Source organism: Oncorhynchus mykiss, chromosome 3 (assembly GCF_013265735.2).
Source record: "Oncorhynchus mykiss isolate Arlee chromosome 3, USDA_OmykA_1.1, whole genome shotgun sequence".
NCBI lineage: Eukaryota > Metazoa > Chordata > Actinopteri > Salmoniformes > Salmonidae > Oncorhynchus > Oncorhynchus mykiss.
In genome coordinates this window covers 23,879,836-24,022,648 of record NC_048567.1, presented here as the reverse complement: position 1 = coordinate 24,022,648, position 142,813 = coordinate 23,879,836, and the positions used below count along the sequence as shown (strand labels likewise).

At 43.2% G+C, this 142,813-nt stretch overlaps 8 protein-coding genes across 13 annotated transcripts in view; 1 reads left to right on the top strand and 7 right to left on the bottom strand.

Annotated features, from left to right (window-relative positions):
- Nucleotides 1–2,898, bottom strand: part of rhgb (Rhesus blood group family type B glycoprotein) — a 9,679-nt gene extending 6,781 nt beyond the window's left edge. The window contains 1 exon segment of the mRNA NM_001124662.1: nucleotides 2,524–2,898. Within this exon segment, the coding sequence (NP_001118134.1) occupies nucleotides 2,524–2,710 (187 nt within the window). The 5' untranslated portion in view covers nucleotides 2,711–2,898.
- Nucleotides 2,899–42,348: 39,450 nt separating this feature from the next.
- Nucleotides 42,349–46,775, top strand: LOC110514815 (hyaluronan and proteoglycan link protein 2). The gene is made up of 6 exons (XM_021594003.2): nucleotides 42,349–42,695; nucleotides 42,845–42,949; nucleotides 43,187–43,543; nucleotides 43,724–43,840; nucleotides 43,960–44,142; nucleotides 45,971–46,775. Exons 2-6 carry the CDS (start codon nucleotides 42,871–42,873, stop codon nucleotides 46,246–46,248), a joined length of 1,014 nt encoding a protein of 337 aa, XP_021449678.1. The 5' UTR covers nucleotides 42,349–42,695; nucleotides 42,845–42,870; the 3' UTR covers nucleotides 46,249–46,775.
- Nucleotides 46,776–46,844: 69 nt separating this feature from the next.
- On the bottom strand, nucleotides 46,845–65,547 carry LOC110503942 (aggrecan core protein). Of its 2 annotated transcripts, XM_036972694.1 has the most exons (15): nucleotides 65,321–65,547; nucleotides 59,120–59,202; nucleotides 58,334–58,720; nucleotides 57,472–57,646; nucleotides 57,194–57,321; nucleotides 56,812–57,105; nucleotides 56,469–56,682; nucleotides 54,937–56,435; nucleotides 51,755–53,632; nucleotides 49,830–49,937; nucleotides 49,543–49,701; nucleotides 48,926–49,008; nucleotides 48,528–48,672; nucleotides 48,240–48,422; nucleotides 46,845–48,086 (listed from the first exon to the last, which is right to left on the bottom strand). In XM_036972694.1, the coding sequence occupies exons 1-15, from the start codon at nucleotides 65,323–65,325 to the stop codon at nucleotides 47,959–47,961; spliced, it is 5,469 nt and encodes a 1,822-aa protein (XP_036828589.1). In that variant the 5' UTR covers nucleotides 65,326–65,547; the 3' UTR covers nucleotides 46,845–47,958. The 2 variants fall into 2 exon arrangements, with proteins under 2 accessions (XP_036828589.1, XP_036828582.1); XM_036972687.1 differs by having other exon boundaries at nucleotides 54,937–56,682.
- A 6,614-nt stretch (nucleotides 65,548–72,161) lies between these two features.
- On the bottom strand, nucleotides 72,162–75,841 carry LOC110514781 (interferon-stimulated 20 kDa exonuclease-like 2). Its single transcript, XM_021593992.2, has 4 exons — nucleotides 75,707–75,841; nucleotides 74,359–75,252; nucleotides 72,952–73,152; nucleotides 72,162–72,786 (listed from the first exon to the last, which is right to left on the bottom strand). Exons 2-4 carry the CDS (start codon nucleotides 75,064–75,066, stop codon nucleotides 72,685–72,687), a joined length of 1,011 nt encoding a protein of 336 aa, XP_021449667.2. The 5' UTR covers nucleotides 75,067–75,252; nucleotides 75,707–75,841; the 3' UTR covers nucleotides 72,162–72,684.
- Nucleotides 75,842–81,223: 5,382 nt separating this feature from the next.
- On the bottom strand, nucleotides 81,224–83,699 carry LOC110514794 (protein S100-A1). Of its 2 annotated transcripts, XM_021594000.2 has the most exons (3): nucleotides 83,581–83,699; nucleotides 81,880–82,039; nucleotides 81,224–81,443 (listed from the first exon to the last, which is right to left on the bottom strand). In XM_021594000.2, exons 2-3 carry the CDS (start codon nucleotides 82,018–82,020, stop codon nucleotides 81,294–81,296), a joined length of 291 nt encoding a protein of 96 aa, XP_021449675.1. In that variant the 5' UTR covers nucleotides 82,021–82,039; nucleotides 83,581–83,699; the 3' UTR covers nucleotides 81,224–81,293. The 2 variants fall into 2 exon arrangements, with proteins under 2 accessions (XP_021449675.1, XP_021449672.1); XM_021593997.2 differs by lacking the exon at nucleotides 83,581–83,699 and having other exon boundaries at nucleotides 81,880–82,046.
- Nucleotides 83,700–90,441: 6,742 nt separating this feature from the next.
- LOC110514733 (toll-like receptor 2 type-2) lies at nucleotides 90,442–113,761 on the bottom strand. Of its 2 annotated transcripts, XM_021593972.2 has the most exons (4): nucleotides 113,696–113,761; nucleotides 93,010–94,011; nucleotides 91,595–92,777; nucleotides 90,442–91,388 (listed from the first exon to the last, which is right to left on the bottom strand). In XM_021593972.2, the coding sequence occupies exons 2-4, from the start codon at nucleotides 94,002–94,004 to the stop codon at nucleotides 90,870–90,872; spliced, it is 2,697 nt and encodes an 898-aa protein (XP_021449647.2). In that variant the 5' UTR covers nucleotides 94,005–94,011; nucleotides 113,696–113,761; the 3' UTR covers nucleotides 90,442–90,869. The 2 variants fall into 2 exon arrangements, with proteins under 2 accessions (XP_021449647.2, XP_021449649.2); XM_021593974.2 differs by lacking the exon at nucleotides 113,696–113,761 and having other exon boundaries at nucleotides 93,010–94,322.
- Nucleotides 113,762–115,303: 1,542 nt separating this feature from the next.
- Nucleotides 115,304–130,764, bottom strand: LOC110514755 (semaphorin-7A). Its single transcript, XM_021593980.2, has 14 exons — nucleotides 130,483–130,764; nucleotides 127,760–127,899; nucleotides 127,159–127,221; nucleotides 126,600–126,695; nucleotides 126,272–126,377; nucleotides 125,499–125,606; nucleotides 124,852–124,991; nucleotides 124,305–124,489; nucleotides 123,647–123,755; nucleotides 123,179–123,380; nucleotides 122,270–122,385; nucleotides 121,927–122,099; nucleotides 121,634–121,689; nucleotides 115,304–119,743 (listed from the first exon to the last, which is right to left on the bottom strand). Exons 1-14 carry the CDS (start codon nucleotides 130,562–130,564, stop codon nucleotides 119,397–119,399), a joined length of 1,923 nt encoding a protein of 640 aa, XP_021449655.1. The 5' UTR covers nucleotides 130,565–130,764; the 3' UTR covers nucleotides 115,304–119,396.
- A 4,895-nt stretch (nucleotides 130,765–135,659) lies between these two features.
- Nucleotides 135,660–142,813, bottom strand: part of LOC110514708 (leucine-rich repeat and immunoglobulin-like domain-containing nogo receptor-interacting protein 1) — a 19,723-nt gene continuing 12,569 nt past the window's right edge. The window contains exons 1-3 of one of the 3 annotated variants that reach the window (XM_021593971.2): nucleotides 141,502–141,736; nucleotides 137,865–137,981; nucleotides 135,660–137,758 (exon numbers count right to left, since the gene is read on the bottom strand). In XM_021593971.2, coding sequence (XP_021449646.1) covers nucleotides 135,905–137,746 — 1,842 coding nt within the window. In that variant the 5' untranslated portion in view covers nucleotides 137,747–137,758; nucleotides 137,865–137,981; nucleotides 141,502–141,736 and the 3' untranslated portion in view covers nucleotides 135,660–135,904. Of the gene's footprint in view, nucleotides 137,759–137,864; nucleotides 137,982–141,501; nucleotides 141,737–142,813 lie in introns of those variants that run through there. The other 2 variants (XM_036972657.1, XM_021593968.2) reach the window with 2 other exon arrangements.

Sequence of the window (142,813 nt, the reverse complement as noted above, 5' to 3'; positions counted from 1 at the left end):
CATTCATCCAAACGGTGCCCTGTGCACCCACCATCTGATGAAGGTAAAGAGACATCTGTTACAAAACACCAAAAAAGTCTAATGGCATTTGGCGATTGTCGTTAAGCCTACAGTACACAGTACCATGACCTGAATGAATGGATGCGTATTGCTGAGAAATGGGGACGCAAATACAGTTGTCTCTCCCGAGCTCATCCGCAGGGGAAATTGAGGGCACAGTTGAAACAATGTTGCAAGTTCGCTAAAGGCTCGATACCATGTAGAGTCCCCCCAAAGTTTGACTTTTGTTGAATGTAGGGAAGCTCATGTCTCATTGGGGGGGGCCGAGCTCCCCATAATTTGTTTTACTACACTTTAAACGTTTGAAGTTCCAAACAGGACATGATCAATGAGAGTAGTCAGATGTGCACGTGTGTACTCTATGTGTGTATGTCTGTGTGTTGCATGCTCAAAGGTGATCTTCCATTCATCAGTGAATGTGACAGGTTAAAGACTATCTGAAATAATGACTTACAATGGACCTTTAGTGCATCCTCTTTCAATTCACCCAACCTTGAACAGGTTTCTACTTTGTGTCAAAATCAGTGTCCTCAATCACTCAATAGCTTGAGGCAAAGAGCATAAATAGTGAGCCTGGCATAACGTGCATCAGCAGCTTCACCTGCTTTTAAGTGAAGGTCCAATCCGCAAATGCTCAATTTATTCAAATCTCAAGAGTCACAGACTTCAACCTCAAAGATTCATTGAATTCAAAGTCAAACGGACATGATCCAACTCTTAGTGATTCACGTAATTCAACTCCCAAAGTTTCCCATGACTCCCATAGCCTAGTCAATCACACTGACCACAGTGGTCAGTGTGATTGACCAGGCTATGACTACCAGGCCTAAACCAGGGAAAACCATGGAAAAACTGGACAGCTCATCTTTGGATCCTTAATTACCTTTTTCTGCCACACAGTCTTTTTCGCTTGCTTTCTCTCTCTCCCTAGCTCTCTTTCTGTGTATCTCAGTCCTCCATATGACAAGCCTTGCTGGCATGACAATAAACACATAAATCAGACTGCCACAGCAAACTTTTCCTTCTCTCTGAAAACAATCACTCTCTCCCTCCTAACCCCTTCTCTCATTTTCACCCTCCCTCCTGTACCCCATTTTTCCTCTCACACTCCTCCCCAACGTGCCCCTTTCTCACGCAGAAGCCCCTATCCCCCTGGCCTTTCACTAATTGGACAGTGATGGGGGGAATGTGAAAATGAAACATTCCTCCTACACATTCCCATGTCTGTATATCAGATATTCTCACACTCCTACCCTGGGGCTTACCTGCACCCATTTATCTGCATGACATATAGTACAGGGACAGTATTGGGAAAGCCTCAAGGTGTGGTGACAGCTAGGACTAGTTGCACACAGGAACTTTTAAAAGGGCTAAGAATTGGACACACCCAATACCTCCACCACCTTCCCCCCAGCAGTCTTCCATTGCATTTCATTACTGATCTGTTAAGGTGGAACAGCAACGTTCAGAGGAGGAAAAGTATACCTTTGCCCTTGGTGACTGATTGGACACCCACTACAACAGACACGCTATAACCTATTCAGAGACCAAACTTCCTTCCCTCTTGCTGTTCAAAGTAGCCTATGAGTTAGAGGGCTTTGACGCTAATCAAAGAAACATTGACGGAAAGATGAGAGAAACTAAAGGGTTAAATCTCTCCGCAGATCTCTCCCAAAACATTTGGCAAACTAAACCTCCACTTATTAGGAAACAAATGAACCATTTGTTGCTTTGCTGCTTGCAGCCAAATGTCAACGCAAAGGAGGGAAAAGTCACATTGAACACTGAAGAGCTCAGGGGTCGTAGGGGAGAGTGGAGTAAGTTGATCCATTTTACATTCAGCATTACTTGGTCAAAGGGAAATATAGTATTCTTTTTAAACAAAGATATTAACATATATTCCAGGATGTTGTGTATCCCTGGAAATAATCAGATAATCAATCATTCATGTAAACATTACAGTTTTGAAAACATAGCGTGTCCAAAAAAAGTGTTCTCTTGGCACAACTTACCCCGGGACGGCCTAAGAAATGTCTGTACTGAATTAAACATGATATATCGTCAGATTCATTTGAGCTTCAGACAACTTTTCTGTCATGTTCATTGTCTTGACAAACATGTATGGCATGACAATGAATGACACAAGACACTTGTCTAAACAGCAAACATATCTGCTTCTGCTACCATGCAAGTTGTCGACACATTGACAAAACATAACAAAGAAGGAAAAGAACAATCCTTTCCTTTCTATAGATGGACTCCACATCCCCCATCCTCTCCACCCTCACAAGGTAATAGTTACCCTTACCCACAGGTTTAGGGTCAGATCACCATACTACCTAATCATAACCATAACCATTAAAAGGAGGAAAACGTATCTGACCCTGAATCAGTGGTTAGGGATGTCTACTACCCCACCTGTCTCGTTACCCCAACCCTACCCCTCTCGCTGTGGTCACTCACTGGGGTAGCGGTAGTAAAAGTCGTTGTCGTAGTTGGAAGAGCCATTGGCGATTTCCTTGTGCCAGAGCTTGGCGTCTGTCTCATCGTCGTACTGGACCAGAGTGCCGAAGAGGATGATGAGGATCACCTCCAGGATGATGCAGGCCATGGGCAGCTTCAGCCGCAAGTTAGTCGCTGAGTTCGTCATGGCTGTGGGGTTACCTGGGTGTTCTCCTGGCTCTGCACTATGGCCTTAGCGGTGAATGGTTAGAAGTCCAACTCAGTTCCAGATCGGGGAACACAGCAACACACACTAACACTCACAAGCACTGGTGACTGCAGTGATGCGATGGGAGTGCAGGGAGTGAGGACTCAAGCTGACACATGAGTTGGTCTGACTTAATTAGTGCATTTTGGTTGGAAATGTTCATGCCCACCACCTTTCTGTGTGCCTCCAATCAGAGGCTGAATGAAAACCTCAGCTCCTCCCCTTCACTATTGCTGCTGTTAAGGTGGTCTAGAATGAGATAGTACTCCTTAAAACGACCAGTTACTCCTCTAGATTCATAGAGAACGAATATGACCCATTAAAAACTATTTTCATCAGGTTGCCCTTCATATTGAAATAATTTCTCATACCTTATCTACGGTAAAACATTAGGTTGATGGTTCAAGGCCCACGGTGAATAAAAAAAACACAAACAGATGCATGCAGAGAGTCAGGCATGCACAGGATCTAACATATTGCTCCTGTGATTGTAAGCAGTGTTTCTCCATTATGACATTGACTACTCAAAGTTAGACAAAAAGTAAAATAAAAACAAAACATATTGAGATCAGAATAGTTTGTGCAACCAGGTGTGATTTTTATGATTACATTCCTAACCAAAAGACAGTTCTTCTCTCTCTCTCTCTCTCACACACACACACACACACACACACACACACACACACACACACACACACACACACACACACACACACACACACACACACACACACACACACACACACACACACACAACCACCTTACTGCCACAATGTCAAAAATCTAAAAGAGCCTGTAGTTGAGATGTTTGGACAAGGGGCAACCGGAAAGGTTGTCGGACATGGGGGTTGTGATGGGTGGGTGGGGGTGTTGAGACAGGTTTTGGGGGAGTAGGATGTGAGAGGGGATGGAGGCAGGTCTGTGCACATCTTTCTCCTGTAAGGAGCAGCCATCACTCAATATGTATGCTATCTTTCTCCTACAGAGAAGAGCACATAGCAGGAATGCTGTGATGGTTTAGAGAATCTCAACTAAAAGCCTACCACAGACACAAAGCCAATCTATGAAGTTGCATTGTGAATGTCTGTCAAGCTTCCTGCCTACCTTTGTGCCTGTATGACTGTCTGAAGAGTTGGGGTCATTTCACACTTAATTCAGTCAATGAAGGTCAATTAAAATTCATGAATTGACGAATTCCACTAATGATGATGACTGGTGGCATACTGTAGGGCTACTGTAGCTAAGGCACAGCAAAATCCAAGTAGAATTTACAGTAACTATGGATTATATTGGCCCATCCACCACTCCGGAGGACAAAAGTGACATTTTTTACAGCTATTTTGTGACATATACTGTACATTATTCATACATTTCACATACATGGTACTTCTAAAAACAGTATTACCAGGGCTGTAAACAGGATTTGAGTTTTAGTGAGAACAGTTTGGGAGGGATATTTAAGTTTATTTCCTGAATTGACAGCCTTCATTTCGAATTGAACCCAGCCCTTCTGGGCATGTGCCCTGCGTGCACGGTCAGTAATTTGGATGTGATTCCTACAAGTTTAGATAGCTGGCTAGACTAACTTGACTAATTTACCAATCTAAATATTTTTTTGCTGATATGGGCTAATTGAGTGACTGTCAGTCAGAGACCTATAACAAGAGGAAAACTGCTGATGTTCATGTTCAATTAACCGAAACAGAAAGATTGTTATCTGGATAATGGGAAAAAAAGGCAATAATAAGCCATTCTTGCTACTCTACTGGAGAACCAGTTTGGTTTAAGTATACCTGTTGTCTGACTGACGCTTTAATAACATTTTACTGCGCTGGGCTGAATCAGGGTCACACAAAGTGTTTCTTGGTAGTCTTAAAACAAATCCACTTTGAAACAAAAGTATACACCTCACACACATGTTATGGGCATAGTAAAAAGAAGACACCTGTACCATGTACAGAGTTGGCATGTATTCAATTTTGAGTTTGCATACCAATATTACACTTTATATACAGCACAGAAGACCAAAATATAACAAAACTGTTTGACATAGAAACACCAGATTGTTGGCAGATGTCTTGGGAAATAATGTTTAATTATGAAATGAGGAAAAATATTCCACCCATGAGACCATTAGGTCATTTGCCTGCAGGAAAGGGGGAGAGGTTTAATGCTTTAATATGTAATACTCCCCCCCCCCCCCCCCCCCCCCAAACTCGTATACATTATATAAACAAGCTCATTTAATTTTGTCTGGCTTACCGTTGCAAATAAAGCAAAATATTTGTTACTCATAATTTGGAGAACAAGTAGTCTGGAGTAGGCAGAGCTTTAAGTAAATAAGTAAACTGTGATTTACCTAGTGTAACATGTTTCATCTTGTCTTTACGTGGGACCCACTACCATTCCTCCGCACGGTACGTTGACAGGCTGGGCTACAGGGCACGTCTAAATCATCAGCCTCTTCAAAACAATTGAGTTTCACTTACTTAGCCCCACAGTTTAACTCGGGAGCATTCTTCTCTAAACTGATAGCATATTCTCAGATTAGTAAATTACATGCTTGCCCAGGTTGGGACACTGGCAGAGCGGATAATGTATTGACCATGTTCTGTACATAGTGCCTCGCCATCTTGATTAATGGGACTTTTGAAGTCAACAAAACAAAAGCCCTGGATCATGGGCAAAATATGAATTTGACAGAGGTTAGCCTGGTGTAAGGGATCCCTTTAGTAATTTATAAAGGAGGGCAGTGTTTTATTGAGTACATTTAGTGCTGACCCAATTAGTCGGCTGGTCGATTGTTTGGTCGTTAGGCTGTTGGTCGACCGGGTGTTTAAGTCGAGCAGTTTACGCCCATCTCAGTGAACTAATCCATTGCTGAGACCTAGACTAAAAGCCCATTAATGCTTGATCCGAAAATGTGGTCGGTGCTCCATATGGAGGGTATGATGTAATTGCGGAGCCTCCAGAAGCATGCAAAGGCCAAATCGAGCTCTGTACCGCATACATGCCACTTCCAAATGTTGTAACAATGATGAGGGCTCTGTATAGCTCCACATTGACATGATTTGTTGATGGTAGATGGGGGCGGTATATCCTGAATAAACACAAACTCACTTCCTTGACAAGATTTCTGCACTGCTCCGTGAAGAGCAGGAATGATTGCCCTGGCCCCTGATTTCTGCTGAGGCCGTATTACGGTAAATGCTGCGTGGCCAATGCAGACGTCAGATTGACCATGCACCAAGATGCACAATGGACTTCTCTCTCCAGCATGAGCTCTCTCCCGCCAATTTGTGCACATTCAAATTGTTTTATAGCTTTATTTTGTGAATTGTTTGCGTTTGATTGTTAGTCTATATCAATTCCCCATTACCTACTGTATATTACCAGTAGTACATTTACCGTTAATTCCTATAATTAAGTGATAATTCCCGAGAAGCTGGTGTTTGGAGGATATATTGGTATAGGTGTTGTTAGGCGAAGGCGAGGGCCGGCAAACCGTGTATACAACGGGTTACCAACATATTCAAATAATGTTTGACACATGTTCATTAAAAATGATGCCAGCTGATTCATGAAGATGGATGCCTATTTGTCTCGTCCTAACTCCCAACACCTTCATTAATTAGGGACAGTTGGAAATCAAATTTTAACATTGAAAACAATGTTGCAAATGTCGGAGAGATTGACAGCAAGGTTTATACAAATCTCCACTGTTGAAAGCAAAATGTTAGTCTAAAATAAATGTGAGATAATGTCTAGATGTTTATCATAGTGGAGATCAAGTTTATAAGTTGCCTGGCTGGGCTGATGAGACAGTGGATTGCGCAGTCAAATGGAACAGAGTAAATAGGCATTTTAACTTCATAGATTTAGCCAGTGGTAACTTGTGGACTAGACACCGGCTGGAATGCGGTTTTAACCAATCATCATTCAGGATTAGAGCCACCCGTTGTATAATTAAGCAATAAGGCCCGAGAAGGTGTGGTATATGGCCAATATACCACGTCTAAGGGCTGTTCTTAAGTACGACAGAACTAACCCTAACCCTAACCCTAACCCTAACCCTATTTTTACATAGTTAGCAACGCAATAAAAAAATCATTTTTAGGTTTGTATCATTTTCATTTAGATATGGATAGAATTTTAATTAACCACATGATAATGATTTGGAGATTTGAAGACAGCCTCAAATCTTCTTGGGTATGACTCTACAAGCTTGGCACACCTGTATTTGTGGAGTTTCTCCCATTCTCTGCAGATTCTCTCAAGCTCTGTCAGGTTGGCTGGGGAGCATCGCTGCACAGCTATTTTCAGGTCGCTCCAGAGATGTTTCATTGTCTGGCTGGGCCACTCAAGAACATTCAGATACTATTCCCGAAGCCACTCCAGCGTTGTCTTGGCTGTGTGCTTAGGGTCGATGTACTGTTGGAAGGTGAACCTTCGCCCCAGTCTGAGGTCCTGAACACTCTGGAGCAGGTTTGCATCAATGATCTCTCTGTATTTTGCTCAGTTCAACATTCCCTCGATCCTGACTAATCTCCCAGTCCCTGAAATTGAAAACATCCCCCCAGCATGATGCTGCTACCCACATGCTTCACCGTAGGGATGGTGCCAGGTTTCCTTCAGATGTGACGCTTGGCATTCAGAACAAAGAGTTCAATCTTGGTTTCATCAGACCAGAGAATCTTGTGTCTCATGGTCTGAGAGTCTTTGGGTGCCTTTTGGCAAACTCCAAGCGGGCTGGAGTGGCTTCCGTCTGGCCACTCTACCATAAAGGCCTGATTGGGGGAGTGCTGCAGAGATGCTTGTCCTTCTCCCATCTCCACAGAGGAACTCTGGAGCTCTGTCAGAGTGATCATCAGGTTCTTGGTCACCTCCCTGACCAAGGCCCTTCTCTTCCGATTGCTCAGTTTGGCCGGGTGGCCAGCTCTAGGAAGTGTCTTGGTGGTTTCAAACGTTTTCCATTTAAGAATGATGGAGGCCACTGTGTTCTTGGGGACTTTCAATGCTGCAGCAATTTTTTGGTACCCTTCCCCAGATCTGTGCCTCGACCCAATCCTGTCTCAGAGCTCTACGGACAATTCCTCCAACCTCATGGCTTGATTTTTGCTCTGACATGCACTGTCAACTGTGGAACCTTATATAGACAGGTGAGTGCCTTTCCAAATCATGTCCAATCAAATGAATTCACCACAGGTGGACTCCAATCAAGTTGGAGGATGATTTTTAAAAATGTATATATTTCTTCTTTATTTAACCAGGTAGGCTAGTTGAGAACAAGTTCTCATTTGCAACTGCGACCTGGCCAAGATAAAGCATAGTAGTTCGACACATACAACAACACAGAGTTACACATGGAATAAACAAACATACAGTCAATAATACAGTAGACAAAAGAAAACAAAGAGTCTATATACAGTGAGTGCGAATGAGGTAAGATAAGGGAGTTAAGGCAATAAATAGGCCATGGTGGCGAGGTAATTACAATATAGCAATTAAACACTGGAATGGTAGATGTGCAGAAGATGAATGTGCAAGTAGAGATACTGGGGTGCAAAGGAGCAAGATACAAAAAATACAGTATGGGGATGAGGTAGTTGGATGGGCTGTTTACAGATTGGCTATGTACAGGTGCAGTGATCTGTGAGCTGCTCTGACAGCTGGTGCTTAAAGCTAGTGAGGGAGATATGCGTCTCCAGCTTCAGTGATTTTTGCAGTTCGTACCAGTCATTGGCAGCAGAGAGGCAGCCAAAGTATGAATTGGCTTTGGGGGTGACCAGTGAGATATACCTGATGGAGCGCGTGCTACGGGTGGGTGCTGCTATGGTAACCAGTGAGCTGAGATAAGGCTGGGCTTACCTAGCAGAGACTTGTAGATGACCTGGAGCCAGTGGGTTTGGCGACGAGAGTGAAGCGAGGGCCAACCAACGAGAGTGTACAGGTCGCAGTGGTGGGTAGTATATGGGGCTTTGGTGACAAAACGGATGGCACATGTCACAAGCTACAATTTTTTTTCTAGCTTTCAAATATGCACATTTTTGTCTTTTCCTCCCCCCTGCAACTCTTTCCCAGGTCTTTAGTGTAGAAGAGAAAGTACTGCACTGTTTTCTGTCAATGTACCTGGTAAAATAATGGTTAATAAACAACTCTATGTGGGCCCCATAAAATATGTGATTTCCCCCCCCCCAAATTACATTTGATATTTTCTCAAATTATGTTTTCTCTGTTTTTCACTCTCAAAATTACAGTTTTTAATAGAGAACAAATGAAATTGGATGTTTTGAGTCAATGTCAATGGTTAAATCGCATCAGAAGAACAAATTGTCTGGAAGAAAACAAACAAATGTAGATTCATTTGAATGTAATTCCCCTTTAATTGCGAGTCTGGACCTTTAATTGTTCCTCTAGCCAGTGAGGAATCTAATGTGCTGGTCTAGCGATGGTTCTGTACTGCTGCTGCTTATTTCATGCCAAAGTTTACAAATAACATACTTATTCATGATAACTTCTGCCAAGTAAGCCTACTTTGCAGTTAGGCTGGACCATAGAACGAGTCAAAATTCACCCAAGGCTGAAAAATGGCAAAAAACGTTGGCTAAACTGGAACACTAGCGCGAGGCCATAGCAAATGAATGGAATCGAACGTTCGCCTGTTTTGCCGGTTTTGACTGGAGTGACGCTTAGAATTCCATTTAGCCTAAATGGCACCAAAAAAATTATCCCTTTAATTTTACCACTACAGTCTGTTCTTAGGAGGAAACTGAAAAATAACTTGTGTAGAAAGTTAACATCCGCTCCTCGATGGTGCCAAGTGTGCTTATGTCTGCATAACGAGGAAGTAGGGAAAAATGGCAACTTTTTTTTCTTCTGGTCTAGCGATTGATGACAGCAGAGTACGCTGCCCAACCTCATGTAATTAGAAAGAGGAGATTATTCTGATTGAAATGGTGTCCAATTTGAAAAAATCTAAAATACACATTGAGAGATATCAGGCTAAATATACCAGCATGCCACTCCATAGGAGAAAACAATGGGGGGAGCTCAGTGTTCCAAGGGCAAAAGGTATTTCTGGGATAGTGTTTGATGACAACGGAGTACGCTGCCCAACCTTCCATAATTCGAAAGAGGAGATTCTCATGTTAAAATGGTGTCCAATTCGAAAAATCTAAATATAAACATTGAGAGATATTTGGCAAAATAGACAGACATACCTGTATTTCCCATAGTAAACAATGGGACTACCCCAGAATTCAATGAGTATTTTTTAGTTGTTTACATTTTAACTACAAACAATGTGGGCAGGTCTCATTGCCAACAATAGCAAAGCAAGCATGGGGGGAGCTCGACGTTGACCAATAAACTGGGAATAGAACGTTCAGATGGCAAGTTGGTGCCATGGTGCTCAATAGAACTAATAGGAGCTGGGTGAAGAATGCCCTAAAATAAGGCCTGTTTTTTCGTGATTATTTCAAAACTATGGCGAGCAGCTAGGACATATGGTAATATTATGAAACTGGGCTCCATGGCGGATGCAATTAACTAGTAATGCAATTAACTAGTAAAAAAAAGCATTGTTAAACATGTCATGTGTCCAGGCTATTGCAGTTAACATTTAATTGAGAAGTATTTCTGTCAACTGTCTACACACGGAGTGATAGACAAACGAGTGCACAACACAGACAGACACAGGGAATATTGCTGGAAATGAATAGGAAATTAACCTAATTATGTTAGGTTTGGTTTTTTAATCCAATAGTGGATAACCAGGGGTGGGATAATGTCCATGTTGCGTTGATAGATAGTAGCAGGGAATTTGTGGTGTCTGATACTTGTGAGATTTGTTTATGACAGTTTGCGTTGGAAAACGTGAAAATTGTATGTACTTTCAGAACTGTTTGGTGAGCTACTCATAAGAGGGATTTGATGCCTTAATTCTTGGGATAAATAAATAATTACACCAATGCATTCCATTCAAAAGTGAGAATGTTCCTCAACAGTGAAACCCCTTTCAAGGTTACATGAAGGAATAATTATCATAATTTTAAGTACATTTATAAATCATTATTCAACCAAGCTTAATGCTGCAATAAGAAACATTTTGGGCAACCTGACCAAATTCAGACTTGATTTCTCCTTGAAAGCAAGTCTAAGAAGCGGTATACCTGTTCGATGTGCGTTATTTCTATGCTTCCCATTCTCAAAATGTAGTTGTTTGCGTCTTTTACATTCGGTTTTGCACACCAGCTTCAAATAGCTGAAAATAATATATTTTTTGTTATGGTAAAGATAGTTCACAGTGTTTTAGATTGTACAATGATTCTCTATACTATACGTTCTTGTTTTGTCACATAAACTGAAATAAACTGAAACTATTCGAATTTTAGCAACCAGGATATGGCAGAACGATTTCTGTATAGTGCATCTTTAATAAGCTTACCATTTGGCAAGCACAAATTACTATCTCAACATTTTTACCATAAATGTTTATTAATGTGTCTAAAATTGTTTTAATTGACAGTTAAATAAATGGACATTGACACATTTTTGCCATTGGAGCTGGGCATCAGACTCCAGAGCCCTTTATTGCAGAGTTATGTCAATGAGGTGGTCAGTTTTCAATTGGCTAACACTTATGAGGTGGTTTGTACAGGCTGAAATATGGTGCAGTCTGTGCAATCCGGAATCTTTGGGACGTCCCTACCCCATTGAAGTCGACATTTAAAATGGTTAAGGTAGGGGTTAAGGTCAGGGTTAGGTAAGGGTATAGTTTAAAGTTAGGATTAGGCTTTAGGGTACAGACTATGAATATTACAATAATTTCAACACTTTTTATAGTGTAATTAGATATGTCCAACTCAAGGTTTCATAACAAAATGCACACCTCTCCCCAAGGTATTTTTTTTTCTTCACATGACCCTTCCCTTGTACTGTAAAATTAATTGAATACCCTTCCTACTCACAGAATTAATTGAAAATAATGTTTACGATCACAAATAACAATAACTGTAGTAGCAACCCTGTGTTTATAAATGTGGATATCGACTTTGCCACTTCAGTATGCTTTGGTTGCACGGTCGATGCCACGCAGGGCTAGGGTCAAGAAGGTGGAGGGTTCACTGACCACCGCAGACGAGCTCACTCTCCTTGTTTGTTTCATTACACTACGATCAGAGCCAGCTGCAGACAACTGTAGATAACTGCAGCAACCCTAGGACTATTTGCGGAAAGCTGTTGTTTTTTCTATACATTTTAATTAGGTTAGGTTACATGGATAAATTGATATGGCACTTTTTTTCTATACATTTGGAGTTGGATTTTCCTCCTATTGATTAGGTTTTCAATAATTGCTACTGAAAGAAAAATATGGAAACACTTAGTTTTTGTCTAAATGAGGTGCCAAGGATATGGACTGAATAAAAGGTGCCAACCCACTCCAGTATGTGAGTGTACCTTGCATCTACCCAAAGATCTGGACCTAACTGGCACAAGTGGTAGTGCGCTTGTGCCCTTAATGCCGATAAATCCCACTCCTAGTGATCCCCTCAATCACTACATTGCTAGTAGCAGTTGTTTACAGATATGGTCCCGCTGTTCAAATTAGGATTTGTGTAAGAGGGAGAATAAATCATCATGGCTAATTGTATAAACTAATTCCCCTCCCTCTAGCCTAGTGTGTTCACTGTCAAGTCTCAAGAGGTCTGAACCTTTAATGGCACAAATAGTGCTTGCCATGTTAATGCAGAGTTGCTAGTTCAACCCTTAGGCCTGAAGATTATGATCAATAAGTTCAAAAGCTGCATTGAAGTCTAACAAAGCAGCTCCCACAATCTTCTTATTATCAATTTCTTTCAGCCAATCATCAGTCATCTGTGTGAGTGCCGCACAGGTTTAGTGCCCTTCCCTATAAGTGTGCTGAAATACAGTTGTTTACTGTGATATAGCATTGTATCTTAATTATTTTCATTTTTTTTTCAAAAGTTAACTAAGGGTTCGTAGCAGGCTGATTGGTTATTTGAACCAGTAAATGGTGGTTAGCTATTCTTGGGTGGCAGTATGACTTTTGCTTCCCACCAGGCTTGAGGGCACACAGTTTCCGGTAAGGATTAAGAGAGTGGCAATATACGTAGTCCGCTATCATCCACAGTAATTTTACATCCAAGTTGTCAGTCCCAGGGGGTTTGTCATAGGCAACAATATCTTCCACACTCACTTTACGGAATTGAAAATTACAATGCTCGTCTTTCATAATTTGGTCAGTTATTCATGGATGTGTAGGTTCAGAGTTTGTTGATGACATGTTATGCCTACGTTTTCTAATCTTGCCAATTAAAAAAAAATATTAAAGTAGATGGCAATATCAGTGGGTTTTGTGATGAATGAGGCATCTGATTCAATGAATGATGGAGTTCGCCATTTTGCCCAAAATTTCATTTAAAGCAGTCCAAAACATTTTATTATCATCCTTTATATAATTTATCTTTGTTTCATAGTACAGTTTCTTCTCTTTGTTTAGTTTAGTCACATGATTTATTCATTTGCAGTACGTTTGCCATTCCTTTTGCCTCATCCTCTCAACCAAACAATTTTTCAATTATTCATCAATCCATGGTATTTAACAGTTTTTTTCTTAATGGGTGCATGCTTATTTGTAATACATTTGTAGTATAAGTGCACAAGGCGAGACCCAAAGGCAGACACGGGAGGCAAATGGTTGAGCTCCGATATTTAATATAACAAAAGGGGTAGGCAAAAGGCTAGTTGGTGAGAGGCAAGAGTTCATAAACCAAGTCAATGTCCAAACAGTACCAGGCGATAGGCAGGCTCAAGGTCAGGACAGGCAGGGGTTCAGTGATCAAGTCCGAGTCCAAACAGTACAAAGGGATAGGCAGACTCGAGGTCAGAACAGACAGAGTGGTCAGGCAGGCGGATTCAGTATCAGGACTGGCAAGGGTCAAAACCAGAAGGGCTAGAAAAAAAACAGAGACCGGGAAAAAGGAGCTAGGAAAAACGCAGGTTGACTTGAAAAACATGATGAACTGGCACAGAGAGACAGAAAACACAGGGATAAATACAGCGTGGATAATAAGCGACACATGGAGGGGTGTGGAGACAAGCACAAGAACAGGTGAAACAGATCAGGGTGTGACATGTAGTGCATCCCCAATACATTTGTAGTTCAATTTAAATACTGTAATGCTATATCAGTCAATCATATATCAGCTATATCAGTCAATCAGCTCTCGATGAGTGAAAGAGACTGTTCATGAATTATCACTGATCTATGATTTGGAGAATACAGGATAAAAGGGATCTTGAAGAAGGAAGGCTATCACTCCATTTTGCAACACCATGCCATACCCTGTGGACGGCTACAACAGGACAATGACCAGCTCCAAACTATCCAAGAACGATTTAGGGAAGACGCAGTCAGATATGATTCTGTCTATAATGGAGTGGCCAGCACAGTCACCGGATCTCAACCCTATTGAGCTGTTGTGGGAGCAGCTTGACCATATGGTAGGTAAGAAGTGCCCATCAAGCCAATCCAACTTGTGGGAGGTGCTTCAGGAAGCATGGGGTGAAATCTCTTCAGATTACCTCAACAAATTGACGACTAGAATGCCAAAGGTCTGCAAGGCTGTAATTGCTGCAAATGGAGGATTCTTTGATGAAAGCAACGTTTGAAGGACACAATCAAAAATAATGATTTATGACCTTGCCAACATCTTGACTATATTTACTATTCATTTTAGAACTAATTTCAGGTATGTTTTCATGGAAAACAAGGACATTTCTAAGTGACTCAAACTTTTGAACAGTAGTGTACCTTACTTTCAATAATCTGTCCGGATACAACACCGTTCTGAAGGTTATTTAGGTCTGTCTGTGTACAACAACATTCTTTGTTTTACCTTTATTTAACTAAGCAAGTCAGAACAAATTCTTATTTCAATGACAGCCTAGGAACAGGGGCAAAATGACAGATTTGTAGCTTTTCAGCTTGGGGATTTGATCGTGCAACCTTTCGGTTACTAGTCCAACACTCTAACCACTAGGCTACCTGCCACCCCACTGTCATTTAGCTCTATCTGGGTACAACACCGTTCTAAAGGTTATTCAGCTCTTTGTGCCACTGTGTCAGCCAAACCTGCCTGCACATGAAACACAGTACACAGTCCTCTAGACAGCATGCTGTCACTGGTATGGAATACATATTAGGAACATTGTAATTTGTCCTCCTCAGACCTTACCCCTGTCATGACGTTGCCCTCTTTGGGTACAGCGAGCACCATCCCCCTCTCTCTGCCTCCTACAACCAGGCTGCTGTGGTCAGAGAGGTCGTAAATTCCTAGGGAAGATCCTGCCTCATGGCCACACAGTATAGAGACAGAGTGAAGTTTCATAGAGGACAAAGACATTTATTCCACCTCACAGAACTTGAGGTCCGAACAACCTTTATGTTACGGAGAAGGTATAAAAGATCGGTGAAGACTCCAGCTACGAACTGGTCCATCTTGGTGAAGCTCATGGGAGTGGCAACATTACCATAACACTGTTTATATAATAGCCTCAGATATGAGATTTACATCTAATTGTTGTATAATATGAATGAGTGAGGATGATACTGTTTGTAAAATTGTGCAATGTGATTTTGGACTGTTTAATGAAGGAAACTCCAATTCCCTTTTGAGTTTAACTAAATCAGAGGACCGCCCATGAGCCCAGTTAGGGTCAGGCATCCTGGGACAGGCCTTTCCTGCAACTCCCGAATAAAACCCCAACTTTGAGAATGTCTCAACAGACCATGTTTTTCTCCATTACGAGAGGACAAAGGTTACAGACCATGTTTTCTCTCGATCACTAGAGGACAAAGATTGCAGGCGATTGCTGAATCTATTAACAATACCACTTGGTTAAACTATTAGACTATCGATACCGACAGAATAAGAACAAGTCTTTGATATGAATTACTAGTCTGCAGCTAGGAATTCGGTATCATTGAACGCGAAGAGCGACAACTGCCAAAACATCCATTCTACAACAACATGAATGAATGTCCCTCTGAACTATCCACTCAAACCACGACAGAGAGAGAGACGGACAATACTACAAAAGAAACAAACTTTTCAAAAGTGATCAAGACGACACACTGAGCGTAAATATATATATTGATTGCAATTGTTCCCGAATGAGTGAGCGTTCATGTGCAAAGGATTAGCATTTCAATTGTTATAATTATTAACTCTGTAGTGACTTCTCAGCTGACCCCCACTCCCCTTTTGTCTAACATGCCACCATGCCGGTTTAGCCCACTAGGGCACATTCCCCTATCATTTCTTATAACCATATTTACTTTGTTTGTTTGTGTGTGCACTTCTGTGATTGTTTAGTTAGTTAATAAATAAATTATTTAAGACAATTGATGTATGGATGACTCAGAGTGAAGACTGGGTTCGTGCAGATAACCAACAATTCACGAGGTTTGGAATGAGACTAACGTGAGATAAAATAAATAATTAATTAATTCGAAGACTAATTGATCACATATAAAATATCTGAAAAGTTATATAAGGAAAATTATAACTTTGTAATTTGAATATTTTCCTTGGTGCCCCGACTTCCTAGTTAATTACAGTTACATGATTAATCAGTTTAATCACGTAATACTAATTACAGAGAATCTTTGATAAATCTATAAGTCTTCAATTTAATGATAGTAAAGACACAACACCCCTCACCTAGTCAAGTCTGAACTCTGCACTAGTCAAGTGTCACCCCTCCTCCTCAACCCTCACCTCTCCCTAGTCAAGTATCAACCTGCGTAGTGTGGTTTTGAAAGGTTCGAGAAAGACCTCTACATATTTTGCCATGGGACAGAGAGAAAATTGTGAAGTAGTTATAGTTAATCTCATGCTATTCTACACATTTTGCCATGAGGCTGAGAGACAATATGGTAGTTATGAAGCTAATTTACTTTATTTTGAAACATTTGACCATGGCTTATGAGGTGTTCATATACTATTTGGGGGGCCCCCTGAAAAAAATAAGAAAAAATTGTGAAGACGTTACCAGACAAACGACACTGCTACAAAAATGTCCAGAGGAAACACTGATTAGCAATGATCACCCATAGTTGTTGTTCTAGCAAAGATACTTCACTAACCTTTCATCTTCGGTTCTAGCATGCAATGAGTATGTGACAAGTGAGTGTGTTTTTGCTGAAAATGAAGGCCTATATTAAAACAAATGACGGAGAAGTTGGCTACATAAGCTGTAGAAATGTAGGCTATGAATGGAAGTATGCTCTCTCTAATTCTCTCTTTCTCTCTTTCTTTCTCTTTCTCGGAGGACCTGAGCCCTAGGACCATGCCTCAGGACTACCTGGCATGATGACTCCTTGCTGTCCCCAGTCCACCTGGCCGTGCTGCTGCTCCAGTTTCAACTGTTCTGCCTGTGATCATTATTATTTGACCATGCTGGTCATTTATGAACATTTGAACATCTTGGCCATGTTCTGTTATAATCTCCACCCGGCACAGCCAGAAGAGGACTGGCCACCCCACATAGCCTGGTTCCTCTCTAGGTTTCTTCCTAGGGAGTTTTTCCTAGCCACCGTGCTTCTACACCTGCATTGCTTGCTGTTTGGGGTTTTAGGCTGGGTTTCTATACAGCACTTTGAGATATCAGCTGATGTACGAAGGCCTATATAAATACATTTGATTGGATTTGATTTGAATTAAAGTGTGAGTGTGTGAGGGTGGGTGCCCTTTTTACAAATTTTGAGCGGCTGGCCAACCAAAGGTCTGTGCACGGTCCTGTGTACAATACGAAGGACTAGGCTTCCTTTAGATGTATACTTTATTCCTCCATAGTATTTTCTTTACATGCATGCTCTTTTGTAGGCCTATACATGCAAGTTTCTTTAGAGAGCGTACAATATTTGCCTTTTGAATAATGAACATTATCATAAAGACAATGTATGTAAACATCCATGCTTAAAGATCAACCTGTTCAGACCTGTTTGGAGATGTGCTTTGAAGCCTACTCTGTAACTTAACCTGTTTCTGTTTCAACTGTGGGCATAAGGCCCCTAAGTTTAATTTGTATTTATACTGTGCATTCATTCTATTTTGAACACACATCCAGATACACAGTTCGTTTGTGTGGTGACTTCTTAGGGATGGGAGGATTATCTTCAAATTTATTTGTATTGCTGGGGACAGGTCGAGGTTTCGGGTCAGTAGCCTATTACGCCCAGTCTTAAATCGTTGGATAACAAAAGTAGGCTGTAATGATGAGAGTGTAAACTATTGACTATAAAAGTCTGCTGTTTTCTGTCGATTTCTACAGCTTGAGTCAATAAGGGGAGGTTCAAGGCAGGTTGGATTCATTTTCATATAGGGAGGGACCAGGGAATCTGGTCACAATATGGACACAGTGGGCAGCTAGATACATTTTTAGAACCATGTGTAGACAAAACAAATCTTGATCGGATCATCTTTTAAAAATATTTTATTTGATTTATTTCCCCTATAGGTAGACCAGTTGAGAACAAGTTCTCCTTTATAACTGCGACCTGGCCAAGATAAAGCAAAGCAGTGCAACAAAAACAACAACACAGAGTTACACATGGGATAAAAAAACATACAGTCAATAACACAATAGAAAAATGTATGTACAGTGTGTGCAAATGTAGTAAGATTAGGGAAGTGAGGCAAAAAATTGGCCATAGAGGCAAAATAATTACAATTTAGCATTAACACTGGAGTGATATATGTGCAGATGATGATGTGCAGGTAGAGATACTGGGGTGCAAAAGAGCAGAAAGTACATTAAAAAAATAACAATATGGAAATGAGGTAGTTGGGTGTGCTATTTACAGATGGGCTGTGTACAGGCACAGTGATCGGTAAGCTGCTCGGACAGCTGATGCTTAAAGTTAGAGAGGGAGATATAAGTCTCCAGCTTCAGTGATTTTTGCAATTCTTTCCAGTCATTGGCAGCAGGGAACTGGAAGGAAAGGCGGCCAAAGGAGGTGTTGGCTTTGGGGATGACCAGTGAAATATACCTGCTGGAGCGCGTGCTACGGGTGGGTGTTGCTATGGTGACCAGTGAGCTGAGGCGAGATTTTACCTAGCAAGGACTTCTAGATGACCTGGAGCCAGTGGGTTTGGCAACGAATATGTAGCGAGGGCTAGCCAACGAGAGCATACAGGTCGCAGTGGTGGGTAGTATATGGGACTTTGGTGACAAAACGGATGGCACTGTGATAGACTGCATCCAATTTGCTAAGTAGGGGATGAAGGCTATTTTGTAAATGACATCGCCGAAGTTGAGGATCGGCAGGATAGTCAGTTTTACGAGGGTATGTTTGGCAGCATGAGTGAAGGAGGATTTGTTGCGAAATAGGAAGTCGATTCTAGATTTAATTTTGGATTGGAGATGATTAATGTGAGTCTGTAAAGAGAGTTTACAGTCTAACCAGACACCTAGATATTTGTAGTTGTCCACATATTCTAAGTCATAACCATCCAGAGTAGTGATGCTAGTCGGGTGGGTGGGTGCGGGCAGCAATCAGTTGAAAAGCATACATTTAGTTTAAGAGCAGTTGGAAGCCACGGAAGGAGTGTTGTATGGCATTGAAGCTTGTTTGGAGGTTTGTTAACACAGTGTCCAAAGAAGGGCCAGATGTATACAGAATGGCGTCGTCTGCATAGAGGTGGATCAGAGAATCACCAGCAAGAACGTCATCATTGATATATACAGAGAAAAGAGTCGGCCCGAGAATTGAACCCTGTGGCACCCCCATAGACACTGCCAGATGTCCAGACAACAGGCCCTCCGATTGACACACTGAACTCTATCAGAGAAGTAGTTGGTGAACCAGGTGAGGCAGTCATTTTAGAAACCAAGGCTATTGAGTCTGCCGATAAGAATGCGATGATTAACAGAGTTGAAAGCCTTGGCCAGGTCGATGAAGACGGCTGCACAGTACTGTTTTTTATCGATGGCGGTTATGATATCCTTTAGGACCTTGAGCGTGGCTGAGGTGCACCCATGAATGACCAGCTCGAAAACCAGATTGCATAGTGGAGAAGGTACGGTGGGACTTGAAATGGTCGGTGATCTGTTTGTTAACTTGGCATTCGAAGATTTTAGAAGGCAGGATGGATATAGGTCTGTAACAGTTTGGGTATAGAGTGTCTCCCCCTTTGAAGAGGGGGATGACCGCGGAAGCTTTCCAATCTTTGGGTATCTCAGACGATACGAAAGAGAGGTTGAACAGGCTAGTAATAGGGGTTGTAACAATTTCGGCGGATAATTTTAGAAAGAGAGGGTCCAGATTGACTAGCCCAGCTGCTTTATAGGGATCCAGATTGCATCTCTTTCAGAACATCAGCTGTCTGGATTTAGGTGAAGGAGAAGCGGGGGGTGACTTGGGCAAGTTTCTGCAGGGGGTGCAGAGCTGTTGAGTAGGGGTAGGGGTAGCCAGGTGGAAAGCAAGGCCAGCCGTAGAAAAATGCTTATTGAAATTCTTGATTATCATAGATTTATCAGTGGTGACAGTGTTTCCTGGCCTCAGTGCAGTGGGCAGCTGGGAGGAGGTGCTCTTATTCTCCATGGACTTTACAGTGTCCCAAAATCTTTTGGAATTAGCGCTACAGGCTGTACATTTCTGTTTCAAAAGCTAGCCTTAGCTTTCCTAACTGACTGTGTATATTGGTTCCTGACTTCCCTGAAAAGTTGCATACCGCAGGGGCTATTCGTTGCTAATACAGTACGCCACAGGATGTTTTTGTGCTGGTCAAGGGCAGTCAAGTCTGGGGTAAACCAAGGGCTATATCTGTTCTTAGTTCTAATTTTTTTTAATGGAGCATGCTTATTTAGGATGGTGAGGAAATAACTTTTAAAGAGTAACCAGGCATCCTCTACAGACGGAATGAGTGACGATGAGATCGGCAGTGTCTCTGAAGGCACCTGTTAAGCCAGGTGAGGTCTCCGAATGTGTGAGGGGTGGCACAAAAAAGGCATCTAAGGCATTTTTGGCGTGGCTGGGGGCTCTACAGTGAAATAAAACAATAATAACTAACCTAAACAGCAGTAGACAAGGCATATTGATATTAGGGAGAGGCATGTGTAGCCAAGTGATCATAGGGTCCATTAAGCAGCAATAGGTAGGTCAGGGAGCCGTTTGGTAGCCGCTACTATGCTAGGCGAGCTGGAGACACGGCGATTCGGAAAGCTAGCTGGCCAGGGCAAGCAGATGGGTCTACGGCAAAGTCACAACAAAAAAGCATGTTGAAACCTCCTCGGACGATAACGTCGGCAGACCAGTCGTGATGGATCAGCGGGGCTCCGTGTCAGCAAAAAAAGGGTCCAAACCAGTTGGAAAAAGAGGTATTGTAGCCAGGAATTAGCTGGTAGACCTCTTCGGGTAGCCGGGAGATGGGCCTAACTTGAGGCTAGCTCAAGGCTAACTGGTGCTTGATTCGGGACAGAGGCATTAGCCACTAAGCCACTCAGCCAGCAGTAGCCACTTAGCCACTCAGCCAGCAGTAGCCACTCAGGTTACAGCTAGCTAGCTGCGATGATGCGGTGTACTGGTTCAGAGCTTGCAATAGGATTCCGGTGATGTGGTAGAGAAAAATCAGTCCGATATGCTCTGGGTTTATATAGCGCTGTGTAGACTGGCAGCTATTGACTGAGCAGCAGCTGGCTGGTGTCCATGTTAACGGTGAAGACCGCTGGCAGTGGCTAACTGCCTACTAGATTGTAGCTAGTTAGCTGGCTAGCTTCTGATGTGGGTTCCGGTTCTAAAGTATAAAAATAGCAGATCATTACCACATTGGGTGAGGCAGGTTGCAGGAAAGTATATTCAGTCCATAGATGGAAAGAGTGAGTAAAATATATACTAAATATATACGGGAAAAATGAAGAAAAATTACTATTTACACGGGACATGACAAGACAAACACCTGTCCGACTGCTAAGCCATCTTGGAATTGTTTTGTCTTGATCAGATGATGAGAACCACATGTTAATGCAAGGTGTAGCCACGGCTAGAGATGTGCGATATAGACCTAGGTGCGATACATGATTAGGCTGGCTATGACGGATGCCAGTGAGATGCCAGGAATGCCTGTCATTCCAGCACACACACTCAGGCATAGTGGGGAGACACACATGGTGCCCCAACAGTTTCGTAAGCCAGATGCAATCCTGTCCCGTGCTGGCACAAACACTATCTCTGTTGTCATTTCCTTTGTTCTGCTAAGAGTCTCAAACTCTGTAACATATTTAATCTATTAAACATGAACACTAGACATTGTGATATACCATAATGCAGTTCCAATACACCTATGTATTGACTGATTACATTTAATTTGCATAGACACACATTTCAAAGAAATTACATTTTATACACACACACACACACACACACACACCCCTCAGTGTGTCAACCACCCCTGCCCCCACAGGCATCAACTGTAGAATTCCAGCAGCTGCACTACCACAAATATGCGTGCAAGAGATGTCCTATGAAGTGTTCTATTGTCACTCCATCTGCAGGCTGGGTCCTGGGCCTCTCAGATAAGACAATCTGGCCATCAGGCAAGGCCGATGGGACATGTGGTGACGGGGGAGTTGCTTGTGTGTGTGTGTGTGTGGGGGGGGGGGGGGGGGGGGGGGTTCAAAGAAGGGACTTGCGTTGTAACAGAACTGGCTACTGGAGCCTTGGCACCTGATCTGATGCGATAAGCACAAGAAAGGACCTGTCCGTTATGCAGCCTGTGATAACATATACCATACAGGTACTTCACACATAGCCCGCAAACCTGTGTGTGTGGAGGTGTATGTGTTACGGAATGTTATAGTACTACTGTGCTTGCATGCTTAGAACTGAGGCTAGGAGAGAAATTCTGAAGTGGCGGACTCCGTCGAAGACTGTAGATGTGAGAGTGCGCCTATTAACTCCTCTTCCACAGGTGATGTGCAAGTCAGGTATGTGTGTTTAGGAAGGCATTTTTGTGATTACATTCCTAACCAAAAGACAGTTCTTCTCACACACACACACACACACACACACACACACACACACACACACATTTCCTCATGTGATGTCCGTCAGCACCCATGGCATGCAGTGTGTTGTTAGAGTGGTGCGGAATAGCTGCAGGGGAAACGGAGCGAGAAAGAGATAAGTAAACAGTCCTATACCTGAGCCTTATCTCTGATCTCTGCCTATGTGACTTCCCATCAAATGGGGAGAACACATGCCCCAAAACCAACTACACTGATAATCTATGGGGTTATCCAGTATGTTGTTGTCACCAAGGGGTGCAAAAAAGTGACATGTGTGGATAGTGACCCCTGGGCGACAGGTTAGAAATAACAGAGATGAAGAGATAGCGTCTCACCTAACCTCCCAGAGCTTTGGTTCACTATAGTGAGTGAATCAGTGATGACACGGCAGACAAGTGTTGTAGGAAAACCCTCAAACGGATCACTAATACCTTTGACCTTACACAGCTAGTTAAAGGGCCAACCAGGGTGACTTGTTGCTCTAAAACACAGATTGATTTGGTGTTCAGTAATAAACCAGAGAGAGTGACTAAATCATTCAATATGGTTACTGGGCTGTCTGATCATAATCTGACACTTATAGCCAGAAAGCTGTCTAAGAGCAGGTTTAACCTCTCTACTGTTAGAAAGCCAGATCAACTCAGAATACCTAAGAGTGAATTAAACTATTTTGAAAAAGCAATTAAGGGAATAAACTGGAATGATCTCTTGTCCTATACAGACGTGGAAGCTGATAGTCAGGTTTTTCTATCCACAATCCAGACTACTAAAGAAAATCTAATCCAAACCTGGCCAAAAGAGCACTCTTCCTTGGCTAAATGGAGAAATCTGGAAATTGATGAAAGAACGAGTTTATGCTCTAAAAATAGCCCTAAAATCTAAATTAGAGCAGACGTAGGTTTACCATGTTGAGAATTAAGGTGATGAAAGAAATCAGACAGGCCAAGGCAAACTTTTTTATTAACATAATTGGTGAAGCAAAGGGAAATTCTAAATTGATATGGGAGAATCTAAAAAAGTTAACAGGGAAAGACCATAGTAACACTGCAAAAAGACTAGAAATCATGGTGAATAACAATCTAACACAGGATGCAGTCGAAATAGCAATAGCCTTCAATTCCTACTTTATTGACTCTGTCAGGGTACTGACACAGAACCCCTCCACTTGTTTCTTGGGCTCAGTGCTAGTGAATGACACTCAACCTGTCTTCATCATAAGGGAGGTTTCTGAGTCAAAGGTGAACAAGGTGATTAGCTCACCAAAGAACTCTAAAGCCAAAGATGTGTTTGGGATGGACTCTACCTTTCTTAAAAACTACAAAGAGTCACTCATTGGCCCCATTACTAAGGTCACCAACACATCTATTGGTCTCGGTGTGTTTCCAAGGGTATGGAAGTCGGCCATAATAACGGCCATCTTTAAATCAGGCGACTCTGCTGACGTGAGTAACTACAGGCCCATTAGTATACTACCTGTGGTGTCAAAGGTTGTTGAAAAGTGTGTAGCAGAACAACTGATTGCCCACCTCAACAACAGCCCCTTCACATTACACTCCATGCAGTTTGGCTTCAGAGCGAAACACTCCACAGAAACGGCCAACTGCTTTCTTCTGGAAAATGTGAAGTCCAAGATGGACAAAGGGGGTGCTGTTGGGGCTGTGTTTCTGGACCTAAGGAAGGCTTTTGATACTGTTAACCATGAGATTCTCATCACAAAATTGTCCAAGTTCAACTTTTCCCCTGATGCCTTGAGATGGATGAAATCATACCTTGAAGGCAGAACTCAGTGTGTCAGAGTGAGCAATGAGCTGTCGCCCACTCGTAGCTATGATGTGGGCGTGCCCCAAGGGTCAATACTGGGGCCCCTCCTGTTCAGCCTGTACATTAATGATCTGCCTTCTGTCTGTACTGGGTCTGAAGTTCAAATGTATGCAGATGATACAGTGATATATGTGCATGCAAAGAGCAAACAACAAGCTGCACAAGAACTCACTACTGTAATGGTCCAGGTTACAAAGTGGCTCAGTGACTCGTGTTTGCATCTCACTGTGAAAAAAACTGTTTGCATGTTCTTCACAAAGAGGGCAACATATGCTACTGAGCCAGATGTCTATGTGTCAGGGGAGAAGCTCCAGGTGGTATCTGATTTTAAGTACCTTGGCATCATACTTGATTCCAACCTCTCTTTTAAAAAGCATGTGAAAAAGGTAATTCAAATAACCAAATTCAACCTAGCTAATTTCCGATTTATACGAAATTGTTTGACTACAGAGGTAGCAAAACTGTACTTCAAATCTATGATACTCCCCCACTTAACATACTGCTTGACTAGTTGGGCCCAAGCTTGCTGTACAACATTAAAACCTATTCAGTCTGTCTACAAACAGGCTCTCAAAGTGCTTGATAGGAAGCCCAATAGCCATCATCATTGTCACATCCTTAGAAAGCATGAGCTCTTGAGTTGGGAAAATCTTGTGCAATACACCGACTCATGTCTTGTATTCAAGATCCTTAATGGCCTGGCTCCCCCTCCACTCAATATTTTTGTTAAACAGAAAACCCAGACATATGGCAGCAGATCCACAAGGTCTGCCATGAGAGGTGACTGTATAGTTCACCTAAGGAAAAGCACCTTTAGTAAATCTGCATTCTCTGTGAGAGCTTCCCATGTCTGGAATACACTGCCATCAGACACACATAACTGCACCACACATCACACTTTCACAAAATGCTTGAAGACATGGCTAAAGGTCAATCAGATTTGTGAACATGGTCCCTAGCTGTGTGTTGCCGCTTTCCATGTTGTCTGTTGTCTGTAGCTTGTGAGGTGTGGAAACACTTTGTTGCTTTTATGAATTTTGTCTTGCTGCTTTTTGTTTTATGTTACTCTGTCTGTATGCTACGTCTTGCTTGTCCTATGTTGCTCTGTCTGTATGCTATGTCTTGCTTGTCCTATGTTGCTATGTCTTGCTTGTTCTATGCTGCTATTGTCTATATTGTAATTGTTTTTAATAACCTGCCCAGGGACTGCGGTTGAAAATTAGCCGGCTGGCTAAAACCGGCACTTTTACTGAAACGTTGATTAATGTGCACTGTCCCTGTAAAAAAAAAAAAAAAAAACATTATAAGCTACCCTGATAATAATGTCTAAGTAAGAGATGCCTTACTGTGCGCTACACATGGAACAGTAGGCCTTGGCATATCTACAAAGCACATATAGAAGCTTGGCTTTTATTTTTCATGGAGGTTCCAGGGGTGATGAGTACAATTAGTATCCAATACCTTTGGAGAAACAATGTAATGGCATGGGTAACTCATTGTGGTGGAAGGCTCATGACAATGATGAACATTTCAGCTTTTACAAGCGAGCACAGAGATCAGTCTCACTAGAACTGGTTCAGCAGAGTTTTGAATGAGCCAATCCGTAACAACCTATGTGTGAATGGGAGGAGCATCTGGTTGTCACCTAGGCAATCTGTATACCAGAACATCACATGACACATTTTAGACAACTATCAGTAGACCATGAAAATATGTCCCAAAAACTGAACACAGGTATGTGTGTAGACCCGTTATCAGTTCTCCCTTTACAATGGCAGTTTGTGAAGGCATAATGCAGTCCAACTCCCAACTGAGAGTGCAGAGAGGCAGACAGTCTCTCACATGTTGAGCATTTTTGTCAGGTCAGCATGCCTTCTAGGTTCGCCTGACTAATATTCATATGAACGACTCACAAGGGAATGTGTAGGAAAATGTACCTTGTGATCTACTGTAAAAGTTCCTGTCAAAAAAAACTAACATTACAAGTTCAATTTGGGGCAATTCGATACAAACATTTGTGTTGCATTTCTTCGATTACACAACAACAATGTAAAGACTTCCTCCAACAACAACAACCAACCCACTGGGCACAGACGTCAATTCAACATCTAAACTACGTTGGTTCAATGAAATTTCATTTATATGATGTGGAAACAACATCAATTCAACCAGTGTGTGCCCAGTTGGAAGTGAACCAGCGTCCAATTATGCTTTGATATGCTTTAATTACTTAACCATTCATCTATTACGCTATTAGTGTCAGTGCCAAGTTATATTTATATCATAGCCAAAGGAACATACTGCACTTTAGATAGCATGAAAGACGAAAATAAATTGCTGCACAACGTTCAAACTCAACCTAAAAAAAACTGTTTTTCGCACGTACAGTTAAAGTCGGAAGTTTACATACACTTAGGTTGGAGTCATTAAAACTCATTTTTCAACCATTCCACACATTTCTTGTTAACAAACGATAGTTTTGGCAAGTCGGTTAGGACATCTACTTTGTGCATGACACAAGTCATTTTTCCAACAATTGTTTACATACACAAAGTTGACTGTGTGTTTTAAACAGCTTGGAAAATTCCTGAAAATGATGTCATGGCTTTAGAAGCTTCTCTGTGGCGATAAAATAAGACAGCGAGAGCGCCTCCAGGTTTTCCTTATCTGAAACTATCTGCTAAGTGGTAATAAACTATGGTGAGACTTCAGGAGTTAATCCAAATATAGTGTGTCAGGTATGTGCGCTAGTGAGTTGGAATTAACTTTTGAACCTGCTTTGTCCTGGTCGAGAGGAGGAGAGACATTTTAAAACCTATGATGTCATATGTTATATATAAGCTGTTGTACATGGTTCTATGTCCAGCGCTCTCGAGAATAAATGCTATTGGCTAATTTTGGTAGACTGGTCTCTGTCTATTTTATGCAAAAAAGGATCTTACAGATTCTTAGAAACAGACTGAGTGATTTGAATTGAATTGGTTAATGAACACATATAGGAATTGTTAAATTCCTTTGACAGAGGTCTACAATTTCAATTAGCCAATCAACAATTCCTACTTTTGATTAAACCAATAGAATCTGCGGTGGATCTTCTCCCACGCCTCAATGCCACAGAGAGGAACAACGATGTGGGGATTCGTGAACTCCTCACGGTAAGATGGCATTGGAGGAGTGGAGGCACTGGCTGGAGGGGGCGGAACATCCGTTCATTGTGTGGACTGACCACAAGTATCTGGAATATCTCAGTGCCAATTACATCAAATCCAGGCAATCAAGGTGGGCCCTGCTGTTCACCCGGTTCAACTTCTCCCTCTCAAGCCGGATGCGCTGTCAAGCCGCTATAGCCCCACGGCTTGAACCCCGGAACCTGAGACCATCCACCCCACCTCATGCCTGGCGACGGCACTCAGCTGGTGAATAGGAAAGCAGATTTGTGAGGTGCAGCGTTCCCAGCCGAACCCCAGGCCCAGATAACCAGATGTTCGTTCTTGACGCAGTCCGCTCCTTGGTCCTGGAGTGGGCACACTCCTCCAGGCTTACCTGCCACCCGGGCTCCTGGCGGACCCTGGCCTTCGTGCAACAACGTTTTTGGTGGCCTATCATCGTTCCTGACGTCTCCGCGTTCATCACCGCATACACGATCTGTGCACAGAACAAGACTCCTGCTGGTCTCCTTCAACCTCTGCCTGTCCCTCACCTTCCCTGGTCTCAAATATCCCTGGACTTTGTTATGGATCTCCCCACGTCTGATGGCAACGACACCATCGTGACCGTAGTGGATCGGTTTTCCAAAGCCGCCCACTTCATTCTTCTCTCCAAGCTACCCTCTGCCAAAGAGACGACCTAGCTCATGGTACAGTACGTCTTCATGAGCACGTCTCATGGTAGAGCACAATGCGCTGCCAGATCTCTGCCAACCCCACCACCTGGAGCCAGCAACTAGTGTGGGTCGAATACGCCCACAAGACCCGTCCTTGCTATGCCACAGGTATATCTCCCTTTGAGTGTTCCCTGGGGTATCAAACAAGCTAAGTGTCAGTATAGAGACAAAGTAGAGTCGCAATTCAACGGCTCAGACACGAGACGTATGTGGCAGGGTCTATAGTCTATAATCACGGATTACAAAAAGAAAACCAGTCCTGTCGAGAGGGCCACAAGAGGGCCACCATTGTTCCCTTTTCCCAAGAAAGCCCCGTAGCACTCACTTCCGTCATCATGATGTGCTTGAGAGACTAGTCAAGGATCATATCACCTCCACCCTACTTGACACCCTAGATCCACTCCAATTTGCTTACCGCCCCAACCGGTCCACAGACGTGGCAATCGCAATCACACTGCACACTAACCCATCTGGACAAGAGGAATACCTATGTAAGAATGCTGTTCATCGATTACAGCTCAGCATTTAACACCATAGTACCCTTCAAACTTGTCATTAAGCTCGAGAGCCTGGGTCTAGACCCTACCCTGTGCAACTGGGTCCTGGACTTTCTGATGTGCCGCCCCCAGATGGTGAGGGTAAGAAACAACATCTCCACCCCGCTGATCCTCAACACTGGGGCCCCATAAGGGTGCGTTCTCAGCCCTCTTGTGTAATCCCTGTTCGCCCATGACTGCGTGGACATGCACACCTCCAACTCAGTCATCAAGTTTGCAGACGACACTACAGTGGTAGGCTGGATTACCAACAACGACGAGACGGCCTACAGGGAGGAGGTGAGGACACAACGTAAACAAAACAAAAGGAGATGATCGTGGACTTCAGAAAACAGCAGAGGGAGCACCCTCCTATCCACATCGACAGGACAGTAGTGAAGGGTGGAAAGTACCTCGGCGTACACGTCACAGACAAACTGAAATGGTCCACCCACACAGACAGAGTGGTGAAGAAGGCGCAATAGTGCAACTTCAAGCTCAGGTCAGTACAGGTGCATCAAAGCTGGGGCCGAGAGACTGAAAAACATAGTACTTGCGTACTATTGTTTGTACAGATGAACGGGGTACCTTCAGGCATTTGGAAATTGCTCCCAAGGATGAATAACTTGTGGAGGTCAACAATTATTTTTCTGAGGTCTTGGCTGATTTATTTTGATTTTCCCATGATGTCAAACAAAGAGGCACTGAGCTTGAAGGTAGGCCTTGAAATACATCCACAGGTACACCTCCAATTGAATCAAATTATGTAAATTAGCCTATCGGAACCTTTTAAAGTCATGACATCATTTTCTGTGATACAGTGATTATAAGTGAAATAATCTGTCTGTAAACAATTGTTGGGAAAATGACTTGTGTCATGCACAAAATAGATGTCCTAACCGACTTTCCAAAACTATAGTTTGTTAACAAGAAATTTGTGGAGTGGTTGAAAAATTAGTTTTAACTACGCCAACCTAAGTATATGTAAACTTCCGCCTTCAACTGTATATACTGTACCCTTTACCATCTACTGCATCTTGCCTATGCCGAGCGGCCATTGCTCATCCATATATTTATATGTATATATTCTTATTTATTCCTTTACACTTGTGTGTATAAGGTAGTTGTTGTGTAATTGTTAGATTACTTGTTAGATATTACTGCACGGTCGGAACTAGAAGCACAAGCATTTCGCTAGACTCGAATTAACATCTGCTATGTAACGTGTATGTAACCAATAAAATTTGATTTGATTTGAGACAGGGGGGAAGCCAAGGTGCTGTAACCCCGGATAAAGCGTCAATAAAAGTTGGTGGATCCCAGGAAACATTTTAGCTGCACCCTGGACATAGGCTGGGCCAATTTACCATCGCTCTCACCTTTCCTGGGATCCATTTGAATTTGCACTTCTCTGCTTTTACAAAGGCGTTGGAGAACCTCTTGAGAGAAGACGAGGATGTCATCGAGGTAAACGAAGACAAACCGGTTCAACATGTCACGGAGAACATCATTAACAAGAGCCTGGAACACAGCAGGGGTGTTAGTAAGGCCAAATGGAATGACCAGATAGTCGTAGTGACTACTGGCCATGTTGAAGGTAGTCTTCCACTTGTCCTCTTCCTATATCCGCACCAGCTGGTAGGCATTCCGTAGGTCCAGCTAAGAGAACATGGTGGCCCCCTGGAGTGTCTCAACGGCTGAGGAGATGAGGGGTAGCGGGTAGCTGTTCTTCACCGTGATGTCGTTGAGACCCCGGTAGTCAAGGCACGGGCGCAGGGTTTTGTCCTTCTTCTCCACAAAGAAGAACCCTGCGCTGGTGGGGGAGGCAGAAGGTGAGATGAACCCTGCAGCTAGGGAGTTGTCTCCATAGCCTTGGTCTTCGGACCCAACAGAGAGTACAGTCGTCCCCGGGGCGGAGTGATGCCTGGGAGAAGGTCAGTCCCACAGTCATAGGGTCGGTGCAGAGGAAGCAAAGTGGCCCGGGCCTTACTGAACACCTCCTGGAGGTCCTGGTACTCCGCGGGAATGGCGGAGAGGTCCAGGGCAACTTCCAAGCCCACAGGAAGATGTCCCGGGCAGGCTGCGCTGACTTCAGACAATGGGCGTGGCAGAGCGGGCTCCAGCCCATAATGGCACCAGCAGTCCAGTCTATGATGGGATTGTGTCGCTGGAGCCAAGAGAATCCCAATACCACGAGAACCTGAGGAGACTTAATCAGCATAAATTGGATTGACTCGCTGTGGTTCCCTGACACTCGTAGGTTGATGGGAGTGGTATTGTGAGTGACCTGGCCTTTAGAGTGCCCATCCAGCGCTCTAACAGGGGCTGAGTGGGGATGGAGAGGGGCTGAGTGGGGATGCCCAGCTCGGACGCCAGTGTAGCGTCCAAAAAAACTCTCATCGGCCCCAGAGTCCCGGAGAGATTTAGACTGGTTCCCCCACAGCAGGATGGCATGGAAAGGGGTGCGAGTAAGGGGAGAGGAAAAGTTTTCCATAAAGCCCACCAGAGTATTCACCCCTAATTGATGAGCCTGGATTTTTAAATGGCAAGTAGTCACGAAATGTCCCGTAGGTCCACAATATAGAAAGCTCTTGGTGTCGGCGTAAGCGCTCAGCCAGAGTCAATCTAGCCCTGCCCAGGTGCGAGTCGGAAGGAGGCGAGTCGGCAGCCCTCGTGATTCCTGAGAGAACTCAGAACATCAGAACATCGGGTTCACTCGGACATGTAGACTTCGGGGGTCTCCGGGATTCTTCGAGGTGGGAATCGAGGGCGAACGAGGGCGACAGGGTACAGATTCCCCCTCCCTCCTACGTTCTCGAGGCCGCCCATCGATCCGGGTTGGGCAAAGTCAAGGCTATGAGGGAGTAAAGGTTCATGGGTAGCTCCCGGCTGCAAGCTCATCTTTGACCACCTCCGATAATCCGTGAAGGAACATGTCAAACAATGCTTCCGGGTTCCAGGCACAATCAGCCGCCAACGAGCGAAAATCCACCGCGCAGTCTGCCACACTACGGGAGTCTTGACGTAGCTGGAGCAGCTTACGAGCAGCCTCACAACGGAGAATCAAACACCTTCCAAACTTCCGCATCAAACTCCTCTGGACTGTTGCTCCCATGCCGCCATAGCCCAGGTGAGTGCCCTCCCAGACACCAACGTTATGATGTACACTATCTTCGAGCGGTTCGAGGGAAACAAAGAAGGCTGCAGCTTGAAAAGGAGGGAGCACTGGGAGAGATAAGCCCGGCAGGTTCCGGAATCTCCAGCGTAGCGCCCCAGAGGAGGTAAGTAGGGTTCTTGGGACACTGGGGTAGGCTGGGAGATTACGGGTGTGACCCGCTGCCCAGTGGGGAATCCACGGAATTGCTACAACAAAGTCTTGAACGTCTGGTCATGGCGTTCTGCCAGGGTATTGAGTCTCTCCATAAGACATTGCAGTAACTACTTGTGTCGTCCAATGGTGGCTCCTTGCAGGGAGACAGCATTGGGGAGCTGGTCTGAGTCTGCTGGGTCGGTCATGGCCAGTTCGTACTATCACATTTCAGGAAAGACCTAGATGCAGACAGTGTCGAAGTAACAAAAGTGTGTTACTGGAACAGGGGTATGCAAAACGACAGGTCAAGTGCAGGCAGAGGTCAGTAATCCAGAGCAGAGTCCAAAAGGTACAGAATGGCAGGCAGTCTCAGGGTCAGGGCAGGCAGAGGTCAATAATCCAGTGTGGTGGGACAAGGTACAGGACGGCAAGCAGGAATGGTCAAAACCAGGAAAACTAGAAAACAGGAACTTTAGAAAAGACAGGAGCAAGGGGAAAAACGCTGGTAGGCTTGACGAACAAAACTAATTGGTAACAGATAAACGGAGAACACAGGTATAAATGCACAGGGGATAATAAGGTGAGATGGGAGACACCTGGTGGGGGATGGAGACAAGCACAAAGACAGGTGAAACAGATCAGGGTGTGACAGTTCCAATATGATAGCCATAGCCAGCTAGCTAACATAGCATTCCTCTCTTTATGAGCTGGGTGTTTGAGTAGGCTAAACTAGCTAGCTACTGTACATTCGCTAGCTAAGTGAAAGTGAAAATACAATGGAAGGGAGTGAGAACCATGAGCCTCCTAGGTGTTGTATTGACGTACCCAAAGGAGGACAGAAACTAGAAGTCCTCCGGCTACACCATGGTGCTACCCTACAGAGTGCTATTGAAGCTGTAGAGCTTCATTGCAAAACAGTGTTTTAATCAATTATTTGGTGACATAAATATATTTAGTAAAGTTATATCTAAAAATGATAACTATTTCAATGTTTTACTATTTTTATGAAATTCACTGTGATGATGGTCCTCCCCTTCCTCCTCTGAGGAGTCTCCACTGGCTGAAGCTCATTGGCTTGATCTCGAATTGGTAGGGGGCTGTCCCAAGTGGATGAAAATTTAGGGAAAATGTCACCACACAGCTTTCAATAAACAGTCGCTTTCAAACTAGGGATTTCGTGGCTAATTTAAGTAAGACTGTAATTCTGTTCATAGATTATGCATGTAAACTCAGCCAAAAAAGAAACATCCCTTTTTCAGGACCCTGTCTTTCAAAGATAATTTGTAAAAATCCAAGTGATTTCACAGATCTTCATTGTAAAGGGTTTAAACACTGTTTGCCATGCTTGTTCAATGAACCATAAATAATTAATGAACATGCACCTGTGGAACGGTCGTTAAGACACCAACAGTTTACAGACAGTAGGTCACAGTTATGAAAACTTAGGACACTAAAGAGGCCTTTCTACTGACTCCGAAAAAAAAAAGATGCCCAAGGTCCCTGCTCATCTGCGTGAACGTGCCTTAGGCATGCTACAAGGAGGCATGAGGGTTGCAGATGCGGCCAGGGCAATAAATTGCAAGGTCCATACTATAAGACGCCTAAGACAGTGCTACAGAGAGACAGGACGGACAGCTGATCGTCCTCGCAGTGGCAGACCACGTGTAACAACACCTGCACAGGATCGGTACATCCGAACATCACACCTGCGGGACAGGTACAGGATGTCAACAACAACTGCCTGAGTCACACCAGGAATGCACAATCCCTCCATCAGTGCTCAGACTGTCCGTAATAGGCTGAGATAGGCTGGATTGAGGGCTTGTTGTAAGGCAGGTCCTCACCTGACATTACCGGCAACAACGTTGCCTACGGGCACAAACCCATCGTTGCTGGACCAGACAGGACTGGCAAAAAGTGCTCTTCACTGACGAGTTGCGGTTTTGTCTCACCAGGGGTGATGGTCGGATTCGCGTTTATCGTCGAAGGAATGAGTGTTACGCCAAGGCCTGTACTCTGGAACGGGATCGAGGGTGGAGGGTCCGTCATGGTCTGGGCCGGTGTGTCACAGCATCATCGGACTGAGCTTGTTGTCATTGTAGGCAATCTCAATGCTGTGTGTTACAGGGAAGACATCCTCCTCCCTCATGTGGTACCCTTCCTGCCAGCTCATCCTGACATGACCCTCCAGCATGACAATACCACCAGCCATACTGCTCGTTCTGTGCATGATTTCCTGCAAGACAGCAATGTCAGTGTTCTGCCATGGTCAGCGAAGAGCCCGGATCTCAATCCCATTGAGCACGTCTGGGACCTGTTGGATCGGAGGGTGAGGGCTAGTGCCATTCCCCCCAGAAATGTGAGGGAACTTCACCAAGGTGCCTTGGTGGAAGAGTTGGGTAACATCTCACAGCAAGTGGCAAATCAGGTGCAGTCCATGAGGAGGAGATGCACTACAGTACTTAATAACTTTGGGATAGGGGGCAACACTTTCACTTTTGGATAAATAGCATGCCCAATTTCAACTTCCTGCTACTCATGCCAAGAATATAACATATGCATATTATTAATAGATTTGTATAGAAAACACTCTGACGTTTCTAAAACTGTTTGAATCATGTCTGTGAGTATAACAGAACTTATGTAGCAGGCAATACCCCGAGGACTAACCATTCAGAATTATTTGTTTTTGAGGTCACTGTCTGTTCAATGAGTTCTCATTGGGAAACAATATTTCTTAGGCACTTGTTTGCAGTTCCTACCGCTTCCACTGGATGTCACCGGTCTTTGGAATTTGGTTGAGGTTATTCCTTTGTGCAATGAAGAAGTACGGCCATCTTGGAACAGGGTAACGTTATGTGTACTGTTTGAGAGTTGCGCTAGACTTGAAAAGTAGCATTAGTTTGTGATCCTCCCGTAATGAAAACAGATGGACCCGTCTTCAATTTGATCGATTATTCACTTTTAAAAATACCTAGTTGTATTACAAAAGTAGTTTGAAATGTTTTGGCAAAGTTTACAAGTAACTTTTGAGATATTTTGTAGTGACGTTGCGCAAATTGGAAGCAGTTTTTTTCTGGATCAAACACGCTAAATACATGGACATTTTGGATATATATCGACGGAATTAATCGAACAAAAGGACAATTTGTGATGTTTATGGGACATATTGGAGTGCCAACAAAAGAAGCTTGTCAAAGGTAAGGCATGATTTATATTTTATTTCTGTGTTTTGTGTGGTGCCAGGTGAGACATTTGCGTCCCCCCTCTCCCAGAGAGGTTTCAGCTGGTGGCCACACCAGATACTGACTGTTACTTTTGATTTTGACCCCCCCTTTGTTCTGGGACATATTATTCAATTTCTGTTAGTCACATCTGTGGAACTTGTTCAGTTAATGTCTCAGTTGTTGAATCTTGTTATGTTCATACAAATATTTACACGTTATGTTTCCTGAAAATAAACGCAGTTGACAGTGAGAGGACGTTTCTTTTTTTGCTGAGTTCATGAACTACACATTGACACATCCAGCCCAAAGCGGGAGGTTGTAAAATTACTTACTAATCACCAAAGTTCCGGAGCATGTATTTAACTGGAGGGAAAGGGCCTCTTGCAAGTTGATAAAGACCTGTCAGAAATGTGTGCCTTTGGCTTTGAAAAGCCTTCATGACCCCGATGTGTGTGCCAAGCTTTCGTCAACACAGTCATGCACTGGTGATCCCAGTGAACTGATACTACATAAGGGCTTCAGGGCTGGTCGGCCAAACCTGCTCTTTATCATTCTTTCTGATCTATGATATAGGCAAAGAAAAGGTCATTCAAAAGCTCTAGCTCAACTGACACCCCCAAAAATATGAAATGTCATGTTAACGTTGTGGACAATAGGTTTACAGACTATATTTGAAATCTATAGTGTAATACTGTACCTCTTCACACTTCTGGAAGTGATGAGCTAAATTACACTAAAATATCTAGTTAGGTATAGAAAAGAAGTTACCTTTTTACTGTACATCCATTTCCTTCATGGTTAGTTAGCGTACACTAAATAAGTACTGCAGCTCCACTGTAATATCCATGATACTCATGACCCTAGCTTCTTGAAAAACCTGTCGGTTTACCACAAAGATTATTTCAGAGAAGCCACAAAAAAGTCCATAAATCAAATTGAAATGAAGCATACGAACATGTCTTTACTTGAGTCGGTTATTTAGTACTGTTTACCTGCGGGTGAGAGTAAAAATGTTTATAATGAGAATGGGATCGAGCGATAACGGAGAGAAGCAATACAGAGAGGGGTCGATACATTTGTGATAACTTCCAACACAGAGTACATACAGTAGTACACTTTTAGAAAACACATAGAGAAAACCTGTCAGTTAGTCTTGCATTAGTCTCTCTACCCTACCTCGTGGCCCTAAGGACAGTTGTGCGTATTCATGGATGCCAAGGGAAGCCAGGCTTCCCCAAAACTTTACCAATATTTTTTTTTTTACAAAAAATACAGTCATCTCTCTGTGCTTCATACATTTCCTTAAATTTTCAAGAGGCTGAATGTATCTCACTGGAGAAATCATCCAAGTGAATGAAAGAGTGCCCCTCTGTCTCAGTATGTGTAGCCCATCTGATGTTATTTGGTCAGAAAGAGTATGATGTTTCCGCCTGTGCATTGAATGCAAGGGAAGCCAGAAAGCATTTGGCCTCCTTTAATAAAAAAAAGTATAAAATAATATCCAATCAGCGTTGAGCTAAACTGAGTGAGTTCAGCTGTGAATGGTCCTGCCGTGCCAAAAAAAAGTATCAAGGGAAGCCGGTTCGGATTTGGCTTCAAACCAATCACATCAGAAGCTAAACGTCAATGACAGAAAGAACCTGAATTTTTGCATCTGCATCTAGCTAGCTAAAATCAGCCCTTTCCTAAATTAGCCATGGATGGAGATAGGGATTTAGACTTGTGGTTTTACTTAATTCTCCAAACTGGCCACTGATTATAACGGTGATTCTGATTCAACCATTAATTCATACATTGAGAGGATGGAAGTTCAACATGTAGGTAGATGTAGTAGGCTAATGTTATTAACTAACTGGCCTGGCGCATCGTTTCCCATGAAAGGAAGTTAGGCAAGTGATGAAGCATTTTAGCCAGGTAGCATAGGACAACAAAAACTAAAATCGTGTACTGTATGACAGTCATAGATCGTTTCTGCAACATTAAAGAGGAGGAAGGCAATGGCGTTTCCCTACAAGTAGGGTGAGTCAACATGTTTTTTCTACTGGCATGCACAAACGCAAAAAAACACACACACACGTACACAGAAACTCTTAACTCTCTTTCAATGGAGACTGGTAGGAGGAGCTATAAGAGAATGGGCTCATTATAATGGCTGGAATGGAATAAATGGAACAGAGCTTCCATGTGTTTGATACCGTTCCACTGATTCCATTCCAGCCATTACAATGAGCCTGTCCTCCTATCACTCCTCCCACCAGCCTCCTCTGCTCTCAATGGTTCTAAATCAATAGTTGTTAAACTTGCTTGACCATGCTGTAAGTCAACTGTTTGTTACATGCAATATGTTTTGTGGACTTCAGGTTTTGTAATGAAACAAAGGTTTGTTTCAATTTATTCTGCCACTGTGTCTTCTTATTGTCTCAGCCTTAGGCTTATATATCACGGTATCAAGGCATATGAACTAACTGGTTATAGAGCAAACAACGCAATTTTCACAACACGGGTCTTAACTGTGTGAGAGACAGGTTAAGCCGGGTGTACACTACACAACTTTCAGGGTGATGCGAAACAACGTTATCATCTCACTGGCTTCTTCTCTGGCAAGCTCTCATTGGCTGTTGCTGATCACCGTTCTCAAAACTTGTCATTGCACATCTCACACTACAAACGCATTGCAGAATTTTGTGACGATAAATATCAGGACTTCTGGTACTGCTCAAAGACAAGATCAGTAGCCCTCAGATTGTGTCTCTGACACACTCACATTAAACGAGTGTCCATGACGGCCGTGCGCCCCCCAGGTGGACAAGACATGGGAATTTTGTCTCCGATCTCAAAAACTTGCCTGGGACAGCTGAACCGGGGCCAAAATCGTGTAGTGTCTACCAGGCTTTAGAGGAGAACACGTTAACCTCACCTCTGACACCAGGCCTGACCTACGACATCAACTGATGTGATTAAAGGAGTTTCTGAAGGTTTTGAAGTGCATCTTTAATTCAATCGTGTACAGGCTTAACATTAATGACAGAGAAAACAATATGGAATTTTATTGAATAGTTTGGGGTAGGCTTCGAGTCTCCGAGGAACGCTCCTCAGAGCCAGATGCTGATGACAGGGTGCCCTATGCCAATGAGGTAACATTATAAACATTTCCCTATAAATACTGGCTAAACTGATAGGGTAACCTGAACTTTCGTAACTACATTACAAATATGTACCAGAGGGCAGTGTTTAATTTACCCTCAGCACTGAGGAGTAAGTATTGATTGTGCGTATCTTATACAAATATGCACCAGAGGGCAGCGTTTCATTGACTCAGCAGAGAGGAGTATGATTTAAAAGAAAGTTGGGTTACGGTGATGATGAGACAGAGGAAAGCAACTGAGAAAGTGAGGTAGAGACAGATATGATCAGGACAAAGAAAGCTCTTTCTCAATCAAAAGGTAATTGATTGAGAATGAGAAAAAGGAGATGGAGAAAGACAGGGAAATAAGAAAGAGCGAGGATAACTCCACCATGTCCAACTCTCCTACCAACAAACTTCGCCTGAACACCTGTAATTCATTCAATGGAGGGCCTAGTGCCTGAGGTTTTCGCTCCTCCCTTGTACTTGATTGGTAAATTAAGGTCAGTGATTAGTTAGAAAAACCCCTCACCTGGTTGTCTAGATCTTAGTTGTACACTCTTGTAAAAAAGGGTTCCAAAAGGGTTCTTCGGCTGTCCCCATATGAGAACCCTATTTGGCTCCAGGTAGAACCCGTTTGGGTTCCATGTGGAAAGGGTTCTACATGGAACCAAAAATGGTTGTACCTCAAACCAAAAGGGTTCTTCTACCTTGGTCCAAAAGGGGTTCTTCAAAGGGTTTTCCTATGTGGACAGCCGAATAACCTTTTTAGGTTTTAGATAGCACCTTTTTTTCACAAATCGATAGGAAAGCCAGAGTATTATACCAAATATCTGACCAATAAAAAAATATAAATTCTGAAATAATTTATCTTTCGTCTCTCTGTGTTTTCATCATTTTCTGTCAATTCGCAAGTGACTGAATCTCACCGGAGAAATCCTCCAAGCGTGGGAAATGGCGCCCCTCTGTCAGTGTGTGTAGCCCATGTCTCTGATGCTGCATGGACTAAAAGAGTATGACATGTTATGGCTGTAGCATTTGATTGATTGATGTCAGCAATCATTTGGCCTCTCTTAATAAAATAATTATAAGATAATTAGCCAATTAGCTGAGCTCAACTGTGGGTTATCCTGGTGCTTCACCAAGGGAGGCCAGTTTGGATTTAGCTTCACCCCAATCAAATCTCACCCTAAGCAACATGTCATTTTAGTTTCTGGTCTACTTGTGTTGATGTCCTGCAGTCACTATCGGCCCTTTCCTGATCCATGGATGGAGATGGGGTTTGGGGGTGGGGATTTGGACTTGTGGTTTTGACTTAATTCTCTGTACAGGCCAATGATTATGATGCGATTATGATCTAACCATTAACGAATATGCTGTGCCACTGGCCTGAGACGAATGAGGTTCAATATCTAGCCTAGATGTAGCCTAGCCTTTTTAGGCTCAAGTTAACTAGCTAGCTAACTTAGTTGGTTAATTTTTGCACATGCAAGGAAGTTAGGCTAGCAAGCATTTTAGCTAGGTAGCCTAGGACAACAAAAACGTAAATTGTACTTACTATATGACAGAGCCATGGACCGTTTTGTCAACATAAAAGAGAGGAGGATGGCATTGGCGTTCTAGTCTACAAGTAGGGTGAGTCCCAAATTGTTTTAGCTTGCTCGCACACACACTTACATACACAACATTGATTGGACTAAATCATTTTTGGTACCTTAATCAAACTAAGCATGTATAGCGTTGATTTGACAATGTTTAAGTGTTTATGTTGAAATAGTGCTGAAACAGCAGAGGCAGTGCTCCTGTTGTCTTTGTGCAAACTTGCGGTAACTCCGTGGTTCTAAATCATTAGTTGTTTAGTAAACTGTCAAACATGAACTTGCTTGACCATTCTGCAGGTGATATAACGGTTTGTGGCATGCAATATTTTCTTTGTGGACTTCACTGGACAGATGTTGCTCTCCGGTTTTGTGACGAAACAAATGTATGTGTAGTTGAATTTATTCCGCCACTGTGTGACTGTTGTGTTTTTGTTGTCACGACTTTATTGTATATCACAGTGGCGTATGAACAATTGGGTTATAGAGCCAACAACGCAATTATCACAACATAGGTTGGTATATGGATTTTTTTCACTGGCTCGGCTTCCTCAGTGGTTTTACCCACGCACCGCTACTGAAGGGAAATAACAAAAAACAGCAACTCTGCCCTCCATGGAAAGAGTTTGACGCCCCTGATCTAACATCTGAACTGAAGTCAAATATGTCAATAAGGCCAACACATACAGTACAATAGAAAATACATGTAGAGCTGGGGTCGAAGTACAGTGAGAGAAAGAGATAGAGTTGGAGGGACAGAGACGGGACAGTTGTCACTTAAGAGTGTCCTGATGAATACTAATTGCTCTGAACTAAAGAGCCAGAATGAGTTCCATTGATGGCTGAGCACAATGGAGAAGGGACAGGGGAAGCAGAGGAATTCTATTATTTCATTTTTCCCTTCTCCTCGTGTTTGTATGCCAGCCCTGCCGCCTGTTGTCTTTGGGGGGGGGGGAAAGGAGACTGTGGCTCTCACAATGCAGCCCTTGTGTCTGGGGCCACAGGGCCAGAATAAGCCAGGGCTCACACAGCTTCCTCTCTCCCTGCAAGATGGCAAGGGCGTCAGCGTATAAGCAGGCTTGCCATCAATAAGGTTTTGAGATGATAAATTGAGCTCACTGGCGTAGCAGAAACCCCCGTAGCCCCCGCAAGGTGGGGGTTCCACGTGCTCTGGGTGCCAATGCGACCATCATCTCACACCTACAGTATGTCTAAATTGTATTATATATTTTTTTAAATATATTTGACAATAACCCTCCTTTTTATTGTCCACATGTAGCAAGCAAAGTGTTTGTGTTGTTCAATCTACATCGGGGCTGTTACATGGAAAATTCATTTTACAATCTGCAATGTTTAAATTTCCAACTTTACTTGCTGTACAAGTACATACAATATTGCCGCCAGCCATCCTTCTAAATAGCAGTATTGTGACACCGTAGGCCTATAGCTCCGTGAAACAGAAAGGTTAAGCTTAACATGAGAAAATGCAGACCAAATAAAAGTAAACATGAATCCATTAAAGCAAAGCTATAGGCTACGACAAGCATTAGCACCACATAATCTGATAGGCAGCCGTGTAGACGTCGCAATTAAAGAACCATGGACAGTGATTAGTAAGTAGTCTAAACTTCGTGAGCGGCTGACGCATTAGATTTTTCTGTGATCCAGAGAAACTGTATTACCCCAGTGGTTGAGCCAGCAGTAGGCTACAACCTTGCTACTGAAAGTTACAGCATTGACCAGCAACATGGTTACTTCCATGGGGATATACTGCTGTTTTACCCATACACAATACCAGATTCAAAACTATATATGTAAAGATATCCCTTTCTCGAACTGTCTCTCTATTACATAAATACAGTAAACAGACACGTTCTAGGTTCAAACTCTTTGGCAACTCTTCCTCACTTCCTCTCACTTGTCCCTCATTGATAAGTAGAGGATGGAGGCAGAGAGAGACACAATGGCAGTCTGTCACATCACATCCTCATTAACATCTGGAGCAGAACAGAGAACAACCCAGTTTACACTGGCCACCACGGCCTGAGACATAAGAGCACTGGTCTGAGAGAGAGAGAGAGAGTCAAGAGAAGGAGAGAGAGATATAGTCAAGGGAAGGAGAGAGAGAGAGAGAGAGAGAGACCTTGGGGGTCAAAGGGAGAAGAGATCACAGTGGCAGAAATGGGCCTCAGAGAAAAATAAAGAAGATATTTTTGCTTCCGAACTATCCCACTAACGGAAAACGGTCATGTTTGACTGAACAACCCTCAAAGGTGATCAGTCACCGTTGTTTTGAAGAGAAAATCAAGCCTCATCTCATCAACTGCTGCAGGTTAGAGCTTTGGGATTTTCTTTTGGTGTCTGTTGATCTGTTGTGGTCCTCCTAGGGGCAAATGTTCTATGTATAAAACTGTTCTTCAAAAATGCTCTACCACATTATGTAACCATTCTAAATCAGATAATGCTGTTATTCTATTGCAGGGACAGGGAGGGGGACTTGCTTCATTATGAACTGTGCTGCTATTTTGATACTAACCGCAAGTTGTTTCAGTTGGACGTCTACTATTTATCTGCCAAACAAACAAGGTATGTTTTGTCATTTTCTGAGTATAAAAGTTATTTTAGCTTATGACAGGAGAGTATGGAGAATTGTATCCATCTATTGAATCTGGTCAATTTAGTTAATGAAGGGCACTAGCTATTGGTCAGTGACGTTGCTTAATGATGGCCATAAAATAATTCTAACCCAATGTAATGTATGAGACTTTGATTGTTGAATAATGGAGGAATAATCTTACAAGGAAGCTGTTTTAATTCCCTCAGAAACAAAGAAACTGAAGTATCTGCTTGAGCCTCCTGTTTATGCTGAAGTAACCAGCCCTCGGGGAGGAAATGCCACTTTGCCATGTGTACTGCGATTCAAACCAAGCCATTACAAGGTGAAATGGACAAAACTGGAACCACTTCGTCGTGGAAGCGAGAACATTGTCATGATCACTAACGGTTCAGCCCACAAACCCTATGGCCTGCTTGGGCCACGGGCCTCGCTTCGTAAGGCTCATGCCATGGATGCCTCACTACAACTCAGCAACTTGGAACTAGAAGACGATGGTAGATATCGCTGTGAGCTGATCAACGGTATTGAGGATGAGAGCGTCATCATTACATTGAGGATAGAAGGTAAATTATGATGATTCATGTAACCTTTCTAAACATTTCAAATGTTGTAAAGAAACCTTATGGCTTGCTATTCAGATGAAAATATATTTGAAAAAAAAGAAAGGCAAATCAGACAAAGTTTTTAATATGTTGTGTGACTTAACATCAACATAAAAAGAGACAACTTCTAATTCCTTTTAGGGATGGTGTTTCCATATCAGAGCAAAAATGGCCGTTACAAATTCACCTACAAGGAAGCTAAGGAGGCCTGTGCTGAACAGGATGGCACATTGGCCACATTCAAGCAGCTATACAGAGGTATTTAATATTCAATCAGCAAAACATTGACAGTTTACTCTGTACCGTTACTGATGCCATAGAGGTTTATGTACCGCTAACTTTCACAAAGTAAACAGTAACACATTCTTATTGTGTAGCCTGGACAGAGGGTCTGGATTGGTGCAACGCGGGATGGCTCATCGATGGGACAGTCCACTACCCCATCCTGCACCCACGAGCAGAATGTGGGGGGGAGCTGCTACCTGGCATTCGCAGCTATGGCCCCCGGGACAGGATCCGGGACCACTTTGATGCCTTCTGTTTCACCTCTAGAACCACAGGTCAACTGAATGGGTTTTGGTGCTTTGTGAAGCTGTCAAATAGCAATGTCAGTATAGTCTTCATGTGCCAAATTAGTTCCATCCTTTTTCATTTGGGATGCTGCTTACTGAAAATGAATAAAAATGAATTCAATTGGATTTGGGCGATGTGGTACAGTTAAAAATAGTCTGGAACCAACATTTAAACAAACATTAGTAAGGATGCAATTATACTATAGTATTGGCAAAAGACTGTGTTCAGAACAGTCTTAGGTCATTCTGACTGTAAACTTTCCATAGCAACAGGGTGACCTTTGGCGATACATGGGAGTGGGCTCGTTAATGGTCCTGAGAGGATGGGGATGGACAATAAAGGCTGTTGTTCAGGCGCACTTGTAAACAAGTCCATCTGTGGGAAACGAGTTGCCCTTTAGGGACATTAGAACTGTAATCTGAAAATAAAAACCTCAGTGGAAATGTTGAATTATGAAGACAGTGGGTGGTTTTATCATATAGCACGGTTCCCCAATAAGTTTACATTTTGTTCATGTTGGACATAAAAGACTGTACATTTTAATTTAGGAAGTATGTTTGAAAGTATTCCCACCCATAATGGAGGTACAGTTGAAGTTGGAAGTTTACATACACTTAGGTTGGAGTCATTAAAACTCATTTTTCAACCACTCCACCAATTTCTTGTTAACAAACTATAGTTTTGGCAAGTCGGTTAGGACGTCTACTGTGTGCAAGACACAAGTAATTTTAATTGTTTACAGACAGATTATTTCACTTATAATTCACTGTATCACAATTCCAGTGGGTTAGAAGTTTACATACACTAAGTTGACTGTGCCTTTAAACAGCTTGGAAAATTCCTGAAAATGATGTCATGGCTTTAGAAGCTTCTGATACACTAATTGACATTTGAGTCAATTGGAGGTGTACCTGTGGATGTATTTCAAGGCCTACCTTCAAACCCAGTGCATCTTTGCTTGACATCATGGGAAAATCAAAAGAAATCAGCCAAGACCTCAGAATTTTTTTTTAGACCTCCACAAGTCTGGTTCCTCATTGGGAATTTTTACAAGGATTAAATATCAGGAATTGTGAAAAACTGAGTTTAAATGTATTTGGCTAAGGTGTATGTAAACTTCTGACTTCAACTGTATGTTATCGTATACAAATGTGGGCAAGGTTTGAAATGATTATGTTTCAGTCAAATGTTATATCTGCTTGGGCTTCTTGCGGTCAATTTGCAGTCTACAAACTATTTGTAATTATTATAATTATGAAAAAATCTGTGGCTGAATCTAGTTGATGATCGCTGCCATATAGGGTGGATACAGCACCATACTTAACTTAAATAACAGTAATGATATTGTTGTGAGTGCATGTCAACACTTCAGATCCAGAATGACTGATACAACAAATGACTTCTTATGCTTTAGCACAGGGGTTATCAACTAGATTCAGCAGAGGGACAATTTTTTTTCTTGAGCAGATGGTCAGGGGGCAGGGACATATTTACAAATCATTTGTAGATTGCAAAAAATGACAGAAAGAAGCCCAAACAGACATAACGTTTGACTAAAACATAATCATTTTAAACCTTGCTTACATTTGTATATGATCACATATATACTTTGGAACAGATTTCCAAAATGAAAATCATTTGGAGCTGATATGCTGGTGTTTTTACAGTCTTTTATGTCCTACAATAAAAAAAAATGCTCAAAACTTGGGGGGACAAATAAAATCACCCTCAGGCCAAATTCGGACCATGGACCGTCAGTTGGGGAACACTGCTTTAGCAGGTTAAAGAACTTGCATTCTCCTTCCTCTCTTCCAGGCTTTGTGTTCTTCGTTGGACAGCCACTCACATTTGGGGAGGCAATGCAGGCATGTAGGGGTGAGGGAGCAGAGTTAGCTCTTGTTGGACAGCTCTATTCGGCCTGGCGTTTCCTGAGCTATGACCGCTGTGATGGAGGTTGGTTGAAGGACGGCAGTGTGCGTTTCCCTATCACCACCCCTAGAGAGCACTGTGGCGGTATTCCCGAGGCTGGGGTGCGCACCTTTGGGTACCCCAACAAGACCCTGCGTCTCTATGGTGCCTACTGCTACAGGTAGCTTTCATGAGACCCATAGCGTGTGGAGCCTACTTCCACTGACTTCATAGATCCAAGATGCAGAACCATTGTGAAGATTACCAGTGACCCCTACAGGTTTCAGTACGTAGGGCTTGCAGATACAGGTAGTCAAAAGGCTAGGAACTGGTTCCTCAACAACGGCAAAAAGATACAAGTAGCACTGCGCTTTTCTGCAATACTACAATATGTTATTACAGGAAACCTCGAAGGCTTAATGCCTTTTTCCATGGGACACATCAACAAAAGCCTGCCACTTTTATGAGCTTTACTGCTACAGGTAACAACTGCTGTACATGTTTTCCTGCGCTTGTGTAACATTTGTTTTGTGAACTTTGTTATCCAAGAAGCATTATTCTAGTGTAACAGGATAGTTATTACACAATGACAAATTCCTAAAATGCTACTGTTAGCTTCTTAGCTGATGTAAGAGAGTGTGTAAATAGCAGATTGGGAGAAAGTATACACACTGAGCAAAACTGTAATACAATAAAATATCTTTACAGTGTATTTGATATGTGGCATGAAAATATCATTCAAATGCAACCATATTCACATGGATAAATACATTGTAATCAATTCCATTTTATTAGATATTTATTTTCTACTCTCCAAAAACTATATTTTTCTTATTTTCATTTAATCCATCTCCTTTTTAATTAGTTGTACAATTAAATGTTTTCTTTCATAACAAGTTCAATATGCAATTGTGCAGTCACAAATGGGATTTATAATTAGCATTATTTGATTACTGTTAAGTTAAACACTACCAACGTACAGTATTACTTCCACTGGAACTAAGACAATGACATCATTGGTGCATGAAAACGGAAATACCATTGTGGACATTTTCACATGTTCTTCCTAGTATCTTAGTGATTACGTTTTTACGAGAGTATAAAAAAACAAACTTTGGATTCTGGCTATTTTCAAGCCAAGTACTTTAAAAGTGGAAATTGGCTTCTAATATTGGGTCCAAAGTTCGTAAGACACCTGATAAAACAAAACACCAGATAAGAGGACATGTGGAGAAAATGCTTTGTGTTGTAGGAATTGAGAAGATATGGATTGACAAGGAGATTTTCTTATACAATAGCATACGGAAGTGGACATCTTAATTCTGTTTTTGTGGCAGAGGGTGGGAAAGTGGCTTCGGTTAATGTCAGACCAGCTGAGGTTGAGATTTAGGTTGCACTTTACTGAAACTCTCCATCAAAATCTTACTGTACACCCTCATAAACATGTCATAATATATGTTACTCAGTCAAATACAGTAATACAACAGTGTCGTAGCACAGATGGATATCAAAGAATTTCACTAGTCAACAATCACACATCCTTATACAACAAACAAGCCCAATGATGGATGGGACATCTTCGTTAAAGCTCATTCCAATGACAAACTGTACTGTGCAAATTTGATCCATTCCCTCTAATCGTGGCCTTATGTTGGGATGTACTCTTATTGTAAGTGTGATCGATCGGCACTAGGTCCGAGTAACATCAAGTCTGTTGATGTTTTAAATGGGTTTATTCTGGAAAGCGCTGGTGACAGGAATGTGATGACTCGTTCTCAGGGAGAACATTTATTTTACAAGGCTCCACCTTGTTGGAGGGACAAGGTTGGACAGTCTTTGAGTGGAACATAGGATACCAGGGAAGGGGAAGGGGCATATTGAGTTTGATGAGCTTATTAGTTCCACTTGATGTCCCAGAACCCTGAAGTGGCTTTCTCCGTGGCTGTGTCCACCACCTCCACCCCCTCATTCTGATAGGGTGGCATTGTGACCTTCTGCTCTCGCTCTGCCAAGTTGGTCAGGGCTGTAAAAACATAGCAGGTACATCATGTCATTATCACAGTAGAGCACAACATAACTTAAGCGAGTCATACAATGATAACATTAGAGACCTATCACACACATCATACATTTATTTTGTTTCATGTCAGTCAATGGAATGAATGTCTGTCCTCACCAGGGTGACAGTTGATCAAAGCCTCCTCCCATTGGCCGTTGGATAGGCACTTAATGACGGGGTTCTGTGTCTGGAGGAATCCTTCTTCACAGTAGTAGCGCACTTTGGAGTTGGTCTCGTAGCGCAGATGCGACTTACCAAACACCTTGGCATTGGCAATGATGGGGGGATGGCCACAGAAAGCTGAAGAGAAATAATGCTGTTAGGGGTGCAAATACATTAAAACCATACTGAGAGGTTGAGGACTTCTATGCTACACTACCGTGGTGATTATGGTTGTGTACTCACAGGTGCCCTTCTTGCAGGTGTAGGAGAGGTGGTAGTTACAGGGCACATCGCTCCAGCGCCCCCCGTCATGCCATACCATCACCACACAGTCCTCTCCAGACAGGAAGTAACTGTCCGGCTGGCCCCGGTACCAGTTCTCATACAACTGGCAGAGAAAGATGGGAAGGATGATGAAGAAGTAGAGGAGTTTTAATACTGTTAGTTCACATATACAGTAGCATGAGAAGCAGATCACATACCAGGAGGAGGTTATTTTTGCATCAGGTCTTACAAAACATAAGGGAGGATCTTCTGTATACCAATGGGATACAATCCCAGAGGCACGTTCATGCAAATAACATTATGTTTATGGAGAATCTAGACATATTTTATGGGAACACAGACTATGTGAGACTCACCAGAGGATTCCCGTCAGACCAGCGGAAGTCTCCCTCTATGGTCCTGTCATTCAGTCCCGTCCACTGGTACTCTCTGTACTTATCTAAAGGGAAAGAGAGAGCTCACTGTAACTTTGGGCCTGCAAACACTCACTCACTAGCAAGTAGGGGCCGCTTTTTACGACTACAGGCCATGGGAAACAACTAAGGAATGCTAGATAATCATCTCCTCCATATTTACAGACACAATATCAACACCGGCATCAAAGCCCTCCCATGTTTCAGGGTAAAATGAGTGAACGGCAGGTAAGACATGAAAGAAGACAATGTTGCGTCTTCCCTGGACCATACAACCTTTAAACAAATTAATTAATTAGTTTACAAAATATTCCTCACAGATGGTACTGGGCTTACAGAGGGGTCATTACGCATTCAGTTTATGCATTTTAGGACTGTAAGTTCTGTTCACACTGAATGAAGCTATGATAAATAGTTAAATGAACACATTCTCCCATTTAAGTGAATTGAATTACACCTTTTTAACAATCCACGGATGAGGGTTACACAGGTCAAGTTATGCAGAGCACTCGGAGCTGTCTGTTACAAGATCAAATGACATGTTTTCAGGCCCGCTGTACCATTAATGTAGTCCTGTTCCTCAGGGGTCATGACCGAGATCAGGTGACCGCCACACAAACGACAGTGCTGCTCTGCCACCTCCCAGCCCTGGCGCTTGGTGAAATGTTGGTAACAGAAGCCCATGAACTTTTCCCAACCCGGCTCACACACCTCCAGGTCTAACCAACATGAAGAAGAAGAGGTTAGATGCACACAGAGGAGACAAGAATATACATAAGGGGGAGCGATATGTTAATTATTTCAACATTATATTTGAGAACACAAAACATGCAATCTGTTACTGTACCTGTCTGGCACATGTCTCCTCCATAGGTGGGCAAGCAAAGGCACTTGGTTGAAGACCCACTGTCCACACATGTTCCCCCGTTGGAACAAGGATTATCTAGGCAGGCATCTGAGACACAAACGTAGGAGAGGACAAGAATTGGCACCAATGTAAATGCAGTAAAAATATTTTTGAATCTCCTCTATATAGTGTCAATGTAAAGGACAGATATGACAGGATCACTTTATTGTTGATTGACATGGGAATTTCTTTAACTGCCACTGGAGGGAGCCATTATACCAACAGTACTCATCATCACTGACTGACTATAGGCCTACAGTGGCTCGAGTGTTCAGCTTATAGAAAATAGAAGTTGACCTTTTCAAGCCCCTGTGCTGAGGAAATTTCAGACATAGGTGACCTTTTCACATGCATATATGAAGTGGAGCACATATGCTTCCATGCTTTTTTTTACCATGCCATTTTGTTAATGCCCCCCATGCAGTCTTTTACATTTTATTTTTAGATCATCACTGTATATGTCTAATAAATGAAAATAACTACTTGAAAATAACTTCCTGAGTCTCATTTTGCCATTGAAAAAATACCAATGAGGTTAATAAAAAAAAATAAAAAATACAGACATTTATGTGTGAGCTTGTTGATACAAATTGAAATATATTTACAAACACAGCCCTGCTTGGCAGATAGGATTGTCTAGACTCTAGAGCCCCTTCAAAGTAAGAGGATACATATGCAAATAAAAGAGGACTGGTCATTGGTCAGAATAATCAGATTGGATTGTGATGTCATGCTGTGGGCCAAAAACTCCCTCTCACCTGAACAGGCTGAAATTCCAGGTATTTTTTTTCTTTCTTAAAAAAAAAAGCTCTTGTACTAAAAGGGAATTATCATCATTTTTACAATTTCAGAGTGTTATTTCGACCTCATAGTGTGGAAATATCATTACATAAAAACAGAAAATCATTTTTTGACTGCACTGCCCCTTTATTTATTTTTGTTTTGGCTCTGTACTCCAGCGCTTTGAAATGATACAATGACTATGAGCGTGCAGACTTTCAGCTTTTATGTCAGGGTATTTTCATACATATCGGGTGAATTTACAGTACTTTTTGTAGATAGTCCCCCCCCCATTTTAGGCAACCCAATGTATTTGGACAAATTCACGTATGTGTATTCAAGTAGTTGAAAGATTAGTATTTTGGTCCAATATTCCTAGCACACGATGACTAAATACAGTGCATCAAGCTTGTGACTACAAACCTGTTGGATGCATTTGTTTTGGTTGTGTTTCAGATTATTTTGTGCCCAATACAAATGAATGGTGAATAATGTAATGTGTCATTTTGGAGTCACTTGTGTTGGAAATAAGAATAGAATATGTTTCAAAACACTTTTGGAGGGGGATGTTATCTATGCCTCCGTAACTTCCTCAGTCATCATCATTCACGATTCATTCATGGTTATCCGTAATCATGGTAGCATCCACATGAATGTAGAAGTGTTTAGGATGTCATAGTCATTGTATCAGTTCAAATCCAAAGTGCTGGAGTAGAGCCAAAAGAAAAACAAAAATTGTCACTGTACGAATACCTTTGGAGGCCACTGCATATTATGTTCCCAATCCTTTGCTGCTATAAACAGAGACAGCTCTCCCTGCTGTGTGTTTACCTCCAACCGAAACGATGATAATCCCCTTCTTTTGCCGAGTCAGTTGTTTACTCTGACTGCCATGTGATAGCAATTTTCTTTTTTTTTACTTTCTAATGACTAAGCAGAGTGGGGGAGGCATGAGACCATAAAATAAATACAAGAGTCAAGTGAGTAATTTAAGATGAGGTATAATGTAGAAAGTATGCAATTATGATTTGCATTAACACATGCATTCAAATAACTGTCATGGTTTGAGTTGCATTGAACGTTACCTGAAATGTTCCCAAATCTTGGAGTAGTAGAAGTGGTAATCAGTTTCTCCTCATCAACGTCCTCTGGATATAGGGGTGCTGCCGTCGTAGTCTGGTCATCGTAGTCCTCTGTGGTGGGCGTCGGGCTGGGGGTCTCTTCAGGCTCCTCAGTGGGTGGAGTGATGGAGTCAGGGTCCTCCGTGACTGAGGTCTCCCCACTGTACTCCAGATCTGCATCGGCCCGGGACTCCTGGGGTACGGTGGGGGAGGGCACGGGGGTCTGGTACAAATCAGGGAGCAGCGTGATCTCCATGTCAGTAGAGGGCGCATCTGTGCTCGACTCAGGCTCGCTTTCATCTGTGCTATTGACAGTTGTGCCATTGATGGGAGTGACAGTTTCATTCATGTATGGGACCTCTGGTTCAAGGATCCGTGAGCTTTCTCCAGATTCAGCAGATGCAGAGTGCTCCTCGCCTGATCCTAAGCCTGAGCCGGACTCTACTCCCTCTTGGCCACTCACCTCCTGGTCACTGTCCTCATCTCCACTCACCTCCTGACCACTCTCCTCGTCTCCACTCGCCTCCTGACCACTCTTCTCGTCTCCACTCGCCTCCTGACCACTCTTCTCGTCTCCACTCGCCTCCTGACCACTCTTCTCGTCTCCACTCGCCTCCTGACCACTCTTCTCGTCTCCACTCGCCTCCTGACCACTCTTCTCGTCTCCACTCGCCTCCTGACCACTCTCCTCATCTCCACTCGCCTCCTGACCACTCTCCTCATCTCCACTCGCCTCCTGACCACTCTTCTCGTCTCCACTCACCTCCTGACCACTCTTCTCGTCTCCACTCACCTCCTGACCATTCTCCTCATCTCCACTCACCTCCTGACCACTCTCCTCATCTCCACTCGCCTCCTGACCACTCTTCTCGTCTCCACTCACCTCCTGACCACTCTTCTCGTCTCCACTCACCTCCTGACCACTCTCCTCATCTCCACTCACCTCCTGACCACTCTCCTCGTCTCCACTCACCTCCTGACCACTCTCCTCGTCTCCACTCGCCTCCTGACCACTCTTCTCGTCTCCACTCCCCTCCTGACCACTCTTCTCGTCTCCACTCACCTCCTGACCACTCTCCTCATCTCCACTCACCTCATGACCACTCTGCTCGTCTCCACTCGCCTCCTGACCACTCTTCTCGTCTCCACTCACCTCCTGACCATTCTTCTCATCTCCACTCACCTCCTGACCATTCTCCTCATCTCCACTCACCTCCTGACCACTCTTCTCGTCTCCACTCACCTCCTGACCACTCTCCTCATCTCCACTCACCTCCTGACCACTCTCCTTGTCTCCACTCACCTCCTGACCACTCTTCTCGTCTCCACTCACCTCCTGACCACTCTCCTCTTCTCCACTCACCTCCTGACCATTCTGCTCATCTCCACTCCCCTCCTCACCAAAAGCTGTCTCTGGGGTAGTAGTTTCGACTACTTCTGGGATTTCACCCAACCCCTCTTGCTCCACCTTCTCCAGCCCTTCCTCCAGGGGATTAAACCCAGATGGAACGCTGGATTCTGGGATGAAGGTTATGAAGTCACCTGGGGAGCTAGCCTCTGCTTCCACGGATTGCTGGGTCAGGGGGGAATAGGTAATAGGTTTGGGGGATGTCAAGAGGGTAACGTCAAGCATTCCCTCGTGGATCCCAGAGGCTTCACTAGAGCCAGTGTCATAAGTAACTGTGAGGACTTTGTCAGTTGGAACTGAACCCAGGTCAGTGGAGCCCATGGAAACCTCTGGTAATGAGTCCACTGTGCCTCCTGCCTCCTGCTCCACATGCTCATCTAGGGTAGAGGAGTCGGGTGACGTGACACCAGACTGCTCCTGAGTGGGGTCAAAAGCTGCCAGGAAACAGATCACAAACATTATTCAAGCCTACAGTTAGTGTAATCCTGTCCACACTTGAGTGTTCAGCTCTTAATAATAAAACATGTTATCACACATTACATATGCACAGATGTTTTCATGTAATTTAATAAAGAGAGTTGCAGTCTATATACGGGGCGTCAGGTAGCTTAGCGGTTAGAGCGTTGGACTAGTAACCGAAAGGTTGCAAAATCGATTCCCCGAACTGACAACGTAAACATCTGTAATTCTGCCCCTGAACAAGGGAGTTAACCCACTGTTCCTAGGCCGTCATTGAAAATAATAATTTGTTCTTAACTGACTTGCCTAGTTAAATCAACGTAAAATATCAAATAAATACTGTACAAGCTTCGAGTAATTTATTGGGTAAACCACCAATGTTCGGGCATCACTGTGCCTTCTTCTCGGGCATCACTGTGCCTTCTTCAAGGTAATGTCATGAATGCTTGAACCAGGTTATGTAGACATTCACATTCGAGCATTCATGACATTACCCTGAAGAAGGCACAGTGATGCTGAAATGTTGGTGGTTTATCAAATAAATTACTGGGAGCTTGTATATAGAGTGTGTGACTCTCTTTTTATTTAATTTTTAATAGCCTACAATTTTATAGCTTTTTATAGAATAACATCTGACTGCTGGCTTGGCTCTGAAGCTAAGCAGGGTTGGTCCTGGTCGGTCCCTGGATGGGAGACCAGATGCTGCTGGAAGTGGTGTTGGAGGGCCAGTAGGAGGCACGCTTTCCTCTGGTCTAAAAAATATCCCAATGCCCCAGGGCAGTGATTGGGGACATTGCCCTGTGTAGGGTGCTGTCTTTCGGATGGGACATTAAATGGTTGTCTTGACTACCTGTGGTCACTAAAGATCCCATGGCACTTATCGTAAGAGTAGGGGTGTTAACCCCAGTGGTTAAATTCCCAATCTGGCCCTCATACCATCATGGTCACCATATCATCCCCAGCTTCCAATTGGCTAATTCATCCCCCTCCTCTCCCGTGTAACTATACCCCAGGTCGTTGTTGTAAATGAGAATGTGTTCTCAGTCAACTTACCTGGTAAAATAAAGGTTAGATAAATGTATGAATACAATTTACACGCCATTAGTCAGCACCTCTATCACCTTTTTTAGGGGTGCACCAGCTCATGCTTTTTATGTCATTCAATACCATTAAATACACATCTGAATATTTACTGCACTAAATCTTCAGTACATTACATAATTAAAAGTGTTTAAAAAAAATAGCCCTTTTGCACAGAAAGGCTTCTCTATGGACTCACCATATTCAGAGGTCAGTTCATAGGGGTCCATCTCCACTGGGCTTAGGGTAGCCAGGTCTCCTGACTCAGCAGTAGCAGAGCCACTGTTCTCCCCTGTCTGGAGGACCAATGAGTCCAGTGATGTGGTATGCTCCTCAGGGAGAAGGACACTGGCACTGTGGTCCACAGAGTTGGTACGCCGGTATTCAGGTGTGTTCTCCCAGTATGGAGGCTGAGTGGTGGACTGGTCAGGGAAGAGCTCCGTTTCCTCGTGAGGTGAAGTGGAAGATACAGATGTCTCCTCAACACCTGCAGCGATGGCTCCCTCAGGCCTGATGGACCCTCCTGAGAGGTCGTAAGAGGTGCTTGGGTAGACCGAGTCTGTGTCTGTGACATGCTCCTGGATGACATGCTCATCTCCGGAGTGGTCCTCCTCAGGAGGTGTGGGCAGCCCACTTTCCAGTTGCTCCTCTGGAGAGCTGTCATGACTAGTAGTGGCTTCAACTCCTGATACATTGTAGCCTGCGGTCTCAGAGGTAAAAGTGTAGTGTTCGGTCTCCTGGGTGATCCCTGTTTGCAGATGGCTGTCCTCTGAAATACCATACTGAGACTCACCACTCTCAGGGGTTGTGCCAGGCATGGGCTGTGGATCACTGGACCTGTCCACCTCCTCATACCCTGTGGTGGGCACGGGGGCCTCCAGAGCAGTCCCTGGAACACCCTCTATTGAGAGCTCTCCTGATTCCACGTTTGACTCTGACAAGGGCTGGTAGGGATCGGGGCTACTAATGTTGTCTTTATGAGCAGTTGTAAGATCACCTGAGTCATAATTTGTCTCGCGAGAAGGTGGATACAGTGTTGGGTTTGCGTTCAGCTCATCATACGGTGTGACTGGGTAGTTTAAGTCTACATTTGCCCCCTCAGGGGCAGGCTGATATGTTTCTGGGTTGCTGACATCTTTCACCGGCTGCCAGGTGTCCTCTGTGGGCTCCAGGTCTTGGGGGAAGGATGTGGGGGTGAATGGGTCTTGGGGTTCAATCGGAAAGGGTAGCTCCTCGTGATAGACTACAGTAGGGTCCTGGCCATCGACGGCCCCCTGCTCCTCTCCAGGCTGGTCTGGGTACTGCTCCCCAGGAACAACCCCCAGTTCCTCTCCGTGCTGCCCAGGCACAGCCCCTTGCTCCTCTCCATCCTCCTTGGTGTATGCCTCCTCAGTAACAGCCCCCTGCTCCGCTCCGTGTTCTCCAGGAACAAACCCCTGTTCTTCTCCGTGCTCCCCAGGGACAGCCACCTGCTCTGGGTACTGCTCCCTAGGGACAGCCACCTGCTCTGGGTACTGCTCCCCAGGGACAGCCCCCTGCTCTGGGTACTGCTCTCCAGGGACAGCCCTGTGCTCTGGGTACTGCTCCCCAGGGACAGCCCTCTGCTCTGGGTACAGCTCCCCAGGGACAGCCCTCTGCTCTGGGTACTGCTCTCCAGGGACAGCCCTCTGCTCTGGGTACTGCTCCCCAGGGACAGCCCTCTTCTCTGGGTACTGCTCCCCAGGGACAGCCCCTTGCTCCTCTATATGCACTGATGCGTGCTGCTCCTTTGGAACAAGGATGGCAGACAGGGAGCCCTGAGCTTCTTTGCTCACCACCTGCTCTGTCACCTGACCCAGGCTGAATTCCTCCAGAGGCTCAGACAGCGTCACAATGTCCTGGCCGATGTCCTCTGGCTCTGTAGCCAGGTAATCATGGGGAGATTCGGTGTGAGTGTTGCTGTTGCCTGTCAGATGCAAGGGCAATGCATAAAAGTTAGGCCAGAGGATGACTTAGAATACAGTAGGAACTGAGTTTGGATGCCACTACTGAAGCCCAGTATAACGTCAATACCTATGCTTTCGAAAGCTCTTACCTCGGAAGCAGTAAGTGTCGTGGCGAGTGTGTGCCTCTGGAAAGCCTGTCTGGTTCAAATGGCGATAGACAGTCCTGACCCCAGGCTCCCCTCCGCCACAACGCTCCCTGGGAGTGACAATGGGGTAGCGTACACTCCCATCAGCCAACCACCCCGGGCTGCAGGCGTTCAGTCCGTCATTCCAGGCTGCATACAGCTGACCTGTGGTAGCCAGCTCCGCTCCCTGAGCCAGACAATAGGCCTTAGCTTCCCACAGGGTGAAACTTCGAGGGGAAGAGCCATGGAACACTTCCCCTGTAGACATGGAGGGAGAAATCAGATTGTGATAATCTGCACTTGATCAAATTGATGAAATACTCCAATGAATAACAGATTTTCTTACCCTCTATATTCTCCACATAACAGTATACATCGTACAGCTCATCATGTTCCAGCAGCCCATAGTTCCTCACTCCAGGATGCCCGTCCATGTCTCCAAAACACCCCTCTCGTGGCATCTGGATGGGATATCTGTGAAGAAGAGTGTTGATACCACATAGTGTTAAACAACTGTTATAACAAGGGGGGAAGCCTATTGAAGTGGATGAAAGCATCTCTCTATCTGTGTCCACTTGATATGAGAGAACATTTACAGTGGTCTTTTATCTGCCTGGCCCTTACCTCACTGAGTGGTCTGAGAGCCAGCCCGCATCACACTGCTCATAGCCACTGTGGTAGGCTGCCAAGAGCTGCTCTGGGGTGGCGATGTGAGCCCCGATCTCTTCACAGGCGTCCTGGGCCTGCGCAAAGGTAAAGGCATAGCGACTGGAAGCATCCCGGTAGTGGAACACCACCCCTGTTGAAGGTCCACAGTCTTGGCGTTATTTCAGATTCAGTATTTTGTGTGAACTACAGCTACATTCACAAGGGAAGGCTATATCTGATTTATTATGTTACAAACTGCTCTGGTCAGGCAATCCATAATCTATTACTTGCTGGGTGCATAGGGTGGGACAACCAATTCATCTCAGCAGAATTTGTATGACATTATAAAGGTACAGAAATGTACAATAAGTGTACAGAACATAAAGAACACATTCCTAATATCGGGTTGCACCAGAACAGCCTAATTTCGTCGGGCCATGGACTCTACAAGGTGTCGAAAGCGTTCCACAGGGGTTCAGGCCCAAGTACACACGGGAAACTGTTGAGCGTGAAAAACCCAGCAGCGTTGCTGTTCTTGACACAAACCGGTGCACCTGGCGCCTACTACCATACCCCGTTCAAAGCCACTTAAGTCTTTTGTCTTGCCCATTCACCCTCTGAATGGCACAGATAAACAATCCATGTCTCAATTGTATCAAGGCTTAAAAGTCCTCCTATAACCCCTTCATCTACACTAATTGAAGTTGATTTAACAAGTGAATTCATTATTAAATTCACAAGCCACAAGCCTTGACACACGCACTCCTGAGTTGTTACTGTCACGGGTCAGGAACTCTGGCTTATCCCCTACATCTACGACATCAAACCCTGGCCTCACCTTTGACCTTGACCTGAGCCACATCGTCGGCATCCTCCAGGCCCTGCTGCACCTCACAGCGGTAGAAGCCAGAGTCGTTGTACTGCAGGCCCTCCAGCCTCAGGGTGAGGTCGGCTGGGGAGGAGACGTAATGGAGCAGGGAGGCTCGGTCCTTGTAGTCCTCGCTGACCTTCACCCTGTCCCCTCGGGCCACCAGGATCTCAGTCTCGTGTCCCTGGGACAGCACACTCCACTTGACCCTGGGTAGGGAGAGTACGGCGTGGCGGCCATTCGTGTTGGGGGGCGGGTAAGACAGAGACACCAGGCAAGGTAGGGTAAGAGAGCCCCCCAAGACGGCAGATAAGACAGGGGTCGTAGGGATGGTCACCTGTAGGAGTCTGGAGTCATCTGGAGAGTGCAGAATGAAGGGGTTCAATTGCTGACTTTATACAGTCAAAAAGTTCACAGTTTGGGGGGAGGGGGGGGGGGGGGGGGGGGGCATCTCAGGTTGCAGTTAATGTTATTTGTTAAAGTCTGGAACACATTCAAAAGTATTGCCAGTTGCCACTTGCCATCATGGTGTTGTTGACACAAATACCGGATGAGACACACCTGGGCACATCAGTTAACCTTGATTTCTGCTTCTAAAGTCACACCTTCTAAAATTGTTTCCAGAGTGTGTGTGTCAGCAAAAACTATGAATGATCGGGGAGTCACTAAAAAATGCCCCTATACCCTTAGAAGTCAAAGCTCATAGATAATTGAATGGATGTCAGTATAGCCGGGGCTGGCGGGGTAGTCACGCACCTGAGGCTTGGCTGGGGGTAGAGGAGGACGGTAGGGCGAGCGGACAGATGGCACACAGCAGCAAAGACAGGAGCATCTCCAATCTGCAATAGAGAGAAAAAGAGAGGTGGCGGGGGAGAGAGACAAAGAGAGAAAGACATTATCATTATAGTGACAGCTTAATAGACAAATGGAGAAGTGCTGTAGAGAAAGTGAGAAGAGGCAAAGAGGTAGGGATGACTCCCTCAATAACTCTCAGAGGGTCCTGCGGCCTCTTTGGATACCTAGAGACAAGATTAAAAAATATATATATACAAATATTGATTCATGCTTACAGTCATTCATCAACCTCAGAGTATATTACTAGACAGTGGCAAGTGGCCAGCTTTCACCAACCACCTCAGCCTCTACGACCGTAAAGTAAAAGCCGTGGCTAAGACATCAGCGCTGTCATTTAGCAGAGACTTTGAGAACGGATAGGATGGTGTGTTAATCCATCACATGGATCACTGATCAAGCTGAAGTCCCTTTGAAATAACAAATATTCATTCTTCATTTTGACAAATTGATTTGTATGACAAGTGTGAGGGATTGTTCTTTAGTTCTGCAGAATTTTGTTGAGCTTCCAATAAGTTAATTGATGAGATTATGGATATGTGTTTGTGGGGTATTGTGTTTTTACATGTGTATATACATTTCTTTAAGTCAAGTGTGTCATTAGTCAGATAGTGTGTGTGTGTGTGTGTGTGTGTGTGTGTGTGTGTGTGTGTGTGTGTGTGTGTGTGTGTGTGTGTCTGTCGATAAAGTATGTGCCTTTCTGCATCAGTCAACTAGAGTGTGTTAGAGAGTAACTGTCTGTGTGGCCTTGGTGTTATCCAGCTGGCATGAGTCAGCCTTTGGGAGCTCTCGAGTGTGAGCAGAATTCTGATGTCCCCCAAATCCCCCCAGGATGGCATGGCACAAAGCCCTTTCTCCAACTCCACAGCTTTATCATCATTATATCCCTTTTAGCAACCTAAATGTTAAACCCCAACCACCCCCACCCCATCAACATTACCTACACACCAAAGACACACAGACATAGCTACACATTTTCCCCACTGACTCGATAGGACCGCCACATTACCCATTCTGAGCAGGCCGGTGTATTCAAATAAGCAGTGTGTTTCTTAGAGGGTGCAAAAATGTATAAATGAATAGAGTCGTCGTCCCCCCCCCCCCCCCCCCCCCCACAGGATGTGTTGGTGAATGAACTACGCAGTCCTGCTGCAAACCCAGTGCACTGGGTGCTTTAGTGATCACTTTCTAACAGTTAGAGAATCTACACTGGGTGCTTTAGTGATCACTTTCTAACAGTTAGAGAATCTACACTGGGTGCTTTAGTGATCACTTTCTAACAGTTAGAGAATCTACACTGGGTGGACAAAACATTAAGAACACCTTCCTATTATTGATCAGACCCCTTTTGCCCTCCGAGCAGCCTCAATTCGCCAGGTCATGGACTCTACAAGGTGTCAAAAGCGTTCCAAGTTGGCTGGATGTCCTTTGGGTGGTGGACCATTCTTCATACACATGGGAAACTGTTGAGCATGAATAACCCAGCAGCGTTGCCGTTCTTGACACAAACCGGTGAGCCTGGCACCTACTACCATACCCCGTTCAAAGGCACTTAAATCTTTTGTCTTGCCCATTCACCCTTTGTATGGCACATATACACAATCCATGTCTTCATTTTCTCACGGCTTAAAAAGCCTCCTTTAATTAACTTGTCTCCTCCTCTTCATCTACACTGATTGTCTACACATCAATGTGGGATCATAGCTTTCACCTGGATTCGCCTGGTCAGTCTATGTCATGGCCAGAACAGGCGTTCTTAATGTTTTGTACACTACAGTACATTGCCTTTATTCAAATGCAAGTCTAACTTCGGCCATATAATCAGTGTGAATTCTTTATTCAACCTAAACTATCTAGTACTGTAGGTGGCATTCATGTATCATCAGGCCAATTATCTTTAGAATTATTCTATCTGCAGATATATCCCTATAATTCAAATGTCTTGATGTCCTAAAGTTTGACTTAGGAGGAAGTGATGATTCTGCTATATGGAGAAGCAGGAGGAAATGTCTACTGACAGCCCACGGTAGATTAAGCCGACTAACTGTAAAAGTCACATCCAGACCCTTTAATCATTTTTACAAGCTATTTTACAAGCAACCAGTGACGAGGTTAGAGGAAGAGAATCTCAACCTATACACTACATTGCCTGTCTGGATTGTTGTAAATAAAACAATCACGCACAAAAACCATGGGGAAAACAGAGGGTTAAATAATGAACATGTAATTGGGGAATTGAAACCCGATGTGTAAAACAAAGACAAAACAAATGGAAAATGAAAAATGGGATCGGCGATGGCTAGAAGGCCGGTGACGTCGACCGCCGAACACCGCCCGAACAAGAAGAGGGACCGACTTCGGCGGAAGTCGTGACACTCTGATAATACAGTGGAGATTAGTGGTGAAGATAGAAGTTGGTAAATTGCACATGAACAAAACTGTCTCGAACCTGTGAAGAAAATCATTGGGTAAATCATCCACATCATAACTGTCAGTTGAAATGAAATTGGGGAGCTGATAGATCTGTGGCAGTATCCATAACAGTAGATGGAGAGAATGTGGACAAGCAAATGAACTGTCACACTGGCAGCCTTCCCTCTCCTACTTGTCTCAGCTCCAGTTTCCAGGAAAATTAAGTATTTTTTGTCCGGTTCCTCAATTACCCTCCATTCAATCTTCCTCAATCCTATGACTGTTAATTAGGTATATAAGCAGACAGCACTGATATGTATTAATTTCCCCCAACACCCAAACCATCCCCACCCCCCAATATCCACACACACACTAGCGCTGGGACAATAAACCCCAAAATGATCGATACAGACCGAACCAACCATTTATCAAGGGCATTTTACTGATATCGATAATAATGAGTAGCCTTTACTAGAGGAATGTGAAGTTTGAAATGAAACGGGACAATGGTAGCCACAACATTCAAAAAGGTATAAGTAGTTTTAAGTGTAATATAAAAAAGTAACTTGTAAACTTATCGTTCAACTTATTATTATCATGATAATTCAGTAAATGTATCATGATGTGGATTTTTGTTCATATCGCCAAACACACACACACACACACACACACACACACACACACACACACACACACACACACACACACACACACACACACACACACACACACACACACACACACACAGTAGTTTTCTTCCCTGCTGTGTTGGGCACATGGCCCTTAGCCATGACACATTTCCATACTCCAAGGAGAGAGGGAGAGGGCTTCCTCTGGGGGGAAAGAGAGGGGGGGGGGGAGACGCATCCCAGGCAACCTCAGAAGTGCTTAGATGTGCATCACAAGTGGCTGGAATAACCAATGACTTCACCTTGGTCTGACCAAGAAAGGTAATTTCAGGCTGAAGGACTGCAGTATACAGTGTTGGTGATGGGGATGATGGTGGTGGGAAGGGGGAAGTGTGTGGGTGTGTAAGTACCTCTGTAAGTGGACTTATACTTTCTTGGACTGATTCAATGAGGGTTAGTAACAGATTATTTATCTTTTGGCTTAAGTAATGGTTTGATACATCACTCTCTATGGTCAAATAGAATGAGATACCGTAAACACGAACACAGACACCTGGCCCACACAGCCTCTCTCCTCTGTAGCTTATCGAACACCAGCTGTCCTAGTCATTACTTTCGTATAGTTCCCAAATCTGAGTGACTCCCCCTCCTTTCATGGAAATGGCACCGACCACCACCGTTGCCAGTCTGCCACCCTCCATTACCCGGCCTCATTCCACCCCACCACCACGCCCATCCTCCAATCCTGCCTCGTGCTACCTCGAATGACTCCATCTGCCCATCTCTAGGGGCAACCCATACCCCCTCACAGGCCCAGGCTGGTAGGAAGCAAAAAAAAGGGGGGGGGGGGGAATGAGAAAGAAAGGGGCTATGAGAGAGTGCACTAAGAGGGGAAAGAGAGAGAGAGAGAGAGAGAGAGAGAGAGAGAGAGAGAGAGAGAGAGAGAGAGAAAGTCAACAGGAAGGAAGCTTTGGTGTGATTGAGCAGTGCCCCTCCGGCAGGGCAGGACACAACAGAAGGCCCAGCTGAGGAGTGACATTAGCCATATTGCTATTAGCTTTAGCCGTTAGCCACTCCAGCCAAAGGGACTGACTCATGGAGGTGGGTGGGGGGGAGGGGGCCTTGGCCAATTTGTAGCCTGTGCCACGGGCTGATTAGGCAGAAATGTAGGGCTTCTGAGCGCTTAAAGGGCTTATGGGAGACTGTCAAGGCAAACTGTGGCAACACTCACAGCAGTACACCAAATCAGTCCACTCTCGTCAGTCAACAGCACGAAGATGGTGCAATGACCTATTTAGAAACCAGTGATCTCATATTTGCAATAGACAGTCATATTTGCAAGGTTAGTCAAACTGAGAAGGATAACCCAGATACCATAGCATCAAAGTGTCTGTCTTGACAGTCAGGCTGCAAAGAGGATATAGCTACTTGATCGTACATAGGAACATGATTAAGAGACCGGTAACGTTAGGCTGACAACTAGGGCATTATCCAGCCCTGTTAAAACTCAGCTAAGTGTCGTCAAAGTGCACCTTTATTTTTATTTGCCTCTACTTTCTTCATGGAAGAGATAATAATAATGGTCCTGTGAGGCTCAGTTGGCAGAGCATGGTGCTTGCTAAGCCAAGGTTTGTGGGTTTGATTCCCATAGGGGCCACACACGAAAATACAGTATATGACTCTAAGTCGCTTTGGATAAAAGTGTCTGCTAAATGGCATATACTATGACACAGACCTCCTTTTCGTTTTTCCGGTGACTGGTTGGCTGAATATTTAAATATAAAAACTATAATAGTTTCAAGCTCACAAATAGAAGTTAATTATTCTGTTTCTTGGACAGCAGAGTGGTCATGCACTCACCCTGCCCTCTCTCTCTCCCTCCACTCCATGCAGTAGAGTCCACTTGGGTAGGGCATGCGTGTCACTCCCTCTGCTCACCTCACACCCCTCTTCATATTTCAGGGAGCTCCTCATGGCTGTCCCTACCTGGGGCTTGAGTGATGAGCACATCCAGGGGCTGGGCATTGGGGGGGCTCTCTCACACGTAAACGTTTACAGTTCCACTTTTCCATGTAAAAGTACAAGGCGTGTTGTCATACACACTGTATCAGAAAGGTCCTGCTTGGGGCATAGTACTAAACTAGGTCAACGTACTGTATGGGTCGATGTTAGCTCTTTTAAAATGATACAACATCAACTTAGAAACAGAGGTGTTGCTAAATCAACACTGAGATGTCATGAAATAGCCTATACATTGTAAGTGCACCTTACTAGCCAAATAGGTATGCTGACTGTGAGAGGTGTAGAGCAATTAGCTACCTGTTCCAACGTAACTATCACTTGCCATTCCACAAAACATCTGTGTTAGCCCACTCAAATATCAACTGGCATCAAAAGGTCCAAGCCTTTGAGGGGCAGTTGTTCCCCGGGCTGGATGTCGATTAAGGCAGCTCCCTGCAAAATATGCTGTAATCCCTGTCACAGAATGTCCATATGTAGCCAGTTTGGAGTACAGTACAACTTGTATTTCTATAGGTACAAGTAGGCCTAGAACAACAGTGTGCATTGCCCCATGCGATTTACTTAATAAAATCAGTTTGGAGTGAATCCTTACACAGCACTGTAGCAGGTACAATCTGTCTGGATCCTGCTTAACTGTGCTCAGCAAATAATGCATCAGGAAAATATTATTTTACATTGAATACTTGAGATTGTGGGTTCGTGGTAAGTCAAAATAACTTTATATCAAAATAAACGTCCATAAAATTGTCATTTTGACCTACAGAATAGCAATAACAGTAGGCTAAAAGAGGTGATAGAAAATACTTAATTATATATTTTTGACGAAAAATATAGGCTATATTGTTTAAAACGTTTTTCGAAAATGTCTCTAAATAGCTAGAATTATGGCAAAATGTATTGAGCATGTTATGTTTGATTTACACAACGAAAAAACATTTGTTGGCTAATTCATGAACAAAACGTGTTATTTTGCGACAGAAATGTATGCTTATATTTATCAAGGACATGCCAAAGATATGTGATTTACAAATCCATCACCTACCTCATTTAAACGACCCTCTCAAAGTATCCTTTCTGCGGACCTCTGTATTTTGAAGCAGACTCGACAAGTGCAACTTCTAATAATTATTTTTCCACCAAATTTGACTGAAATTAGACAATGGGTTGTCAGGTACGAGGATTCCCTAAGTTGAATTGAAAAAGCTAAAGAACGACTTGAGCTCCGTCCGCCAGCGAAGGAAGCAAAGTAAAGAGGGATTGGGGGGCAGAGAATTATGCACACCAAAATCTTGAACAGCCCACTTTCTTCCTACGACCAAGAACACTTTCCCATTTGCGCGATGATGATGGGGGGGGGGGGGGGGGGCAAGACCAAGAATCACTGTAGGGGATATTAATATCAGAAGTCAATAGCCTGAATTCAAAGTTGCGATCCCACACCATCAATCGCCCACAAGCATGCAGGTTGAAGGAATCACTTTAGGGGATATTAATATCACAAGTCAAGAGCCTGAATTCAAAGTTGCGATCCCACACCATTAATCGCCCACAAGCATGCAGGTTGAAGGAATCACTTTAGGGGATATTAATATCACAAGTCAAGAGCCTGAATTCAAAGTTGCGATCCCACACCATTAATCGCCCACAAGCATGCAGGTTGAAGGAATCACTTTAGGGGATATTAATATCAGAAGTCAATAGCCTGAATTCAAAGTTGCGATCCCACACCATCAATCGCCCACAAGCATGCAGGTTGAAGGAATCACTTTAGGGGATATTAATATCAGAAGTCAATAGCCTGAATTCAAAGTTGCGATCCCACACCATCAATCGCACACAAGCATGCAGGTTGAAGGAATCACTTTAGGGGATATTAATATCAGAAGTCAATAGCCTGAATTCAAAGTTGCGATCCCACACCATCTCGCAGCAGAGGGTACCACTGAGGATGCTGCAGTGGGACTACATTAGAGGCCTATAAACTACCAGCAGCACCCATTCACATACTCCAGTTACCTATACCACAATTAAAAGAAAACAGCATGTCAGTCTGCTGGTTTTTCATTTTTTTTATTTAGAGCAATCGTGTAAATGTTAAAATTGACCAACCAAACTTGTAAACCACTTTAAGAATTTGTTTCCACGCTCCAAATTCAGTGAGAAGAGCACATATCATGGTGATTTGATTAGGCCTATTTATTGCCTGTCATGAAGAATATGACCAGTTACGACCATCGCTGATCACTCATAAAAAGGAGAGGAAATCTTCATTAAAAGAAGAAAATAAGCTCCCCTGAAATATTGCAAGGCTCTCAAGAAAATAGCAATTCATCCAAAACTGAGGGTTAACAGCTAATGGTGAACAATCTAAAATTATCCTCATTATGTGCCCCTGCACAAAGGGATTAATTAAGGGTTATTAATCTCGGATAATCTTGATTAACATGTGGATGATAGCAGATATTTTTGCTCAACCTGTAGACAACATGAAAGGCCAAACAAAGGTCAAATGTCACAATCACATTGCTTTGAGTTCCATTTGGATGCTTATGCAATTTCAGTTCCCAATTTAACAAAATCTCTGTGGGATTCATCAAGACCTGTATTGGATTACTTGCACAACAATATGAGTATGTGGAGGAACTATTTGTCCTTTCACAGCCATCAGAGTTAACCCAGTTTCCTATAAAAGTCAAACACATGATACAGGTTGAAATGATGTGGGAAACGATTATGTACAGATTTCCAACTAGACACAAAGCAGGACCTTGCTTTCTCGCAGACAGGCTGCAGAGTCAGAGTGGTGATTCATGTCTGCTATGCTCACCACTTGTGGACAGAGGGTGGATGCTGGCCACCCACAGAGGTTTTAATGGTCCAACGGTATGAACAGACAGAAGTTAGAACTGTGGGTATAGCATGGTAGTAGTGCTGAGCAAGAGGTCTTGGTAAGAGGGGAGGGTGAATACGGCTTTGTTCATAGCCTTGCTCAGCTGACAGTCGCGGCCGTGTGGCGGGCTGTGGAGGAATCTAACATATAGGCATGGTGCGGGACGGTCAACATGGGTGCTGGGAAGCCAGTGGGACGGACGCCGCTGTTGGACTGCAGACCCAGAGGCATGGATATGATGGTAGGCTGGCTCAGAGAGAGTCGCCCGATATTTTCGCCATGCACTTCCCACCCAATGTCTAGTTCATTCTTGGTTATTGCGACCATCCATGTCAATGTTATAATTGATAATGATGTGAGGGCCAAAACATAATTGTAGAAAATACATGTATGTTACAACTTTAATAACTTCCTCTGGGAATACTTTCATTCCAGGCAACGTTTCCCAATCCATCCAGCTATATCCCTTCATGGCACAAAGACATGCATTCCACCTGCGATTAAATCTGATCACTGACCTGATTGTTCCACTGCTGTAATACTTTACTACCTTTTTAAATCAATATTAATGAGAACCTGTTTGGCTTATCTCACAGACTACATACTTCTTCAGCTGTGTCACTGATGAATGCGTTGATAGGTCATTTCTCAACCTTACGCAATGACTTCTCTGCATAGTACCTACAGGCATTTTGTGGCAGAATTTAGAGCTCAGGCTTCTCTGCCATTTGTAAAGGTCCACTCTGCGGTGCCTACACAAGTGGGAGTAGAGTTACAAGTGAATATGCATGAGAGACAATTTATTCCTTGACATGAAATGGTAAAAACCATCTGACAAGAGGAAACGATGGAAAGCTCCAACAGGTCAAAGATTCTTTGTGAAATGAATTGTCTTTTAACCTCAGTGGATAGTTATTGTGAAGAGTCAAGATGTCCGTCAATGTAAAAACAAGGATCCACGTAACCAGTGAATGGGTGGCAGCCGGGAAGACTGGCATAGAGTGGCGTGCCCTCTCAGAATCACTGGTACATTCTGGCGAGAAGGTGTAATGTCCTGGATTTAGCCATCAGGAGCTCTGACACAAGCGGTGGCGATACCGTGGTTTTCAGTTGCCTGCTCTGTCAATAGAGGTAGGCCAAGGCTGACATGAGAAGAACAGAACGGTTCTCTTTGAATACCTAGTATAGGTCTTCAATGAGGGAGGGGGGGAAACAAAACAGCCAAAGGCAGTAGCACACGTTTCACACCCTGACCCGGGCAGGAGAAGGTACAACAGGGGCCTCTCTTTATGGGTCCCACAGCACTGAAGTATAAGTCAACAACAGTAACATGAATACATTTGATTTCTATTTGAAATCGTTTTTAGATTTGACACAAATGCTTTTAATTAAGTATTGCCATTGAGCTAATGCGTCGCTACATTATCCACTGAAAAGAAACAACTGGACGACAATGCATGAGGTTGACTACTGGGGCTGTAGTCTAATCACACTGGTCTGGCACACTGTTGTGTTGAACGGTGTCTTGGTAACAGTTGTGAGTCAATAGGACCACAGTCTACTTTCCAAAGACCCATTCTGGAAACCCCTGTTCAATCTCAAGTCCCTGGACAGACATGCAATTGCCTTTGTGTCATGGTTATTATCAAATCAAACTTTGTCACATGCGCCGAATACAACAAGTGTAGACTTTACCGTGAAATGCTTACTTACAAGCCCTTAACCAACAGTGCAGTTCAAGAAGAAATTTTTTACCAAGCAGACTAAAATAAAAAGTAACACAATAAGAACAACGAGGCTATATACATGGGGCACCGGTACCGAGTCAGTGTGCAGGGGTACAGGCTAGTTGAGGTAATCTGTACATGTAGGTGGGTGGCCAAGTGACTATGCATAGGTAACAAACAAACAGCAGTGTACAAAGGGGGGGGGGGGGGGGGGGGGGGGGGGGGGTCAATGTAAATTGTCCGGTGGAGATTTTATGAATTGCTCAGCAGTCTTATGGCTTGGGGGTAGAAGCTGTTGAGGAGCCTTTTGGTCCTAGACTTGGCGTTCCGGTACCGCTTGCCGTGCGGTAGCAGAGAAAACAGTCTATAACTTGGGTGACTGGAGTCTCTGACAATTTTATGGGCTTTCTTCTGACACCGCCAATTATATACCGTTGAAGTCAGATGTTTACATACACCTTAGCCAAATACATTTAAACTCAGTTTTCACAATTCCTGGCATTTAATCCAAGTAAAAATTCCCTGTCTTTGGTCAGTTAGGATCACCACTTTATTTTAAGAATGTGAAATGTCAGAATAATAGTAGAGAATTATTTATTTCAGCTTTTATTCTTTCATCACATTACCGGTGGGTCAGAAGTTGACTTTAAAATGTTTAACTTAGGTGAAACTTTTCAGGTAGCCTTCCACAACCTTCCCACAATAAGTTGGGGGAATTTTGGCCCATTCCTTATACACACATGTGTAAAGGGATAAAGAATATGTACATAAAGATATATGAATGAGTGATGGTACAGAACGGCATAGGCAAGATGCAGTAGATGGTATAGAGTACAGTATATACATATGAGATGAGTAATGTAGGGTATATAAACATAAAGTGGCATAGTTTAAAGTGGCTAGTGATACATGTATTACATAACGATGGCAAGATGCAGTAAATGTTCTATAGGATTGAGGTCAGGGCTTTGTGATGGCCACTCCAACACCATGACTTTGTTGTCCTTAAGCCATTTTGCCACAACTTTGGAAGTATGCTTGGGGTCATTGTCCATTTGGAAGACCCATTTTCGACCAAGCTTTAACTTCCTGACTGATGACTTGAGATGTTGCTTCAATATATCCACGTAACTTTCCATCATCATGAAGCCATCTATTTTGTGAAGTGCACTAGTCCCTCTGGCAGGAAATCACCCCCACAACATGATGCTGCCACCCCCGTGCTTCACGGTTGGGATGGTGTTCTTTGGCTTTTCCCTCCAAACATAACAATGGTCATTATGGCCAAACAGACCTATTTTTGTTTCATCAGACCAGAGGACATTTCCCCAAAAAGTACAATCTTTGTCCCCATGTGCAGTTGCAAACCGTAGTCTGGCTTTTTTTTATGGTGGTTAAGAAGCAAAGGCTTCTTCCTTGCTGAACGGCCTTTCAGGTTATGTCGATATAGGACTCATTTTACTGTGGATATAGACCTGTTTCCTCCAGCATCTTCACAATGTCCTTTGCTGTTGTTCTGGGATTGATTTGCACTTTTCTCACCAAAGTACGTTCATCTCTAGGAGACAGAATGCATCTCCTTCCTGAGCGGTATGATGGCTGCGTGGTCCCATGGTGTTTATACCTGCATACTAGTTTGTACAGACGCACGTGGTACCTTCGGGTGTTTGGAAATCGCTCCCAATGATGAACCAGACTTGTCGATGTCTACAATTTTTTTCCGGAGGTCTTGGCTGATATCTTTTGATTTTTCCATGATGTCAAGCAAATAGGCACTGAGTTTGAAGGTAGGCCTTAAAATACATCCACAGGTACACCTCCAATTGACTCAAATGATGTCAATTAGCCTATCAGAAGCTTCTAAAGCCAATTTTCCTGAATTTTCCAAGCTGTTTAAAGGCACAGTCAACTTAGTGTATGTAAACTTCTGACCCACTGGAATTGTGATAGATTATTTCACTTATAACTCAGTGTTTGTAAACAATTGTTGGAAAAATGACTTGTGTCATTCACAAAGTAGATGTCTTAACTGACTTGGCAAAACTATAGTTTGTTAACAAGAAATGTGTGGAATGGTTGAAAAACTAGTTTTAATGACTCCAACCTAAGTGCATGTAAACTTTCAACTTCAACTGTAGGTCCTGGATGGCAGGAAGCTTGGCCCCAGTGATGTACTGGGCCGTTCGCACGACCCTCTATAACGCCTTATGGTCAGATGCAGAGCAGTTGCCATACCAGGCGGTGATGCAACTGGTCAGGATGCTCTCGATGGTGCAGCTGTAGAACCTTTTGAGGATCTGGGAACCCATGACAAATCTTTTCAGTTTCTTGAGAAGCAATAGGTTTTGTCGTGCACTCTTCACAATTGTATTGGTGTGTTTGGACCATGATAGTTCGTTAGTGATGTGGACACCAAGAAACTTGAAACTCTCAACCTGCTCCACTACAGCCCCGTCGATGTTAATGGGGGCCTGTTCGGCCTGCCTTCTCTTGTAGTCCACGATCAGCTCCTTAGTCTTGCTCACATTGAGGGAGAGGTTGTTGTCCTGGCACCACACTGCCAGTTCTCTGACCTCCACCCTATAGTCTGTCTCATCATTGTCGGTGATCAGGCCCACCACTGCTGTGTCGTCAGCAAACTTAATGATGGTGTTGGGGTAGTGTTTGGCCACAGTTGTGGGTGAACAGGGAATACAGGAGGGGACTAAGTACACACCCCTGAGGGGCCCCAGTGTTAAGGATCAGCGTGGCAGACGTGCTGTTGCCTACTCTTACCACTTGGGGGCAGCCCATCAGGAAGTCCAGGATCCAGTTGCAGAGGGATGTGTTTAGTCCCAGAGTCTTTAGCTTAGTGATGAGCTTTGTGGGCACTATGGTAGGATAGTCTTAATCGTAGGTCATCAATTTTATTTTCCAATGATTGCAAGTTAGCAAGAAGAATGGAAGGCAGTGGGAGTTAACTCGCTCGTCTCCGGATTCTCAGAAGGATGCCTGATCTGTGGCTCCTTTTCCGGCATCTTTTCTTCACGCAAAAGGCTTGGATCTGGGCCTGTTCCGGTGAAAGCAGGATATCCTTCTTGTCACTCGTTAAAGGAAAACGTTTCTTCCAGCCCGCTGTGAGTAATCGCTTTTCTGATGTCCAGAAGTTATTTTCGGTCATAAGAGACGGTAGCAGCAACATTATGCACACAATAAGTAAAAAAATGTAAAACGTCAGCCATGTTCTTGGGCGCCATTCATTATATCAATAAGTAATGTAGGCTTAAAAGTTTGAAATTGTCATTTATTTCTTTTTTTGCCATGTTTGCCATTACAATAATTGTTTAAAACCAATTTCTTCATTATACTGCAGTTGTATTAAAATCAATTTTACTTTCACCCGGCAAAATGAACATGTACATGAGGTACTGAGATACTTACTGTATGTTAACAATTGAATATATAAAATAGAAATGTCTGAACAAATAACTCTAGACAATTCAAAGCAAAAAAACATCACAGTACTGTATTAGGAATTAATTAATAAAAACCAAGAAAATAGACTGCAACCTTGTGGCAGAGGACTGCCATCTTGTGCCATAGGTCATCCACCATAAAATAAACAACTGCAACCCTGAAGGCAACTGTTTTTTTACAGAAGTAGAAAAAGAGACAGACGTGGCTGAGGTGAGAAGTGGAAGACCTGATAGTGATTTCTGAATGTTAAAATTATGTTAAACATGATACGTCCATACCATCACTCAACTCCTTCACCAGTTCAGTCCATACTGTCTTTCACTGACTTTTTTTCTATTTGGAGGCTAAGGTCCTCTCCCACTCCACCTCCACAACTTTGTACAGTTCCATGGTGGCTTTGGCGTCCTCCACGGACGAGTGCCCCTTCTTCCCAGTCTGAGAACACAAGGGGAATTCCTTGTTACTACAAAATAACATAAGCCACACAATAAGAGGTTTAGTAGCTTATTACTTTTGTTGAGACTAGAAACAACAACCTAGACTGAATCACTATAGATTATATTAAAATCAATCCCGTTTCAATCAGAAGTCTCTTCTCACCTGGATGTTGCGGTTGAACAGGGCCTTGGTGAGTCTTTTCAGTGAGGCAACATCTTTCTCTGGAAAGCCAGCCTTCTGGTTGAGGAGAGGAATGCGGGATGTGTCCCGCGTTAAGACAGCAGGGTGACTGTAACTCAGGGACTTGAAGTCATTGTGGACAGCATGCCCTATCACCACCTTGCCTGCAAGGATCTTCAGTATCTATAGGAGGGGGGAATACAGAAGAGATCAAATGATATCATGGTCATGTTTAGCAAAGTAAAGGTCCAAATAGAATAGATTAAGGGGCAATTCCACTGTAACAGATTTACGCTTTGACTCAGTTTTTTCACTTGAAAATGTATGCCAAACAAAAATCATTGATTTCAAAGTTTAACAAACCATACAACCAATGTTCCCTCTAAAAAAATTATCACTGAGCAAATTTCAGGTCTGCTGAGTGCAAACTTGAAAGTGCAACTTCCTGCGCGGTTTACTGTGAACACTGATGCTGTTCCCGCTTTAGGTTAGTTTTAACAGTGGTCAAGTAGGCTACTGTGAGTAGAAAAATCAACAGTAGCAGCCAATGTGTGGGGTTCAATGATGGCTTACATTACATGAGACTTTTGAAAAAAAATAACAACATGCAGGGCTTGACATTAACCTGTTAATCCACTTGACCTTTAGACAAGATGACAACAAATGTTGTTTGATGCAAGAAACCACTTTACAAAATAAAATGCATAATTATTCCCATACCATTGCTACAGTGAATCAGACCAATTATGCTACGATCTGCCTATTGGTTACTTAGCTTATTCAAGCCGGTCTCAAAATACAACACTACAAAGCTATTTACCTGACTCGCTTTTCAAAGAAAATGCTCACGTTTTGTACTCTTGTAGGAAGCAATCAATCCTCCATTGCCGACTACAAATGATCTGTAATTGGGCTAATAACTCACTAACTAGCAAAGGATATGAACAAATATGCACAAGTCACTACACGTAGCTCTCACTTTGATCTCAAAACAAGCGCATCGACTCATGACCGACCGCTCAATGCTGTAAAAACAGTCCAGTCCAAAATGAATGACAAGTGTTGATATTAGTTGGCAGGGGTCTTTACTTCAACATTACTGTGTTTTGATGTATTTCTGATACCTTTTAAGACTTTTTCTGGTATATGTTTTCTAAGACCCCTTTTCCACCTGTTTATCCAGAAATCAAAGCCTTTGCTAATATCATATTTTCAAGATGGATAATAGTTGAAAAATGTATCTATGCCTTCATTTCCCCAAAATATACTCTTAGCTTTCATTTGACACCCAATTTGATATGCTCATAGGTCCTTTACGGTGGAAAAAGGTTAAACGGAAAACATATTTTTCATCCTCCTTTGAACATTCTCTTCCGGGAGCCTTCTTACCTCCTTCCTGGCATGTTGAAATGGCATGGCTTTGACCAATTGATGCCAGGAGATGCCACTCCAACGAGTCCGGTAGTCAGTGACTGCGTTGGTGGGCTTGATGTACCTGTCATACACCACGTCTCCGTCATAGGAAACAATACTGCATCGTGCCAGCTCACTGTTGCGACCCTTGGGGCCCGTGCCGACCATCTCACAGTCCAAGGCAAGGTACTTCAGTGGGTTACAAAGGGGGGCCGACCCACTTGGGACAGAGGCATAGCGGGCAACAGTCCTGGTGGGTGGGGGTTGGTGCCCCGGGGTGATAGTCGAAGTGGATTGCTCAGGATTGGTGGAATTCTCCACAGTTATGGTCAAGGATGTTGAGCTGCTTGTGGATGATGCAGGCTTGGAAGCAACGCTTCTAGCATGATCTGACCTGGGTATGTGATATGAACTTTTACTGTGAGTATTCTGCGTGTGAGCAATGCTTTTGTTGTGTGCAGCATTGGGTTGAGACGGCCGATTGGCCCCATTGTGCCAGTGAGGTGGGCCCTGATGTTTATTCCCCTGTCTGTGATTGTGCTGGTTCTGCTTTTTGTTGAGGTAACCCTTTTTCTCCAAGAGTTGCCGCCTGTTGATGAATGCCTTGTGTTTGTTGCTTCCCGATGTGTCCTTACAGGGTCCACTGCTGCCTGAACAGTCCAGGTTTAACATAATGTCAGACATCTTGGAGGGGAATCTTCCTCAACTGGGGCTGGGTTTGTTCTTGGACTAAAACTGTTTACGTCCCTCTCCCTTCAACAGGACATAAAGGCATTCACTGCTGTGCAAATTTAGGTTCAAATATTTGCTTTAATCAAATGTCATTCTGACCCAATTATCATGACATCAATGGAAGCAGTATTGTGATACCTGGACAAAAACAAAATAGGTTTCTGTTAACAAATCAGCTGGTATGTCTGAAATTGTAGGAAAAGATTATAGTCATGAATGACAAACAAAGAAGCCAGCTAGTTAGCTGTTTATATAATCTAGCTAGTTTGGTACTAGCTTAGTATGAAACACATTGAGCCCACTTAGCTAGCTAGCCACAATTAACGTTAGGTATTTTCGAAAAGTATGTGTAGTGTAAACGTTAGCTGTCAGGATGATATTACAGTCGAAAATACGGTTTAGGCGAGCTAGAACTGGGTCATTGGCTAGCTAGCTATAATGCTAAGCTTCGACTCGAACATTAGCTAGCTAGGAATGAAACTCTATTCTCCAGACAGACTAATTTAACTGTATGTCTTCACTCAAATTGTATCCTGATAATATGGTGGTGCACAAATCAGCGTTATACAACAAATTACATATATACACCGACCTATAAACATAGCACCATGCTCCGACTTCCTTAACAGCCAAACAGTCGACTACTTCCGGTTCAGATTTCGTGTTGTGATATACAACGTTGTGAGGAAGAGCTACAAACACTTCTCATCGTCGTTATATAAAACTATTTCACTCGGACTTGAAATAGCCTAGTGTTGAAATGTTTAATGTTCACAATTCGTAACCAGTTGTTGTAGCCAGTCAGTTGCCGATGCGACAGTCGAATGATGTGCTCACGGACACTTTCAGCAGAGCAGCAAAGAGAGTTGGCAAGAAATCTTACATATTTTCTGTCGACATACAAACACATCTCCGATTCCTTCATAATTGTACGTAGCAAGCAACGCATTCTATTTACATGTTTTAAAAAAAAATTAAGCTACTGGTGTTATTTGATTATAAGATGATCACGTGATATACTGCTATCGAGTCCTCCGCTCCAGGTTGAAGTTTCCCCTACAGATCTAGGATCAACTTCCCCTCCCTCAATCCTGACCTAAACCATTATTAGGAAAAATGCAAAACTGACCAAAGGTCAGCGTCTAGAGGCAACTTCACCCTACACGCTTGATCCCTGGCTCAAAGTTTCCCATGAAGCTTGATCCCTGCCTCAAAAGGGCCCCTGGATAGATTTCTCTAGCTACTCATCAATTAATGTGTTATTGATCATGTTTTCTCCTGCCATAGGAATTCTTCAGTGAGGATCTATGGGCTACATTGCCTACCAGAGTCTGTGACACAATTAGCTGACCTCCTATTGGACAGATTGAATGTGAATTGAAGTTGTTTTTTTTTCATCTACTGAACATCTACCATTCCAGTGTTTAATTGCTATATTGTATTTACTTCGCCACCTTGGCCTATTTATTGTCTTACCTCCCTTATCTCACCTCATTTGCACAAATTGTATATAGACTTGTTTTTCTACTGTATTATTAACTGTATGTTTGTTTACTCCATGTGTAACTAACTCTGTGTTGTTGTCTGTTCACACTGCTATGCTTTATCTTGGCCAGGTCGCAGTTGTAAATGAGAACTTGTTCTCAACTTGCCTACCTGGTTAAATAAAGGTGAAATAAAATAAATAAAAAAGGTATTCAGTCATACCAGTGTATTCGTTCAATTTGAATTGGATTCTATATCATAAAACAGTTAGAAATAACTTATACAATTTTATTTTTTTCCCCCAGCTACTATTGCCTCTTTCACTATTGGCTTTCCGGGCCACTGCGCATGCCCTGACGCTCCCCAGGACACCCCAGGGCAAGCAGGGACATGAAGTGGGCATGCTGAAGCCAGAGGAGTTCTTGGAGAACAAGAGTCAGAGCTCACTGCTTGGAAACATGTGAAACCCAAAAAGCAGCATGAGATTTGGAGTCTGGGCAAGGTAAAGGTGTGCATACTCCTTTACATATATGGATGTGCATACTACTTTACATATATGGATGTGCATACTACTTTACATATATGGATGTGCATACTACTTTTATATATATATACTGCTGATTCAAATAAGCATTTCAGTTGTGGATACTGATCTGTTCATCTCTCTCCACAGTTGGTGAAGCAGCTTTGTGACCTGACAGACTGCAATAGTGTGGTGGATGTGGGCTCTGGACAGGTAACCTAATATTCAGTCTTGTTATCAGACCTAGGAGTCACACAATATTACTTTTTGTAATCTGCCTAACAATGAGATTTGTCACGGTATATGATTTGTCACGATGTTGTATATCCCTACTGGTCTCCCTAGGGCCATTAGACTTGTTTCTTGTCGTTTGGGCCAGACTGCATCCCCGCTCAAGAATAATGACAATGCATGTACAAACTATTTTCCTAGTGTATAACATGAACCCCGGTCTAGCTCACTCTCGTTTTCAAAACGTCTCTGCAAGACTAAAGCCGGACAAGGCCCATATGTCCACCTACTCCAAGAGTGTTCATACACTTAAGTTGTTGTCTGCCCTGTGGAAGAGGGGCAGGGATGTACAGATTTTGTCCTAACAGGCCTCCATGCCTGCGGGGACCTCAGCACCACCCTTCTTTGCCACTTTGCCAGCTGCCCTCACGTTCATGGCATCACCTCAGTGGCGTGCTGCTACATGAAGATCACCACCAGCTAGAACCCAAACCCCCCTGGCCTCATAGCCCGTCCACTTTCCCCTTTGTCCACCAATGAGACATATATCACTCAGAGTTTGGCTACCCTATGAGCTCCTCGGTGCAGGGGTTGCCAGGACACCAGCTGTCCTATAAAGCGCGGGAGGGGGCGTGTCACACCATAGAGGACTACGTGCACAGGCTGTGGGAGGAGAGGGGGTTGCTAAGGATGCACTGTTATCGGGCAACCCTGAAGACAGTTATCAGGGAGGTGAAGCCGGGACTGCGCGGGCCGGGAGTCCAGGCGATAAAGAAAGCACATCTACTACCCTTTACAGGGTGAGTGTTTACACAAGTTTGTATCCATACCTCTTCAGTCTATCATTAGGCAGCAGCTTTCACTGTATGTTAGGATGAAAACCTAAGAAATTCATCCTTGCATTTGTCTCAGAAAAACCTTTACTATTTGGTATTATCCTTGTGTATAATGATAATCATTTTGATGATCACATTTAGGAATTCAATATCTGCGTTTTCTCTATATAGCCTTTAGGTCAAACATGATCATCTATCTTATATGTACCCCTGACCCCCTCTCACCATGTACCCACAGGTATGCCCGCCTGGGTCTGCCCCGCGTTGGCCTGCCCCTGGACACCTGCAGAGTGGGGGCTATGCTGAGGCAGGAGGGTTGTGTGGTGGTATACTTCAGCCTGGCTCTGCTACTGGCACCGGTGGTGTAGACTCTGGTGCTGCTGGACAGGATGCTATACCTTCAGGAGAAATGTGAGGAAATGTACAGAGACTGTGTTATCAGATCTTGAATCTGGATTCCATACATCTTTTTTTTTGTGGGCCCAGTGCTAACAGTAAAGGTGTTATTTGTTATTGCTTGATTGTTGGTGTAGGTATAAAGAGTCAGCTGGTGCCACTCTTTGACCCTGCTTTCTCTCCCTGAAACCTGGTACTGAAGCAGCTGACAAGGGACAAAGAGGACGAGTGTACTTTTCCATAACCAAGGACATCTCTAAAACCGTGTGTTGTGTTCAGAGTTTACTCCCTTACTCATTGGTGCTCAAAGACTTTGGAGTGGAAGTTTAGAAGTGAGTATCTGTGTCGGAATATCCGTACTAGCGTACTACATTACTTAAACTGCATACTATGTACTCATTGTCGCAAACTATTTTGGCTGAGTAGGTGGGGCGGTGCAGAGTACGGGTCAAAAGACATGCATTAATTAACCAGCCCGATAACAGCTCATTTCCAATTCAGTTAATTTCTCTAAACTCTGAATAGTCATGACGTTATAGTTGTCTTGATGTCCTTTGGGTGGTGAACCATTCTTGATACACATGGGAAACTGCTGTGTGAAAAACTCAGCAGTGTTGCAGTTCTTGACACAAACCGGTATGACTGGCACCTACTACCATACTCCGTTCAAAGGCACTTTAAATCTGGTTTTGGTTTCGTTAACATATTTAGTGAAACCCAAGTGCATATATACATTAAATCAAATACCCTAGTACACACACCAAAACACTTAAAATCAACAAAAAACGTAGACAGGGCGGTGCATCGCAGATTCAAAACTGTTGGACAGCAACAAAACTAAAGCACTGATAATTGGGAACGAGATCAGAATGACTGCTAAGGCCTTCAAACCTAAAACAATCCATGTGTTCAAATCAAAAGGCCTGATTAACATATCAATAACGCAGCCACAGCCCGAGTCCCCGCTGCTGATGCATTAAAAACATCTAAAGATGGTTTAGTTTAAAAGCTCTGATTAACAATACTTTAATGAGAACAGAAATCCACTTTGGGTAAATGTTTTCAGAAGATGTAGCCTGATGCAACACGCATCATTTTAAAGATGAACAAAAACTACTTGGCCTACAGTACATTTGAACACCGCAGAAGCGTCGCTATTTGGCATCTTCCCAATTAAGTTGCCTAATTTAGTTAGGTCCTAGTTCTCCAAGTAGCCAATGACTCGCAGCCCACCTCTTCCAATGCACTGTGGAAAAATTTGCATCAAATTCTACTAGATGAGCTGAAATTAGTAACATTTAAGCCATACCTGATTTTTGAAAATTCCCTATAAAAATGTTTTTCTATACTGAGAATGCATCATGCACAATTGCATTGTGTTTTATTGGTTAATTTTGATAACACATCCCCATATCTGGTTGTCAAAGCTGAAATAAGTATGACATCTGGGCATTTACAGTATACTTGATTTTCAAAATGGCCTACTATTTAGAACGCAAGTATGGGTATTTGGACATGGCCAGAGCCAAATGACTAATATTTCACAGAATGTGGAGGGCACGCAACTATACATGTAATGCAATTGCTTTTCCATATTGTCTGGACAAAATTGCTTTTGAGAGAATGTACCCCTTTTCTGGCAAATTGTGTAAATGAATGAAGACTAGTATTTAGATTTCACCTGATGAATCCTTAGTTAATTTTCCAAAGCCTGTTTCCAGTGGTCTCAGGGATTGACACTCATTTCGACCTGTACAGTAGTTTTGAAGGCTGCTTGAAATAGTTTAACGTGGCAAATTTCACAGCAGCAGTCATACATGAAACCCTGACATGTTGCTCGGTGCACACTCATATTTTAAGTTACAGGTGTTCAACACAAATGGCTGAAACAGCCAGACTCCAGTATTAAGTTGTCAGAGACTGCAGTGTTCTGTTGCCACCAACACACTGGCTCTAAAGCACTTTTTTTACATGGATTTAAATCAAGCTTTGTATTTCATTAAGATTGGGGAAACTTAGGATGCAGCCAGTCTGCTGTGTGGGAACTTGTTTTTTTTCCCCCTTCATCTCTGGAGCTTTGCATAGTGCACACCTGAGAGGAAGTCACTTTGGAAGTTAGTTTAGAACCATGTTTGGCTAAAAGTGCAAACGAGGTGTTGTGCATTTCAGTACAAAGCCTTCCCTAAAATGTTGGGTGCAGTTTGCCATGTTTAAGCATAGGTGGCAGACCAGGGGCCATATGAAGAATCCCAGTACAAGTGCTTTTTTATGACCAAGTCCCTACCATGTAATCTTATTCACAGATAAAAAAAAGCAAAACTGATCCTAAATCAGCACTCCTACTCCGAGACGATTGATTCAGACAGCCCAGAGTTCATGCAAAAGACATGTACCAGTAACACGCATTCAAGTCAATGAGCAGAGTTTAACATTTAGAAAGACAGCAATGATCACCTTCATTGATCTGAGCAGAATGTTAACTACTAGTGCAATAGTACACTGAAACTGCCCAGTCCATTGCAGGATTCTCTCCAGGAGCAATCATTTTACAACAGTGAAAAGAGCCTTTGATAGAAGTTACCATTGTGACAAGAATATTGAAACATTTGCCTTTTTGTCAAAAAGATAGTCATTTCAATCAAATGAAAGCATACGTTTGTTTTATTAACAGAATAATGAGTAGAAAGTGTAGGTCTGTTTCCCCCAACTCATTCATTCAGGCCCTCTACAAAGAACTCGTTACAGGCCACCGTCAGCGCAACAACCAAGACGACAAACTCCTGAAAGTCCACTTCGCCATCTTTGTTGTCATCCAGATCACTCATGATCTTCTCTACTACCATAGGGTCCTTGCATGCCTGAGAGAGAAGTAGAAACAGTTAATGCATTGAAAGGTAGGCCAAGAACAGAAGCAGCCACATGACTCTTGGAACAGTTGTAGATAAGAATTGGAATAAGCAATGCACAGGAAATTGCACAAAGCCAATCAGATGGAAAGATCAATCTTATGCCATTGTTATACCCATCAAATCATTTCATATCTATGAAATGTCTAGGTGATGTGTCATTTCTAGGCAAGGCCATAGTATTATTTAAATGATTCTAATACAATATGTTGCAAAGGTGATGGTCCCTCAACTGTTCAATAAATCAAGACTACTCCAATTCTTGCATGCATGACTTGCTTTGGGGCAGTTTTACATTTTGTTTATGTCTACTTAAGATGTAATTGAACAGAATGTCATATTGAAACCACATATCCCACCCCTGGACAGCATTAGGAATCAAACTCACCGCCAGGAATTCACTCAGTTCACCCTGTAATAGATTCTTCAGCTCAACTTTGCTCAGCTTGTACTTGTCCCCTTCTTTTGAGGAGTATGAGTGGAACACTTGAATTAGCCCCTCCATTGCACTCTCGAGTTTGGAACCCATTTTACACTGCTGTGAATACCTAAAAGTAGTGTGAGGGACAGGTCAATCCATGACAGTGTATACACTGTATGGACAATTAGATTTTACAGTAGAAGTCAATTTGCATGAAGTGAACTCCTTACTGGTTCCTGTTTATTTTTATATGAAACATTTGTCAGTGTGTAGAATACTGTAAACTGTATGCAACAGCCACTGGGGCCAGTATTTCTTTAGCATTTAATCCAGTTCAAAATGATCATGTGGGTTAAATTCTATCCCCCTTTCAAATGTAGTCTTTGAAAAACAGCCAATTCTCAATTATGATCTAGACAGGCACCCGATAACTAGCAACCCATGAATTAAGACCTTTAAATAAGACAGCAACTCCAGCAGCAACTAGGATTGAATAATATCGATCCAGAGAATGAGACATTGCTATTGGTTGTCCTGGTGAGCACACTTCAACAATACAGCCCTGGTGGGCCTACAGAGGAAACAGTTATAACTTGCTGTTCTCAGGGGGTCCATGATAAACCTTCAAAAAGGATTGGTTGTCTCAGTAAGGTTATAGATGGTTTCACAAGCTATAAAATTGTCATCCCCAGAGACACAAATGTAGCCCATTCTTTCGTGATGTGTGCAACTATCCTAGTAATTCAAGCTCTGAAGGGGGTAGGCCTAATGTTTGATGCATCTGAAGCACACAACACCCCTGAATCAAGCGTTAGATACATTTAGATTGTGTGGTTCTGTTCCTTACAAATGTGATCGGCTCTGTGAAAACACCCTCATTAAAACACCACGGACTGTTGAGGCAATTGGACTGAAAGTACACCGAGCGAACAAAACATAAGGAACACCTGCTCTTTCAATGACGCTGACCAGGTGAAGGCCATTATCCCTTAATGATGTCACTTGTTAAATCCACTTCAGTGTAGTTGAAGGGATAGAAACAAGTTAAAATAAGGATTTTAAGTCTTGAGAATGTGTGCTATTGAGGGTGAAAGGGCACGACAAAAGACTTAAGTTCATTTGAACAGGTGCCAGGCGCACCAGTTGGAGTATGTCAAGAAATGCAACGCTGCGCAATAGTTTCCCCGTTTGTATTAAGAATGGTTCATCACCCAAAAGGACATCCAGCCAACTTTACAGAACTGTGGGAAGCGCTTTTTTACCTTGTAGAGTTCGTCGCCCCCGAAGAATTGAGGATATTCTTAGGACAAAAGGGGAAGGTCTACCTAATATTTTGTACAGTGTACAGTTGTTATTCCAGTCAGTATAGGCCCAAAGCACATTTGCTGAAACTTGTATGCCTAGTTTAAGCCAATTATAAAACAGATGGAAAATTGTGCAATTACCAAAAGAGAACCACTATAAAATAGAAACCCAATGCTACAGAGTCCCCCCAAAAAGGACATTTGATTTCTCTGTTCCTAGGCTTTCATTGAAAATAAGAATTTGTTCTTAACTGACTTGCCTAGTTAAATTAAGGCATTCAAAATAGGCTGCATGGCTCAACAAGAACTAGGCATACAGGTTGTTATTTATATATATATTACCACAAACAGGTTCGCTACTCACCTCAAAGCTGATGACAAACGAAGCAGAAGTGGCGTCGACTCTCATCTTACCTGTTTTATGCATCTCACCTGAGACAAAATTCAAATCAGGCGCCTCCCACCGGTGAAACCTACAACGTCACGGATGCAAATGGGACAGGTAGGCCTAATTAATTTAACCATGTAAGGTTACATTTCGCGGTGCAACTACTAATTATAAGTATTATACAGAATGTATTAGCCTATCGCATAAACAAGACAGTATCAGTATACAGTCGTATAGGCTGTATTTAACAACGACGTATTGAAATGATGGGACCTATTGGACCTATTGGTTTAAAGCAACTAAAAAGACCGACTTCCATTCCGAGTTTAGTTGCAACGGAAACCGTGTACGGTTTAAGAACCACACTGATGCACTCAGATGAAACGGTGACGGGACCTACCTGAATTTGTCCAATAGAAACTCTTGCAAAACGTTTACCGTTTGGCGTAGGCTAAATGGTTTCTGTTGCAAAACGTTTTGCAACAAAATTGGCGTAATGAATGAATGTAACATTTATTCTAGTGCATTACATGAGCCATTGGACGTACCCTTTAGCCTTCTGAGGGAAATGCCGTGACAATTCCCAAATGCTCTGTCTAAACGCAAATAGGCCTATACCTCGCACGAAGAGATACTGTTTTGGAAATATTTGGAATAACTTTCACATCAGTGAGATGGTATTTATGAAAAAACAAAAGGCTAAATGACTCCACACATTTTTAGGATTAGAGGTCCATGCAAGGCTGCCATATTTCCATGTTATAGCGCTTATTTAGGCCTACGGAAGACAGAGGCGGCCGTGAGAAGTGTGCAGGGGGGCATGAGACAAAGGAATATGCAGTATCGGTGAAAACAGTTGTGTGTTAACTGTGGGGGTACCCATGGTGCTGAGGTTCAGAAGTTTCCAGTGAGAGAAAGGCAGGCTGAAGTTGCTTGGATCAGAGTAGTACAGAAAGTTTGGTATGCCGAGACAGTGAAGAGAGTAGGAGAGGAAGATGGGTACAGGGCTAGAGATCCTAAGATGATCCATGTGAGCAGGCTGTGGCCAATAGAGAGTGAGGCGTAGCCATGGTTATCAACTGTACCTCAGGAATGGAACATAAATCACACAAAATAGATGTTGTGGTGGCAGCTGCAGACAGGTACTTGGGTGTATGAGATTTTACTGCAGTTGAGTTACAATGTGTGATGAATGATAGTGTCTCATCCTCCCAGGATGTCAGCCTGGTGTAGGATTCAGATGGAGCCAAGTAGTGGAAAAGTTGTGAGGTTTTTAATGGATGTAAGGTTAGTTGGTCCCTTTTCCCTGTCCCCTTCCCTTCCCTTTTTGTGTCAAAGTGTAATTCACACACCAGAACAGTAGGTGGAAACACAGGGCTAGATAAGAGAAATAGATGAATAGGGAGTCCGTGACCGTCCTCACACTCCAATACAGTAGGTGGCGGTGTATGCACCTTTCAGTTTGTTGCGGTCCTCCAATACAAATTTGAAGAAGACAACTGACTGAAATTTGAAGATGATGACCTGTTCTAACTAATTTATTTATTTTTTTTACCTTTATTTAACTAATTAGCTATCGAAGCGTCTCCTAACAATTGTGTGTAATAGTGTTGTAACTGAAAAATACTGCCGCCTGCAACTGTGTTAAAACCGGTTAAAACATTGTATATTAAGTGTTTATTTAGAATTTGTGAAATTATTTTGATGTGAAAGTGGAAGGCTTTATGTTTCCAAAACCATATCGCAAGGTATAATTATTAACATTTCTAAATGTTAAAACAGAGCGTCGGGAGTAGTTCACATGGAGCCAGCTGTCTTCCATACACATCTGCTGAGAACCCAAGACAGGGACCAGCTGTAAGGAGAGAGGAAGAGGTGAAGCAAGAGGTTTTACTCCGCCCAAAATCTGTCCACAAAAAATTTCTGCACAAATCGTCAGAAACAATCTCAGGGAAGCTCATCCGCGTGCTCGTCATCCTCACCAGAGTATTGACCTGACTGCAGTTTGGAGTCGTAACCAACTTCAGTGTGCAAATGCTCACCTTCGATGGCCACTAGCATACTGGAGAAGTGTGTTCTTCGCGGAAGAATCTGGGTTTCAACTGTACCGAGCAGGTGGCGTGTATGGCGTTGTGTGGGCGAGCGGTTTGTTGTGAACAGTGCCCCATGGTGGAGGTTGGGTTATGGTATGAGCTGGCATAAACTTTGGACAACAAACACAATTGCAGTTTATCAATGGCAATTTGAATATACAGCGATATCTTGACGAGATCCTGAGGCCCATTGTCGTGCCATTTATCCGCCGCCATCACCTCATGTTTCAGCATGATAATGCACGGCCCCATGTCGCAATGATGTGTACACAATTTCTGGCAGTACATGACAGTACATTAGCCATGGGATATGACAGTACATTAGCCATGGGATATGACAGTACATTAGCCATGGGATATGATGGTACATTAGCCATGGGATATGACAGTACATTAGCCATGGGATATGACGGTACATTAGCCATGGGATATTACAGTACATTAGCCATGGGATATGACAGTACATTAGCCATGGGATATGACGGTACATTAGCCATGGGATATTACAGTACATTAGCCATGGGATATGACGGTACATTAGCCATGGGATATGACAGTACATTAGCCATGGGATATGACAGTACATTAGCAATGGGATATGACAGTACATTAGCCATGGGATATTACAGTACATTAGCCATGGGATATGACAGTACATTAGCCATGGGATATGACAGTACATTAGCCATGGGATATGACAGTACATTAGCCATGGGATATGACGGTACATTAGCCATGGGATATTACAGTACATTAGCCATGGGATATGACAGTACATTAGCCATGGGATATTACAGTACATTAGCCATGGGATATGACAGTACATTAGCCATGGGATATGACAGTACATTAGCCATGGGATATGACGGTACATTAGCCATGGGATATGACAGTACATTAGCCATGGGATATGACAGTACATTAGCCATGGGATATGACAGTACATTAGCCATGGGATATGACAGTACATTAGCAATGGGATATGACAGCAGCAGGTCAGATATGTATAGGCCTACTACAGTATGTTCCATACATTCACTCTCTCTCTCTCACCATTGTCCCTTGCTGGACACCCAAAATGGTTTGCCAGCATTTATCACCTCAAATGACATCACGTGGAAATAATCTCCCTCTGTATGCTTATGCGCTCATAATAGACTCTAACTACCAAATTCATATGCTAATGTCCACGTTGACGTACAACGCCTGTCCTTCTATCCCTTTTCAAGATTACATGCTCTTATGCTATGACTACGGTAGATTAGATAAACACTCAATAAAACAAACACTAATTTAAATGTATATTTGCAGAATACAAAACCAAGGGATCAATTAAGTGATAATGCCTGAGAAGCCGTAGTTTCTAGGATATCTTGGCAAAGGTGTTAGGCCTGATATGGTAACTGTCTATGTGGTCAGAATACAGACCTCTGTCATAAGTATTTGCATGTCATATACTTTGCGTATTACTTTGTAGGCTATACTTTACTTTAACCTTCCAAGATTAGACAGCTCCAGGACAAATACTGTAAGTCTGGTGGAAGTCATTCATCGAGGCTTGGCCATGTCAAGGCCACAAAAGCCGTCTCTGCGGAGTGCGTTTCCAAGGTGATCTCACTTAAGTAGATGTCAACTTGAGTGACCCAGAGAAAAGAGCACTCACCTTTCCCTTTTGTGTGGGAAACTAAAGCCACCATCTCTCATTACCGTGCAGAGAAGCAGAACCAACTGTTAGAATCTCTTACAGCCTGTGCAATCTTGAACTTAATTGTACCTTCAATTATCTTGTACAGTTCACACCTATTATTCCAGAATACTGAAAATACAGGTAGCAATGATAATGCACATGGGATTTAAAATGAGTAGAGTGATAACATGTTTTCTTCTTATGTTCTGTGCTCAGATGGCAATTTCTGTAAATAGCCAGCACATAATACATTTTGATTTAGTCTGGGTAGCCATTTTCTCATTTAACAATTGGAAAAACACAAAAGGAGACATACTAGAATAGGAACTGTGGTGGTTCATTTTTTTTTACTATCAAATGAGGAGAGACAAACTTATCACACAAGTCAGAGTTATACTTACACTAAATATTTAATCAGTTATTAATAAGGGAGCAGGTCAATACAACGCACACATATAAAGTGAATCAATTGAGTGCTCTATGATAATGATGGCTGGTCGACGATTCACGATCAAATGATTCGTTGAGAGCCCCGAGACAAAAGTACAAAGGTATTTTATAGCCAAGATACACCCCTTTCAACCTACATGACGAACAACAGAAATATAGAATAGGTCACAAGGTTAAGATCTGTATGAAAGATACCTATAATACATAGCAGACAGTATCTGCTGTGCAACAGTTTTCATTGTATAGAGACCAGTGTCTGTCCCTCCGACTCCGAACTGGAGCCATCTCTCCCTGGTACCATATAGAACAGAAACATTAACTCATGCTCTGGAATGCTCTTTAGGTTTTATCACCCAAAATACATTGTAAATCTCCTGTCAGTGTTATCTCCCAGAGGATCATCCTCAGTAGAACACACACACAATAGTTAAGAATATTATATTCTGTTGCATAGAACAAACACTTGATACAATAAAAGTATGTTTGTTGTCTTGCTGGGCATATAACTACAGGCAGATGCTGTTTGTTATATCATGGGTGACATCTGCCAGTTTCTGTGATATAAGTCTGATCTCTTCCTCAAGACACACACACACACACACACACACACACACACACACACACACACTTAAAGTGACTTCCAGAAAATGTAAAAGGGTGTCATCTATTGGTCAGTTGTATATATTGCCAGGTTTCACAAAGCAGCCCTTCACACTGATATTGTAAAACAGAATTACACTGCATTTGAACACATCCCTATTTCTAAATACCCACTCAACAGTCAAAACAACACTGTTTTATTATTATTGGCATAAATTAATTTGCATTAGGCAAGCAATGTTATGATAAGCAATTAACTAATTTGTTATTTACTTAATTAGTAAATACCATTCACATTAACAATAACATTCACATGTACATTAAAGCATGTATAGAGTATAGAAAAGTAAAAAAAATATTTAGGAAACTATATTTCATTATTGTATTTATATTGTTTTCAATATTTGGACCATCACATTTTTCTCAATATTACTGGACATGAATACATTACATAAGCTACATTTTTCATTCTAAACAATTGTCATTTAACATGCAGTCCCCACTGGTTCCGTTTTCGTATGAGATTTGTGGCTTGCGTGCCTTTTGACATGGCAGAGACGATTCTACATGGCATGTGTATGTACACGGGCACACAAAATGTAATTCGCTTTGGATAAAAGTGTCTGCTAAATGGCATACATTATGTGTTGCAGTAATTGTGGTCAGTGGCCGAGTGGTGTTGGGAGTGTAACCACGCTGCATGATACCTGTCACCACATCTCCCTGGCACCTCGCTTGTTATCTCAAGTGTGACACGGGAAATCCCATTTGAGCTGTTGAGTTTGTGGTCTTTCAACACCTGTCAGCAGGGCCCTCGGCCTGGGTCACTTCGGGAGCACATGGGTCAGAAAGCACCTCCTCTGCACCAAGGCGTACAGTGCCTACAGAAAGTCAACACCCCACTTGGGTTTCTTCACATTTGATTGTGTTACAATGTGGGATTAAAATGTATTTAATTGCATTATTTTGTCAACGATCTACACAAAATACTATGTGAAAGTGGAAATAAAATTGTATTTAAAAAAAAAAACATAATTGAAAAATAGAACATTCATATACCTTGATTAAATAAGTATTCACCCCCAAGTCAATACATGGTAGAAACACCTTTGGCAGCGATTACAGAGGTGAGTTTTCTTGGGTAAGTCTCGTAAGAGCTTTGTATACCTGTATTGTGCAATATTTCCCCATTATTCTTTTCAAAATTCTTCATGCTCTGGCAAGGTGTTGGGGATCATGGCTAGAAAGTCATTTTCAAGTCTAGATTTTCAAGCATATTTAAGTCAACTGGCTATTATTGTCCTGGCCACTCAGGAACATTCACTGTCTTCTTGGTAAACAACTCCAGTGTAGATTTAGTCTTGTGTTGTAGGTTATTGTCCTGCTTCAAGGTGAATTCCTCTCCCAGTGTCTGGTGTAAAGCAGATTAAAGCAGGTTGTCCACTACGATTTTGCCTGTGCTTAGCTGCATCCTGTTTCTTTTCATCCTGAACAATTCACCAGTCTTTGCCGATGTCAAGCATACCCATGCATACCATGATGCAGCCACCACCTTGCTTGCAAATATGGAGACAGTTACTCAGTGATTTGTTGTGTTGGACGCAATGGCCGCATGTTGACATCCCTAAACAGTTTCCTTCCTATCCTGCAGCTCAGTTCAGAAGGACGACTGTTTCTTTGATGTGTCTGGGTTGTTTGACACATCCTCCACAGCATACTTATTAACTTGACCATGCTTAAAGATATATTCAATGTCTGATTTGTTATTTTTATCATCTACCAATCACTGCCCTTCTCGTAGTTCAATCTGTGCTTGAAATTCAATACTTCAGAAATCCCATCAACCCCTATTATTTCACACAGAGGGAGTCCATGGGGTGGCAGGTAGCCTAGTGGTTAGAGTGTTGGACTGGTAACCAAAAGGTTGCAAGATCGAATCCCCGAGCTGACAAGGTAAAAATCTGTCGTTCTGCCCCTGAACAAGGCAGTTAACCCACTGTTCCTAGGCCATCATTGAAAATAAGAATTTGTTCTTAACTGACTTGCCTAGTTAAATAAAGGTTTAATAAATTATGTGATTTGTTAAGCCAATTTTTACTTCTGAATACTTGCGCTTATAAATGAATACTTATACTATTATTTTTTTTCTCTCTTTGACATTATGGAGTATTTTGTGTCGATCAATGACACAAAAATGCAATCTATTTCAATCTCACTTTGTAACACAACAAAATGTAAAGAGTTCAAGGGGGAGTAAGCACTGTACATGTCAGAAGGGTGGGTGGCAGACGGATCATGTAATTCACTGTCATCATTATGAAACACTTGCTAATGCTACCAGCAGCTTAGCAAACACATTATCTGCCACAGCATGGCCAAGAAGTCACTCAAGCTCAGCACTTCAGAGAGAGATTGGTCTTGGGACACTATACACATTACAAGCTACATGCTTGGCTTATTTTGTCTGATGCCACGGCTACAGGGATTGGTCTTTGCCCATAAAACTCTGCACTTCTCACTGAAAGATTTTTGATCTCCTGAGGAACTACTTTGTGGAGCTCTGCTTCTCTGTCTAAATTTGGCATAGCTATTGCTGGTTTCCCATCCTCTAGAGGGAGCTCTATCACAGGCACAGCACCCACTGAGGATACACTGCTGCTCCTACCACTAAGAGCCTGCTCTTTAGTCACTGTGGGCTTGCCCAGGCAGCTCCTAAGTTGAGCCCAGAAGAAGGTCTGCTGCTTGGCTTGCTGGGGCCACTCTAGGTACGTTTTGGTGTACAGCATCTTCTTGAGCTTACAATACTTGCTGGGCAGAGATTCAGGGTCGATGGGCTCTTTCACCACCAGAATAACATCGCTGAAGGTCTTGCCGATGGCTCTTTGCTGGGCAAAGTAGAGCTCGTAGTTGCACCAATCGCTGTTCACAAAGTGGTGTGACAACACAAATATGACCTGGATTAGGAAACAAAAAACAAAAAATTCAGAGGATAGTGTGTATTCATTTAGGCAAATTCACAGTGCAGGAATCAGGATACAAACCTAAACAAAACATACATCTTACATTTTGGGTTGTTCAATTGACCTTTTATATTTAAAAGTCTAGTACTATTTACTTGTTAAAACACCTCTAACTTGTCTTGGTGGGTCCTCACCCTTACCTTTTCGCTGCTCTCAATATTTTCAATGATGTTGTCGATGATCCACTTTCCTGGCATGAAGTCTCTCTCATGGATACAGAGTCGGTAGGGCGGCTTGCTGTTCTCCAAGCAGGGCAACAACTGGTCCCTGACCCAGTCTGCATCTGGGTGGCTGTAGGAGATAAAGGCATGGTAAACATAGATCTGTGATTTTCCAGATGCTCCTTCCTGATGAGCCCTGTATTTGGCTCTGAGGATCTGATATGTGGCTTTGATGTACCAGGGAACATTGAATATGTAGCATATAAGCATCAACACTAAAACCACAGCAGCAGTAGTAGCCACACAGATGATGATGACCAGTCTGATATCGCAGGCCACGTGACCCGGGAAGAAATTTGCCACAGCGTTATTGAGCAGGGCCTCTGGATGGTAACACTTGTAGTTCTCTGGCCAGTCAGTGATGTTGACCTTCCCCTTGGAAATTGTGTCCTGGATGAAGGCATGGAGGTCGCAGGTGCAGTGGAATGGGTTGTTCCCCGCCGTCAGTCGAGACAGCTGGGGCATGTCCTGGAAGGAGCCCATGCTGATGAGCCCAAAGGAGTTCCCATCCAAAGCCAGTGACTGCAAGGAGTGACTTCTCCACCCAGAGGGGATGAACTTGATCTTGTTCCCATTGAGCAGGAGCTCCTTGAGGCTGATGGTTTGTTGGAAGTAGGCCATGTCCAGCTGGTCCAGGTCACAGTACGAGAGGTCCAGGAATTGTACTGTGGTGGGCAGACACTGGAGGACACCACTTTCGAATCGGTTGTGGTGAGCGATCACCTGGGTGATGTTCTGCATCCAGTTACAGTTGCGACTCTTCTCATCAGAGCCCAGCATGTTGTGGCTAACATCCAGGACCTTCAACTGTTTGAACTCCCTGGTCAGGGAGGCTAAGTCCTGAAGGCTGGTCAGTTGGTTGGTGCTGACATTGAAGGAACGAAGAGCCGGCATGGTGCCCCTGTAGTCGCATCTCTGGTTGAAGAGGATGTTGTCCTGCAGGCGGTTGTTTGAGATGTCCAAAACCTCCATGTCTTCCATATTAAGCCAGGCATCGCAAGGCACAGAGTTGAAGTTGACATTCTGAATTGACAGCAGTCGGACTTTGTTGAACCATGTGAAGCGCCAGTCAAATCGCAAAATGTCTGGATTACTGATGTGCCTGAGGAGTAAGCAAGAAAAAAATGTAAGCATGAAAAAAACATGGTCAAGATGATGTGGTCAAGATGATAACATAATTGGTACTTTCCCAATACATAGATATGACAAAAGATTTCAATTGATGAAAAAAATACACTTGTGACTAGGAACCTGTATTTGTTTTTGCATCTTCTGGGTAGAAATGTCTGCATAGTGCTTTTGTAATTTAACAGAGTAGAATAAGATATGCTTACCACAAATTTAGTCTACTCAGTACAAGGTCTTTGATACTGGATCCCAAGCCATTATCCAGAAAGTTGGGCGAGCGAGCAAAGTCAATGTATTGAAGTGTCAGACGTTTAAGGGGGGTGACCTGTAGATTAAACAGGGCCATCCTCAGAAGGTTCTCATTGAATTTTCCACGGTGAAAGATGAGCGAATCTACTTTGATGTCTTGCAAGCCTCTGAAAATATCCTCATCTTCCATGTAATACATGAACTCAAAGAGGTTCCTGAATTGGATGAGACTCAAAGTCTTGTTGGCCAAGTCTCGTAGAATCAAAGGTAGGAAATTCGGCTTCTGATCTATGGCCATGTCAAAACCCATTCTACCTGTCTGGATTACCTTCAGACTACCCGGCTCATAGTAACTTATATTTGATGAAGTTTTAATGGCAAAGTCCTGCAACTGAATGTTCCTCAATGCCTGGAAGTCCCCTTTCCTTAGACCCTTGACCAAGGGGCCGCCCATGGACAGGGCCTTGAGGTGGGTCAATCTGGAGAAAACGTCAACTGACAATGTGGCCTCGGTGTAAAGGTTATTCGACATAAGGAGTTCCCTTAGATTGAAGAGGTCCTGCAAAGCGTTGGCAGGGATTTCCTCTAGGGAGTTGTTAAAGATGTTAAGATGCTCCAGGAGGGGGTTGTTGTGGAAGGCACGGTCCTCAATCACAGAGATGTTGTTGAACTGCAGCTCGAGGACACGAAGATGAGGTAGGCGAGAAAAGTAATTAACACGAATGGCATGAATTTCATTGTAGGAGAGATCTATCCTTTCAAGCGTGGAAGGGAGGTGCTTCCATGGAACATGATCCAGTTGCTGACCAAGGCAGTTTGCGGAGCGACCAGAGTTGTAGATTTGACAGGGGCCTCTCTCATCATTCGTAGCAGGGGTTGGTGAGGCAAGGGCCACAAGAAGTGGCAGACTAAACCACACAAAACCCAGTAGAATCATTGTGTGCATGCACATTTTCGATCTGTAAAGGAATGTAAAAATCTGTCAAGTTTAACATATTACAAGATTGACAAGATTGTTAACAAACATCTATTACATTCTCTAGGTCTTTATCATTGAAGTTTGACTATAGTCTCCTCTTTACGTCCTTCAATCCTCTATTGCAACTAGAGGAAATAGGGAGGAATAAAATGGATTTCACTCTGATGTTACCAGTATTTATGTCTGTGCCCAACATTACCCACACATTTCTGTTTCAAAGCCAAGAGAAGAGATTTGTGAAATATCGTCATGACACTCTTATCTATGGATACATGTTTACATCCATGTTTACCATCACTGTCATGATTATTACAGGTTGAATATTAACATGCTTGCACTGAAGAATGGTCCAACAGTGTGCATCTTTCAAGTTAGGCTTTAGTGTAGAAGTCAGCAAAGTATTGATAAAATAGTCAAAAAGCAACCAGATCAAGAATACCAACAACCAATAATGTCCTACCTATAATGTATAGTTCTCGCTTTGTGGGCAATAAAATGAGAAAATGGCAACTGAACGTGAGATTTCTCAACACGGACCGTATGGTCAGTTCTGGCATTCACACCACCTGATCTATTGACTTAATTCCGACTACTGTTGTGGTGTTGGGAAGTGAAATGCTCAAATTTCCATAGCAAAACTAATAAAGGATATATGCCATTCTAAGTGGGCTGTTACCTGGATCCAGATTAAACCTATTTCAGGGCTAAAATGCATGCTCAATGGAGAACCTTTAAAGTATTCCTGTGACTAGTAAATGTAAAGATGCATCTTTTAAAAGCGTGTAACTGTACCTGTTAGTGGAGGTGATGCTGTTATCTGTTCAAGACCAGCCGATATGTTGATATGCCTTACACAAGGGACTGAACTGCTTCATCCCCCTTTACTGAAATTAAAATTCCTCTTGCAGACTAATTCTCATGGCTGAATGTTTCTACTAACCCTCATAAGACACAGTACTCTGCTCATGGCTGTTAGGTACAATCCCCCAAGTTCTCATAATCCTTTCCTTTATTTATACTACAAACCAAGGGTAACTCACTGTTTTGGCATTACCTTCACGTCGGCAATAAATGTTATTACCATGTAGAACAAACAGTTTTAATCTAATTGTATCCAGTGAGTGGCAAGAAAGGAGTAAACATTCATGTCATGAACAAATATGGACTGGCTGCAAATGTACTGCTTCCTTACATTTACACCTGACTTATCACCTACAGCACACTTTCTTCACCAATATTTGAGAAAATAACTGATTGTCATAGATGACATATTCTAACATCTCATCAAATATGTCAGTGAACCCTTTGATTGTTGTCCTATAGCCCAGTGGTTCCCAAACTGTGGGGCGCGGCCCCTAGGCTGAACTCAGTCCGGCTTTAAACTTACTCTTGAAAGTTGTAATAGTACACGATGCAATTGCAAAATTGGGTAGTGCATCACCAGTTCCTCTTTTAGTGTTAGTCATTGCATACCTTAGAGAGCTATTTATAACTTGCCAGAAATGTCCAGATCAACTAGCACATGTCAGCTAATGTTTTTGTATTAAGGTTTTTTAGCAATATAAAAAAATGCCCATTGTAGTCATTTTTTGGTCACTCAAATATCAGATGGATACACATTAGACATGGCAGAAAGTATAGAATTACAAAACATTTATTTTAAAACTGCAAAATGTTCTTTGCACACCATGACAAAATTAGTAGAATTGCAGGAAATAAGCCTTAAACTTGCAAAATTCTCTCCACCATCAAGAGAGCTGTGAACAGCTAGTGTAGTGCTTGAGGCGTGGAATGTTCCCCAATGAGTGAAAAAGTTTGGTAACCCCTGCTATAGCCTACAGTAAGTTTGGTATTCTAGCAATGTTTTATGATATTTTGAGTACGTAATACCAAGGGATGAACATTTTTATGAAAACATTTTATTTTCAGAAGCCCTTGCTTTTCTCAATAAAGATTCTGGATTATAGATTTTTTTAAATCTTTGGCATATCGTATTTTCTGATACCAAAATGTCTAAGGTATTCAGAGCCTCTACTTTGTTTACTGTACTGTATACATTGGGTAGCATATACATAGGCAATGGCTATTTCCTGGAGACCAGCAATTAAGACTGACCCTTTCAAACTTCAGGTCAGAGTTCTGCTCTTGATATAGAGCTTAGTATTTAGATAATGAATTCCTTCTTTCTGCTGGAAGGGTCAATTTATGATGTTTATAATTCATTGGACAGTCTGTTAGACTGCTGTCTTGATCTTGATCTCCTTATCTGATGTGCACCGCCTCCACTGATATTCATATCTGGCAGGGTTCTTTGACTCATAAATATTTACTTACTGTGTGGGGTTGTTGTAATTTAACATAGAGGCAGTATGCCCTTCCTTGTTGCTATGCTACGTAGCATCTGCATGTAAAAAAAAAAAAAAAAAACCTGCATAGCTTTATTGCACAATGATACCTACTGTACCCGTAGTTTAGAGAAGCTTATCGGTTATCTAGCCACCACTGATAGCTATTCCTACAAATGAAGAAAAGATAACAAACATTTCAATAATATTGATTCAGTAAAATGCCTCACATGCATATGACCCCATGACAAAACAATAACCCAGCATAATGACCACCATAAAGCATAGGCCAATCATGAAATGGTTCAATATTAGTATTTATCAATCTTATTGTTATTGTATCAGGAACCCAGGACAATATGGTCTTCCTCCATTAAAAACAGCTTAGATTAACATTAGACCTTGCAGAGGGATTCAATCATTATCAGCCAACTATAACTGAGTGATTGATTAATGTCCCACGGACCAATGTCAGACCGGATGGTAACTCGTAAATATGACACAATGAGTGGCTGATGAGAAGGATTTTTTACAGGAAAGTAGGAGCTTCCTTCTAAAGCCGGTCTATATTTACTTAGTGTTACTACTTACCACCAGGACAGAGCAGTCAACCCTGAGCTGTGTGCCTCTAACCTACATGTATAGAGTATTAATAGGCTACATGAACTCTGTTAGTTAGCCTGGTTAGCCATTAACTCACTGGTTGTGTGCTTCTGAACGTCTAATACTGGAATCAGACGACTTGCCAATCAAGATTGGTCACTCAAATAAGTAGTATATACTTTAGCTTCAGGGAAATTAATATCCGCAGCTAGGCAGTTTATTTAGACAAGCCAGGACAAATGTAAGGCTTAGTTTGGTGCCCAGAAAGCATGTCCAAACAACTTATAAAACCTATAAACTTATTTTAAAACTAGTACTCACCCACTTTTTATTTTTTTATTTTTTTATTTAACCTTTATTTAACCAGGTAGGCAAGTTGAGAACAAGTTCTCATTTACAATTGCGACCTGGCCAAGATAAAGCAAAGGAGTTCGACACATACAACAACACAGAGTTACACATGGAGTAAAACAAACATACAGTCAATACTGCAGTAGAAAAATAAGTCTATATACGATGTGAGCAAATGAGGTGAGATAAGGGAGGTAAAGGCAAAAAAGGCCATGGTGGCGAAGTAAATACAATATAACAAGTAAAACAAATATTTTAGAAGACACATCCACATCCAGACACATTTGAGACACATCCACATCCAGACACATTTGAGACACATCCACATCCAGACACATTTGAGACACATCCACATCCAGACACATTTGAGACACATCCACATCCAGACACATTTGAGACACATCCACATCCAGACACATCCACATCCAGACACATTTGAGACACATCCACATCCAGACACATTTGAGACACATCCACATCCAGACACATTTGAGACACATCCAAATAAAACTGAGACAAAACAACTTCTGATAGACATACCATCATATATTCAACTGATAATATTTTCTCAGTAAACATTTCCACATACTTGCTTTATTGCCAATTAGCTATATTGTCTTCAAAGAAACCCCCAAGTTCAACACCAAAAGATAAATAATATCTGTTACCGGTATCTGCTAAAGATAGCTTTCTATATCATATCTACTGTATATCATCTCAGGGATCTACAGTAAGTGGAATGAATGACAGTGGGACATACCGTCAATAGAATGACAGTGGAGACAATGCAGTGAATTGATGTCTGACTGGTTCCATTTTGTCAATGATTCCTTGAAGTTGACCCTCCTGTCTTGGCATAATGACATCCTCCTAGTGACATAGGCCTACTGAACCCTACGTATCGTCAAAGCGTCTTTGTATGGGAATTACACTGATAAGCATCAGTCCATCTCTGTAGTAATGCTATTGCTTCACTTTTCAGTAACAATGTTCAGGAGTGGCCATGCCTTGGCACAGAATCACAATGTAAGGCATTTCTCGTAATACAATTACTGTATGGGCACAATGAGTCTCAATGTTCAAAAGACTGCATGTGAAAAAGAGTTTTCCACTTCTTATATATAACCAGGGTTGGGTATGTTACTTTCTAAATATAATCCGTTACAGTTACTAGTTACCTGTCCAAAATTGTAATCAGCAACGTAACTTTTGGATTACCCAAACTCAGTAATGTAATCTGATTACATTCAGTTACTTTTAGATTACTTTCCCCTTAAGAGGCATAAAAGAAGGCAAAAATGTATGTTACCAATTGAACCACATATATTGCAGGATAAATCAAAGTTAAAGTCTACATAGCTGGCCATATATGGATTTTACTTTATGGGTTGGTTATGTAGACTTCTTCTAACCCATCGCTTTCTACTACATATAATACCATTAAATTATAGCTTTGCATTAAAACCAAAATCTATCAGAATTCCAGTCATTCCAATTAATGTTATAACCTTTGATCTTCAAGAATAGGACTTGGAAATATGGAAGTATAGATCAGCCGAGTAGTTTTACCTCAACATGACACCAAGACTAAGGACTTACTGGCCAGCCCTACTCTGTTGTTTATGATTGTGTTGTCATGGAGGACTGATTGGGCTCAGTGATTTGAGTTAAAAAAAATAAATGCTGCGCTCATGGAATGGCATGCTTTGAGGACTACTGAAAAGTGCTATTTACATGTGAAAAATGAATGCCTGCTGCATTTGCTATAGAACTATTGTTTACCTTTTTGTTGGTGACACTTTGATATCTTGATCATATACAGCTGTTTAAAGGGCAAATCCACAGATGAAACAATAACAAAATGGTTCACCCTGCCTGTTTTGGTAAAAAGCTGATGGATGGGCCTAGAGAAATGTAACCGCTCTCAGATTATGGATGCAAGGACTGACCATCCATGATATAAAAATAATTATTTTAATCATGTTATGTGGCTATACAGCGTTTGTTTACATTTACAATGTTTACAAACATTGGAGTAAAACAAGCATATATTTTGGGTTCTCATGGAGTTTGACAGTTGAACTAAGCTCATGAGGCATTTGTAAATTATATTATTCAAGAATCAATGGATATATATATATATTATAATGTATAAGTACAAAAATTGATGTAGCAACTACAGATTGCCCCTTTAAGTCTATCAAAAGTGTGAAAATTTGAGCATGTGTCCATTAGGCCTATGGATTTTTGTTTTTTTATCAACATGGATTAAATTGAGCAATAAAAGCCCCACTTTTATTCCATAGGTTTGGATCCGCACTATGGAGCTGTTGCAAGAGCGCATTTTTCACTGGCTGCCCACTGGTTTCAAAAACAATGATTGATAGGCAGCTTAAACTTCTTGAATTCAACCATTATTGGGTTCAAATACACATTTAGATTTGTAAACAGCCATCCACAACAACCACAATCCGTAAGGCACAATTTTCTAAATGAGAGAGCAGCAGTGTGATTCACATCAACGCACTATGTAGATATCAATAATAAGTGATATCCGTGTTGCCGTAGACTACACACCACTGCACATCGTTACCTCCAAGCGTTGATTCAAAATGGATCATCTTTGAATGCCGACAGCAGTCGCACCATTGGAAGACATAGTTTGGAATGTAGCCTACAAAAGCCTATTCCTGCTCTTTTCCCGCGATCCATCTAATACATTTTTGTGTGTCATCATAGTGGTTGTCACGTTCTGACCTTTATTTTCCTTTGTTTTGTCTTTATTTAGTATGGTCAGGGCTGTGAGTTGGGGTGGACAGTCTATGTTTTGTGTTTCTATGTTTGGGGTTTCTGTTTCGACCTAGTATGGTTCTCAATCAGAGGCAGGTGTCGTTAGTTGTCTCGGATTGAGAATCCTACTTAGGTATCCTGGGTTTCACTCTTGGTTTGTGGGTGTTTGTTTCTGTGTCTGTCACCACACGGGACTGTTTTGGTTTGGTATTCGGTCATGTTCACATTTATTGTTTTGTTGTTCTTAGTGTTCAGTTTATGTTTTATAATAAATGATATGGACACTTTCCACGCTGCGTTTTGGTCCAATCCCTGCTACACCTCCTCTTCAGACGAAGAGGAGGAAATCTGCAGTTACAGAAACACCCACCACAAAAGGACCAAGCTGTGTTGTAATGGGCAGCAGCAGCAGCGATGTCAGGATTTCTGGACATGGGAGCGAGATCTGGACTGTGTCACTACTTGGGAGGAGATAGACAGGTGGGCGGTTGACCCAGGGAGAGTGCCGGAGCCCGCCTGGGATTCTCTGGAGCAGTGTGGGGAGGGATACCGGCAAATGGAGTCAGCACGGGGGCGCGATAGGAAGCCCGAGAGGCAGCCCCAAAGATTTCTTGGGGGCACACAGGGAGTGTGGCGAAGCCAGGTAGGAGACCTGCGCCAACTTCCTGTGCTTACTGGAGAGCGAGAGAGACCGGGCAGGCACCGTGTTAGAGTGGGCATCGAGCCAGGTGCCATGAAGCCGGCTCTACGCATTTGGTCTCCAGTGCGTCTCCTTGGGCCGGCGTACATGGCACTAGCCATACGCATGGTGTCCCCGGTTCGCCAGCACAGCCCGGGCTACAGGGAGCATTCAACCAGGTATGGTTGGGCATGCTCGGTGCTCAAGAGCTCCAGTGCGCCTGCACGGTCCGGTCTATCCAGTGCCACCTCCACGCACCAGCCCTCCAGTGGCAGCCCCCCGCACCAGGCTGTCTCTCCGTCTTCTGCCTACAGGGTCTCCCGTCTGTCCAGAGCTGCCAGAGTCTCCCGTCTGTCCAGAGCTGCCAGAGTCTCCCGTCTGTCCAGAGCTGCCAGAGTCTCCCGTCTGTCCAGAGCTGCCAGAGTCTCCCGTCTGTCCAGAGCTGCCAGCCAGCCAGGAGCTGCCAGGATCTGCCAGAGCCGTCAGTCAGCCAGGCGATGCTGGAATCGCCCTTCACTCCGGAGCTGCCGGAGTCTCCCGCCTGTCCGGCGCTGCCGGAATCCCCCGTCCATTCGGGACCCATGTCTAGGGTTCCCAGTCCAAGGTCGGTAGTGAGCGTCGCCGCTTTAAAGAGGCTAACGGAGGCGGGCGAAGAGGCGCACTAGAACTTTGGTCAAGTGGGGTCCACGTCCCACGCCAGAACCGCCACCGCGGACAAACGCCCACCCAGACCCAGTCCGCACCTTTTGGGGGGGGGGGGGGGGGGGGGGGGGGGGGGTACTGTCACGTTCTGACCTTTTTTCCTTTGTTTTGTCTTTATTTAGTATGGTCAGGGTGTGAGTTGGGGTGGGCAGTCTATGTTTTGTGTTTCTATGTTTGGGTTTCTGTTTTGGCCTAGTATGGTTCTCAATCAGAGGCAGGTGTTGTTAGTTGTCTCTGATTGAGAATCATACTTAGGTAGCCTGGGTTTCACTGTTGGTTTGTGGGTGTTTGTTTCTGTGTTTGTCACCACACGGGACTGGTTTGGTTTTCGGTCGTGTTCACATTTATTGTTTTGTTCTTAGTGTTCAGTTTATGTTTTTATAATAAGCGATATGGACACTTACCACACTGCGTTTTGGTCCAATCCCTGCTACACCTCCTCTTCAGACGAAGAGGAGGAAATCTGCCGTTACAGTGGTCTCTGACTTGTGGTCAGACTCGCTCAGGTGGAACAAACTTAAATTTGCGCCATTTTTCAATGCTGATTTGAGTGCCATTTAGAAAACATAAGTGTCAAAGATTTTTTTCCCGCAAACATCCTTTCTGAATTTAAAAGTAATCCTCGATGTAATCATCTCATTTTTCAAAACTATCTGTAATCTGATTACAATATTTTTGCTGGTATATAACCTTGCTCAAGTGATGTTGCCCTTAGCCTGAAGTTCATGCATACGAACATGTCATAATCAATGGCAACATGTGTAGAATTGCAGGACATTTTCTTTAACGGTCGACTTTGGACATGAAAAACGGTCAAACTCCTCCACCTCCAACATGTTCTAACAGAAATGGGGTGTGCCTTCGGTGGTTTATCAATGTGTCATTCTGGTCATGCGCGCAGCGACCAAAGTAGCTAGTTCGTTAGCTAAACTAGCCACTTGTAGCTACTTATGAACTCCTTCAGTATGTGTTGACGTCATTTCACAGGATTGGTTTTTGGACGGAATCTGTAGAGCACGTGTCAAACTCATTCCACAGAGGGCCGAGTGTCAGTGGGATTTTTCTATTCCTTTGTACTTGATTGATGAATTAAGGTCACACATGAAGGAACTCCCCTCACCTGATTGCCTAGATCTTTGGAAAAAAACAGCAGACACTAGGCCCTCCATGGAATGAGTTTGACAGCCCTGCTGTAAAGATCAGTGTTGTCGAATTGTCCCTAACCTGACTGACATTCCCCCTAATCATATCACTAACCACCTTATCCTATCACTACTTTGGCTTCCCCAACAGGTCAAATACACACCAGTTCCCACTTCTATAATCACCTCTCCTCCCTTTTTCGCTCTTCTGTTTCCCCATATAAGCAGCATGCTTCTCCCTGAGCACTAGCATAGTTTATGCTTGGTGATGCCATGGGGTGGCCCCCATTCGTCTCCTTGTGTGTGATATGACAAATTAAGTGCCTATTTATTATGTTGGCGATAAGTCAATATTATATGCAGCCATAACTTTGTCCTATGTTATTTATCTTTGTATATCAATGTCCTCAGTTTGATAATGCCCCTTTTAGGTTGTAGTCGTGACTGCCTCCTTAGTTGTAGTTACATTACCCAGTTCCCTGTAATAGTCACCTGGCACTACTTTGTCATGTCTACACCTTTTTATGTTTTGTTACAAAAGGGAAATATTAGTATCTCCCTTCCAGACCACTACATCTTCAACCTTGTCATTATCTTCAATTCCACTGAAATAATTAACCGGGCAACAGCCCTTTGAACAGTATTCCACCATCTCAGTGTTTTAATGGAGACACCACCATGATAGCCCTAACTCAAACCACCATGGTAGCCCTAACTCAAACCACCATCCCAGTGTTTTAATGGAGACACCACCATGATAGCCCTAACTCAAACCACCATGGTAGCCCTAACTCAAACCACCATCTCAGTGTTTTAATGGAGACACCACCATGATAGCCCTAACTCAAACCACCATCTCAGTGTTTTAATGGAGACATCACCATGATAGCCCTAACTCAAACCACCATCTCAGTGTTTTAATGGAGACACCACCATGATAGCCCTAACTCAAACCACCATGGTAGCCCTAACTCAAACCACCATCCCAGTGTTTTAATGGAGACACCACCATGATAGCCCTAACTCAAACCACCATGGTAGCCCTAACTCAAACCACCATCTCAGTGTTTTAATGGAGACACCACCATGATAGCCCTAACTCAAACCACCATCTCAGTGTTTTAATGGAGACATCACCATGATAGCCCTAACTCAAACCACCATCTCAGTGTTTTAATGGAGACACCACCATGATAGCCCTAACTCAAACCACCATCTCAGTGTTTTAATGGAGACACCACCATGATCGCCCTAACTCAAACCACCATCTCAGTGTTTTAATGGAGACACCACCATGATAGCCCTAACTCAAACCACCATCTCAGTGTTTTAATGGAGACACCACCATGATAGCCCTAACTCAAACCACCATCTCAGTGTTTTAATGGAGACACCACCATGATAGCCCTAACTCAAACCACCATCTCAGTGTTTTAATGGAGACACCACCATGATAGCCCTAACTCAAACCACCATCTCAGTGTTTTAATGGAGACACCACCATGATAGCCCTAACTCAAACCACCATCTCAGTGTTTTAATGGAGACACCACCATGATAGCCCTAACTCAAACCACCATGGTAGCCCTAACTCAAACCACCATCTCAGTGTTTTAATGGAGACATCACCATGATAGCCCTAACTCAAACCACCATCTCAGTGTTTTAATGGAGACACCACCATGATAGCCCTAACTCAAACCACCATCCCAGTGTTTTAATGGAGACACCACCATGATAGCCCTAACTCAAACCACCATCTCAGTGTTTTAATGGAGACATCACCATGATAGCCCTAACTCAAACCACCATCTCAGTGTTTTAATGGAGACACCACCATGATAGCCCTAACTCAAACCACCATCTCAGTGTTTTAATGGAGACACCACCATGATAGCCCTAACTCAAACCACCATGGTAGCCCTAACTCAAACCACCATGGTAGCCCTAACTCAAACCACCATGGTAGCCCTAACTCAAACCACCATCTCAGTGTTTTAATGGAGACATCACCATGATAGCCCTAACTCAAACCACCATCTCAGTGTTTTAATGGAGACACCACCATGATAGCCCTAACTCAAACCACCATCTCAGTGTTTTAATGGAGACACCACCATGATAGCCCTAACTCAAACCACCATCTCAGTGTTTTAATGGAGACACCACCATGATAGCCCTAACTCAAACCACCATCTCAGTGTTTTAATGGAGACACCACCATGGTAGCCCTAACTCAAACCACCATGATCGCCCTAACTCAAACCACCATGGTAGCCCTAACTCAAACCACCATGATAGCCCTAACTCAAACCACCATGATCGCCCTAACTCAAACCACCATGATCGCCCTAACTCAAACCACCATGGTAGCCCTAACTCAAACCACCATCTCAGTGTTTTAATGGAGACACCACCATGATAGCCCTAACTCAAACCACCATCTCAGTGTTTTAATGGAGACACCACCATGATCGCCCTAACTCAAACCACCATCTCAGTGTTTTAATGGAGACACCACCATGATAGCCCTAACTCAAACCACCATCTCAGTGTTTTAATGGAGACACCACCATGATAGCCCTAACTCAAACCACCATCTCAGTGTTTTAATGGAGACACCACCATGATAGCCCTAACTCAAACCACCATCTCAGTGTTTTAATGGAGACACCACCATGATAGCCCTAACTCAAACCACCATCTCAGTGTTTTAATGGAGACACCACCATGATAGCCCTAACTCAAACCACCATCTCAGTGTTTTAATGGAGACACCACCATGATAGCCCTAACTCAAACCACCATCTCAGTGTTTTAACGGAGACACCACCATGATAGCCCTAACTCAAACCACCATCTCAGTGTTTTAACGGAGACACCACCATGATAGCCCTAACTCAAACCACCATCTCAGTGTTTTAACGGAGACACCACCATGATAGCCCTAACTCAAACCACCATCTCAGTGTTTTAACGGAGACACCACCATGATAGCCCTAACTCAAACCACCATGATAGCCCTAACTCAAACCACCATGATAGCCCTAACTCAAACCACCATGATAGCCCTAACTCAAACCACCATGATCGCCCTAACTCAAACCACCATGATCGCCCTAACTCAAACCACCATGATCGCCCTAACTCAAACCACCATGATAGCCCTAACTCAAACCACCATGATAGCACTAACTCAAACCACCATGGTAGCCCTAACTCAAACCACCATGATCGCCCTAACTCAAACCACCATGATAGCCCTAACTCAAACCACCATGATAGCACTAACTCAAACCACCATGGTAGCCCTAACTCAAACCACCATGATCGCCCTAACTCAAACCACCATGGTAGCCCTAACTCAAACCACCATGATAGCCCTAACTCAAACCACCATGATCGCCCTAACTCAAACCACCATGATCGCCCTAACTCAAACCACCATGGTAGCCCTAACTCAAACCACCATCTCAGTGTTTTAATGGAGACACCACCATGATAGCCCTAACTCAAACCACCATCTCAGTGTTTTAATGGAGACACCACCATGATCGCCCTAACTCAAACCACCATCTCAGTGTTTTAATGGAGACACCACCATGATAGCCCTAACTCAAACCACCATCTCAGTGTTTTAATGGAGACACCACCATGATAGCCCTAACTCAAACCACCATCTCAGTGTTTTAATGGAGACACCACCATGATAGCCCTAACTCAAACCACCATCTCAGTGTTTTAATGGAGACACCACCATGATAGCCCTAACTCAAACCACCATCTCAGTGTTTTAATGGAGACACCACCATGATAGCCCTAACTCAAACCACCATCTCAGTGTTTTAATGGAGACACCACCATGATAGCCCTAACTCAAACCAACATGATAGCCCTAACTCAAACCACCATCTCAGTGTTTTAATGGAGACTCCACCATGATCGCCCTAACTCAAACCACCATGATAGCCCTAACTCAAACCACCATCTCAGTGTTTTAATGGAGACACCACCATGATAGCCCTAACTCAAACCACCATGATAGCCCTAACTCAAACCACCATCCCAGTGTTTTAATGGAGACACCACCATGGTAGCCCTAACTCAAACCACCATCCCAGTGTTTTAATGGAGACACCACCATGGTAGCCCTAACTCAAACCACCATCCCAGTGTTTTAATGGAGACACCACCATCCCAGTGTTTTAATGGAGACACCACCATGATAGCCCTAACTCAAACCACCATCCCAGTGTTTTAATGGAGACACCACCATGATAGCCCTAACTCAAACCACCATCCCAGTGTTTTAATGGAGACACCACCATGGTAGCCCTAACTCAAACCACCATCCCAGTGTTTTAACGGAGACACCACCATGATAGCCCTAACTCAAACCACCATGGTAGCCCTAACTCAAACCACCATCTCAGTGTTTTAATGGAGACACCACCATGATAGCCCTAACTCAAACCACCATCTCAGTGTTTTAATGGAGACACCACCATGATAGCCCTAACTCAAACCACCATCTCAGTGTTTTAATGGAGACACCACCATGATAGCCCTAACTCAAACCACCATCTCAGTGTTTTAATGGAGACACCACCATGATAGCCCTAACTCAAACCAACAGTTACAGCAAGATGCAGTCCTTTTACAACCCCAACTCTGATCAGTTTTTACATCGGTAAGAAATAGCACTAATGTAGCCATTTTAAGGGTGAAATGTATGATGGTGATGGTGCATTGATCAGTTATACAGTTCAAAGCTGCTGTTGTTGCCCAAAGGTGACATTTTAAAATAACTGTCCAGTGTTTCCAGATTTCTACAAAATATTACTCATTAATTACAATGAATGAAATGGTTTTCCTTCTAAAAAAAATTGTAATTAAGTATGTTAAAGCACATTTTCTGTGTAGGAATGGTGTGGGCGTATGCCGGTCATTAAAGATATGAATACGATTAGAACGGTGATTAGCCAGCTCATTCTCCTCAGGAGGGTGATATCATAGTAAGCATTATTTTTTGTTTGATTTGCAAGTTTGAGTTGATTTTTATTTATATTTCGGCCACAAATACTATGCATAGAATGAGGCAACAACATTTGAGTATGAGTTAACAATATTCACTTTTAAAAGTGATTTTCACTGGACAGTTTAAAACTGCAACGTTTTCTCTCAGCCTCGTGGCAAAATGTGACAAATGGCATGAGATGTACAATACAATGTGTAGAACTGCAGGAAATTAGCTTTAAAACTGCTCCCAGGTAATGACTTACCCCAACCTAGTCTGTCATGGTACTGTCCATTGTGTGTTTGCTTGGCATGCATACTGTAATTGTTATGGTGAGTGAATGAGGACCCAAAAGCGAACTAACTTAAACAGAGCTTCTTTAATAACCAAACATAGGTAGGCTCAGATAGACCGGCAGATTCCGACAGGACAGGACAAGGTTACAGCAAACATGACGATAGTCTGGCTCAGGCATGAAACACAACAAACAAGAATCCGACAAGGACAGGAACAGAAACAGAGAGAGATATAGGGACCTAATCAGAGGGAAAAAGGGAACAGGTGGGAAACGGGGTGAATGGGTAGTTAGAGGAGACAAGGAACAGCTGGGGGAAAGCGGGGGAGAAAAGGTAACCTAACAACGACCAGCAGAGGGAGACAGGGTGAAGGGAAAGGACAGAGACAAGACACAACATGACAGTACATGACAGTACCCCCCCACTCACCGAGCGCCTCCTGGCGCACTCGAGGAGGAAACCTGGCGGCAACGGAGGAAATCCTCGATCAGCGCACGGTCCAGCACGTCCCGAGAGGGAACCCAACTCCTCTCCTCAGGACCGTACCCCTCCCAATCTACGAGGTACTGGTGACCACGGCCCCGAGGACGCATGTCCAAAATTCTACGGACCCTGTAGATGGGTGCGCCCTCGACAAGGATGGGGGGGGGGGGGGGGGAAGACGAGCGGGGGCGCGAAGGACGGGCTTGATGCAGGAGACATGGAAGACCGGGTGGACGCGACGAAGGTATCGCGGAAGAAGAAGTCGAACTGCGACAGGATTAATGACCCGAGAAATACGGAACGGACCAATGAACCGCGGGGTCAACTTGCGAGAAGCCGTCTTAAGGGGAAGGTTCTGAGTGGAGAGCCAAACTCTCTGACCGCGACAATATCTAGGACTCTTAGTTCTACGCTTATTAGCAGCCCTCACAGTCTGCGTCCTATAACGGCAAAGTGCAGACCTGACCCTCTTCCAGGTGCGCTCGCAACGTTGGACAAAAGCCTGAGCGGAGGGGACCCTGGACTCGGCGAACTGAGATGAGAACAGCGGAGGCTGGTACCCGAGGCTACTCTGAAAAGGAGATAGCCCGGTCGCAGACGAAGGAAGCGAGTTGTGGGCGTATTCTGCCCAGGGGAGCTGTTCTGACCAAGACGCAGGGTTACGAAAAGAAAGACTGCGTAAGATGCGACCAATAGTCTGATTGGCCCGTTCTGCTTGACCGTTAGACTGGGGGTGAAAGCCGGAAGAGAGACTGACGGAAGCCCCAATCAAACGGCAAAACTCCCTCCAAAATTGAGACGTGAATTGCGGACCTCTGTCCGAAACGACGTCTGACGGAAGGCCATGAATTCTGAAAACATTCTCGATGATGATTTGTGCCGTCTCTTTAGCAGAAGGAAGCTTAGCAAGGGGAATGAAATGAGCCGCCTTAGAGAACCTATCGACAACCGTAAGAATAACAGTCTTCCCCGCTGACGAAGGCAGTCCGGTGACAAAATCTAAGGCGATGTGAGACCACGGTCGAGAGGGAATAGGAAGCGGCCTGAGATGGCCGGCAGGAGGGGAGTTACCGGACTTAGTCTGCGCGCAGACCGAACAAGCAGCCACGAAACGACGCGTGTCATGCTCCCGGGTGGGCCACCAAAAACGCTGGCGAATGGAAGCAAGCGTACCCCGAACGCCAGGGTGGCCGGCTAACTTGGCAGAGTGAGCCCACTGAAGAACGGCCAGACGAGTAGGAACGGGAACGAAAAGAAGGTTCCTAGGACAAGCGCGCGGCGACGGAGTGTGAGTGAGCGCTTGCTTTACCTGCCTCTCAATTCCCCAGACAGTCAACCCGACAACACGCCCCTCAGGGAGAATCCCCTCGGGGTCAGTGGAGGCTACTGAAGAACTGAAGAGACGAGACAAAGCATCAGGCTTGGTGTTCTTAGAGCCCGGACGATAAGAAATCACGAACTCGAAACGAGCGAAAAACAGCGCCCAACGCGCCTGACGCGCATTAAGTCGTTTGGCAGAACGGATGTACTCAAGGTTCCTATGGTCAGTCCAAACGACAAAAGGAACGGTCGCCCCCTCCAACCACTGTCGCCATTCGCCTAGGGCTAACCGGATGGCGAGCAGTTCGCGGTTACCCACATCATAGTTACGTTCCGACGGCGACAGGCGATGAGAAAAATACGCGCATGGGTGGACCTTTTCGTCAGAGAGGGAGCGCTGAGAAAGGATGGCTCCCACGCCCACCTCTGACGCGTCAACCTCGACAACGAACTGTCTAGAGACGTCAGGTGTAACAAGGATAGGAGCGGATGTAAAACGATTCTTGAGGAGATCAAAAGCTCCCTGGGCGGAAACGGACCACTTAAAGCACGTCTTGACAGAAGTAAGGGCTGTGAGAGGAGCTGCCACCTGACCGAAATTACGGATGAAACGACGATAGAAGTTCGCGAAGCCGAGAAAGCGCTGCAGCTCGACGCGTGACTTAGGGACGGGCCAATCAATGACAGCTTGGACCTTAGCGGGATCCATCTTAATGCCTTCAGCGGAAATAACAGAACCGAGAAATGTGACGGAGGAGGCATGAAAAGTGCACTTCTCAGCCTTCACAAAAAGACAATTCTCTAAAAGGCGCTGGAGGACACGTCGAACGTGCTGAACATGAATCTGGAGTGACGGTGAAAAAAATCAGGATATCGTCAAGGTAAACGAAAACAAAGATGTTCAGCATGTCTCTCAGGACATCATTGACTAATGCCTGAAAGACAGCTGGAGCGTTAGCGAGGCCGAAAGGAAGAACCCGGTATTCAAAGTGCCCTAACGGAGTGTTAAACGCCGTCTTCCACTCGTCCCCCTCCCTGATGCGCACGAGATGGTAAGCGTTACGAAGGTCCAACTTAGTGAAAAACCTGGCTCCATGCAGGATCTCGAAGGCTGAAGACATAAGAGGAAGCGGATAACGATTCTTCACTGTTATGTCATTCAGCCCTCGATAATCTATGCAGGGGCGCAGAGACCCGTCCTTCTTCTTGACAAAAAAAAACCCCGCTCCGGCGGGAGAGGAGGAGGGGACTATGGTACCGGCGTCAAGAGCTACAGACAAATAATCTTCGAGAGCCTTACGTTCGGGAGCCGACAGAGAGTATAGTCTACCCCGGGGGGGGGGGGTGGTTCCCGGAAGGAGATCAATACTACAATCATACGACCGGTGTGGAGGAAGAGAGGTGGCCCTGGACCGACTGAACACCGTGCGCAGATCGTGATATTCCTCCGGCACCCCTGTCAAATCACCAGGCTCCTCCTGTGAAGAAGAGACAGAGGAAACAGGAGGGATAGCAGACATTAAACATTTCACATGACAAGAGACGTTCCAGGAGAGGATAGAATTACTAGACCAATTAATGGAAGGATTATGACAAACTAGCCAGGGATGGCCCAAAACAACAGGTGTAAAAGGTGAACGAAAAATTAAAAAAGAAATGGTTTCACTATGATTACCAGAAACAGTGAGGGTTAAAGGTAGCGTCTCACGCTGAATCCTGGGGAGAGGACTACCATCCAGGGCGAACAAGGCCGTGGGCTCCTTTAACTGTCTGAGAGGAATGTCATGTTCCCGAGCCCAGGTCTCGTCCATAAAACAGCCCTCCGCCCCAGAGTCTATTAAGGCACTGCAGGAAGCTGACGAACCGGTCCAGCGTAGATGGACCGACAAGGTAGTGCAGGATCTTGAAGGAGAGACAGGAGTAGTAGCGCTCACCAGTAGCCCTCCGCTTACTGACGAGCTCTGGCCTTTTACTGGACATGAAGTGACAAAATGACCAGCGGAACCGCAATAGAGACAGAGGCGGTTGGTGATTCTCCGTTCCCTCTCCTTAGTCGAGATGCGGATACCTCCCAGCTGCATGGGCTCAGCACCCGAGCCGGCAGAGGAAGATGGTAGTGATGCGGAGAGGGAGGCGACGGAGAGCGCGAGCTCCTTTCCACGAGCTCGGTGACGAAGATCAACCCGTCGCTCAATGCGAATAGCGAGTTCAATCAAGGAATCCACGCTGGAAGGAACCTCCCGGGAGAGAATCTCATCCTTTACCTCTGCGCGGAAACCCTCCAGAAGACGAGCGAGCAAGGCCGGCTCGTTCCAGCCACTGGAGACAGCAAGAGTGCGAAACTCAATAGAGTAGTCTGTTATGGATCGATTGCCTTGACATAGGGAAGACAGGGCCCTGGAAGCCTCCTCCCCAAAAACAGATCGATCAAAAACCCGTATCATCTCCTCCTTAAAGTCTTGATACTGGTTAGTACACTCAGCCCTTGCGTCCCAGATTGCCGTGCCCCACTCACGAGCCCGTCCAATAAGGAGAGATATGACGTAGGCGACACGAGCAGTGCTCCTGGAGTAAGTGTTGGGCTGGAGAGAAAACACAATATCACACTGGGTGAGGAACGAGCGGCATTCAGTGGGCTCCCCAGAGTAACACGGCGGGTTATTGATTCTGGGCTCCGGAGATTCGAAAGCCCTGGAAGTGGCCGGTGGATCGAGGCGGAGATGGTGAACCTGTTCTGTGAGGTTGGAGACTTGGGTGGCCAGGGTCTCAACGGCATGTCGAGCAGCAGACACTTCCTGCTCGTGTCTGCCTAGCATCGCTCCCTGGATCCCGACGGCTGAGTGGAGAGGATCCGAAGTCGCTGGGTCCATTCTTGGTCGGATTCTTCTGTTATGGTGAGTGAATGAGGACCCAAAAGCGAACTAACTTAAACAGAGCTTCTTTAATAACCAAACATAGGTAGGCTCAGATAGACCGGCAGATTCCGACAGGACAGGACAAGGTTACAGCAAACATGACGATAGTCTGGCTCAGGCATGAAACACAACAAACAAGAATCCGACAAGGACAGGAACAGAAACAGAGAGAGATATAGGGACCTAATCAGAGGGAAAAAGGGAACAGGTGGGAAACGGGGTGAATGGGTAGTTAGAGGAGACAAGGAACAGCTGGGGGAAAGTGGGGGAGAAAAGGTAACCTAACAACGACCAGCAGAGGGAGACAGGGTGAAGGGAAAGGACAGAGACAAGACACAACATGACAGTACATGACAGTAATGTTGTGAGTTTGACTTGAGCTATAGTTTTATTTTTATATAGATACATTTAACTTTTTTTTATACAGCTTGGTCTCACTGACAGAATCTGTTTTTCAAGAGAACTGGTCGAAGGTCTTCAATATTATATAAGTTGTACCCTAACACATTAACATTAAAGCCATATGTGATGCAATGGCCTAATTGCACAGACTGCACAAAACCATGGCCCTCCTTCAGTTAGTACAATATTAATGGAGTCAAACGCACCCTCATCCACCTGGCAGATCACTGTGTTGCTGGACTTGAGGGAAATGTTTTAACAGAGTAAAGCTCATGATGGTGACTCCTATAATCACAGTGTGGTTCTATATTTATCTCATACAGCCTGTCCAGGCCTGCTTACTTTAAAAAAAACTAATTTGATTTCTCAGTCACTTGAAAAGTTCACATTTGCATATCTAGATTTTTAAAAAGTTTTTCCTTGATACTGTTTGGTATTTGTAAACTCATCCTGTAGCCTAATAATAGTTACTACAAGCATTTTTTTTTGTAATTTTACACTCAAATATTTAAATGAGTGTAAATGACGCCAGCCCCCTTCTCCCTACCCCAAATATCTTTATACTGTTAAAATGATCAACATTTTGTACAAAGTAGTCAGACAAACTCTCAGCACTCACCTGAAGAGGAAAGATTAGTGAACCAATTCAGCCCTTCAACACTTTAGCATATGTTGTCAGTGACTGATCACGCTTATGAGAAATGAAGGAAGAAGTCCAGCCCTTTAAGTCGTATTTCCTTCATTGCTCTGTTACGCGCTCAGGAATGTGGAATGTGGTGGATGAAGACATTCCCTTTTCTGCAGGGCAGTGCTTGACTTGGGCAGGAGCTGAGTACCGGTACCTCAAATGTTCTACTGCTTGAGCTCCTGCGCCTCTTATAGAATATTAGCTCCAAGTATTGTAGCGCTCCTGCACCTAAATATTAAAGGTGCCTGCACCCAAAATGAGTACCGCCACCTACTTCTGTCCAAGTCAAGCGCTGCTGCCGGGGTTTGTAACCTTTAATGTCACACAATGTCTTTTGAGGTGACTGTGGGGAAAATAAGATATGGGGCCATCTTGTGCAATAGTACATTGAAAGAGCTTTGTCTCTGTTGTTATTCCACCCTGGGTATTCTAACACATAAAGACAAAATGCTAGGTCAGAACCTTCAACATTTATAGTTAAAACCTCTCTGGCAATTAAATTGATTTAGTGAGTCGTGTCATTAGATATAATTGTATTGTGGTTGTCTTTGCACAGAGGAAAGCTAGAACCTAATAAAATGGATGATTAATATGCTGTATGGTTGTATGTAGCAGGGGTTTTGATTTAGCTTTGTGTGGCTATCTCTGGCAGTCGATCAGTAAGTCTGTCTGTTATTGAATAAGATTAGTTGTTTCTCTTCATTACAAATAGGAAACTAACTTCATGGCAAATGGGTAGAAACTTTAATAGAAAAGAGAGAGGGGGAAATAAATATGTTCTTCATTATGGTTGCCTCAGTTTGTTGGTGGTTGTTCAAAAGTGAATGACAACCCATGACAAATGCAAGCTGTCTTGTTAGATCTTGTTATTAATCATAAGTGATTCATCACCCTGTCACGCCAAGTTTCCTTTGGGGGAAAAATCAGGAAGTGATAGGCAGAAAATAAGCTGGCAGTGAGTTGGCAAAAATAAATAGTCCCTTTTGTGTTAAGCAACATCACTTCTCTGACAATGGAGTATGTCCTTGAATAGGCATTCACCAGTATAAATAGGGTTCATCACCAGCATAAATAGGGTTCACCTGTCTGTTTCATGGTTTAAGTGATGTTTTTATTTTATTTGACTCTTATGAAGATCACGTGTGCTGCATTGACACTGAACTGTCATACAATTCTACACCAGTAGATGGTGCAACATTTAACATAATTTACTCAATGTAGAATTCAACCATTTTGTGGTTCTCCAGCATGAATCTAACACAATCTGCTACAATTTAAAGTAACCCAACTTTCCACTGTGCCGCAAACGGTGCCATGCTCTTTGCCCATGTATTATACAGTTACGTGTGTATCGCTCTCTCTCCCTCTCTCCTCTTTTGAGATGCTTGTCCACATCCCTCCCTCGGCCCCTCTTCTCGCTCTCTCTTCAGACACACAAGCAAATGAAAGAAAGACCAATGATAGACCATTTTCTTCCAGTGTGTGAAAAATAAAATGTCGTACCCTGGAAAAAATAAAAGTTAATAAAAAATCAAATACTGTAGTTGATTACTTTATTGATTTTCACTGTACATGTTCAGTAAAGGGAAACATATGGAGTTACAGATCTGTTACATGGACATGTATTAACACTTCATATAGACAGACATCTGTCCTTAAAAAAAATGGTTATGGTGAGGCATTAACGAGCATGATACCAATACAATCTCCTCTTCAATCGAGTTTGGTAAGCTGATTCCCAATACAAATGTACTAAGACACAGAATGCAATCAACACTGTCCAAAGCACCAGAGAAAGGATTTAAAGACAATACAATTCACTTCACTCTATTTCTCTGCTGGCATTATTTATCTAACGGGTAATTGAACACAACAAACCAGTTTAAATCTTTCGAGGATAATGATAATCACTCGCATGCGATATATCCACTGTTTATGTCCACGTCAAAGCGGGGACTCCCGGCTATGAAGGTGGTCATTAAATAAAGTGCTCCAGAGAAAACAAACTCCCATATCACTGCTGCCCCTTGGAAATCCATGAAAGGCCAAATACAATCAACTCTGCACAGCCACGATTCACTGACCGTTTTTAACAATACCCACTGACACTAGGCCATCTGTCTTGGTAAAAGAGCTTGTATGTCTCTGCAGTGAGCGATACAGGTTCAGTTGCCTAATTAGTGTTGGCTAGCGTATGAGTGAGTGGCTCCTGTTCACTGTTTTCAGAGACACACCAGCTTCATGCTCAAAATACAATGAAACAGATAAGCAACAGTAAATACTGGAGTAAAGAGAATGAGATTGAAGTGGGTGATTGGTAAACAAGAGGTGTGTGTGTGTGTGTGTGTGTGTGTGCGCGCACCTACATGCCTGTGTGTATTTGTGACATATATAAGAATGTGTGTGAGTTTGAGAAAGAGATTTGGGAAACCAATTACTCAAAGTGCTAAGTGAGTGAGAAGCGGCAGGCGGCGGATGAGGCGGCTCAACACAGCTTATGTTTGGCACAGTCAATAACCCGCATCAGTGCAATGCAGCAAGCAGATCCTTCCGAGACCTCGAGACAACAAACTTACAGCCACCCCCAGAGAGAAAGATAGAACCTGCAGAACTATGGCTAAAACTGTTCTAAGAACAGCATTATGTCGACTGTTTTCGACCAATATTTTCAGGCGACAGTTTTTTTTTGCCATTTCAAAATTCGCCTACAAAGCTCAGTGGCACAGTTCAAAACACAGTAGTGGTTATAAGGTGGTGCTTCAGCACTGAGATAAAACAATCAATACATGGGGACAATAGACCTGCACTTTGTTGCAACTACGTTCATATTAATATGTTACATTCAACATTTGCTTTGAGTAAACCACTCCCTCCCAGAAAACATTCTCTGCCTCCAATAAAGCATACACTATTGTTATGTGAGGTCAGGTGCTAAAATAAAAAACATCTATTGCTTAAAGAGGAATTTTGTTCCATATCTTCCAGAAATGTCAATCAATTTCAGTCTTTCTCCCCAGAGTATGGTGGCTGCTCAAAGTGTTCTACTTCACAAAATGATCCTATCAAATTATGTCAAGCCTTTTGTTACAGCATACAGATACAAGTATGAAAATAACCCCTTTGAGTATTGTGCACTGGATTTTCCCATTGAGAATAGGTTAGTTAAAGCAGTCAATGAGTAACATCATTGTACATCCACAGTATTATGGAAATCCAGAGAGGACATATGAATTAAAAAAATAGTTATCTCGTTGTGTCGAGATCAAGACATATTTTTCTCATAACAAAAGTTGTTTTGTCGAGATCACAAGATAATCAAAAGTACAACTTATCACCCATTCATTTCTTCTTCAGATGCCCGATAACCACTTCACCAAGGAGCCCTGTGGCTGTGTGGGGCATTTAAGCACGGAACGATGCCTGACAGGCGACACAGTCTCCCAGGGTGCCCGCCACCCCCAAGACCATATTAAATCATATGCAAGAAACAACACAGCTCTACTTGTGAGCTTTCTAGCTAGCAAGCTAGCTTGTTATCTATGCTGGTGGTTAGCTTGCATAACTGATATGTGTATAAATTATAAGGGACACTTCATTTATTGTGAATAATATTTACATTTGCAGTGGGTGAGCCGCATTTCTGACAGGCTGATCAGATTAAATTTCAGCCTCAGAGGCTGATAAATCAGGATGCTGCCCTGTAGGTTATTTCATAGGTAAATCTCTTTGCAGGCAGATTTGCAAGGAGCATTACCTATGAAACAACCTACAAGGTGGAATCCTGATTTCATCAGCCTCTGAGACTGCAATTGAATCTGATCAATGTCTGAGGATAAAATGTAATCTTATTAGCCTGTCAGGAATTGTGCTCACCCACTCTGTAAATTGTAATATTATCCATAAAACATGAAGTGCCCCTTACAATTATACACATATCAGTTATGCAAGCTAACAACCAGCATATATAACAAGCTAGCTAGCTATCTAGTAAGACTACCTAGCTAACTAGCTAGATAGCTTGCGCACTCACAAGACTAGCCAAGTTAGCTGCATTGTTGCTTGCATGCGATTGCCTGTGGTCTTGGGAGTGGCATACAGCCTCAGAGACAGGCCAGCCTGTCAGGCATCGTTCAAGACTCAAATGCCCCATGACGGCTTAGATGCCCCAAGAGCTCTTTGTTCAAGGTAAGGGACATTTAGCTGGCTAACATTCTAATTTATAAACTGATAATGACTGATATGTTAGCATGAAATGTACCATCCCTTAGTGTAGCAATCGATCAAAACATATGCGCTCTACCGCCTCAGCCATGCTGTCAATCTATCATCAATGCGTCTACTCCTATTCATAGAGTTAATCTTGTGACCTCGGCAAAATGTTTGTTATGTCGTGATCATGAGATAAATAAGTTGTTATCTCGACATAACAAGGATTGATTTTATTTTATTCATATGTCCTCTCATGACTTCCGTACAGTATAAAACCTTGAACCGTCAAGAATAACTTTCATAGGCAGCAATGGTGGAAATCAGCATTTGCGGAGCAATAAAATACTTAACACACGGTACTCATATAATCACAAGCTTTTTCTCATATTTAGCAAACTACAAAATGCAACTAACTCTACATGTCATCTACTCAATTCTAATTTGGCCTCACCTGCCACTGAATGATGTTTACTGAACTTACGTTTATTGAAAATGAAGTAGCATAATATGAATGTCTGATACTGTCCATTAAAATTATGCAAAAACTGCCTTTTACTACAGAGGACTTGCCGAGACACAGTGATGTTCGAAGATGAGCTCACGCTCTTCTACCTACTTCCTGTCAAAAAGATGACTTCTTGTCAAAATGATGACACTTCCTCCCAGCATCAAAGTAAGACTTGGCCACCTCATTCACAGATCCAAGTCAACACAATTGAGCAGTTATGCTTTCACAGCAAATTGTGCTTAGGGGGTATGTCCCAGAATTGTTAAGGCTTTTTTTGTTTTTACTCAATACCAGACATTTTCTAATTACTAGCCTATACTTATGACATTCAACAGGATGTTTAGATGTTAGAGCAGTATTCAAGCTTCAAATATTCACAAAGTAGCACAATCAAGTTTCAAAATAAGTTGAGAAACCATAAAGAGAAATTGGCTTGGTATTGTATTTAACACAACTCATGAGATGTCATCTCTTGGGTGGACAGGCAAGGTTCGCAAAGCATATCTTGTGGTTTGAATCTGTATTTAAAATTCAGAATAAGACATGGTAATATAGTTTGTCTTTCCATAAAACCCATATTGATGTTAATGTATTAATTAAGTTTAAATGTTATGTATTTTGAGTTTGTTTTAGGTATTTTTTTGTTTAAACAGTACAGTATTAGTTAGTATGGTAGGCCCATATATTATTTAAAAATAAATGGCTTGGCTTATTTTCAGGCATTTTCTGAACAACGGAAAATAAATTTAAAAACACTTTTTCTGAAAACAGTCTCTGCGGGCAACACTGATCGCATTACCCGACCATTAATATCAATGCTCTGCGAACCTAACCTGGGTATGGTGGCCCCTCCTCTCCTGTCTGTCAGAGAGAGGGCCTTAGAGGCTAAGGGGTTAGCTTTAGCATTTGCAATGGTTACAGGAGCCAGAGGGTGGCTGCAGCAAGAAGGAGGGAGGGCCCCAGGGTGGAGGCCAAGGAGGCAGGCAGAGGCCCACTGTTGATCACCAGCCTGTAGGAGACCACCTCCACCTTGTAGCCGTTCTCCGTGGCCATGCAGCGGAACACCCCCTGCTTAAGGGGCAGGCCAGGGGTGGGTTCCAGCACACAGGAGTCTCCAATGATGAAGCAGGGGTAGTGCTGGATACAGTTGTCCTTCTCCCAGCGGTAGGTGGCGTGAAAGGAGTGCACGGGGCAGGGGAGGTTGACGGGGCCGTCCGAGTCAATCACCACCTGTTTGGGGTTTGTCCTATGGGTCTTCAGTGCTGTGGGGGTTCAGAGGGCACAGCCTGGTTAACATTGATCTCACCCAAATGAAATACTTACTTATGGGCTGCCTAGACTAGAGAGTAGCCTATGGTTTCATACCTATGGATTGTTTACGTATCTACGGTAACAATCATAGGTGAGTTCAAAATGGGAATGGCAGGACACGATTGGTAGGACTACTTCATTATGTGAGAAATGTGTGGGGGAGAGGCCACACTCATCAACTCAGCAAAAAAGAAACATCCCTTTTTCAGGACCCTGTTGTAAAGGGTTTAAACTCTTAAGCGCTACAGGGAGACAGGTCGGACAACACCTGCACAGGATTGGTACATCCGAACATCACACCTGCGGGACAGGTACAGGATGGTAACAACAACTGCCCGAGTTACACCAGGAACGCACAATCCCTCCATCAGTGCTCAGACTGTCCGCAATAGGTTGAAAGAGGCTGGATTGAGGCTTGTAGGCCTGTTGTAAGGCAGGTCCTCACCTGACATCACCGGCAACAACGTCGCCTATGGGCACAAACCCACCGTCGCTGGACCAGACAGGACTGGCAAAAAGTGCTCTTCACTGACAAGTTGTGGTTTTGTCTCACCAGGGGTGATGGTCGGATTCGCGTTTATCGTCGAAGGAATGAGCGTTACACCGAGGCCTGTACTCTGGAGCGGGATCGATTTGGAGGTGGAGGGTCCGTCATGGTCTGGGGCCGTGTGTCACAGCATCATTGGACTGAGCTTGTTGTCATTGCAGGCAACCTCAACACTGTGCATCACAGGGAAGACATGTGGTACCCTTCCTGCAGGCTCATCCTGACATGACCCTCCAGCATGACAATGCCACCAGCCATACTGCTCGTTCTGTGCGTGATTTCCTGCAAGACAGGAATGTCAGTGTCCTGCCATGGCCAGTTCCTGCCATGGCCAGCGAAGAGTCCGGATCTCAATCTCATTGAGCATGTCTGGGACCTGTTGGATCGGAGGGTGAGGGCTAGGGCCATTCCCCCTAGAAATGTCAGGGAACTTTCAGGTGCCTTGGTGGAAGAGTGGGGTAACATCTCACAGCAGCCACACCAGATACTGACTGTTACTTTAGATTTTGACCCCCCTTTGTTCAGGGACACATTATTCCACTTCTGTTAGTCACATGTCTGTGAAACTTGTTCAGTTTATGTCTCAGTTGTTGAAACTTTTTATGTTCATACAAATATTTACACTTTAAGTTTGCTGAAAATAAACGCAGTTGACAGTGAGAGGACGTTTATTTTTTTGCTGAGTTTATTTGTGAAAAAATATACAGGTTGTTGTAAATGATAACTTTGCTCTCAGTTACTAGGACAATTGTGACTCAAAGCCCAGTAAACCTAAAACCAGACTAACGTGTACAAACTGACACAGAGATGCATTAAATAGTGTTCTATTTTATTCTGTGGCCTGAAACTTAATTCTCTGGAATATATCAGCTAAAATAACAGATTAAAATAGAATACCTTTAAATATGATATTGCATCACCTTTCATCCTCTACTCCCTAGGATTAAATCTCAGTGTTCCAGGAGTGGAAGAAAGGAAACAGTGAACGGATGGATATACATGACAGCTGCACTGAGACTGCGACCAAGAGAAGTAATGGAAAAAAGAGCTTGATAACAAAGACAGTACAGTACATATCCCATCAGCGGGGAGAATTTGTTTGGATTATTAGAGGTTAATATGGCTGAAGCTATTGGGCTTTGAAGTGAGGGCAAACTTTGATATTAAACCACCCAATGGGTTTGAGCCTCCGCTCAATTATATGATATCATCTTCTGAGTTAAACTCTGGAAAAAAGTTCCATATTTCAGTTAATGAAGATAGAGAGTCAGAGAGGAGGCGGAGTGGCACTCACCAGCAGCTTCACCACAGATAGAGGCATTGGAGTGGTCCAGACTCTGAGTGAGTGCCCTACAGTATGAAACAAATTATTGAAGGAACATCAAATTAGCATGTACCATTTTGAACGATCAACCATTTTATGTAAATTAAACAATTATCATAAAACCTAGAATAGTAGTTGGAACCTCGACACTCTGTGAGAAATGATAAGTTATGGCTGGTATTGACTGTCATTTTTTGATACACTGCATGTTTTCCATAGGTATCTGAACTGTATTCCAGGAGTGACATCATCACATCTCATACCCAGTGCTGATGTTGTATCCAGCTGGGATGGGTGTGCACCTCCTCCTGGCTGCGTCCCAACCACAATAGGGATCCCGAGACAGAATGCACTCCCGGCAACTGTCTCCATAGCGACCGCAGTCAGCCAATGGTATGCGCTGGACCTCCATTGCCGTGCCCACATAAAGGTGGCCCTGGGGGAGAAGGCAGGGAGCAATACACGAGAGACAGGAAGAGACATACAGTGGCTATCACTAGAAGTGCATTGTTTAAAAGGATTGGACTGCAGCTATATCATAAACAAATTAATCTACGGATATTAGTGCTAGCTGCTAAGGAGTGTTCGGCGATGGTCTCACAGTACCTTCTTAGAGTCGATGGCCATGCTTAGAACAGGACCCTCGTTATGGAAGAGGGAGTACTGGGATATGATAAAGGCATCCTCGATAGTGTGCAGAACCTTGAGCACTTTCCCCTGTTCTATCACCAGAAAGAGAGAGAGAACATTATCAGAGGAGAGAGAGACACCATGGTCGAGCCCTGTTCTATCACCAGAAAGAGAGAGAGAACATTATCAGAGGAGAGAGAGACACCATGGTCGAGCCCTGTTCTATCACCAGAAAGAGAGAGAGAACATTATCAGAGGAGAGAGAGACACCATGGTCGAGCCCTGTTCTATCACCAGAAAGAGAGAGAGAACATTATCAGAGGAGAGAGAGACACCATGGTCGAGCCCTATTGTTTTTTATGTATCCCGGGAAACCCAGTGACTATTTTTGATTGTATATGGCCCCAGGTTTATAATAGCACATGCTGCCTTTTTCCTCTACTGGTCAATTCATCAGTGGGTGACTTACGGAGAGGATGCAGGCCTGTCCTACAGCTTGTCCTCTCTTATCTCCTCCCCACATTGAGAGGCTATTACTTCCCACAGAAGACTTAACTGCTCTAATTTCTTATTAGGCCACCTCAGAGACCCATGGCTCTGTTCACAGCTCTATCACTACTTTCCCTGTGGTAGCGACTGACTTCTTTATCAGTCCATTAGGCTGTAGCTACTTTGTTTTTTTTAAATTCAGTTAATTTATCTGGGATTCATGCCAAAAATATGCACTCTTATAATAAGTCCCAACTCATGCCTGTGTTGATCAAACAACTTTTTTTATTTACTTTGTCAAGGAGACTACATCTTCTAAAAGATCACTTTTAAATAGGTTACACCAAACATCTGTACATGAGATACAGTTTGACAGCCAAAAACACACACACACACCTGTTCCCAGGTACAGCACAGTATAGTGCTCGTCGTTGACTGCCAGCACCATGGCAGCGACAGTGTGTGTGAAGTGATCATCGGTGGGCAGGTTCAGCGGAGCACCCCCGACCGGACGAATCACGTCCTCGATCTCCGGGTGGTCCCTGATCACCCCCAGGATCTTAGGGTTGTGGGCTGCCGTGGAGTTCTTGAAGGCACACTGGGACAGGAAGTGATGTAATGAAAGTGATGTAATCAGGAAGGGAGACAGACTTTGGCTGTGGCTTTGCCTTGCACAATAATTTCACAACCAGTGTCAGTCATCTGCAACTGTTCCAAAATAGAAACACAAGTCTTCCACTTCCCCAAAATTGAGGACTCACATGCATGAGCTTATGCAATTGGCCTTTGCAAAATGACTTTGATTGGCACTACAAAACATTAATTAAAATAAAGTTAATTTAACTGATTCAGTGGTTGTCTTACTGTGCCAGGGCGATGTCCAATCAGAGGACTGCTGTAGCCCTTCAGTTTGGACGTGGCGAAGGCCTGGTCAATGTCCTCGATGGAGTAAGCACATATCACTGTTGTGTCCCTGGTCAACCAAACAATGCAACACTTAAAAGCCTTCCTTCCTTCTTCTTACTTCATTCAAACTTAATGTGAATCAGAATGTCGTTAGCAACTCAATCACTGACTGATAGCGGTGTAGAATCATGTTACTATGACTCCCTAAATGGACTTAAAATATTTAAGGCTGCTCAAATATGCTAACAAAAGCATTCAATCTCAAAAGTAATTGACTGCCTCCACAGAGCAGAGCCTACTTCTGATTCAGAGGGGTTGGGTTAAATGCGGAAGATACAATTCAGTTGAATGCATTCAGTTGTACAACTGACTAGGCATACCCCTTTCAAATACAATCATGTATTTTCCTCACTGAAACCTGTTGCTGCTCCCAAGTTTTCATTGCTGTACATGTCTATCCAGCTCCTGTGCCCCATTTGGATGTACTGTGCATAATCCTCCTTTCCTCTGATTATGTTGTTTGTGCAGCTCATTCCTCTCCTGCATTCTAAGCATGACACAGTCTTAAGCAGCCATATGGGTTGAAGGGTGTTGAAGGTGTAAGGTGTCTACTCACCAGGCGTTGGCAAACAGGCCGTACATGACCCCGGTCCTCTTCTCCTGGGCCATTTCAGACAGCACAAACGCCTGTCTGATGTTGTTGTACTGCTGGGGGGTGCTACCCGCACCACACATCACCCTGGCCTTCAGGAAGGTAGTCCACGAGTCCGCCAGCAGGTTCTTTATACCCCCCTCGTCCACCTGGAGACGGACACACAGTATACAACAGTACACCATAACATTAAAGCTGGAATCCTTAGCGGTGAAACTGCCAGGTTCGTTCGCGATATTACAACAACACAGATGTTACTTCAAACAACAAACCCAGTTTTTTCCCCCTCTGACATCATTGCACATGCGATAGAAGATTGGAGTATGTAATACGTGTCCTTTTTACCACGAGGCTGGATGCTCATCTCCTCTGTTTAAAAAAATAAAAAACAATAACAATAACTAATGTGCCTGGGGTGACCAGTGGTACTGTTTCTACTTTCGCGGAGCTCAGCTTTAATATGCAATAACGTAGTAATACAGCTGATATACGGTGATGTTGTTGTGGTTACCATGCAGATTCGGCCGATGCGCGACCTGTAGGGCTCCTCATCCACCATGGCCGTCTTATTGATCTCACTGAAGAAGAAGTAGATCTCCTCCTTGTGTTTTTGAGAGGCTGGTATTACTGCTGCTCCACCAAACTGGGGACCTGCAGCAGGAGAGAGAAAGGGCTTCCACCAGTGCTTGAAGTGGACTGAAATAGGTGCCACAATTCTATAAGCGCTAATACTCAATCAGGCAATAAAACATTTGAGGCCAGTGAGCACCAGGCCAACTCAGTCACTGGTTGTAACTATTTGGGTCCTTTTCAAACTCCTGATGCATTTCATTCTAGCAGGGCCATCTAGTGTCTACAGAGATAAAGGTGTATTTAAAAAATACATTGTGATAAAAGGGTTTGCTTGGAAGCTTCATAGACTAATAAAGACTTCCAGTTCATCATACAGGGAGTCATACAATGTTTTATCACAATTGTGAATTTAACTTATGATCTTTAAAATGGAAGAATTCATAGTGATTACATTTCTGCATGCAACATGTTACAGTTACAAGATACTAGATAATATAGACTTGCTATTTCCATGCTCATCCACTCCAGTGCCTCATGCAGCTCTCCTACACCAATATAGTCCCATGTTGCTCTCATCCCACTCACTCTGCAGCCACTTGGTCTCAGTCTTCAGGAGCTTCTGAGTGCCGTAGGTCCGGCGGATAGAGCCAGGGTGACGCCCCACTGCTGACAGAGCAGAGTATAGATTCCCATCTGAGAGCGAAAGAGAGGGGGGGGGGGGTAAAGATAGAGAGAGAGATAAAGAGGAGAGAGGGAGAGAGAGACAAACAGAAGGTAGAGGGAGAGATACAAAAGAAATCAACAGAAGACAGCTGACTGCATCAACCAACATCTTCCCATAACCGTATTACAATTACCCAACTTAGGGCACTGTCTCCATAGCAATAAGGGAGGTCATTTGGAATCATGACATTAATGGTTCAATGAGAACCGAACATTATCAGAATGCTGCACCACTCTAGCAAATGGCTCATTGGTTCATCACTCCAGTCCAGCCTGGTCTGCGATATCACAGAACCTGCTATACAAAGTAACCTTGCCATGATTTCGATAATACTGTGAGTTACAGCTTCGCTACATGTCGTGAACCATCTGTAGTACTATGGTACCATTTTAAACAGATCTCCTATCCCATACCAAAGCCAATGTTGAGGATTTGTTTGGTTTTTATAATTATGAACATAATGGCTGGATGGAGCTCTCCACCAAAATGCTGATACTTATCCTATCCTTTCAGATCCACAGAGAGGAGTTAACAAGGATGTAGGAATAGGGGTGAGGGATGGGTTTAGTATTGTGCCAATAGCAGAGTTTCTATGGATGTTTGGATGGAGTGTCTGTCTGTCCTCGCATCGTACCTGCAGACAGACTGACGGACCTCTGGGAGGGGTAGGGAGGGGAGATGTCAGAGGCTGGTGCCATCTGTCCATTGGTGGGGGCGTCAGTCAACACAGTGTCATTTACCTATGGAGAGGAAATTACATCACAACCTCACAAGCCATATCCTGAATGCTCTTACCACCTTGTATACAGTACAAATAGAGATACAAATTAAAGTTTTTTATTGAACACTATTAACAACTTTTATAAAAGTGATACAGGAGTTGATGAAAGTGTGACCATTGTGAGAACACTAAACACATGTTGAAGACAATAGCTATTCTATTCATCATCATGTCATCTTACCAGCAGCCAGCATTTGGGGGTTCCTGCATTTGTCCCGCATACCACAAAAGTGTCATTGACTTTCTGGATGACTGTGATGAAATTGTCGCACTCCAACTGTAGCAGAGAGAGAGAGGGATGAGAGAGAGAGAGAGAGAGAGAGAGAGAGAGAGAGAGAGAGAGAGAGAATATTGGAACTGATCCATTTTCCCTAATTTGGCAGATAGCGCAAGAATTACCTCTGCAGTACTGAGGGAATGCATTGTCTGCATAACTTCATATGCATTGCATCACTTATTCAGAAAGTACAGGAGCTGGACTGTTATCTCAAGAGAAACTTCCAGATGGAGTTTGTGCCTGAATACCAAATACAGCATTGTACCGCTCCCCTGTCCCAACCTTTAACCTTTGGGACAGTTTCTACTGGGGATGATATCATGTTGATGTTATGTGTCTGTTTTATTCAGAATCGTACAGTAGCAACAAACTTACCTCATTGTAATGATGATGATAATGATGACAATGATTAATTATGAGGATAATGATGAGGATGATGATGATGATGACGGTGACCACCTACCTTTGGTGGGTCTGATTTGGCGATGCAAGCTGCCTTTGCGTTTTCATCAGTTACCACAGGGATCTGTAATAATATAAGATACATTCCAATATGTCATACAATTTATCCATAACTCGTATGCAAATATTAGGCCTTTTCAAATATGCAAACAACTGCAATCAAATTCAGTGCTGATTGAAAATGACAAAAGTCTTGTCCTGTACCATAAACTAACAAAGGGAGGATTATTTTACTGTCTCTAATATTTGATCAACTATGCGTAACTATAGGACACAGACAATCAGAATAGTCACAAAAGACAAATGATAGGCTACTTTCTGCTCATGTTCGTCGAGTCAACGTTGACATTATTAGCTCAGTGTATTATCTTTATTATATGTTGACCTCATAAGTCCACACTATATAATCACTTCCTTCCGATTGGACAGAGATGAGATCTGCTCTATAAATGCATGCATGACCCATCTCGTGCGACGGAGGCTGTTGAACTAGGTCGACAGCTGCTGCCTCCTCTTTAAGCCAGTCTCCTGTGCCTTTACTGGGTTACTGTGTCACCACCACCGAGTATCTCTGTTCATCTCGTTGGTTACCAGCAACTCACCTGCAGGTTGCGGACCCCCCTTTCAGTGAACGTCAGCACGTAGATCACTGTCTGGCCCCCCACGTACAGCACGTTGGTGCCCTCCTGGTGGTACACTGACATGTAGTTCTCCGGTTTGGAGAAGTGATACCTGGCCGGCTCTGTGGGCCATATCAAAGTAGATTATGAGAAGGTGTTGCTACAATGTCATTATATGATATACTAGTATATCAGTGTCTTGGGGGTTTCAAGTTGAGTCAATTAAACATGTAATTGGCCATTATTTTCAGTTCATTAATTTGATTTAACCAGAATGTATTAATTGAGCTCTGTGGTGTGGTCATGTAATGGTCCAAAAAAAAATTCCAGTAGTCTACCTTTTGACCCAAGTCATTTTAGTTTTACATGATGAGGCTGAAGCTGTACAGTTCAGAGAGAGAGAAAGAGTCTGTACTGAAATTGAATTGGTTGCCATGGTTAAGGACAATTTACCCTCGGGACTCCTATTCCTACAGGCACATGCAAATACGACACTAGTGTGTCTACCAATTCAGTGGCAGACTGACGTTCTCGACGGTTCAGGAAAGTAGACCACTAGTTTCACAATTGGCCGACAAAAAAGAGCGGTAAATGGCGCTGTCCAAGGTGCTGAACTAGGCTTCGGTCACCACTCATTTAAACCTCCACGGTGAGAAGACCGTAATGCCTTCATCGATTTTATCTTTCTGTTTTGACATGTCTCTGTCTCTATCGGGTACACTAGGACTGAATGTCGTTAATATGACATCCCTTTATAGGGTTGGTAGGCCTATTGTATAACATTCGTTTGATTGATATGTCAAACAAATAGGCCACATTGTTTCTGTATCTGTATTTGGCTGCTGATCTGCCAAGAAGAATACAGTCCTTTACACCTGTAATGACTACAGCGTCGGTGCATCTTAACTTGATAGCCCTGTTTCGATTGATTGTGAATATATTATACCACTGTGCAAGGTGTGAGGGCGTGAGTTTGAAAATATAATTGTTAGTTTGCTGCGCGGAATTCCCATAAATGTTAATTGGGCTGGGTGGATGTGTGTGTGAGTGGGTGTGTGTGTGTGTGTGTGTGTGTGTGTGTGTGTGTGTGTGTGTGTGTGTGTGTGTGTGTGTGTGTGTGTGTGTGTGTGTGTGTGTGTGTGTGTGTGTGTGTGTGGATGTGTGTGTGTGTGTGCGTGTTTACGCGCGCTTGTGTTCGCGTGTGTTAATGAGGTCCTGGAGCTAATGCTGCTGCTCTATCCTCAACAAGCCTCAGCTACTGCAGTACCATCAACGCGTCAGCTCGTGCACCTGCATTGCAGTTCTGCAGCGCGACCAAAGTATTCACCATAAGGATGGGTTTAAACTGTAATGTAGTGTTTTTGTAATACGTTCACTGACATTGTGTCTTTGAGTAAACTTAATGATATTACACCCAGAGCTCCTGAGCACTATTTTCAATTAGCACGTATCATTTAGCCTTATATTCTGTCTTGAAGAGGGAATGAGGTGCAGAGCAGAAGAAATATCCGGACATTGTATCACAAATAACAGCTGTCTGATTGGTAAACAGCACCAGGACTGCGTTTCCATGACAACTGACAAACGTCTACCCACTGCCCTAGGTTGAACCTCACACATGAGTTATCAGTAACCGAAACGCAAAAAACGTACAAAACCTTCAAAACACTTAAAGGTCCAATGCAGCCGAATTAGCCAGGCAGGCTAAAATTCCATCCCACCAAAACAGGCAGAAATTTAAGGCGGCCTTTTTTAAACAGGTCTTACACTAAAGGGGCATTATAAACCTTTTTACAATTTCACAGTATTATTCCAACATCATATTGTGGAAATATATGTAAAACACAGGAAAAACACGTTTGACTGCACTGGGCCTTTAACACACAGCCTCTGCATTGGCATGCTGAGGTGCGCTCTGAATTCAAGATTAGATGTCTTCGTAGGAGTGGGTCACTATTGTATAGGAAATGGCTACCCGAATAATCAACACCTAAATAGTAATAATAGGCTATCTTAATTAAGATAGTTTCCTGTAAAACACAATTGGTTCTGAATAATTCTACCGTTCCCGCTGCCATAAACCTGTTCCAAACAACACTTCTGTCCCTTTCATTACAATGGAATAGGCCAATGGGCCTAAATTAGCCCACATGAAGCTTAATATAATCTAATACACAGTGCTTCATTTCTTCCATTTAATCTAATACAGTGTTTACTTTCTTCCATGTAATCTAATACAAATTGCGTATTTCATTTAATTTAGTTGAGAACTGGGACACATAAATAATGTGACAAATCGGCTATTTAAATTATACAATTATACCAAGTCCAAAGTGTTTTCTGTCTCATCACATTTTTTGCGTTTCTCTGAGATCCATTCTCATTGGCACAATGCCAAACATTCTGTCAATTTAATATAGCCTAGTATCATTATAAGGCTACATTTCTATTTTTGTAGGTATAGCTTGTTTTGAGGAACATTTTACATTATTGTCTACCTTGAATCATGCATGACGTCATGCATGTATAAACGCGCGATGAGGAAAGTGATCCACTACTATTATTTTCAAGTAGACTACAGTCTAGTGTTCATTGTTAATCTAACTATTTCCATGGAGGAAAAAACAAGATCCTCGCATATAGCCTAATACACAGACAATGCGTATCTGACCACCCTAAACGCAAATAGCTAAATTAACACATACCTTTTACAATGAATTTCAGCCGAGGTGACTTTTCGGCGAAAACCATGGAAAAAACGGTCGCCAATATGATATAATTCATCATTCCACGTCCTCAATGTGCCCGATTTCCAAGGATTTAATAATAGAATGAGTTCTCACTTTATTATTTCCACAATAGGCAATCAGCTTTCGTATTGGTATAATGTATTGATCTATGCGACTGACTATTGGCCTCAATCATGCAACCCGTCTTGCCGACAGTCCACTGAAGAATCGGGGTATCAGGCTCCACCTCAAAAACAAAAAGAACGGTGGGTGTGAGGAATGGGGCGCGAAAAAGAAATGTAGGCTTTCGTGATGTATGTAAGGGTATGGAAGCGCACTTTCAGAGTAAGTCCACCATAAACGCGTAATTTGATACCTGTTGCTCTTTATGCTCGCAGCAGTGTGTTGAAGGACTAATCCTATTCAATCACGTACATGTACAATATACCCCTGTAATGTGCAGGCTATGTTTTTGTATGTTCTTAGACCTAACGTGAGCAACTGGAAAACATGTTCCAGCCTGAATATGTATTTTTTTTGCTAAACACAGCCATTTTGTTTTAATCGGGCAGTAGTGTTAAACACGTTTTAGGTCCACATCAAGAAGCCAATAATGGTAGAGATGGGTTATTGTAATGTTGCCCAATCAATACCTGTCAATAGTCACTTGTACGCCCAGAAAGCGATGAATCAGCAAAGCAGTTCTGCTGTGTGCGCATCCAAGGAGGGTTAATTGACTTGAATGTCAGAAGATGCATCAATGCCCATGGAAGGAAAAAATGGCTTAATGGATGGTTTCATCTTAATGGTAGTGTCAGTGTCTTTCACGGTGGCTACCATCTGAGACACTAACGAAGAGCGCTCACAGCAACTCCGGAGTAATAGATATTTAGACACTTTTAGTAAAATACGATAGTTACATAATACAGAGATAATTTGGAATCTATTTAGATATAGGCTACTGTATCTGCAGCATATGCCATACTTCTACACATCGCCTAGATGAATTAGTAATTGTCACCTATAACTACATGTATTTCCCTTCTTATAAAATCCAATCAGTAGGAGTTCCACAAAAAAGATTTCCCTAGAAACGTTGACCCAGCACCTTTGTATAATTAATACAAATTAAAATATGTTTGGTAAGTAATGGATGAGACTTGAGAATCTTTAATCATGGGGTTTTAGCACCACTCAGTGGCCAGCATCAGGCCAGATAAGGGGAACACAAAGCATCATGGTTATTTAAGCACCTGGAATTCAGACACAAGGGCCCCAATTCAATCAATTATAGGTAAAGAAAACCCGCACTGTGGGTTCATTAAATGTGTTAACCATGTTAAAACAGACACACCTAACAAGTTCTTTCTCTTGTGGACATATCTGTCTAGAGGTGCAGTAATACTGTAGACCTGTACTGTAAACCATGAGACCTACTTGAGAGTATATATTGCTCTGGCAGGCTGTTGTAAACCTAAATAGATGTATACCTACAAAAACATTGATTTTCTGTCCTCGCAGTCTTTAATATCAGTGAACATTGCACCTGACAGCACAAGTAAGTAAATAATGCCCTTGGATTTGCTTCCCATAGGGAGCATTGGCTTATGACGCTACAGTAAAACCTTTGGATTCCATTCCATGAGAGGAAATAGTTGCATTAAAACAGATAATATGACAGGCCAGGCCTCGGGTTAGCAGCCACCAGACAGACCTATATAACAGATTGAGACATGCAGAGGTAATCCAAAAGGGTTTAAATCTCTGCTCATGCACGTGATTATCATTTTTTTCTGGATTATTCTGGGCAAGGGCAAGAGAGAGAAAATGATTTGCTCTCCACTGAATCCACTTAGAGCTGGTGGGCTTCAAATCCGTCTGGACGGGAAATTGTCAGTGGATCGTGGATCTCCTGAGGTTGACCTTCATGCGGTCACCTTCAACTGAACTAATGAGACAATATACAGCAAAACCCTAATTTACTATTTCCTCCTTTCCGTCAGAAAATTAAGATCAACAAGGAAGTGTAACAAACAAACATAGCTCTATCAAATAACCATCTGCGTTTGTGCTGAGGCAATGAAACAAATCTGTTTTTCTCTGCTCTAATCGATTGAAATGGGTCTGACAACTGAGCCAAAACATTGAGATTATCAACGTACTGTGTCTTATGCAGTGAAGGATGTCTCTCTCATAGCAATTCTTTAACAATGAACTGTATAGTCATTTAAAATAGAGCACAACTCAGATCCACTGAGATTTGTATGGTGTGGCAGACTGAATAGTTTTTTTGTCATTTCATAAAAGGCTATGGGATATTGCTGAATCAATCCAAGGCAATGAGGCAGGTTAAAGGAGGTTTTTAATCATTTCAAAATGCAAAAAGATTATATTTTACAAATAAGATAGCAAAACAGACTTAACTATAGATGTGTACATAATTTACATTGTTTTGGAATTTTGGTTTGTGTGTACCTACACAACAAGTGTACATGAAAGAAGAGTGGCATATTTGAGTGACACTAATCCACAGGACTAGATACAGCCATAAAGTAACCTAGAGCATGGAAATGTCCACGACCTACATTTGACATTGAATTTCACAAGGTACTGTTCGCCATTAAAGTTTATCATTGTTTCTTTAATGGCGAGTAAGATTACTCAGGCACATATTTTCAATACCCTGTGATCGATAAACATTCAGGAAAAATAAACTGTGTGAGGTTACATGAATGTTATGCAGTTATATTATCATTGAAGCATTGTTGCTGACTGCAACATCTTACCAAATTATACAGTATGAAATTCCGCAGATATAAAAAGAAAACGACTTGCAAAAATGATCTTGAATTCTCTGTATTTGATGTGTGCGAACTATCTTACTTTGTTATAAAAAATCAAATGGAAATAGGATTTAAAGCTTAAAAGATTGCTTATAATATGACATGGAATTGGATACATTCTTATGTACAGATTATAATTTCATCACCCGCTGGACACTGTCATATTCTGATAGCTAAATAATACTCCTGTCCCCAAAACAACATGAATTTTCGTAAACTAGAGGCTAGTCAAAAAGTGAGCCATGAAATGTTACTGTACAGTGAAACTGATTTAACTACAGTATTTGAATATAGCCTAGTACAATATTCTATACATCTATTATGTAACTACAATCATGTGTTTGCATATTATTATAGTTTCATAGAGCCTTAAGCAAATGGTGAGTATGCAGTCTCTGAATGGATCCTCTGTGGATAAGCTTAAATAGTTATCCTCAGGTCAGAGGGCAATGCTTGGTTGACCTGTATTGGCAAGTTGACACATGATATCCACACTTACTATATATCTGTATATCAGATCCACCAAGCACACCTGATATGAGTGAAACGAACCTTGACCCTTTAAGAGCATTCCTTATACACATGAACATGTATAATATTTCATATCATCATGTAGTAACGGCAAATTCGTTTTGTAGCACTGTTATTGTAATGTTTAATAAATACTTGAATAAAGAAAATGACACCATTTTTTTTAAAATGACAACATAGTTTAAATAAACTGGCTTCTAGACAACCACTGTTCATTATTTTCTTCTCCAAGATATTTAGGATGATAAGTCATCAGATATATATATACACAGTGCCTTGCGAAAGTATTCGGCCCCCTTGAACTTTGCGACCTTTTGCCACATTTCAGGCTTCAAACATAAAGATATAAAACTGTATTTTTTTGTGAAGAATCAACAACAAGTGGGACACAATCATGAAGTGGAACGACATTTATTGGATATTTCAAACTTTTTTAACAAATCAAAAACGGAAAAATTGGGCGTGCAAAATTATTCAGCCCCCTTAAGTTAATACTTTGTAGCGCCACCTTTTGCTGCGATTACAGCTGTAAGTCGCTTGGGGTATGTCTCTATCAGTTTTGCACATCGAGAGACTGACATTTTTTCCCATTCCTCCTTGCAAAACAGCTCGAGCTCAGTGAGGTTGGATGGAGAGCATTTGTGAACAGCAGTTTTCAGTTCTTTCCACAGATTCTCGATTGGATTCAGGTCTGGACTTTGACTTGGCCATTCTAACACCTGGATATGTTTATTATTGAACCATTCCATTGTAGATTTTGCTTTATGTTTTGGATCATTGTCTTGTTGGAAGACAAATCTCCGTCCCAGTCTCAGGTCTTTTGCAGACTCCATCAGGTTTTCTTCCAGAATGGTCCTGTATTTGGCTCCATCCATCTTCCCATCAATTTTAACCATCTCCCCTGTCCCTGCTGAAGAAAAGCAGGCCCAAACCATGATGCTGCCACCACCATGTTTGACAGTGGGGATGGTGTGTTCAGCTGTGTTGCTTTTACGCCAAACATAACGTTTTGCATTGTTGCCAAAAAGTTCAATTTTGGTTTCATCTGACCAGAGCACCTTCTTCCACATGTTTGGTGTCTCTCCCAGGTGGCTTGTGGCAAACTATAAACGGCACTTTTTATGGATATCTTTAAGAAATGGCTTTCTTCTTGCCACTCTTCCATAAAGGCCAGATTTGTGCAATATACGACTGATTGTTGTCCTATGGACAGAGTCTCCCACCTCAGCTGTAGATCTCTGCAGTTCATCCAGAGTGATCATGGGCCTCTTGGCTGCATCTCTGATCAGTCTTCTCCTTGTATGAGCTGAAAGTTTAGAGGGACGGCCAGGTCTTGGTAGACTTGCAGTGGTCTGATACTCCTTCCATTTCAATATTATCGCTTGCACAGTGCTCCTTGGGATGTTTAAAGCTTGGGAAATCTTTTTGTATCCAAATCCGGCTTTAAACTTCTTCACAACAGTATCTCGGACCTGCCTGGTGTGTTCCTTGTTCTTCATGATGCTCTCTGCGCTTTTGACGGACCTCTGAGACTATCACAGTGCAGGTGCATTTATACGGAGATTTGATTACACACAGGTGGATTGTATTTATCATCATTAGTCATTTAGGTCAACATTGGATCATTCAGAGATCCTCACTGAACTTCTGGAGAGAGTTTGCTGCACTGAAAGTAAAGGGGCTGAATAATTTTGCACGCCCAATTTTTCCGTTTTTGATTTGTTAAAAAAGTTTGAAATATCCAATAAATGTTGTTCCACTTCATGATTGTGTCCCACTTGTTGTTGATTCTTCACAAAAAAATACAGTTTTATATCTTTATGTTTGAAGCCTGAAATGTGGCAAAAGGTCGCAAAGTTCAAGGGGGCCGAATACTTTCGCAAGGCACTGTATAATTTCTGTATGTTAAGGGTGCACTGAGGATCTAGCTTTCTGAAGGCAGACCGTGGCCCTGTGTCCTTGTAGAGCCTTCACCCTCATGGGGTGACACAGTCAATGTGTCCCAAGTTCTCTCCCACATAACCTTAGATAAGCTTCATGGTGAACTTGCCAGCATCCCCTCCACCCCCTCCCCCTCCCCCTCCTCCTACCCCCATTGAGGTACGGGGCACATAGTCGATGGTGGCTGTGTGTTTGATTTGCCCCTTGCTCTGGCTCCAGAAGAACATGAAGACGAAGCAGATAGCCACTGAGCTGAGGAAGGACAGGAAGCCCATGGTGGTGGCGATGATCAATGTCTTGGCATCAAATGGGTACTGGTTGGCCACCTGGGCAGAGGAGTTGGCAGTAGGGGCGTGTGAGGACTCTATCCAGCCTTCGTCGGTGAAAAAGGGCATGGTGCGGTTACGTGGGAAACCCTTCACATAGAGGCTGACGTACAGGCTGTCGTTGCCAGCTGCGTTGCCCGCCGTGCACTGGTATGTGCCGCTGTCCTGAACCTGGGCATAGCGTACCTCTAGAGTCCCATTGGACAACACCCTGATGCGCCCCGTAGTGGAGAGAGGAATCCGCTGGGCTGACAACCAGGTAAAGGAGGGCATTGGGTCACCATCTGCCTTGCAGGAGAAGAGCACCGTAGTGCCCTCCTCCACCCTGACCTCCTGGGATCTGCGGTCTACAATGCGGGCCTGCCGGCAGGTGAACAATCTCGGGAGCTCTTTCTCTGAGAAGTCCCGGAATTCCCGTTCTCGCACCATGTCCGGTGTGGAGCAGGTGGGTTGGCGACCGTCAAAGTTCAGGCGCTGTCGCCGGCGGACCACCCAGAGTAGTCGGCAGTCGCAGGCCAGGGGGTTTCCATCCAGCCGCAGGACCTGCAGATTCCCCACCGAGTGGAAGGCACTGTCCTCCAGTGTGCTGAGCTGGTTGGATGTCACGTTGAGCAGACGGAAGTATGCCAGCCCCCTGAAGGCCCCTGGCTCGATGCGGAGCAGGTTGCCCCCAGCCAGGTGCAGTTCCTGCAGCCGCAACAGGTCCCCCAGCAGGTTACCCTGGATGGCTGTGATGGGGTTGTAGGACAGGTCCAGGTAGCCCAGGTAGACCAGGTGGCGCAGTGCCTGGTATGGGACAGCACTGAGATTGCAGCTGCTGATGACCAGCGAGGTGAGGTTGAGGCCAATCAGGCTGTTGCTGGCCAGCTTGTCCAGCAAGGGCCAGTGGGAGATGACGAGGCTACGCAGCCGATGCAGGCGGCGGAAGGCATTGTTGGGCAGCGCCGAGATGGTGAGGCGGATCATGCGCAGCCGAGTCAGGCTCTGGAGCTGGGATAGTGCCTCGGTGGGGATGGAGGTCAGGTTGCTGCGGTCCAGATTGAGCTCCTGCAGGTTCTGCAGGCCGGTAAAGGCCCGCTGGGAGATGAACACCAGGTCATTCTCCCCAGCCTCCAGCTGGTGAAGGCTCACCAACTCACGGAAAGTAAAGTCCAGAAAGACCAGGATCTCGTTCTCACTCAGGTCCAGGAAGCGCAGGCTGGGCAGTCCGGAGAAGACCCCCACAGAGATGATCTTGAGGCGATTGCTCCTAATACACAGGGTCTTGAGGTTCTGCAGGCCCTGGAAAGCCTCCACTTCAATCATGGCAATGACATTGTCACTAATGTCCAGATCCTCTAGCTGGGTCATGCCAAAGAACTGGCGACGACCCAGCATCTTCAGCTTGTTACGAGATAAATTGATGCGCTGGGTGCCACTAGCGAAGCCCTCAGACACAGAAGTCAGCTGTTTGTCAGAGCAGTTAACTTCTAAAGTCTCAAGCCGACAAACACACCTGGCAGGGCAAGGCCAGGGGAAGTCCCCTGCTGACACGCCCAATAATCCACACTGGAGCAAGATGCTCCATGCCCCCCATCTGACAACAGACTCCACAAACATCTTGCCTCCTGCCTAAAAATGGAAACAAAAAGGTTATGAGCAGTCATGCTAACTCACAATGCCATAACAGATGAAAACAAAGGTCTGAATATATTTTAGTATTTGTTAAGGAACTTACCGATTTACTGTGAGGATGCAGGTTTTCATAACCAGTGGTGGTCAAGTTGGGATCAGACTTGAGTTAAGTCTTCTATAAGAGATGATGTTCTGTGAAAAACATGTCCTTGCAAGTGGCCTAGAGAGACAAAAGAGACAGGAATTAATCTCCCACCCAAAAAACAAAAGCAAGGATCCTTTGTAGCATTTGTAAATCATGGATTGCAAATGCTATATTTATGGACAAAGCATGAGTTTAACATTTTGAGATAAACCTAAAACAAAAGTGGTGAATTTGAGAGTGGAATCAAGACAACATTTTTTTTTTTTTATATCCACATTATCAACGTCAGAGCATAATTAAGGTACTATTCAGAGCAGATGTCCTAATTACTATCGACCTACATCTCTGTTTAACACAGAGAACATCTCTACTAATTGATTACCAAATAATACATTGTTTACCACTTTTACTCTGCAATTTATATCTTCAGTCTAAGCTGCAGGCTAAAAGGTAGTGATACGGTAATGAAACACACGCCCATGACCGTGCCCCATCTTGATCTGCACAAAACAAAATCCTCATTAGTGCATCCAGACCTATGCTCACTGATTCTAAAAACACTGATGAAGGCCAGTTCAGATGGGAGCTGTGCCCCCTGGCCAGACATCTGTATTAGGCAGGCTATCTGTGGTCAGGGCCAGTGACACGTGACATGCGAAGGCAGATGTGCGCACGTAGGCTATACAGGACCAAGTTGAGAAGGTCGAGTAGGGAATAGTCTAACATTCCCATAGGAGCACATCGTACATACCCCAAGAAACAAAATGGTTTTGTCGTACTGTGCAGGCTCCTTTTCAATTCATTAAGCAGGACAAGAAATTAGGGAACATTTTCAACTACACTGTATTAAAAGGGATAGTTCAACACTTTGGCATTTAAGCCCTTTCTTCTACTTACCCAGAGTCAGTTGAACTCATGGATACAATGCTAGCAGCTACTGTAGACTTCCAGTCATTGCACTAACGCTAGTAAGCAATAGCTCCAGAAACTACCTTTGACTTCCTTTAAACTGCACACAGACACATACATTTTTTCATTTGACTCTGGGTAAGTAGAACAAAAAGGCTTAATTGCCAAAATCTCAAACTGTCCTTTTAAGTACAAATATATAAAATATAATATGACATACATTTCAGCAACATTTGTGATTCAACTATGGTGCAAATCAGATTTTGGGAATGCTTTTAAAAGTTTTAATCCTGATGATGACGACTAAAGCACTGACTAAAGCACTAACTCTTATACCGACACAAATGCCAAAAACATTAGTTGTAACTGCAACTGCATTTAGATCTAGCCCTCAAACACCAAAAAGGCTAAATCTAAATTGACAACATCAAAAGCAGTGGTGTAAAGTACTTATGTAAAAATACTTTAAGGTGCTACTTACAGTGCCTTGCGAAAGTATTCGGCCCCCTTGAACTTTGCGACCTTTTGCCACATTTCAGGCTTCAAACATAAAGATATAAAACTGTATTTTTATTATATTATATTATATGTTTATTATTGAACCATTCCATTGTAGATTTTGCTTTATGTTTTGGATCATTGTCTTGTTGGAAGACAAATCTCCGTCCCAGTCTCAGGTCTTTTGCAGACTCCATCAGGTTTTCTTCCAGAATGGTCCTGTATATGGCTCCATCCATCTTCCCATCAATTTTAACCATCTTCCCTGTCCCTGCTGAAGAAAAGCAGGCCCAAACCATGATGCTGCCACCACCATGTTTGACAGTGGGGATGGTGTGTTCAGCTGTGTTGCTTTTACGCCAAACATAATGTTTTGCATTGTTGCCAAAAAGTTCAATTTTGGTTTCATCTGACCAGAGCACCTTCTTCCACATGTTTGGTGTGTCTCCCAGGTGGCTTGTAGCAAACTTTAAACAACACTTTTTATGGATATCTTTAAGAAATGGCTTTCTTCTTGCCACTCTTCCATAAAGGCCAGATTTGTGCAATATACGACTGATTGTTGTCCTATGGACAGAGTCTCCCACCTCAGCTGTAGATCTCTGCAGTTCATCCAGAGTGATCATGGGCCTCTTGGCTGCATCTCTGATCAGTCTTCTCCTTGTATGAGCTGAAAGTTTAGAGGGACGGCCAGGTCTTGGTAGATTTGCAGTGGTCTGATACTCCTTCCATTTCAATATTATCACTTGCACAGTGCTCCTTGGGATGTTTAAAGCTTGGGAAATCTTTTTGTATCCAAATCCGGCATTAAACTTCTTCACAACAGTATCTCGGACCTGCCTGGTGTGTTCCTTGTTCTTCATGATGCTCTCTGCGCTTTTGACGGACCTCTGAGACTATCACAGTGCAGGTGCATTTATACGGAGACTTGATTACACACAGGTGGATTGTATTTATCATCATTAGTCATTTAGGTCAACATTGGATCATTCAGAGATCCTCACTGAACTTCTGGAGAGAGTTTGCTGCACTGAAAGTAAAGGGGCTGAATAATTTTGCACGCCCAATTTTTCAGTTTTTGATTTAAAAAAAAAGTTTAAATATCCAATAAATGTCGTTCCACTTCATGATTGTGTCCCACTTGTTGTTGATTCTTCACAAAAAAAATACAGTTTTATATCTTTATGTTTGAAGCCTGAAATGTGGCAAAAGGTCGCAAAGTTCAAGGGGGCCGAATACTTTCGCAAGGCACTGTAAGTCATTTTTGGGGGTATCCGTACTTTACTATTTATATTTTCGACTACTTATACATCAAAATATAGTACTTTTTACTCCATACATTTTCCTTGACACCCAAAAGTACTTGTTACATTTTGAATGCTTATCAGGACAGGAAAATTGTCCAATTCATGCACAGAACATCCCTGGTCATCCCTGCCTTTGATCTGGCAGACTCATTGAAGACACATGCTTCATTTGTAAATGACGTCTGAATATTGGAGTGTGCCCCTGGCTATCCGTACATTTTTAAAACAAGAAAATTGTGCAATTTGGTTTGCTTAATATAAGGAATTTATACTTTTACTTTTGATACTTAAGTATATTTTCAACCAAATACTTTTAGACTTTTACCCAAGTAGAAATTTACTGTGTGCCTTTTACTTTTACTTGAGTCATTTTCTATTAAGGTATCTTTACTTTTTACACCACTAATCAAAAGTTAAAACCTGAATAAACAAAAGTAAAAAGTGATAGCCTACATATATTTCCCCCAACGGGCACAATGTGATGACATAATCATGTTTTTGCTGATATCTTGTAAATTAATCCAATCAGCTTACTAATTGTGGCATTGCATTTGAAAAATTGGCCCCAAGATCCAACTGAAGAAAACATTCACTAGCTGACAAAGTGTTGTCAGGCACATCAAGACTTACGAAGGAGGACTATGGACCGATCCATTGCTGTGATTTAACTACTGCTTAAAACCAAAATACAAGTAAATATGGGTACAATATAGCTTGCAATTATTTACCGTTACCATATTTCTTTGTTCATGCCCTTTCTAAAATATATCATATACTACTCTAAAAATGCTGAAAATCTACAATCCAATATATCAAATGAATATGCATATGATGACTAATACATCAATATTATAAATATACAGTGCTGAGCTCAGTCAAACCTGCGGGAGCTGCGGTCTCTCAGTCCAACATCATAGAGACACTTTCTCGCTCTGTCTTTTCTCGACACAGCCTTATTACTGACCGGCCAACTTGAAATCAGTCCCAGAGTGGCTTGTCTCATCCCTGCTATTCCCGAAAATGGTCTTATAGCGACTAGAAGGGCTGACTCAACCCATCCACTTGAGCTCAGACGCTTGGAACTGCTTGAGCCATTCTAACACCATGGTGCAAGCTAACATAAATTAACCGTGTTGATCCCTCAGTGTGGACTTGTGAGAGACAGAGACTGGCAGGTGCATGACATCACGGCAAGAAGCTAGGTGGTCCGAATGAGGCGGGGCTGTCAGAGGTTGAGCCTCCAGCCACAGTGTTATAGAATTCCTCCTGCTCTACAGTACCAATCAAAAGTTTGGACACTTACTCCTTCAAGAGTTAGTTTATTTTTACTATTTTCTACATTGTAGAATAATAGTGAAGACATCAAACTATGAAATAACACATATGGATTCATGCAGTAACCAAAAAAATGTAAATATATTTTCTATTTGAGATTCTTCAAAGTAGCCACTCTTTGCCTTGATTTTGCCTTGATAACAACTTTGCACATTCTTGGCATTATTTTAACCAGCTTCATGAGGTAGTCACCTGGAATGCATTTCATTTAACAGGTGGCACAAAATTAATTTGTGGAATTGTTTTCCTTTTTAATGCGTTTGAGCCAATCAGTTGTGTTGTGACAAGGTAGGGGTGCTATACAGAAGATAGTCCTATTTGGTAAAAGACCAAGTCCATATTATGGCAAGAACGGCTCAAATAAGTAAAGAGAAATGACAGTCCATCATTAGTTTAAGACATGAAGGTCAGTCAATCCGGGAAAATTTCAAGAACTTTTAAAGTTTCTTCAAGTGCAGTCGCAAAAACCGCAGAGTGAAGGAAAAGCAGCCTACAAGTGCTCAGCATATCTGGGAACTCCTTCAAGTCTGTTGGAAAAGCATTCCAGGTGAAGCTGGTTGAGAGAATGCCAAGAGTGTGCAAAGATGTCATCAAGAATCTCAAATATATTAAAAAAATATTGATTTGTTTAACACTTTTTTTGGTTACTACATGATTCTATGTGTGTTATTTCATAGTTTTGATGTCTTCACTATTTTTCTACAATGCAGAAAATAGTTTTAAAAAATAAAGAAAAACCCTTGAATGAGTAGGTGTGTCCGAACTTTTGACTGGTACTGTATGTCCATGCATACACCATGAAGCTAGATTGCAGCCAATGGTCCTGACCTAGTGGTCACAAAGTGACCAGACCCTGGG

Coding starts and splice junctions, on each gene's coding strand:
- LOC110514815 (XM_021594003.2), top strand. CDS start 42,871: ATGAACTGTGCTGCTATTTTGATACTAACCGCAAGTTGTTTCAGTTGG. Junction 43,544..43,723: donor CATTACATTGAGGATAGAAG/GTAAATTATGAT, acceptor AATTCCTTTTAG/GGATGGTGTTTCCATATCAG. Junction 43,841..43,959: donor ATTCAAGCAGCTATACAGAG/GTATTTAATATT, acceptor CTTATTGTGTAG/CCTGGACAGAGGGTCTGGAT.
- LOC110514781 (XM_021593992.2), bottom strand. CDS start 75,066: ATGTCTGACATTATGTTAAACCTGGACTGTTCAGGCAGCAGTGGACCC. Junction 73,153..74,358: donor TTCAACATGCCAGGAAGGAG/GTAAGAAGGCTC, acceptor CCCCTCCTATAG/ATACTGAAGATCCTTGCAGG. Junction 72,787..72,951: donor TGTTCAACCGCAACATCCAG/GTGAGAAGAGAC, acceptor TTGTGTTCTCAG/ACTGGGAAGAAGGGGCACTC.
- LOC110514794 (XM_021594000.2), bottom strand. CDS start 82,020: ATGGGTTCCAAACTCGAGAGTGCAATGGAGGGGCTAATTCAAGTGTTC. Junction 81,444..81,879: donor AACTGAGTGAATTCCTGGCG/GTGAGTTTGATT, acceptor CTTCTCTCTCAG/GCATGCAAGGACCCTATGGT.
- LOC110503942 (XM_036972687.1), bottom strand. Junction 48,423..48,527: donor CACCTGCAAGAAGGGCACCT/GTGAGTACACAA, acceptor ATTTCTCTTCAG/CTTTCTGTGGCCATCCCCCC. Junction 48,087..48,239: donor TTTGATCAACTGTCACCCTG/GTGAGGACAGAC, acceptor ATGTTTTTACAG/CCCTGACCAACTTGGCAGAG.
- LOC110514733 (XM_021593972.2), bottom strand. CDS start 94,004: ATGTGCATGCACACAATGATTCTACTGGGTTTTGTGTGGTTTAGTCTG. Junction 92,778..93,009: donor CTGAGTAGACTAAATTTGTG/GTAAGCATATCT, acceptor CTTACTCCTCAG/GCACATCAGTAATCCAGACA. Junction 91,389..91,594: donor ATATTGAGAGCAGCGAAAAG/GTAAGGGTGAGG, acceptor TTCCTAATCCAG/GTCATATTTGTGTTGTCACA.
- LOC110514755 (XM_021593980.2), bottom strand. CDS start 130,564: ATGATGAATTATATCATATTGGCGACCGTTTTTTCCATGGTTTTCGCC. Junction 126,696..127,158: donor CCAAATCAGACCCACCAAAG/GTAGGTGGTCAC, acceptor TCTCTGCTACAG/TTGGAGTGCGACAATTTCAT. Junction 119,744..121,633: donor TATCTGTGGTGAAGCTGCTG/GTGAGTGCCACT, acceptor GAACCCCCACAG/CACTGAAGACCCATAGGACA.